General features: G+C 42.3%; 8 protein-coding genes and 1 pseudogene across 10 annotated transcripts in view; 5 read left to right on the top strand and 4 right to left on the bottom strand.

Annotated features, from left to right (window-relative positions):
- The window catches only part of LOC145401804 (alanine aminotransferase 2), a 23,522-nt gene extending 8,186 nt beyond the window's left edge, over positions 1–15,336 (top strand). Inside the window, exons 3-12 of the mRNA XM_080273986.1 lie at positions 8,120–8,359; positions 9,307–9,420; positions 10,251–10,380; positions 10,845–10,924; positions 11,323–11,443; positions 12,144–12,265; positions 12,781–12,966; positions 13,705–13,853; positions 14,204–14,300; positions 14,551–15,336. Coding sequence (XP_080130112.1) covers positions 8,120–8,359; positions 9,307–9,420; positions 10,251–10,380; positions 10,845–10,924; positions 11,323–11,443; positions 12,144–12,265; positions 12,781–12,966; positions 13,705–13,853; positions 14,204–14,294 — 1,233 coding nt within the window. The 3' untranslated portion in view covers positions 14,295–14,300; positions 14,551–15,336. The remainder of the gene's footprint in view (positions 1–8,119; positions 8,360–9,306; positions 9,421–10,250; positions 10,381–10,844; positions 10,925–11,322; positions 11,444–12,143; positions 12,266–12,780; positions 12,967–13,704; positions 13,854–14,203; positions 14,301–14,550) is intronic.
- A 20,927-nt stretch (positions 15,337–36,263) lies between these two features.
- Marf (Mitochondrial assembly regulatory factor) lies at positions 36,264–49,401 on the bottom strand. Its single transcript, XM_080273927.1, has 15 exons — positions 49,167–49,401; positions 48,905–49,014; positions 48,225–48,335; positions 47,280–47,579; positions 46,960–47,067; positions 43,205–43,225; positions 41,710–41,863; positions 41,085–41,223; positions 40,616–40,793; positions 39,829–40,036; positions 39,534–39,655; positions 39,199–39,300; positions 38,327–38,479; positions 37,649–37,845; positions 36,264–37,020 (listed from the first exon to the last, which is right to left on the bottom strand). The coding sequence occupies exons 1-15, from the start codon at positions 49,399–49,401 to the stop codon at positions 36,813–36,815; spliced, it is 2,346 nt and encodes a 781-aa protein (XP_080130053.1). The 3' UTR covers positions 36,264–36,812.
- A 5,902-nt stretch (positions 49,402–55,303) lies between these two features.
- LOC145401745 (centromere protein S-like) lies at positions 55,304–60,973 on the top strand. The gene is made up of 5 exons (XM_080273926.1): positions 55,304–55,339; positions 56,093–56,250; positions 58,101–58,167; positions 59,665–59,800; positions 60,930–60,973. Exons 1-5 carry the CDS (start codon positions 55,304–55,306, stop codon positions 60,971–60,973), a joined length of 441 nt encoding a protein of 146 aa, XP_080130052.1.
- On the top strand, positions 55,667–55,784 carry LOC145401820 (5S ribosomal RNA; annotated as a pseudogene).
- Positions 60,974–64,594: 3,621 nt separating the features above from the next.
- On the bottom strand, positions 64,595–70,673 carry LOC145401803 (uncharacterized). The gene is made up of 4 exons (XM_080273985.1): positions 69,851–70,673; positions 69,297–69,488; positions 68,888–69,003; positions 64,595–64,812 (listed from the first exon to the last, which is right to left on the bottom strand). The coding sequence occupies exons 1-4, from the start codon at positions 70,664–70,666 to the stop codon at positions 64,665–64,667; spliced, it is 1,272 nt and encodes a 423-aa protein (XP_080130111.1). The 5' UTR covers positions 70,667–70,673; the 3' UTR covers positions 64,595–64,664.
- Positions 70,674–79,254: 8,581 nt separating this feature from the next.
- Positions 79,255–103,576, top strand: LOC145401619 (pre-mRNA-processing factor 39-like). The gene is made up of 14 exons (XM_080273813.1): positions 79,255–79,302; positions 80,620–80,913; positions 81,436–81,681; positions 82,533–82,658; positions 86,574–86,722; positions 87,243–87,368; positions 87,747–87,921; positions 93,562–93,831; positions 97,569–97,701; positions 98,333–98,550; positions 100,068–100,127; positions 100,803–100,987; positions 101,465–101,611; positions 102,355–103,576. The coding sequence occupies exons 2-14, from the start codon at positions 80,635–80,637 to the stop codon at positions 102,659–102,661; spliced, it is 2,421 nt and encodes an 806-aa protein (XP_080129939.1). The 5' UTR covers positions 79,255–79,302; positions 80,620–80,634; the 3' UTR covers positions 102,662–103,576.
- Positions 103,577–109,705: 6,129 nt separating this feature from the next.
- Positions 109,706–123,943, bottom strand: LOC145401802 (uncharacterized). 3 transcript variants are annotated; one of them, XM_080273982.1, is made up of 6 exons: positions 123,881–123,943; positions 122,933–123,057; positions 112,259–112,415; positions 111,292–111,905; positions 110,761–110,876; positions 109,706–110,059 (listed from the first exon to the last, which is right to left on the bottom strand). In XM_080273982.1, exons 2-6 carry the CDS (start codon positions 123,010–123,012, stop codon positions 109,848–109,850), a joined length of 1,179 nt encoding a protein of 392 aa, XP_080130108.1. In that variant the 5' UTR covers positions 123,013–123,057; positions 123,881–123,943; the 3' UTR covers positions 109,706–109,847. The 3 variants fall into 3 exon arrangements, with proteins under 3 accessions (XP_080130108.1, XP_080130110.1, XP_080130107.1); XM_080273984.1 differs by having other exon boundaries at positions 123,847–123,906; XM_080273981.1 differs by lacking the exons at positions 122,933–123,057; positions 123,881–123,943 and adding an exon at positions 114,846–115,575.
- LOC145401582 (uncharacterized) lies at positions 116,981–121,033 on the bottom strand. The gene is made up of 5 exons (XM_080273776.1): positions 120,202–121,033; positions 119,806–120,117; positions 119,331–119,706; positions 118,993–119,052; positions 116,981–117,083 (listed from the first exon to the last, which is right to left on the bottom strand). Exons 1-5 carry the CDS (start codon positions 121,031–121,033, stop codon positions 116,981–116,983), a joined length of 1,683 nt encoding a protein of 560 aa, XP_080129902.1.
- An 890-nt stretch (positions 123,944–124,833) lies between the features above and the next one.
- On the top strand, positions 124,834–139,324 carry LOC145401744 (RUN domain-containing protein 1-like). Its single transcript, XM_080273925.1, has 14 exons — positions 124,834–124,839; positions 127,936–129,190; positions 130,201–130,348; positions 130,620–130,772; positions 131,762–131,909; positions 132,283–132,377; positions 134,671–134,761; positions 135,314–135,489; positions 136,234–136,367; positions 136,826–137,033; positions 137,485–137,649; positions 138,035–138,180; positions 138,523–138,617; positions 139,169–139,324. Exons 2-14 carry the CDS (start codon positions 127,938–127,940, stop codon positions 139,273–139,275), a joined length of 2,919 nt encoding a protein of 972 aa, XP_080130051.1. The 5' UTR covers positions 124,834–124,839; positions 127,936–127,937; the 3' UTR covers positions 139,276–139,324.
- Positions 139,325–144,179: the final 4,855 nt, after the last annotated feature.

Here is a 144,179-nt window from a genome sequence, read left to right as displayed (position 1 = left end):
TCTCGCCTACCTACCTCCTCTCCCTTTCTCTCTAAGTCATCTCTCCTTGTCATCTTTCTCCTTTCTGTCTGTTTCTCTCTTCCTCCCCTCTCCTTCTCTCCTCCCTTCATATTTCCTTTCCTCCATCTCTTTCTCTGTCATTCTCTCATCCCTTTCCACCCACTCCATGCCTATCCCCCCCCTCCCCTCCTGCCTTGCTCACCTCATTCCTTGTCAGCTGATCTGTCACGTATGTAGAGGCACGTGGTGTGCTGATCACGTGCACACATATATACATACATAATCCTTCACACCTACATACCGTACTTATCGATCCCTCCCTACCAGTACACACATAGGCTACATATCCATCCATCCATACTGTTACATACATACCAATCCATCCCTCCATTGATCCATCCCTCCCTACCGGTACATACATAAGCTATATACTGTGTACCTTATCATGACAGCAGGTCAACTTACCATGCCTCTCCACAAACTTAGGTTTCATATTGTGTAACATCAGTGTCATTTGTAATAACACTACTGAGGGGGGAAGAGGGAGGGGGAGGCCGAGGATGAGATGGAGGGATGGGGTGGAGAGGTATATGAGAGAGGGGGGCGTGAGTTGGGAGCAGGGCAGTGAAATGGCGGGGGACAGGGCGACTTGGAGGCGATTTGCTTGTGGCCACCCCAAACGGGATTGAGGCGTCTGGCAATAGATAGATAGATGACTACTGATGGATAACACTGATATACCATATATATGTTCAGCACATAAGCCACTATTCGCTGCTTACTATAAATATTACATGCCTACATACATTACCTTTTAACGTACATAATTTACATACATACAGCTTCCTGGCTTACAAAAGCTCACCTACCACACACATACACAAGTTATATATGTACACAACTGCTGTCCCGGATGTTATACAAGTGTACAGCTTCCGCTCACACCTGCATACCTTCCAAGTTCATGTGTACACGTACACAGGGTTCCATGTCTTCACATACATACATGCATACATACATATATACCTGCATAAACTTTTGGCATCATATACTTACACAATCTCACGTTTTCGTACCCTGTGCACATGAGCTTACGTACATGTATACACATAATTTACTGGTGCTGTGTGTAGCCAATACGTACACCGGCTTCCATAGACCATTACATACATAAGTACACTTTTCCTTAGGCCTACAAATACGTACATGTACGTGATCATGAACAGTTCCTCGCCAAGTCACGTGCCGCTAAATATAAGTGACCATCAGAAATAGCTCACTTCCTTGCCTTAACCCTTACATAGTTTCTCTCTGTCTGTCTGTCTGTCTGTCTCTCTCTCTCTCTCTCTCTCTCTCTCTCTCTCTCTCTCTCTCTCTCTCATGTATAAATTAGTTTGGTTAACCACACTTCGTATATAAAGCATTTAATGCAGGGGGTAAATGGACGTCCTGTAGGCTACTATTTTCCCCGTTCCAACAAACTGTGCTACTGATCTTAGACATTTGGGACCTTCTTAAAGATTCTGGAGCCGAGGTTTTTAAGAGAGAGAGAGAGAGATACCTGATATACTACTTCCACTCGAACCTGGCCCAAAGTTGCCATCTTGTAGTGTTCTTTTTCATCCAAAATTGAACATTCTGAAATCGATAACACACAAGGGACACGCACACGAACTTATGGCGTGAGTGCAATTCCCGGAAAGGTTCGATCATGCATTATTCACGGTGAAGGAATTTGTAACGTGCAAGAACCGTGAAGGACAGGTTTAATTATTCACTATAGCTGTTTGTATGATGTAGCTGTGGCCTTGGTATTGAGGTGCATGTTACACACACACACACACACACACACACACACACACACACACACACACACACACACAGGACAAGAACAGGTTTAATTACTCACTAGAGCTGTTTGTATGATGTAGGTGTGGATTTGGTATTGAGGAGCATGTTATTACACACACACACACACACACACACACACACACACACACACACACACACACACACACACACACACACAGGACAAACAGGACAAGAACAGGTTTAATTATTCACTAGAGCTGTTTGTATGATGTAGGTGTGGATTTGGTATTGAGGAGCATGTTATTACACACACACACGCGCGCGCACACACACACACACACACACACACACACACACACACACACACACACACACACACACACACACACACACACACAGTACGATAGATAGGCAAATAGATGAACACAGACTGCACGTGTGTAATTTGTAAGTATAACCATGTCTCATTTTAATACCTCGTATGGGACCAGCTAAAAATAATACTAAATAGATATATACATAGATGAGATACGAAGCACGTTCTAGGGGTGAAGTAAGTCGCCCCTAAAGGATAACTGTGGTAGTGTATGAGTTAAATTTGACCACCAAAACCATTGTATAAGAGGTGAGTCCCCCTCCCCTCCCCCGTAGAGCAACTGGGTGATGACAGAGAGAGAGGGGGAGCGAGGGGGGAGTGGATAAAAGTGCCACAGCCCCTGTAATGCCTTACTTATGTTATCCAGTCAGTAACCTTTGTGTCGTGGATGTGGAAATAGTTAGTTAGTGTGTGTGTGTGTGTGTGTGTGTGGAGCGGGGTTGTGTGTAGGGATGGCATGTGTATGTATATGTGCTTGAGTTTGAAGTTGGTTGCTATGTGCGTTTAGGGATGGATTATATGTGCGTTTTTAGAAGTCGGGTCCTGTGTGTGTTTTTAGAAGTGTGTTGCTATGTGTATGTATGTGTGTGTGTTGCTCCATGACTAAATGGGTTGCCGTGTGTGTGTGTGTGTGTGTGTGTGGAGGAATGTGTGCGTTGAGGGATGAAGTTTGTGTGTGTGGGGGAGGAGGTCGCTAGGTGTGTGTGTGTGTGTGTGTGTGTGTGTGTGTGTGTGTGTGTGTAAAAGTATTAGGTATACGTACATCTGTGAATCTTTAATGTAGGCATGTTCGCGTATGATTTTACTTTGTGTACGTATGTGTGTATGAGTCACTTAATTGGTATGTGTGCACTGATACCTGGGTATGTCAGTGTATTGGTGTGTGCACTTATAGGTCTAGGTGAGTGGTGTATGCAGCAGTGATTGTGTACGTGTTTGCGTTTTTGTGTATGGTTGACTACTTATGTGTATCGATGCGCGTGTATGTATGTGGACGTGTGTGTGTAGGTTGATGTGGATGTATGTATGTATCGTGTATGTGTAGGCCATCTCGTTTTTGTAAGGTATGAACGTTCAGACGTACATTAGCATGCAAGTATACTGTATGTGCGTTTGTGTGTGTGTGTGTGTGTGTGTGTGTGTGTGTGTGTGTCAGTCTGTCTGTCTAGAGCGTGTGTGACTAAGGAACAGGATGTGAGAGAGAGAGAGAGATAATGATAGGGAGGGCGCGACTGATGGAATGGTGGTGGGATAGGATGTAGTCGCTTGTGAAGGGAGCTGGCTTTTTTCTCTCACACTGGGTATTCTCTCTCTCTCTCTCTCTCTCTCTCTCTCTCTCTCTCTCTCTCTCTCTCTCTCTCTCTATGTGTACTGTGTTGCCATGCGTACACTCAAGGTCACACGTGGGTTGGTGTGTGTGTGTGTGTGTGTGTGTGTGTGTGTGTGTGTGTGTGTGTGTGTGTGTGGAAATGGGATGAGATATTTTATTTTCTGTTGTATAGAGAGAGAGAAACTGGATATGAGCAGATAGAGAGGGGGGAAAGGGAGCAATATGTACTGATATACAGCGGGCCTGCATGAGAGAGAGAGAGAGAGAGACAGACAGACAGACAGACAGACAGAGAATAATGTAAAGCTATCGACGGAATTCCTGTCACAAGAATTCCAGCCAAGAGGACAACTTCACCCTTTTACGGCGTCTGTTTCTTCACTCTCTCTCTCTCTCTCTCTCTCTCTCTCTCTCTCTCTCTCTCTCAATCTATCAGAATGCTTGTTTGTAATTCTGTCATAAGACGATTATGTGTGTGTGTGTGTCAAAAATAATCATTAAATGTAAGCATGAATAGAGCCAAATGTGTGACTATTGTTAACAGATCAGTGGTGGTGCAAAAGTATGGAATATTATGGCATACAGAGAGAGAATATGGATACAAGCAGTACTGTATTTACGTAGATAGATAGATAAGACTGCATATAACTTTTGTACATACGCTGCCAAAAGTAGGTAGGTAGGTAGATAACTTACTAGGTAGGTAGGTAGGTAGATAACTTACTAGGTAGGTAGGTAGGTAGCCTAGATAGGAATTCAGGTTATGTAGTGGCAGGTAACCAACACGAGCACACACACACACACACACACACACACACACACACACACACACAGAGTCCAGGTAGATATCTGCGGTTAACATGTCCAAATGATTCGTGTGTGTGTGTGTGTGTGTGTGTGTGTGTGTGTGTGTGTGTGTGTGTGTGTGTGTGTATGTACATTCTTTCCTCTTGATGTACTGTAGACATGTTAGTCTGTCAATGATATTGAGTTATGTACGGGTATGTATTGATCTATGTGCGTATCGTGTGTGTGTGTGTGTATGGTTTGCAGTATGTATACATTATTGTTTAGCTGTGTCTGATTAGTGAATGTCTCTCTCTCTCTCTCTCTCTCTCTCTCTCTCTCTCTCCCTCTCCCTCCGCTTCTCCAGTTTCACCCACTTAATTTTTCTTCATTGCCTGACAGCTAAAGGTGAGAGAGAGAAAGAGTTCCGCTGATGTCGGAAATGTCAGATAGAAATAATTCATACATTGACCACTGCATTCTCTCTCTCTCTCTCTCTCTCTCTCCTGACACACATGCATACGTACATGCCATACATACATACATTTGCATATCTTTTTCATCCCTATCATTTCATCTTTAATTTCCTGTATTGCCCCCCCCCTCTCTCTCTCTCTCTCTCTCTCTCCCTCTCCCTCTCCCAGTTGCGTTTTTCAATCTATATATTTTTATACTTTATAAGCAGCCATGCATCAAGAATAAAGGCAGCAGAAATTCACCTCCGAAACACACACACACACACACACACACACACACACAAATCCTGGCGGCACCCCCATGACTCCATGAGTATTATAGTCGAAGTATGACAGGTAGAGAAAAATCGATTCACACACACACACACACACACACACACACACACACACACACACACACACACACACACACACACACACACACACAAATCCTGGCAGCGTCCCTGCTTCAGTACCAAAATCGAAGTGTCCCATAGAGCGGTAAAGGAGGCCGTCGATTCCTTGTGTGTGACACCAACGCACCTTTAGGAAGTTTGTGGCGGGAGGAACAATATTGACCTCTTTTCCCGCGCAAAAGCCACCAGCCAATCAGAGGCCGCCTTACAGTACTCGCCTGGCCCTGTCTGTCCAATCACAGGTCGTGTTATATTAGCCTTAGGGAAGCCAGCCAATCAGAAGGTGTCTCACGGTACACACCCCTTAATCGACCAATCAGGGGTCTTCCTACCTTTCTCATCCACTGAGGTAGTCTTCTGAGGCAGTGAGAAAACGACTCTATTGACGAGTCTGTAATAGCTTCAAGATATAAATAATAGGCCTTTGCAGAATCTAGAGATAAATAGCTTAAAAGATGATGTTTAGGCAGAATATGCGGAATATTCATTGGCCCCAGGAAAGCAGTCGCCCAGGTGTCTCACGATATTCGCCCTTAAATTGACCAATCAGGCGTCTTGCTGTCCCAAACACACAAAGATGCCTCTGCCACGTCTTCTGAGAGAGAGAGAGAGAGAGACTTCCGCCAACGCTAAGAAAATATGGTATCTTGGTGCCGATAACCATTTTTTTTAATGTACAGACAGGTAGACAGACGCGGGCGATTACATAAACCTTCGTCCTGCTTTGTAGGCGGAGGTAAAATTGGTCATTCGGTGATGAAAGGATGAAAGTAACACACACACACACACACACACACACACACACACACACACACACACGAGACGTCCCCGGAATAAGGAGATATATACTGATTGGCTGATATTGTCTTGGGCCCACACACACACTGATTGCCAACTCGCTTTCTGATTGCCTTGTGAGAGATGCCTTCCCAATGACGGGCTGTAATGGGCTGGTGGGTGTTCATCATCACCATCATCATCATCACCATCATCATCATCATCATTATCATCATCATCGCCTCGACACAGCAATCCGACCCGTGCCTGGCGCCCCCCTGAGGGTCTAACTGCAACACGACTCCTAATAGGGCGATTTTAAGGGCGTGCACAGTTTGATGACCTGCTGTGTGTGTGTGTGTGTGTGTGTGTGTGTGTGTGTGTGTGTGTGCAGAGAACGATATTAGCCAATCAGTTCGCGTCTTGTACTTAACACCATATCTCTCATACCTGTAATCAGTACCAATTATATCATTATCCTTCATTGAGTAAAGAAAAACCACATTATTGACTAAGTTCTCGTGTTTTTACCATTTATCATTTTTTTCTATCTGTTTGTTGCCAGACGCCTTAACCCTGTAAGAGGTGGCTACAAACAGATCGCCTCCATGTCGCCCTGTCTCCTGCCATTTCGCTGCCCTTCCCCCAGCTTACACCCCTCTCTCTCATACTTCTACTCCATCCTTCCATCTCGTCTTTGGCTCCTCTCCACCTCACTCACGTACACTCCTAGTTAGTCTCTCACTCCATTCTCCCCACATGGCCAAACCACCTCAATGTATTTCAGTGTGTGTTTGCCATGTATCATTATTTCCAAAGCTATTGAGTTTATATGTTATCCTTGCCTGATGTTAATATTAGATAAATTTATTTGTGAGACTAACTACGAGTGTATATGAGTGAGGTGGAGGGGGTGAGGGAGGGGGAGGCAGAGGATGAGATGAAGGGATGGAATGTAGTGGTATATATACCGTATGGGAAAGGGAGGGAAGGTTGGTAGATTGATAAATAGATGTAAACCAAATTATTGATCATACAGTACTAAATATGTGGTCTGTTTGAAACATATGCTTTAACCTAAAGTTAATGCCGGTTTAGTAATTGTACCTCATTAGGCTTTTGAAAATATGTATATAAACCAAAATAGCAATATAATAATGGAAATAAACAGTAGATTTATTCGAAAGAGTAGCTTTAAACCGCGTCGTCATGGCAACAATGACGTCAGAGATAAGCAGGGCTCTCATTGGCTAGCGGGCGGCCACACCTCCAGCTCTGGGCCAATCAGAGAGCTTGAGGAATTTTCGTTGCGTAAAAGGCGATGAATGGGGTTTGTGTGTGGTGGGAGTGAGATTTGTTAATGGAGAGAGAGAGAATCACAAAGGAAAGCTAAATCTCTCTCTCTCTCTCTCTCTCTCTCTCTCTCTCTCTCTCTCTCTCTCTCTCTCAGGGCGTGGGAGTGAATGCATGCTAACTTGTAATGACTGTGTGTGTGTGTGTGTGTGTGTGTGTGTGTGTGTGAGAGAGAGAGAGAGAGACTAGGGATAGTATAGCTCCCCCCCCCTCTCTCTCTCAGGGCGTGGGAGTGAATGCCTGCGGACTTGTAATGACTGTGTATGTGTGTGTGTGTGTAAGAGAGAGAGAGTTCCCCCCTCCCTCTCTCTCTCTCTCTGGCCACCTGCCAGTATATCTATCCATTCACCTGTCTATCTACTTAAGGTAAATTGAACACAATGGGTGAGAGAAAGAAGACATTTTCCATCCTTAGGTTTAACTTTCCTGACCCGAGAGAGTTAGGGGGGGTTACTGTTGCGTATCTTCGATCTGTCTGAGTGAGCAAACCTGTCAACCACAGGTAAGCCCCTGCTTCTGTGGGCTGTTGTGCAGGTACAGTACCGGTACAGTATACGTCACACAGGGGTCCAGTGGCCCCTTGTAGTAGCCGGTGCTTTACCAGGTTGGGACCAGTCTTTCCTCAGGGTGAGGTGGAAGGGAGTGTGGGACAGTTTGGCTCGTGGGTGTACTGCCGCAGCTGCTCAGTTACATCCAGGGTGTACTGTACTATACCATCATGTACAGGGTCCTTGCTAATGCCAGACAGACTTAAAGATTATGATTGCTTTACCCTTTGACTAGTACACTTGCAGGTTTTCCATTTTCCCATCAGGTTGTGTCTATATGCCTAATGCCGTCACTGCTAGACGATCCCAGCATTCCTGATGATGCCAAGCAGCGGGCACGGGAGGTGCTGGCAGGGTGTAAGGGTGGCTCCATCGGCTCATACTCTGACTCCGCCGGCATTGAGGCCATCCGACGACACGTGGCACAGTACATTGAGAGGAGAGATGGGTTCCCCTCATCCTGGGAGAATATTGTGCTATGTGCTGGGGCTTCAGAGGGGATCAGAGTAAGTGTACAGGACTTGGAAGTGTTTAAGATGAGTTTGGATGCTTTGGAAGGAGTTAGAATGTGCTTAGGTGCTTCAGATTGGATTAGAACAACCTTAGGTGGGGATTGAATATGTTAGAGTACCGGTACGTCAGAGATGATTCCACTCATCCTGGGAGAATAAAGTGCTGTTTACTCGGGCTTCATTGGGGATTAGTCTAAGTTTATAAGAATGTTTATTAGAATTAGTAATTGTTTGGGTGAAAATGAATGCTGTGGGAGTGATTAGAATAAGTTTGGTTGCTTGAATGTAATTATGATAATCTTAGATGGAGTTAAAGTGAATTAGGGAACTTCAGAAGTGATAAGGTGCTTGGGAAGACACTAGGGAATGTTTAAGATGTCTTTGTAGTGGTTAGGGAGATACAAGTGCTGTCTTGTGAGCTGCTTTTATTGAATCAAAGAACTACATGCAGCTCAAGCTTGAGCCGGGCCTCCCCTGCTGTAGACTGTTGTTCTTGCACCTTAGCCTGGTCCAGATTGCCATCCTTTTTCAGCTGATTTCACATTGCTTAGTGTCAGAAAAAGACAGTGGGATGGCGCTGTCTTTCCATAGCATTATCAATACTGTATAAATAGCATTATATTCAAGTGTTAATCTGGTATAACTTAATGTTCAAGATGGAGAGATCACACATAGAGACCAGGTGAAAGTGATAAGAATAGAACCAAAATCCTTTCACCTTAAAACTTGGCTCAGATTTTGGTGCCTTTACAGGATATTTCACATAGCTCAGTGGCAGAAAATGAGCTCTACAGCTCTACATCCTTTTCATACCACTTCTTTGTGACTAGCACCATATTCGAATGTTAATTTCTTGTTCCAGGTCAATATTGAAGATGGGGAAATTGCAGTTTTAGGCCGAATCAAAGTGAAGAGTATAACTGTCATTATGAATGTTGCAGGGTATGATGAAGATGATGATCAAACATGACAACAGCATCAAGCCTGGTGTGATGATTCCCATACCACAATATCCTCTGTATTCTGCCACCATCGCTGAGTTTGACCTACACCAGGTACAGTAAGGCATAATGTGTTCTATTTATTATTATCTTTATCATCACATAGAACCAGGATTCTGGGGGCTTGAATGGTGAGTGAATGGAAGTGTGGTCCATTGTATTGGGCAAACGTGGGCTGTCTGGACATGCTACTCCTCACACTGCCCTGAGTTGGGTAAGGAGGCCTGAATGATGGTGATGATTATTATTACTAGGCTATTACTATTATTATTATCATCATTATTGCTTTGTTAGCAGTTTGGTTCAAAGTCATGGAATATATAACGGAAAACATTCCATATTGTGCCCTGAATCCCTTGAGCCTGGGTGATGACATTTTCAGTTAGTCTTGCTGTTGCCTGAAGTTTTTATTCAGCTTCAGGAAGGTGTCTTGTATTCATGTGGTTTCTTAAGGGCACATCTAGTACCTCCAGTTCCAACCACCTCCAGTTCAGATGTTAAATCCTGAGTTGAATAAAATCATCAAGAGATGGCAGGAATGAAATGAAAGACCCTCCCAGCCTCAGTGGCTTGTTGCTTAATTCTGGTTTGTGTGGCCATGCATACCCATTGACAACAGGGAAGCAGCTGCCACTGTGGGGCCATCCTGCAAGTACAGTACAATAAATACACTGTATAGGGACCAGATTCCCCTATGAAGTCAGCAGCACCTCACCAGGGCTGGACCAGGGTCCTTCCCACAGTGAGGTGCAGGGAAATAGGGGGAGATTTGGCTCCCAGGTTGACACCACAGTTGTTCCACTCAGGATGCATAGCGTCACCACATGTAGGCTTCCCTGCAGCACTGCTCAGGGGATCAACAACTTGATTGTCTTTGTTTTCAGATTGGGTACTATCTCAACGAGTCCACCAACTGGGGTCTGGACATGGCCGAGCTGGAACGAGCTTATAATGAGGCCAAGGCTGTGTGTAATCCCAAGGCTCTGGTGGTAATTAACCCCGGCAACCCCACTGGTATGGGTTTTAGTCACTGGTATTATCATCATCATCATCATCATCATTGTGTTGTTCATCTTCATTATCATTCTTTTCCAGTATTGTCACTCACCATCACCTTTGTTATCATATACATTTTCTTTATTGTCCCTCTGTTCCCCTCGTCATCTTCATCATCATCATCATCATCATCAGTCTTCATCATCATGGCCATAATCATTTCACAGTTGTTTAAGGCCAGTTTTATCTACTTAGGGGAAACCCGTAAGATTTGAAAGGGCCAATTAAAAGACTAATGGTTCCTCAGACCAACTGTAGACAACTATGTATGTTTTTGTGAGTGATTTTTTCCTTTCAGAACTATATATATATATATAAATGCATGTTTTATTATTATTATTATTATTATTATTTTTTTTTTTTTACTTCCTCAGACCCTAGAGAACTGTATATGTTTTTATGAGTTTTGTTTCTGCTTTCAGGTAATGTTTTGCCTCGTGAAAACATTGAATCCGTCATCAAGTTTGCACACGAGAGAAACCTGTTCTTGTTTGCTGATGAGGTGAGCACTGTGAATATTGATGCCTGTATATGCTCATCTATCTATCTATCTATCTATCTGTAGTACAGCGCCCTAATCTTGCAAATGGTGGCCGCAGACAAAACGCCTCCAAGTTGCTGTGTCACCCACCATTTGACTGCCTTCCTCCCAACTCACTCCCCCTAAGGAAGAGCTGTTACAAAGGCCCATATTCTCAGGTCGAGGAAGCTCCCTAACACCATTTCTTAAGCAGTTTGTTTTTTTTATTACACTTTCATGTATTCTGTGTTACATAAATCCTTCCAGTATCACCATACCTTGCATATTAGTGTACAAATTGATGTGAAGCAGCCATATCCCTCTCTAGTAGCAGTGAAAGGATTAACCCAGGTCATCAGTGTTTGTCTTTCCACCCACAGGTCTATCAAGACAACGTGTATGCTGAAGGTTGTAAATTCCACTCGTTCAAGAAGGTGACCAGTGAAATGGGACCTCCATACAGCGAGATGGAGTTGGCTTCGTTTATGTCCTGTTCTAAGGGTAAATGTTGGTGTGCGACAGAGAGAAGGGTTGGTAGTGTAGAGAAGGAGAACTAGCATTCTAGAGAAGGAGAACTAGCATTCTATGGGAGGAAAATTAGCATTGTACAGGAGGAAAGTTGGCACCGTTCCAGTATGTGGGATAGAAAAAGAAAAATTTAATGCTCTCCTACATGTACCAGTTTCATTCACTCTTGGTATCATTCACTCTTGGTAACTTGGGCATTGCGTAGTTGACAGATCCACCATCCACTCTTTTGATGCAATGCTGGCTGTAAGTCATGAAGAAGGGGGACTACACCAAAGGACAAGACAAATGGTGTTGTATACTCCAGGAAACCTTAGGTGGTAACCTTGTTGTCACCTAATGAATGCTTGGTAGTGTAGTGGGTGAAGGTGCTGGATATAGCCCACAGAGTCTTACTGAATGCTGCATGATGCGTCGCACCACAGGGCCATCAATGCTGGATTGTACATCATCTAGGAGGTATATGTTCTTGTTCTGTGGGGTTAGAATAGAATTAGATTTAGAGCCAGGGAAAGAGAGATTCTTTTAAAATGCAGACCAATTATTATCTTTGCCTCGTCTCCACACTAGCAATGGGACAACACAGGATTAGATGATGGATGCATGAACTGATCTCCCTTTTAAAACCACATTTGTTCTTTATTCATTATTAAATTGTCTTCTTTTCCTTCAGGCTACATGGGTGAGTGTGGTCTAAGAGGAGGGTATGCCGAGATTGTCAACTTGGATCCACGAGTAAAGGCCATGTACCTCAAGAGTATCTCTGCCAAGCTGTGTCCAACCACACTGGGACAGGTATGTGTGTGAGTGCATAGGGCCAGTTTAGGTGATGTGATGATAAATTCCTGATAATTGGCAAAGGACGTATCTGTTTTTACTACTGGTATTGTAATTTTAGTAATGGTACAGTATTAGTTTTATTGGCCACTTGGAAAACTGATGCGTGAGGTTAAAGTATAGAGTCTTCCCCAGCCCATTCTGTTATCCATACATCAAATTGAGAATGATTCAGCACATAGAAATTTAAACCCTGTTGACCAGGGTTGCTTGTGTAATTCTTTACTCTTGAGTGCAGCCCTCCATGCATTGTGGTCTTTCCTCTTTCCCCCCTCCCCTCCCTTCCCCCTCCCTCTCACTCGGCAGACAGTGGTAGAGTGTGTAGTCAACCCACCACAAGCGAGAGAATCCTCTTCTGTTTTTCCTCATCTCTTTTCTGTTTCTCTCCTTCCTCTCTTTTTGCTGCCATTTTCTTCTGTTCCTCTTCCACTGATGGGAATGTAGTTTGTAAATCCAGATCTCTCTTTTAACAGGCAGTAATGGAGTGTGTCGTCAACCCCCCACAAGAGGGAGAACCATCATACGAACAATTTCAGGCAGAGAAGAAAGCAGTGTTAGATTCACTAGCAGGGCGGGCCAAGATGGTGGTAGAGACATTCAACTCGGTGCCTGGGATGTCATGCAATATTGTACAGGGAGCCATGTATGCCTTCCCTCAGGTGGGTAGAGTCATTTTATTACCTCGGTTAATGAAATTGGAAGGAAGTTATGTATTCATCTGTGTCTGTTTGTCTTAGTGTAAAAAATATCTGAGAAAGCTGTTATCCAATTTCAGTGAAATGTGGTGGATAGGTTGGCAGTTGGTCAAGGACGAGTTGGTTATAGTTTTAGGTGGATCTGGCTCAGGATGCAGGAACACAGTAAATAATACATTTTATTGCTGCCAGCAGAGCGCTTTAACCCCAGAAGGGATAACCACAATCTGATCACCTCTTTCACCCTGTCCACCATCAGGCTGCCATGTCTCCAGCTCACACCCCTCTCATATACCTCTTCGTTCCATCCCTCCATGTCGTCCTTGATCTGCTCTTTCCACCTAACCCCCACCACCACACTCATATCATAGTCAGTATAACTTCATGAAATATGCCTGGCCACCCTAATTCCCAAAAAATAAATTGCAAACCCACATAAATAGTTTTCCTCGGGACACCCCATACTTAGGCTTGGTACTACTGTGATGTTCTTGATGACCAAATTGTACCGTACACACATCCTGTCCTGAAGTTTAGGATCCTTCCAAATACTAGAATTAAGAACTGCTATTGAGCTTGTAGATAATTTAAAATTCTGTGAAATGAGGGTGGTTTTGTATGAATTGATCTATTTTTATTTAACCTATGACTATATCTGTTCATTATCCACATTTACCCTTATCCAGCCATTGTTTTGTCCAGATCAAGCTACCTGAGAAAGCCATAGAAGCAGCAAAGGCAGCGGGACAGGCCCCAGACGTGTACTATGCCTTCCAGCTGCTTGAGAACACCGGCATCTGTATTGTGCCTGGCACTGGCTTTGGTCAGTGCCCTGGTACTTATCACTTCAGGTAGGTACAAGGGTGATGAAGTCATGAGCTGCATAAGTTGAGCATAACAATGCCATCAGTAGGAGCCTCATTAAACTGAGGGGGAGAGGGTGGATCTAGAGGTAACAAGAATGTACATAGAAGAAAAGTTTAGATTAAGTTAGTAGTAGATGGCTGAGATACAGTATAAAGTTTTCTAAGAACAGTGGTGATAGAGAGGGACACCTTCATGTGATGGCATGGAGAGAAAGTGGAGTTAAGGAGATGGTGATAAAAGTAACACTGAATAAGCTTGTTATTCAATCCCATGTAAGATGACACAATTACCAGTACATTGTTCATTCTGCAGTTTTTTTTTTTTTTTTTCCCAGAACAACCATCCTACCTCAGCCTGCCCTGCTCAAGACAATGTTGGAGAAGTTCCGAGAATTCCACACCAAATTTGTTGAGCGGTACCAGTGAGCTAAGGTAAGGGCGACGTGGACCTTACCATTCTGTTGTACGTTGTTTGTCACTTATTTTTTCTGGCTCTCTCGACCCTTTTTTCGCCTTATCCAAGGGTCAGAAAAGAGGTATGGGTGATGAGGATGATGACAGTGACGATGACGATAATTGCATAATTGTGCAGTATGTGTATACCTTCCACATGGTACAGAAATTAGGGATGGAATCAGTTCAAGTTATTTCAAACCATCTAATTATACTTTTTCATTCACAGATGCTGATAAAAATTGAAAGATGGTTACAAGAAGTTTTCAGGAAATATACAAATTAACTACTAAAAAAAAGTAATAAAAGGTGTGAAATTGCTTAGTGTTAGTATGAAACAATTGAGTTGAAAAGTTTTATGGTGGATATATGCTTGAAAATTGATTGACGAGGTTTGAAGTAATTTAACGCAAGAAAATCATGAGCAGATGTGTATGAAGTGACTTGGTTTGTATTATGACGTGGTTAAACTTCCAATATTAATGTTTATACAAGAATATCATGTTTAAAAAGGTTACTTAAGTGTTTAAATAAGATAATAGTTTGGAAATTTACCAAGTGATTTTAATGCAAGAAAAAAAAAAGTGAAGTTAATTGATTTTGTTATTAGAAGAAAGTGAAAGAGATGGTTTTTAATGGAGAAAAAATGAATGGCAGAGTGTTTGATGTTTTTAATGAAGAAATTGAGTTTGATAAGAAACTTGGTGATATTGTTTTAAAAATTTTGAGTTAAAGTGTTTAGTGTTTTAATGAAGAATTTGAGTTTGAAATGAAACTTAGTGATATTATTCCAATATTTTTGAACCAAGGCATTGCATAGTATCATCATTCAAGAAAGTCCATTGAAAACTAAAAATTAAACAAAGTTGGTAATGAGTAAAATTGAATTTATGAAAGTAACTTGTTTGTCATTAAGTAGAAACATATCAGTTATGCTCAAGGACATAGTGTTTTGAAAGAGAGTAAGTGAGTGGAGAAAATTGCTTAGTATTTTAAAGCGTAGTTTGAAATGTTATTCGTAGTACAGGAGACTATGTTATGAAAAATGATATTGTTAAATGGTTTGATTATAAAAAAATACGTTTTAGATGTTTAAATGATACTTTTTGAAGAATTGTTTATTTTTATAGTAAATGATTTACAAGGATTTAGTGGCATAACAAACTGGAACATTAAAAAGGAATGAGAAATGTGAGTTGTAAAGAAAAAAGAAGCTGGATTAATGCACAGTACAAGGAATAATTAATAAATAAATAAAAAGAGGAATACAGGAGTTCAAACCACAGGAATATTACAAGAGGAGTACAAAGGCAATAGACTTTAGTAGCACCACAAAATTTAAACATTGAAAAGGAAAGAAATATAATGTTAAAAAACAAAAATAAAAGCTGCATTCAATTACCGTACAAGAAAAAAGGAATACTGGAGTTCAAACCACAGGAGGAATACAAGAGGAGTACAAAGGGAAGTACAATGTGAATAGACAATAATGGATGAGATATTAAAAGATGTATTACTCACCAGAGGAGGGGGAGAAGAAGAGAGAGAAAAAAGAAAGGGGAAGATATTAAGAGAGAATAGAAAATAGAGAAAGATGAGCAAAGACAGGGAGAGAAAGGAGAGGGAAAGATAAAGGGAGAGGGAGAGAGAGATGAAGAGAAGGAGAGAGAGGAGTCAAGAGAGGAAGAGAAAGAAGCAAAGGAGAGGGAGAGAATGTGAAGATGAAAGACAAATATAATAACAAGAAAATAGCAAGAAAAGAAATATGGAAAGAACAAAATTGCACTGGGAATAAGACAAAGCGCAACGTTGGGTTTGGTTAGTACTTGGATGGGTGACCGCCTGGGAACACCAGATGCTGTTGGCATAACGTTCTCCCTACGTGTCAAGTGGGGTTGGTGGAGGATTAGTGCCCCTCCCTGTAAAACAATTAACTCTAAGCCCTTGGTCACTCCGTTTGGGATACATGGCGTCTGGCAATGAATGAATGAAAAAAAAAATTCACAAAAAAGAAAAGGGGAAACGTGACACAAAGAAGAAGAAAGACACACATAAAAAAACGTAGAGGGAAAATATAGAGGGTAAAAACATGAGTGAAAAATGAGGACACACTTAAGAAAGAATTAAGGAAATGGTAAATATGTGCAATAGATGGAGGAAAGATGGCAGTGAAGGGCATAATAAGGAGGAAATAAAATAAGTTAGTCAAAGAAAAATGTTAAGTATGGATGCATAAATGAATAAGGAAGATAATATTAAGAGGAGAGAAAGAATGGATGCATAAATGAATAAGAAAGAGGAGATTAAGAGGAAAAAAAAGAATGGATGCATGAATGAATGAGGAAATTAAAAGGAAAAAAGAGGGAAGAAGAGATAAGGAGGAAAAAAAGAGGAGATAAAGAGGGAAGAAAGAAGAGATAAGGAGGGAAAAAAGAGGAAAGAGGGAAGAAGAGATAAGGAGGAAAAAAAGAGGAGATAGAGGGAAGAAAGAAGAGATAAGGAGGAAAAAGAGAGGAGATAAAGAGGGAAGAAAGAAGAGATAAGGAGGAAAAAGAGAGGAGATAAAGAGGGAAGAAAGAAGAGATAAGGAGGAAAAAAAGAGGAGATAAAGAGGGAAGAAAGAAGAGATAAGGAGGAAAAAGAGAGGAGATAAAGAGGGAAGAAAGAAGAGATAAGGAGGAAAAAAAGAGGAGATAAAGAGCGAAGAAAGAAGAGATAAGGAGGGAAAAAAGAGGAGAGAAAGGAGAGGAGATAAAGAGGAGATAGAGAAGAAAGAAAGGAGATAGGAAAAGAAAGAGCATTTAAAGAGGGGAAAAAAATCAAAGAACCAAGTGACTAATTTTGAAACAAAGATATGTCCCAAAAAAAAATTTAAATGTACCAGTATAAAGAAATAAGTACAAGAAATAACACAGAATTTGAAAAAGAACCCCCCCCCCATACAAAAAAAAATCCTGCACGAATTAGGTCTAAAAAGTGAGGGGGGAAAAGTACCAGGTCTAAGAAAAGTTAGAAACGAAAATGCGATTAATAATAATATATAATACTGTGTTTAGAAAGCTGTGATGAAGATGACAGCGATAAAAATGGTATATACCAGTAAGTGAGAGAGAGAGAGAGAGAATCGAGAATATACCAGGTTAAAAAGAAATGTTAAAAAAAAAAAAATGACATGAAATTAAGCATAAATGAGAACAAACAAGGATGTATGAGAATTATGAATGAAATAATGAGGTTAAAATATGGAAGAATATGGATAATGATAATTGTGGTAGAGATAACATGTGGCAGAAGAATGAATACCGGTACAAAGATAAAATATATAGACAGGAAATAAGAACGAAATGAAAAATCAGATGAGAATATATGAAAATGTGAAATATGAAGAATTGATAATATATATGAATTAGAAGAGATGAGAATAAATAAGGGAGTTTAGAAGAAGGGACAGGTATAATATACGAGAATAAACATTTCAGAAATGATACAAAGATGTGGAATACAAGATGGAAATAAAGAATGAAAAGGTAAAGTAAGAAAATACAAGATTGTCAGAAATAAGATGAGAGTTAATGTTGGAAAAAAAATAAGATGAGAGTTAATGTTGGAAATAAAAATAAGATGAGAGTTAATGTTGGAAATAAAAATAAGATGAGAGTTAATGTTGGAAATAAAAATAAGATGAGAGTTAATGTTGGAAATAAAAATAAGATGAGAGTTAATGTTGGAAATGAGAATAAGATGCAAATTAATGTTGGAAATAAGAATAAGATGCAAATTAATGTTGGAAATTTGAATAAGATGCAAATTAATGCAGGAAATGAGAATAAGATGAGAATTAATGTTAGAAGTAAGAATAAGATGAGAATGAGTGTCAGACAAAAGAGCTGAAATAAGAATTTATGTTGGAAATAAGAATAAGATGAGAATTAATGACAAATTTTGAATAAGATGAGAATTAATATCGGAAATAAGAATAAAAAAAGATTGAAAAAGTGCAATAATAAATGAAGAGGGAAACTGGAAGGTCATACAGTAATCCTTTAATATCTCTGCATCTGGCTGGGTTAGTGTTGAGGGGAGATATGGAAGGTTTTGGGCCAGAGATGCTGAGCTATCAAGGTTTTGCTGTATGTCAGGGAAGAAAACAGAGAGAGAGAAAGAACCTTTAAAATATGAGAGAGAAGGCTCCCTGACAGCAAAGGAGAGGATGACATGAAGGTGATTTGTTTGTGGCCACCACCTCTGAGATTAAAGGCATCTGGCTATATACAGAGATAGAAAAAAAGAAAGAAAGAAGGAATGGGCAAAAAATGAAGCAATAGAGAGCTAGAAACTTAAAACTAAAAAAAAATGAGAAGGAAACGTAAAAGAAATGTAAGCAATAGAAAAATAGAAGTGAGAAAAATAACTCAGCCAAAAAGAAAAATGACTGGGAAAGTAGAATAGTAAAAAAGGAAGATAAAGAAAAAAGAACAGTTTGAAGTACCTGTAATACCAAGTCAAAAATACTTGATGGAACTGTCTAGAAAAAAATATATATATAAAGAATTTCAGTAATAACATTTGCTTTGGTTGAAGAAAAGCAAAAATGCATAAAGTAAAATGACAAATGCAGGAAAAAATAAACGAGCAAAGAGCATAAGCATGGAAGTAACTTTATAAAACTGCAAGGGAAAAAACAGGAAGAAAAAGTCAGTAGACTACCGTATACAGCACAGAAATATATAACTATTGTGAAAAAAGCCAAGGAAGTAACTCAGAAACATGCAGGAAGGAGACATAACAATTCTTCTTCTTGGAACCAGAAAAAATAAAATAATACTGAAAACAGCAAGGAAAAATACAAATACCTGCAGGAAGAAGACGCAAAAACGTTCCGTCTATGAAGGCCCTCCAACCAAATTCTCTTGGTCTTCCCGAGAACAGCTCAGTCCTTCCGGGTCCCCAAATTTCAATCTCTGTCGTCTTTTGGTGCGTGCAGAGGACTGTGATGGGCAGCGGAGGAGATTGAACATAGCAACAGCAACACCTGGAATCCATGTGACGTCATGCTTTATTCATTCTTGCCACTACTGAGCTATTATGTTCAGTGCTGGAAAGACCTCATTTACTGAGTTGTTTTGTGGGCAGCAGAGATGAATGAACAGAAGGGTGTTGACTCCTTCAATCTGGGTGATGCCATTCTTAGTTCATTCTTTCCACTATACTACCGTAGAGATTTTATTCAACGTAGGAAATGCCTCTCGTTCTGAAGGAGTTTATTGAAGGCTACAGTTAACCCTTCCAGTTGGAAGCGACTGTCCAAAGCTGAATAAAACTGTCAGGAAATGGCAAGAGTAAACTAAAAGACATCCCAGTCTTCATCTATCTATCTATCTATTTATATACCTAGGCTGCTTCCCCCAAGGAAAGGGAGATAGGAAATCATGAAAACTGCAATAGGATGGTTGTCCCATATTCAGCTGTTGTAGAGGATATTCCAGCTTTCGTCTGGGGATATTACTACACTGTGAGAGTTAAACAAGACTATAAAGAAGTTGAAAGTAAGGGGAAGATTTGGTAAGGCAGGAGTTGTGAGGAGATAGTAATTGTTGTGGTTTTGAGAATATATATTGGTACAGTGGGGAATGTGAGGTGAAAATATGGCAATAAATATGTACCAGTAATTGGAAGACTGTGTGTGTGGATGAAAGTGTTATTAATATTGGTAATTCAGTTGTGATATGAGCACTTTTTCACATCAGTTTTACTTACAGTATATTCAGCCTTTCCGTATCAGACAGTGGGTAATAGAACTGAATAGACAGCGAGCATGAATTGATGTAAAATTAGTGATGCATTTCATTTAAAAAATCTTGGCCAAATAATGTGTAGCTATTTCCATATTTGATAAATGAATATTAGATTTACAAAATGGAAATTGATGTTGGAAATGTAGATGGCAGTAGTTACTTTGTGAAACGATTTTACAAATGCAATTCTGTAATTGAGACAGTGGAGGAGTTGATAAGAAACAGCAAATAGAGTGACATATGCAAGTGCTTTTCAGAATACTCGAACTCAAAATAGGCGTAGGTTTTACTGCGCTGCTAGAGATGATACACAAGGAAGCTGTAATTATTCAACACACTTTGGCACAAGAAAATGAAGTAGTCACAGTGAGAGCAGCAGCATGAGGTCACAGCAGGTGCACAGAATGACCCCCACCCCACTCACCTGCACCCCCACACCATGTCTTCCACCGTTTGTGTTTATTTCAGAGGTAAACACGAGTCTCAACACTTCTGTATAACATGTAGATTTTACTTTACTATTGTATTAATTGTTGTTTTAAACCTGAGGTCTTTCAGTGACGGCAAGGCAGGTTTGAACCCTTGATAAATGAGACAGAGATGTAACCAGTCTCCATAATATTGTACAGTGCAGTCAGTAGTGAAACAGTGAAACCAAATTGCTTTTATACCCATACTCTGAGCTGCATTAGTGTCTATCTCTGTTACTTAACACTGTTCTGTGAGGGGATGGCTTCAACAAAAGAACATCCAGCCACATCCCTTCCAACTTGATAAATTTCTCCACATCCAGCTCCTTAATCTCTTTTCCAGCTCTTCAGTGTCTCGTCTAATTCAGTAATTTCTCTTCTAACTAATTTCTCTTTTAATTCAGTCATTTGTCTTCTAACAGTAATTTCTCTTCCAACTCTGTAACTTCTCATCAGACTCAGTAATTTCCCTTCTTACAACACATTGACTTCAGAAAGGCTTTAGCAGCTTAGAGTCAGTCTTTCTCTGATTGATCCCAGGTTTGAAAATTAGTTATTTCCAACATTTAGACGTATTGTATGATTCGTCAGTAAGTTTGCAGTTTGTCCTCATATTTCTGACTTGTCACCTGTGTTTGAGGGAAGAATAGGTAGTTAAAACAGGTATGTAAATATGCATTCAGTTTCATATTTAGACATTGTAGTTTGGTATTGTTTGATGCTGTGTAGCTTCTTTATCTCTCTCTCAAGTTTGTTTAGTCTGTTAACTTTGCATACACTGTTACTGTACCATTGTATTATTATTTAGCAGAAGTTTCCACTGTGCTGTAGTGTTTCAAGTTGCTCGTACCAACAGTTATAAGGTACTGTATTAATATTGCCCAAAAAACTTGACTCTTGCATCTTAAAATTTCCCACATTATTTTGCACACACTCACAGACACCACTCACTGGGGGTCAGAATGGTGAGGACTTCATATTGGTGTGATAAAATAATTTCAAAACTATTTTTTATTTGTAAGTGTTCAGTTTATTTAACATCATTTTCAAGTCAAGGGACATGCGTTTATCAGATATAGGCATTCATCAGTCTTTGCTCGCTTATAATAAATAGGGTTTGTACAGGCAACCAAAAAAGTATGGCACACTGGAGATTGATGGGTGTGAACATGAGTGAGTTTTGCAGATGCACATGACTGCTAACACATTGCCTCAAAATATATACCACCCAATATATGACAGTTTGTGGAATTTTGAGTTCCAGTATTACCAAGGACAATATATGCATTTATAATTACATGGTACCCCACATATATACCACAATGCATGGGCCATGTGTCCGAATGATATGTGTGGTAAGATGGCTGATACTTATTTGGTTGACAGTGCAGGCAAATTGTTTTTCTGAGACAAGTAAAGCACAGGCAAGATCCATTTTTAAGAAAAATAGCTAAAGTTTTGCGGTTGCTTCTGGCTGATGTTTGAGAGGTGGTATAAGTGTGTTTGAGAGGTGATACAAGCATGTAATACATTGACTTTGCAGCCCAATAATGAACTAAAAAGAAGGCTTGCAGCTAAAAAAGAAGCTACTTGATAAGGGATGTAAGTTCTCGTGAAGCTCTGTAATAATGAAATGTTGGGCGGGAGAGAGAGACAGGTTAGAGCTTGAATTCTTTAAGCGTTAACTTGTGTGTCTATCCCACCCAACATTTCCACTTGTCGTAATGAATCATCTACTGGAGTAATAATGAATTTGCACCTTAATAAAGCTCCAAGTCAAAACCCAGGCTGAAAAAGTCAAATTGGAAAAATAAAGATGTCTGTCAGGTGAAACTAGAAAATTATTTTAAAAGGTTGATAACTAGACTTAGTATTTAGTGTGTAAGACATAGACCTGCAATATATGAATAATATTAGAAGGGAATATATTTGTATTGATCACATATTATTTGAAGAAAGAACCTGAGGATAATTTAAACAGTGAGAAAAAGTGGAATGATTATAAAGAGTTTAAAGTGGATTTGACAAGCAATGTATGAAGTAGAGAGGAGTATAAATTGATCACATTTTGCGTGTCACGGCCATATTTCAATACTTCACTCAGCAGCGGTTTACATTTAAGGCATTTCCCCACACCTGTTAACGTGAGCACAAATTCCCACCACCACCACCACCCAGCTGAACCACTGTCTTAGGGTGTCTGGCATAGCACTTAAGATTTTGGTGCAGCACAGGTCAGTTGTTCCTTTACTTTGTCTTAAGTATGTTAAAATGAAAGGAGATTTTGGTGCATTTAACAGTACAGGTGTGTCCTGTTATACGAGCATCTGCTGTACCAGAAACAGATGATACGAGCATGGGCAGTTGAGACCCAGATTCAGTGATGCCAGCAGAGTCAGTTGCCCTAACCCTGTTATGTACTCTGTTATTTGAGCTTTACGATTCTTTTTCTTTATCCAATATACAAGCATCAGACTCCTCAAATTCAAGGCAGTCATAATTTTGCATACAAATTGTGGGAGTGGTCCTGTTCCCACTGGTAAAAAACCAATTATAGTGAGGAAATGTGGTAGCGTAAGGGGTCAAGTCACCGCCACTGCACCAATCACTTCCAACTCCTCAACAGCCACAGAAACAAAGTGCTCTTATTGGTACACACAAACACTGAGAGATGACCATGTTGTGGGTATGACCAAAGGTGCTCTGAGTCAAAGCCGACCATGTCAGCACTCGTGTTCCTGAGTTTGGTTGTGTAAAGCAACGACAACTGCCACTGATGACTTAATATTTGATAGCAGGTTAACCCTGAAGCTTTGAGTGCAGTCAGGTTGGTGTATTTTTCCCTCCAAGGATGGGATACGAAACATTTACTCCCACCTGGACATTTTTAATTTATTTTTTTATTGCTCATCTTTTGTTCAAAGTTTCACAGTGAAGAAAATGGCTATTTAGAAAACTATGATGTCCAGTATGAATTTCAGTCTTTCCTCTTCTGTAAGCGGGAAAGAAATGTGAAATTTCCGTCTTTCCTCTTCAGTAGGCAGGGAAGAAGTGTGCGCTTGCCTGCTTCATATTAGTATGGTGATGAATACAAGACAGTAACTTCAGATGTACTGTATTACAGGACAAGTAAGTGTGTGCTGCCTCAAGAGTAGTGAGAGCAGACCTGGGTAGCTGGGGGGAGAGGGGGACAGATGTAAGGTTGTGATGAGATTTTTGTGAGACGACATAAGTCAGTTGTACTCAAAGTTTAAGGGTTAATTAGCTGTAGAAAATGGTACGTACTTTATTTAGGCCTTATTTAGACTTCTCTGGTTGAACTGTATTTGCTCTTGTACATTGAGTATATTATGTAGCATAGATTTACCATCATTATTTCCAGGAAGCAGTTTGGCTGTATTATCTTGGGGGTTACGAGGCTTTGTAGCACGTCTTCCACATCGCTGTATTATGATGTATGGCGTGTGAATGTCCTTCCTGTATTTGTATTGGCAAGGAGTATGTTCCTAGTAAAAAGTAAAGTGCCAGAGAACATAAAAAGGAAAGGTGGGGGTAGATCCTGTGCATTTCTGGCCTTTGGTTCCTTGTTCTTTTCATTAAAATTTTAAAAGACATACCTTCCTTGCTTAGCTCAATAATTTGGGCCTTAGAACCTGTGGCAGGTTAGTCAGTCAAAATGGGATACAGGGCCACTGCATCACCCACGTTACCATAGTAAATAATACAGAAATTACTAAGGAAGATGTGCTAGCAAATCTCGTCAGCTCAAGTGAGTGTAGCCAGTACTGTAGTGTAGTACAGTATTGTAGCCGTATCAAGATGTAAGGCAGTTGTGGAATCAGTACCGTTCCAGCCTTGGTTCCAGTATGTCAGAATGGTTAGCTGAACCATTGTTATGCTAGTGTACTATATTGTAAATAGTCTGTGTTGTGATCCTATGTTTCATTGTCACTTGTGTATCTTTGTTTCACCTAATTTGGCAGATGGTCTCAGATTGGCAGGAAAATAGGTAATGCTGGTGAAGATACAGAGTGATTTTTAAGTCAGGTTAGGGGATATAACACCACACTTAATTCATTGTTAGCTTCCTTATATATTCTCGTCTCAGTTGCATTCGTATTGTGAGAATCCGATCATGAAGAATTTAATGGAAACTAGATCTAGCCCTTCTCATACCTAAGCTGAAGAAAAGTATCTGGGGTTAGCAGGCATTGAAAATAGCATCAGTACATGTAGGAGTTGAGCTTTCAGTAACTTCAGTACTCAGTCAGTCCAATTTGTAACTTTGGTGTGATGGCAATTGGCTGTGATGGATTAGGGTACAGTATTGTAAAATATAAAGAACACACTGAGGTGGTTTGGCCATGTGGAGAGGATGGAGGGTCAAAGACTGACGAAGAGAGTGTATGTGAGTGAGGTGGAGGGGGAAAGAGGGAGGGGGAGGCCGAGGATGAGATGGAGAGATGGGGTGGAGAGGTATATGAGAGAGGGGGGGGTGAGTTGGGAGCAGGGGAGTGAAATGGCGGGGGACAGGGCGACTTGGAGGCGATTTGTTTGTGGCCACCCCAAACGGGATTGAGGCGTCTGGCAATAGATAGATAGATAGAATTTTGGATCCACAATTGGCTGTGCTGGATTAGTGTGTTGTCAAATATAAAGAACTTCAGGTTCACACAAGGATAAACAAGTAAGTGTTATGGCAAAAGAAACTGAATTTATTATAGAATCATGAGAGGGGTGTGTGAATTGGAGGGAGAGCTGCTTGGAGGCAGTTTGTTTGTGAGACGAGCTAGGAGAATGTACGTGAGTGAGGTGGAGAAGGGGAGACTGAGGGTGAGATGGAGGGATAGAGTGTAGAGGTATGTGAGACAGGAGGTGTAAGCTGGGGGGAGGGCGGTGAAATGGCAGGTTACAGGGGGACATGGAGGTGATTTGTTTGTGGATGAGATAATGGCATCTGGCTATAGATAGGTAGATAGATAGAATATGCCTACGTAACCTGACTTGAAACTCACCCTGTTGATTCCTGCGCATCTCTCTGATAACACTGGCTTCCAAAATGGTGTCCTTAACCCATGGAATCTATATATATAATGTTTTCGTATCAACCTTAGAGCTGTGATATATTGTTGTACACACATTGTCACCGCCTGCAAATTAAAATGCATATCAAACTATCATGTCTCAGTGTCTTTACCCTTACAGTCATCTTTGGTTAGTAAGGGTTAGTGATTAGGGTGTGGATCATTTTCACCCCATTTTTTTCATGCTGTCTGGACCCTACCTCACCCTAATCCTTAAGTGGGAAAAGAGGTTAGGATGATGATAGTGATGATGACTATAATATTGCTTTTACCATTTTATTCTTAAGTTGAATGATAAGAATTATAGTAGTGATGGCACAGTCTTGGACAAAATTTTGCCTGCTATTCCATGTCTGCTGTTTGTCACTTTCCTCTGTTGACAAATATTCCTAAACAGAGAGAGGTGTGGTGTATTTCTCTGCCAATATCTGAAATATTATCAGGCTGAGAGAGGCTTGATATATTTCTCTGGCCAAAGATGATTCTCTTTTATATGGTGTGTAGTGTGTCTGTGAATGTGAGGCATGGGGGGACTAGATTTACGACTGAAGAGTTGAGAGGAAGGTTGGGACTGGAGTGCATTGCTGCTGTAGATTGAGGTGGTTTGGGCATGTGAAGAGGATGGAGGATGTCAGCTAGGTGCGGAAAGTGGGAGTTGTAAATGTCGGAGGTAGGGTTGCAAGAGGCAGACTGAAAAAGACACGGTACAAGGTCATAGCGTGACCTCAGGGGTAAGGTACTGAATAGGGAGGGTAAGCATGTTGGAGCCTTTATAAATGATATGATATGAATGATGTGTCAGGGAGGAAAGTGACGGACGTCCCAAGTATGAAGTAGATATGGTGTAATAGTAGGCTAACATTTAACCAACTGTGCAGTAGTGGGAGGTGGTGGCCAAGTGGTTAGAGCAGTGGACTGAGGGCTGTATTTTAAGTGGCCTTGGATACTACAAACACCTTTCTCTTGCTGGGTTAGTCTGCACATAACACCTCATTATCTTTTTGTATGTTAGTGATGCAGAGTACAATGATATTAGTGATATACGGTAAAGTACAAGAGAATGTGATGTTACATGTAATAATGAAATAGTAAGAGGTGGTCCAAAGCCGGCTGTGAGACCTAAACTACTGTACCACCTTGAATCTCATTAACCCTGGCCTGTTTCTTGTCAGGTAAGGAGGCTTCCTGGCACTTCTTTCATTGCAATTTATTTTCCAAACTACCCATTAACATCCCCTCTTTTGCTTCTTATATCTTTTTAATGGTGACTAAATTGCACCAACAACCAAGAATATAGTGGCAGAGCAGAAACGGAAATAAACCATTAAGGGAGAGGTGTTAGTAAGCTTCCTGACCACACCATAATACCGCCCTCTGTGTTCACTGCTCTTTGACTGACAATATTAAAACTCCCGTTGATAATCCAGTGCAAAATGTAATATTCCTAGGACATTATTACCACAGATGGTGAGTATTTGTGTCTGCATGGTGAGGTTTGAGGGCTGTTTGCAACCAGCCCTATGTTGGTGTACGATATGTGGACTGCAAGATGTCGAGAAGAGGGCCACGCACAAGGTGAGTTGCATACTGTATACTCGTATTAATATTTGATGCCTGATTTTAGGGACTTGATTAGTGTGTGAATGAGTGTGTGGCATGTTTATTTAGGCAGACTTTTGTTAGTTTCCCTGCAAGACTTCAGGAATAGGCAATGTACAAGGTGAGTTATATACTGTATATTAATTTAGAATCCTGATTCAGGAGACTTGAATGGTGAGTGTGTGGCCCATTTAATTAGGCAGATGTGGTAGTTTTGTGCATTTTTTTTTTTTTTCCCTTGCTCATTGGACCCTACCCGACTCCATCTTACCAGGGAGAAGAGGTTGAGGTAATGATGGTAGGTTTCTGGGTCTTGATACTGTGTTTGGTGGATTACGTTGTCAGATCCATATACCCCAGTTGAAGTGTTGGCAATTTTTTAGTCTTGATTTATGGCAGACAGTTGTCAGGCCCATATCACCCTGATGCGTAGGAGCCTGATGTGCTTAATTTAGTACATTTAATAGATGATGAGTAACTACCATTTACCCTGTGAAGTACTGCCATGAGAGGGAACTGTGGTTACCTGGGAAGTACTACCATGAGAGGGAACTGTGGTTACCTGGGAAGTACTACCATGAGAGGGAAGGGTGGTTACCTGGGAAGTACTACTATGAGAGGGAACTGTGGTTACCTGGGAAGTACTACCATACGAGGGAACTGTGGTTGCAAGCAGTAATTACACACACAGCCATCACCATTAGGCAGGAAACATTTAGTCATGTGCAGATAGTTGCTCTCTCTCTCTCTCTCTCAGTAGCTGTACATAGAGTCAAAAGCCCAAGGTTACACTCACATCTTTACAAATCTTATTCCACAAGTACCTTTTGTCCCCAACAATTTCCAGCAGCTGTTGGGGCATAATTCCCTGGTTTTGGCTTCTGATTTAGCTCCCAGTCCTTAGAAAACACCAGCTGTCTTGGCCAACCTCTGTATAGGAATTCTTTACAAGGAAACATGGCATCATTTTTATATCAGTATGAGAAGGAGCATTGTGGTGTGGATGTGATGGAAGTGTTAGGAGAACTAACACACTGAGGTAGTTTGGCCATGCAGAGAGGATAGAGATTGACATTAACTGGGAGTGTACGTGAGTGAGGTGGAGGGGGGGAAGAGGGAGGATGAGACCGTGATTGAGAAAAGAGGGATGGAGTAGAGACGTATATGAAGGAGAATGTGTAAGTTGGGGGGAGGGCAGTGAAATGGCAGGAGACAGGGTGACATGGAGGCAATTTGTTTGTGGTCACCCCTTGCAGGATTAAAGCGTCTGGCAATAGACAGACGGATATGAAGGTAGATGACCATTCCATACCCCTTGGTGGCATTATGTGGTAAGGATCATATCTCTTGGGAATTAACACAAAATTCTTGGATGCCAACTTTTTATTTTGTCTACACCAACGATTTTACAGTATATACAAAACGTGCCACTGTACAACTCACACACACACACACACACACACTGGAAAGATATCGTATTCAGTACACGGAAAAGGTATTTCTAAATGCTCATTAAATTTGCATCGGGAAAACTTACAATATTTACAAATCAACCAAGACCCAGCGTGCTGGGTAAGGAAACTCCCTAACACCTCTTCCTTAATGGTTTATCTCTGCTCGTGGCACGTTAATCTTGTGTTATTTGTACAGGGTGTCATGAGATTTATTATTAACTACATGTGGTTATTCTAAAGCTATTGTATTGCTCATCATATCATTTATAAAGGCTCCAACATGGTTGTATGTGTTGGCCTTGGTCTTCTAATGGCAGCTTTCCACACTGCTTGATCTCTGGCAGCCTCTCTATTCAGTACCTTATCCTTCAGGCTAGTAGAATAAAAAATAAATGCTTTAATAATAGATCCAATTATCAACCACTACAGAGTTCAGTTACTGGTAATCTTTTGAGTAAAATATACACATTGTCATCCAGAACTTCATCAGTAATTGTGTAACACTGTACTGGCTGTTAATTAAACCTATATTTATCTCTCTATAGCCAGATGCCTTAATCCCGTAAGGTGTGGCCTCAAACAGGTCTCCCACGTCACCCTGTCCCTTGCCATTTCATTGCCCTTACCCCAACTTACACCCCTCCCCCCTCTCTTATATACCTCTCTACTCTGTTCCTCCATTGGAGGCAGGGTGGCTCAGTGGTAGAGCATTGTACTCAGGACCGGGAGGTCATGGGTTCGAGCCATGAGCGGTAGCTGCCATGCCAGGAGGGGTAGCGCCCTCCTGTCACCTAGCAGGGTTATATGATCTACTAAGGTCTAGCTCAGGGGAACATTTCCCCTTCCATCCCTCCATCTCATCTCTGATCTCCCTCTCTCTCTCTCCCCCCCCCCTCTGTCTCACTCACTCCTAGTTAGTCTCTCATCTATGCTGATGTAACATATGTACTTTTAACTCCCCTAGAACAGAAGAGCATCCAAAGGTTTCTCACAAATTCTGCCAGATACCCTGTACAACCAACATCATTAAAAATCTACAAATAACATACGAGGGAATAAAAAAGTGTAATAAGTGGAATAAACTGTTAAGGAAGAGGTGTTGGTGGGCCTTCTGAATTTACAAGAAGCCCAACCATATATTTCCCAGCCATTGACAATATACAGAGCAGGAACCAATGTCCGATACACAACATAAATTTGTAAATTCCTCATACAATCTCACCCAGTGTCATGTTTCTTATATTACAACCTACATCAGCATCACCCTCCCACTATGTTAACTTTTTCACTTTAATTCTGGATGTCACCAGATTGTTTCATTCAGCTGCCCTCTTGTGTTAACCATCCGACCCAGTATTGTCCTACCCTTGGGTTTCTTCTTCTTTGTATAAGAGAGAGAGAGAGAGAGAACGAGCATCCCATAAGGGGGAAAATACTTGGGTGGGTTCAACACAGGATAACCTTTTCCCTCCTTTGCTGTGAAGTCTGCACTGAGCTGAATAAAATAATCTGGTGGCAACAAACAAAATGTAGAATTATCCTACTGACAGGGTTAACTTGGTGATACAGCTGTCCCATTATGAAAATTAATGCACTACCTGGTTACTCTTGTGGCAGTAGCAAAGGACTGTACTGCATCTATTCACTGTATCTGTTCTGCTTGCCTTAGCAGGTCACAAGGTCTCAAAATCAAAATTAATCCATTCTTTAAAAAAAAAAAAAGTGTCACTCCCATACTGCCCCCTCTCTCTGTCTGTAGCCGATGCCTTAATCCCGTAAGGGGTGCCTACATTCAAATTACCTCCTTTTCGTCCTGACCTGTCATTTTGCTGCCCTCCCCCCAGCTTACATCCTCCCTCTCTCATATACCTCTCTACTCCTGGTTTATCTGTGCCACCACATGAAGGTGCTTTCCTCCAGCACCAGGCATGTCTCACTGAGGCTTGCCAATATACTATAAAGAGTTTAAGTTACTGTATGCACTAAAGTTCCCTCACTTAAGCACCATACACTGAGGCTGATGTACAGTACTGTGACTAGACCATTCAATGCTGAGCTGCCACAGGGTAAATACCACGACACACACGTTGCATTATTTGCCCACAACCGATGAACAAAGTTAAGCAAGTCAGTCCCATACTGTACACATATTGCCCCTTGTGGCTCCAGGAGGGCCAGGAGTCTTACCTAGTAAACCCAGACCATTTTGAGTCACCCTGTATGCAGCTGTGGGAGGAACTGCAGATTTTTACAGCTTAAATGAGGAGTGAATGAATGTCTATCTATCTATCTATTGCCAGACGCCTCAATCCCGTTTGGGGTGGCCACAAACAAATCGCCTCCAAGTCGCCCTGTCCCCCGCCATTTCACTGAATGAATGTCTGGTTAATTTAATGGAATTAATTTGATCCTGAGTAGAGTTCATCTGTATAGGTAGCCTTAAAAATGACTCGTTTGTGGTCAGATTCATTGGCCACATGCTTGATATCTTCTGCTTTGTATTTTTTTTTTTTCTTTAATTGATCCTGCTCATCCTGTGTAATATACTGGCAGTTTAAGCTTCCTTGTGATATCTTTTAAGTACTGTACTGTGTTTTACAACCTAAGACAGGTAACTGATGTGGAAATGATGTTAAACTCCTCCTTCCAAATGCCTGCAACTGATATAATAGTGTCTAATTAGATTATTTTGGTGCTGGGGACAGATGCTTTCCCAAAGTAGCATCGATACACAGTAATCAGACGGCTCCACTGCTGGGTGACACAAATACCCCAATACCCCCTCCCTATCCCCCAAAAGGTGGATGGTGGACTGTATGGGAAATCCTACTTTAGGCTGAAGTCCACGGGTTCACATCCAGATCAACAACATGAGATATTTACACCACTGCCAGATCAGTTGCCCTGTATGTGCAATTTTTTTTGGATCAGATGAGATAACTGTAATATGGATTTGGGTTAGGATGACATAATGAGACTAATTATCCATTCTGAGGTAAAATTATATTGCACAGGATACAACAAAATTATGATCACTGGCATACCCTAGCTTCCCATCGCATATTGAACACATACTTTTAACTGGGCATCATTTATATCATTTACACTCAGAGTTGAATGCACTTCACATGACCCAAGAAATATTGTCTATCCAACTTTGGGCCAAGCTGGTGTAAAAAGTTTCGTTATTTTTACCTCGCCCGGATGGAGTCTGACGAGGTGCTGTTTTTGGTTGAGTTTGCTTGTTTGTCTGTTAGCAACATTACGGAAAAACGGCTGAATGAAATTGCATGAAACTTTCAGGATATGTGGGCACTGGTCCCCAAAGAAAGTGATTAAATTTGGAGGTAATCAAGTGACCTTGAAAGGTCAAAATCAAGGTCATGGATTTTCAGTGGGCTATAACTTAAAAAAAAAAAAAAAATTACTATTATGAACATTCAGAAACTTGTAATATGGACTTTCATTTGGCACCAAGACCTTTGACCCTGAATGACCATGAAAGGTCAGACTCAAGGTCACGGATATTCAGGGGGCTACAACTTGAAACTGGTTGAAGATAGAGAGATACTTTATTTACTGTTATCAGCATATAGGAAATCCCATATTGGTTTTTAATTGGTATCTTGACCTTTGACTGTAAGCGACCCCAAAAGGTCAAACTCAGGGTCCCAGATATTCAGGAGGCTATAACTCAAAACTCATTGAGGATAGAGATATTTACTATTACCAAGATATAAGAACCCTCGTATGGGCTTGCATTTGGCAGCATGACCTTTGAGTGACACTGAAAGGTCAAACGCAAGATCGTGGATATTATGAGGGCGTAACTTAAAAACATTTGCGTCATTACCATAGATTTTAATTGTGTACTGACACTAAATGGCAGAAAAACAAGTCAGTATTTAACAGCAATATAATAACTGCTGTCGGACGAGGTTTGTTGTGCCTGGCATCACTTGTTATTTTATGGTTTTAATTTTGCTGAAGGTTTAAGCCCAGTATTTCTCTGGTCGGTTGTACTTATTCAGCAACAAGTAATTAAAAAACAAAGTGCCGTCTCCCAATGATTTTATCTCGGCCTAGGAGAGCATTGTATATGTGAAGGGGTTCACTGTTCATTTATAAAGGTTCCAAAATACTTACATGTCTTGGCCCTGGTCACTTAATAGTGGCTGTCCATGCTGATCAGTCTCTTGCAGCCTCTCTGTTCAGTCTCTTCCCTAAGGTCAGACTCTATGACCTCATCCCAGGTCTTTTTTTCAGTCTGCCTCTTGCAACTCTGCCCTCAGCGTTCACACCTCTTCTCCTCCACACCCAGTTGTCGTCTTCCATCTTCTCCAAATACCCAGGCCACTACAGTCGACCCCTTCACATCACAACACTAACACATTCATGTCCCATCCTTCCTCTCCACTCTACCTTCTACATTCACAGCTCTCACCCTCCACACCTAGCTATCATCCTCCATTCTCTCCACTTGCTCAAACCACCACAGTCGACCCCTTCACATCACAACACTAACACATTCAAGTCCCATCCTTCCTCTCAATTCATCTGAAACTGAAGGCCACGTCTTACCCTCCAGTCTCTCCACAGTTACACGATTTTGTTTAACAGTGACAAAAACGATAAATAAACATGAGAAACAGACTGCTCATTGTCTCCCCCCCCCCCACCTCCTTTTTTCGCTAGAGCTTTGACCTTTTCACCCAAAATATATATATATATATATATATATATATATATATATATATATATATATATATATATATATATATATATATATATTTTTTAATGATCCTCAGTTATTATTAAAAATTTAGTGCAAGTCTACCCAATGGTTTTTCCATAATGTTGCGTACAGACTGTCAGTCAAACACACCTATGTAGAGGAAGTGGTGAAGACAATGTATTGAGAGAGAGAGAGAGAGAGAGAGAGAGGGGGAATCATACAATGCAGTCGCTTAACAACTGGCTTAACTTAACAACAGTAATATCTCAATTACCAGTAACTTCGTACAGTATTAACATAAGCATAAATAAATAGCCAAGGCATTATGCACACTAATGTGAGTTTGTCTGTGTTAACTCTCACTGCTAAGAATCCCACTATATTGCATCTGTTCTTGGAAAGGTTCATAACCCCTTTTCAGCTTAGGTGACAGCAATATAGTCAGACTGGAGGGTTAATTTGACCAGGCCCCTTTGTACCCTAACTTCTGTCTGTCTGTCTATAGCCAGATGCCTTAATCCCATAAGGGGTGGCCACAAATAAATCATCTTCGTGTCGCCCTGCCCCTGCCATTCTGCTGCTCTCTCCCCCAACATACACCCCCCTCTCTCATACACTTCTCTATTCCATCCCATCATCTCTATACATGTCCTTTTGTAGCTTATGTAGATCAACAGCAAAACAAGCCAATATTATGGCTCTGAATTCTTTCCAGTGTGCTTCATCATGACTAGCATCATTTTATTCTGTTCATCTATTTTCATAGCCCGGCAAACAAGATGAGGGGATGGCAATTTTGGGCCAAGTTATAGTAAAAAAGAATAGATTTGCAGTCAAAGGTCCATATTCTCATCAGTTAAGGAAGCTCCCTAAACATCGCTTCCTAAGATATTTATTTTGCATATTACACCTTGCTGTTCATTCTATGTTTATATATAAATAATTCAAATATCACAATATTCTGTATATATAATGTGTAAAATTACATTACCTAGTTGTATCCACCAATAAATCACTAAGGAAGATGTGCTAGGGAGCCATCTTAACCAGTGAGAATGCAGGCCAGAGTTAACACAAATTCCACCCCACTGGTCCAAACTTGACATAATTCACTAGCATTGCCTATGAAGCATTTACAGGATCAGTTTTAAAGGCATAATTAACAAACTTTATACATATTGTATATGTCTTCTTGGAGCTCTAAACATTAACAAACGCATCCTTCCATAAAACTTAACCTACTACTAACACATCCCTTGAGTTAATAATATGAAGGTTTATAGTAACAGTAATTATTGGTTCAGTACAGGACACCCTCAAATCCGACACACGTGGGTCCAAAGGCATTATGGAAACTGTAACATTTTGAAAAGTAGGATCATAATGGTGCTTATGAGAAAATCAAGTAAAAAAACAGCCTACAGTATTCATTCATCATCAAATTCTGTGTTGCCCCATGAGGCACATAGGAGTGAGGTAAGGATGAATAAATCCATAGAAGTACTGTACCTTGTATGAGCTCTATATCCTCTGCTCTTATACTTGTCCACAAATAAAGTCTGTCTTCAAATATGCATTGATTGTGTGGACAGACAATACAAACACTCCTGATTTATTTCTATCATTTATAAAGGCTCCAACATGCTTGCATGCGTCGGCCATGCTCACCTGATGGCAACTCTTCACACTGCTTAGTCTCTGTTAGCCTCCCTACTCAGGTCCTTATCCTTGAGGTCACACTCTATGACCCCATCCCAGGTCTTTTTTGGACTGCATCTCGCACCCCTACCCTCAATGTTCACACTTCTTACTTCCCACACCCAGTCATCATCCTCCATCCAGTTGCATGAAAAAATATTGAAACTGGAGGTGTCTGGAATCAGATGCTCGGATTTAGGAGGCTGTCCTGTACCACCAAATTTATTCACATGAAATTTGGAGAACGTGATGTGTTGATTTTGCAGCTTGTCAGATGAAGCTGGTAATTCTGAGGGCTTGAATGATGAGTGTATGGAAGTGTGACGTATTTCAGTGGCCACATTGTTGTTACAGTTCTTTTGCCTTAACTTGGCCCAGATTTTCTAACTTTTGCAGATTATTTCACAAAGCTCATTGGTAGAGAGAAACAATATTGTACATTCTTTTCATGGCACTTCTTTATGAACACCAACATATTCTAGAGTTGACATCTTGTTTCAACTCAGCATTCATGTTGCAGGGATGGTAAGGTCTAGTCAGAGTAAATGGAGTATAGTACCCCTGCTTCTGTATCCGAGGTGAATGCATGGAACACTGAAGCACTTTTCTCAACAAGATACCCTACCAATGGCCCTTCTTCTTTTTTATCTGATTTGTATTTTTAGACAATTGTATTCATCCTTGGAGATTTTCTTTACCCAAAGGAGTCTGAAATATCCATATTTAATCCTTCCACTACAAGAAATCCTTCTAAAGTTGAATAAAGCTGATTAGTTGGGGAAAAAAAAGCTGAACACCCAACGTCATGTGATAATATTTACTGTGGTCTGCTACACAGCCAAGATTAAAGTTGATTTATTTTCACCTGACGAAAATCCCTAACTCCTTTGATTTCCACTGATGGCCAGGTGTCAATTTCACTACTAGGGTAATCACAGAAAACTCATTCCTACTTTATGTCTATGGCTAACTGAATTTCACAGACCTATGACATGGTATTCAAGTTGTTAGAATATCCCAGTTCCATCAGATGAAAACAAACTGAATAATCTTTGTAGCATACAGCCCATACTTTTTACCAGAAAATGAGAACACACGTGTGAGACGTACTGCAGTAGCCTACCTGATAGTACCAGCTGGTGACTGGGTTATGATGATGACGATGAATCTGATATAGACACAAGTTTTGAACGTTTGATTCAGAGATACTGGTAATGTATCGGTTAAACTACAAGCATTACAAAGCAGTCAGCATCAATATTTGGGTAGTTAATAATTGCATTATTATGTCTGCCAACTTAATGAAGGTAACAGAGGTCCCCAATGTGTGAGTCGTTTGTGAGTCCCATGACGTGAGTACAGCATGTCTGTCTTCCCCCCCCCACCCCACTGCTGAATGCATAATACCTCACACCTGACAGCTACCATCCTCAGCCAGTGATGTGATGGCAGCCACAGTAAAATACCTGAGTGGGTACAGGCTTGCTACTCACTCAAGACACCATTACTCCACTGATGACGTGTGTGACAGTGATCAGTCATGCTTACTTTATGGTTACCACTCCCATCAAGTGATTAAGTTATAGGTACTGGTCCTGTACATACATGGCTTACCAAACACTTGCCAATGGTTAGTGAAGTACATGGTTGTGTTGCTCAGTCATGGTCCTGTGCGAGGTATGTCTGGTGGAAGGTGGTCAGTTCTGATGCCAGGTAGTGTGCCTTGTTACGCAGCTTCTTGGCCCCGGCTCCCACGTCCTCCAGCTGCTGCACTTCTCGCTCCAGACTCCTCACATCCCGCTGCATCTCACTCGTGCTCTCGTCAACCAGACGACACAAACGTGCAAAGGTGCCACTCAACTCCCTGCAAGTTAACAGGCAAACTGATTGGCCTGTTTTTTATCCACTGGGAAAGAAAAAATGATGGAGCTAAAACACCTTGGCTGCCACAGTGTGTATAAGTCACAGGAGACAGACCTTTGTTGTGGCACCATGTAACATACTGCAGTTTTTCACCATCCTCTCTCCTATTCCTGGGCTGAGCCACTAACCACTATTTATGGGGATAATTCCTGCCATGTGCTTAGTGTTGCTGCCTATGAAGTTGCTGGCTTGATAGTGCCACGTTACTAAGGTGTCCAGTGGCACTGCACCTGGGAGAGTTAGGAAATAACTCACCACAGGTTCAAAGGCATAAGTTATGGAGATGTGCCTCATAGCACCTCACAGCATATGCCCCCACAACTGCCTCACAGATCTGAACCATCATGAATCTGGCACAGGCGTCCCTAACCAAGTTCTTTACCACTAGACCACCACAGGTCTTAAAAAGATACAACAAATAACAGAAATATCAGAACTGGAAGAGGAGCTGGTGATGAAGGGGTGGTAAGCCTTGATAATTAGGTACAATAAATGAAGGTGTGAGGCAGTGATGTACCAGCACAGAAGCAAGTTTAGGAACCAAGGAGGAATCACCAACAAACACTCACTGTTGGACCTGATGAGAACAATTATGTGAAGTAAGGTCAACAATGAGCCGCAGCTTGCGTGTGGCGTGGTCGACATACTGCTTCTTAAACACCCTCTCACGCGCTTTGTTGGTCCACGTCAACCGCTCGTACGCATACAGACAGCCGTACACGCCGCCCGTCAGAGCAATCAGCCGCCATCCCACCGTCTTGAACATCTGTGATAGGAGCAAGTTGATTTTTAGGAGAGGAAACTGGGCTTACACAGTCCTCAGTACAGGCAAAGGCATCTTTCATAAGTTGATTAGACATCTGAAATTAGCCACAACCAAGTACTGTAACATGTCCTCAGTGCAAGGAGGTTAATGAGGTGAAATGAGTAGGCCTATTATATTTTTTTATCAACCTGAACTGACATCCCACCCCAATATGCCTGCCCAGTCAAAGTAAACTTTGCTGTACACAGTTCTACTATACAGTACAGTACTGTATTTATGACCAACTGTGTGAACTTGAAGGACTGCAGACTGAAACTCTCCTTACCCTGCAGTCCACCATGCTCCTTTTAGGGTACAGGAAGGAAGCTCAAATGTTTGTATAACTGGACATCAAAGCTGCCTGGTTATACTGGTACCACCATGTGAAGGCATCCTTCTGCAGCACCAACTTAATCATAGCAAGCCAAGCCTGGGTACTCACCAATCCAAGAGCCAGTGCCAGTCCCATGGTTCCCTGTGACCCTATACTCGCCACGGCAAACCTACTGATGATGGACCAGTCGTCCTGCGCCACACCAAACTGTGGTGGCTCGTTGCTGGGTGTCAGAGGCGTCAATGGCACACTGCGTGGGATCTGTGGCACAACACATGCAAGTTATTAGTTTTGAAGTTTTTTGTTGCAACATTTCAGAGGTACCTTGAGGTGGTTTGACACTGTGGGGAGAAAGGAAAATAGGAGTTTGACTGGGAGACTGAATATGAAGCATCTGCAGAACTGGGTTGTTGCTATGGTTTTGTTTGCGTGGAAAAAGACACCTTATATCAAAACTTATTATCATCATCATCTAATCCAGTGCTGTCCCATGAGGAGTGTAGGAGCCCGGGGCTAGGCAAGTTGGTCTTGACATTTAAGATGAGAGTGACCAGCCTCACTCATCCCTGAGTGGCATTACGTGAGCTATAAACCCCAACCACCCCTTGGATATAAGCCTACACAGGCTCAATCCAATTGGTGTGCTTTAATTACTCACTAAACCACCAGGCGCCACAAGCTGGTTATATGGTTACCACACGGCCAGCATAGTAATAGTAAATGGTTTCCTGATGTACAGGAAACCATTTGACCTGCCACACTCACATCATCCATATGCTTAGGGTAGGTGATGCAACTGATACCGCCTGATGATTACATTAAGCACAGTGACAAGTGAGATACTAGCTATAAAAGCTGAGTCAGCAGTGTAGAGGGTTGTATCACCATCATCATCACTGTCATCCTCGTTGCCATCATCATCATCATCCCAATTTCTTTTCCCACCTACAATGGGGTGAGGTAGAGTTAAAAACACTCACATTATCCTTGTGTCTGGAGTTTGTGATGCGGCTGCTGGCTTTGCCCAACAAACGCTGTACCAACGACACCAAACCCAGCGAGAAACGGAACTCAATGTCCTCCTGTAACAAAAATACCACCACCATCATCATCATCATCATCATCATCATCCTGCCTCTCTTTCCCACTTGCAGGCTTGGTGAGGTAGTGTACATAAAACCAGAAAATGAAAAGAATATACTGTTTCTATCTACCTGCTTATCTCTATGTCTGACAGTCTACTTATGTGTCTACATGTCTATTTATTTCTCTGTCTGTTTGCCTCTCTCTATCTACTTATCTCTCTCTCTCTCACCTGGAAGTCAGCACAGAGGTTTTCACAGTTGAGTCTATACAAAATCTCAAAAGGCTCTCTCCTTGGCAGCATTGTGGCCGCCAGCTCACGTTTCTCGTTACCCAGAAGCGCAAGCATACGATCTGTTGGGAAGAAGTGAGAAAAGGTGTTGGGGTATATCCAGTACATGGGAAATCATCATCATCATCATTATCAACTTTTCCTGCTCCTCCTCCTCCTTATCATCATCATCCTAATCCAGTTTCCAGTCTAACATCTTCATTACTCAGTATAGTGTACAGTAGTACCAACTCACTGGTCATATCAGCCTGACTGCTCTCGACATTAAGCGCAAGAGCCGAGGATAGTCGTGCACGTAAGTTGGACCCCAGACCTGCCTCCACGTGGCCATGCAGGGTGCGTTTATAAACATTCAGCACCAACGGGTCAGGATGAAAGGGCTCGGAAAACTCATCCACCAGAACGGACAGTCGACGGATTTCCTCGTTCAGTGCATTGGATACCTGAGGATGGTGAAGGAAATTATTGTTGTTATTGCTGCTGCTTTTGCTGCCTCAGGCTCTCACTAATATACTTCATTCTTTTCTTCCACACCACAAACAATTGGCCTCTACCAACATTAAGCTATCTTTTTATAGCCAGACGCCTTAATCCTGTGAAGGGTGGCCACAAACACATTGCCTTCATGTTGCCCTGTCGCTTGTCATTTCAGTGCCCTCCCCCCCAACTTACACCCTCCTCTCTCATATAACTCTCCACTCCATCTCTCCATCAGTCTCCCCCTACTTGGTAAAAATAGTTCTCATGCCATTCCACACCACCCTCCTTCACACACTCTTCCACCTATATTCGTAACACTGACCCTCCTCTCGACGTCCTCTGCACCACAACAAATCTTCTCCTTTATCTGTGAGCTGGGGTCGTGTAGTTCCTGTTTAGTGTCAGCCTGATTGGTATATGACCCCTGTACACTAACTGCATCAATCTACCCTTCCTCCAACTCACAGCACCTTCAGCACCAACTGTTTGAATATCTCCCTCAATCTGCCCTCCCTCCAACACACGCCACCTTGAGTACTAACCCTTCTTTCGACATCCTCCACAATGGAACAAATCTTGTCCTTCATCTGTGAAGTTAGGTCATGTAATTCCTGTTCGGTGTGGTCCAGTCGAGCCCACAGCTGTTCCCGTGCCACCACCCTCTCCTCCCGCGCCTCTCCGGCACGTTCCATTATACTGCCAACCATCTGACCTATTTCACTGTGGGTAGGAAGCATTAGGCAACTTTCATGTCTCCGTATTGTTTATAATTGTTTCGTTTATAAAGGTTCCAACATGCATGCATCGGCCTTGGTGTCGTTCCTATGCACATGTACTTTCATGATCAAGGTTCTGCATACATCTCTGTATATACTGTATATATATATATATAAAATGTATTTATGTATGTTGTATGTATGTATGTATGGAATTTTCTCTCTAGATGCACTTCGTATTACCCATTACACAGGGTATCCACTATACGAGAACTAAAACTCAAGTGTCACTCACGCAACAATGGTGTTACCACGTTGGGTGTGTTGCTGGAACTTGGTCACCACGGCTGTCTTGGAGATGCATTCCTCAAACCTTCGCTCAAACTCCTCAAACTCCAGATACCGGCTGCCAAACCCTTCTGGATATCCCGAAGCTGAGATGGGTGGATTACAGGCATGAGGTTACTGGTGATGGCAATACTAATAGTCACTGTTGTCATCATCATCAATTATCATCGCCACTGCCATCATCATCACCATCATATCTTTTTTTCCACCCTGAGATAGTAAGGAAAACCAAACGACTGGGGAACTAATCAACAGCATACGCAGTGATATGTGGCACATGCCCATCCACTCACTATACAAGCCTCTGGATTCCCACCTCCAACTCATATGCACACCAATCACAACAGCATCATAATTACCAATCACACAGAGTTAATCTACTGACTCAAGCCATTAAAAACCACTTACTAGTATTCATTCATTCATTCACCATCTAATCTAGTGTTGTCCCATAATGACCGTAGGAGATCACTATCATTAATCTCTCTCGCTTTCTCTCCCTCACTCTTTGCTTATCTATCCTAGTTATGTACCTGTCCCTGTATGCAGATATATCAGCCCTACTCACTTACTGTTATTAGGTGTTCCCTTTGCCTCACTCAGCCTCTGTTGCAACACCTCCTTGGCTGACAAAAAGAACACTCTCTGCTCAGCCTGGGGTCCCTGCACCACCTTCAACTCCTCGGCCAGGAACGCCACCATACGCTCCATGTGCTGCTTGCGAACCTGACACAACAAGAGTAAACTGTAAGTCTTGGTACTGTACTCTGTTGTGGTTAATTATTTTTAACTGTGGTGGTGTACGTTTATGGTGTATTTTCCTTTGCCTCCCCCCTCCCATTTCCCTCCCTTCTCTCTCCCTATCCTCCTCCTCTCCCACCCCAAGTTTAAGATCTGAGTGAGGGATGAAATACTGGAATGTTGGATGAAAAATTACAGAACCTATAAATGATAAGAACCTGACACTACTCACACTGAAGGTGGTTAGAAACACTAAGCCCGGCAATACAGTCATGCTGTTATTTTCTGTCTGCCTAACCATGTACAGCCAGACCCCTTAATCCCAAATAGGGTGGCCACAAACAAATTGTTCCTGTCACTCTCTGTCATCCACCATCTGACTTCCATCCCTCTATTTCAAGCTCCCCTCTCTCATGTACCTCTCCACCCCATCCCTCCATCTCATCCTCAGTCTCCCCCTCCTCATCTGCCCCTCCACCTAATGCACACACCTATTATAGTGTGTTGTTGGTCAGTGTTACACTGTCTGCAAAATATGATCTAAGCTTGGAAAGTATTATTATCATCAACCTAACTCATTTTCTAATTAATAAATAGGGTGTGAAGGGAAACAGTAACAAATATTTGGTGAGCTATATTGCTAGGAAAAAATTATTCAGTTTTCCCATTAATATAGAGCACATTGTTCTTGAGGCCCCGTCTCATCTGAATGTGTACCCAGTGGATTGCAGGCTGAGGCTGCCCTTCTCCTGCAGTTTACATCCTCCTTCTGGGTGGCAGGGAAGGAACTGAGGGACATTTATGAATGGGGCAGTGGAGCTGCCCAGTTATATCGGTACCACCACGTGAAGGTACCTCTTCCCTGCACCAGTATGGGGCATAATCAGAGCATACAGTCAGTGTGCACTGAACATCAAAGGTGTGTGCAGCAGGCAAAATGCTGGTGACTAAAGCTATTTAAAAAATGAAGTACAGTGAACATAATCTTCAGAAGCAATACAGTACTAGTAGTTCTGTATAGGCAAAGAATAGATAAAAAATGATGACTAACAGCTACCATCATTGTCACCACCATCACCACCATCATCCTAGCTCAATTTTCCAGAGCTGCAAGGTTTTACGATACAGGGTATGGCTGTCTGATCTCAGGATGTATATGAACAGAGGGAGAAACAAAAATTACTATCAATACTACAGACATAATACCAAAAGTGCAATAGCAGAAGATTGAGATAACAAAACAAAACACAAGCAAACGTAACCAGCTGGAAGGCCCGTAAACAAAGAAAAACATAACTGAAGAATATACAAACACACTTGGCTTACCTCACTTTGTTCTGTGTGTGGCTACAAGTGTGGTTAAATAATGGAGTTAGTTGCTGCTTCTCATCATCATCATCATCCCTATTCTCCTTTATGGTTATCATAACTATCCCTAAACCACCACTGTCAGCAGGACCCTCATTACAATCATTATAATAAGCATCATCATAACCAAAACACACTGTATTGGAATTAGTGGGTATGGATATCCAGTGGTTTGGTCTGTAATCTTGTGGGCATAAAGAAGGAAACCTCATGTACAATCTGTGACACAGAAGGTACACAAGTGCTTGGGGGTAGAGTCACCACATACCTCCAGCATTATCATCTCACCACATACCTACAGAATTATTATCCCCATCAACCGAACCCTAATTCCAACAAACACTACAATGTAAGGGCAACAAGGCTAGAGAGTAAGTATGTAACATAATATACACAAATAACAGACACTTCCAGCATGTACCATTAATATAAGCCATATTCTGGTGCAGCTTGTACACACCTAACCACCTCTTCCTCTGTGACTCATCATATTACACATAGATACTGACACAGTGGTGGTGACTGACCTACACACCACCCAGCACTGTTGTTGTTGCCACCAAAACATGAAAATGGCTTACACATGGATTCACAGCCAACGCGTTCACAAATGGAAAGATAAACAAATATTTTAAAATCACCTCCATCTAGATCTCTTTTTCCATCTAAGACAGTATTTACTTCAGTATCTTTTTGACATGGGCATAGTTTTCTTAGACACCTGACAGTCTGTTGGTAAAGCACCTGGTTAGGAAACTTGGCTTTGCACCCAACAGTTCATGAGATAACTGGGGATTTCTCTACTGTATAAAATGCTGCCCAGACAAGTCACTCTTGTATGGTATCGGTTATAAAGGCTCCAACATGCTTGCATGCACTGGCCTTGGTCACCTAATGGTGGCTCTCCACACTGCTCGAAATCTGGCAGCCTCCCTAATCGGTCCATTATTCCTGCAGTCACACTCTATGATTTCATCCCAAGTCTTTTTCAGTCTGCCTCTCTATGAATTAAATTTTGTGGCCTTTAGAAGCTTAGCTTGTACCCCTTAGGTTCTGAAGTGGGTATTATTGCTTTTAACACATTTGTATCAGTAGCAGAAAAAAAATATGAACCTGGCACACGTAGTTATTACAGCAAAAACTGGTATGGAAGAGGTGCTAAGGAGCCAGAATACCACTGCCTCCAATGACACTGTAGTCATTGAAGCCACTCTTGTTAAACCTCATTCCTATGCTAATGCACTGGGGACACAGGTACAAGGACTGCAATGACAATATTACTAAATATATTTCTTTCTATGGAAGGGACTACCTACTTTAGACTAATTAATTTCTGACAATTACCTATTATAATTAATGGAATGGTTGATGATCGTGTGCAAGTTACATAAATAAAATGGTCACTCGTAATCATTGGAATATCATTATTTTTGCTCTGATTTAGTATTTGTGAAAAAAATAGCTAATCAAAGTTGGGGATTATCGTACCGCGTGAAACTAATGCATCCTTGCTGTGACGTCACATCCATACCAGGGCCACAGCTGACCGCCACTCACAACAACGTCTGGGAATCATACTTCAGTGAAGGTAAGATTTCTGTGATACTCAGCTGTTATTATCATGCTAGGTATGTAAGACAGTGTAACAATTCTCTTAAAAGATGAAGTATGCAATGTTTGTGCTTTAGTGAAGAGTTTTGTTGGTTTTAGAGAGACTAGTATTGACAGTGAACCTTGCGACAACCAGGTACCTGTAGGACAACTCGGTAGCACAAGGATTAGATTAAATAAAGTGATAATGAAGTGATTTATGAACCGAATCAGTATAAGTATTGCTAGGTCCTAACTCCAGGGGCATATAGCCCTGAAAATGGGCAGTAACGCAGGAGGAGGATGTCACACAGGCCAAAATATATCAACGATTTTTCTTCCTACATAGGCCAGACTGTGGACAGCTAGACCTCTGTGGAGTATCTGGTGTTCTGTAAACCTGGTCTCATGTACTGGTGATGCTTGAAAATCTTTTTGGTAACAACCACACTGATCTGGAGAATAAGATTTTCACATCCCTACCAATGGCTTATGCCAAAGTTAGGGTTGGTTTTGCTTGACAGGTGACTGTTAAGTTAGGTTAAGCTGTACATGTTAAGCTGTTATAATGTTAATCACCATACAGGTTCATACACACCTAATTATCTGAAATCCGGTCAAAAATTTGTGTTTCATTTGACCATTAATAAACATTCAGGGTTCAGGGCAAAAATTTGTTAAAGTTAGCAGAAGTGTTTCACCTCTGGCTTGACAACCTGCCTTGCCAGACTTCTGTTTTGTGTAAATATTGATTTGTGGTGTATGTGCATTTATTTGAGCTTTAAATAAATATTTATGCAAAATGGAAGTCTGACAATGCGTGTTGAAGATCTGAAGGGTAAATAGCTGCTAACTTTGGCATGTTTTAGCTCTGAAACCTGATTTTTTTTATTAACAGTCGTATTAAGCACAAATTTTTGACCGAATCTGAGATAATTAGGTGTTCATGAACCTATATGGTGATATAAATTATCTTTTCCACCTAAGAGTGCAGATTTGGGAAATGACCGCTGATTCCGTATTTCCTCACACTGCTTCACAACAGCAGGAGTTGCCCGATGTCCTGAGGTACTCCCGACACACTGCTCGCCATCATAGCTTCCTGGTTTTCATGTCTCTTGGAACGGTGATGAATCTTTTTTCTGGTGTGTGATTCTACTAGTGTTCTTGGACACTGGAACAAAACACCAGTGGTGGTTATTTGCCGACTTGGTTGTGATGAAGGAAAGTTTGGCTAATCAGCAAAATCACAATCACACAACTTAGCTGGGGATCACAGTATTTTGTCTCCATGCTTGGCAGTTTATGGTGTTGCAGCCACTCGAGGCTCGAGCTACCATCAGCCTCTTTTTGTGCAACTCAGAAGGTGTATATCTCCAAATTTTTACTTTGGTTGGTCAAATTGTCTATATCATACGATAATTCAGCTTATCTATCACCCTAATAAACTGTTTATTTAAAAAAAGAAAATCAACCATCAACCAGTCCATTATCAGTGCTGTAATGACTACTTACCTATTTACCTATTGTTAAATACAACTGTGCAGAAACAGATAAAGTACATTCATTATCACCATTATCCAGACAATGTTTTCCCATCCAAGGATGGGTTAGGCAGGTCCAGAGACAGCAAGAACTACCTGTTAAAGAAAAAGCTATACCAAACCCAGCGTATGCTCTTTCGCCAATACTTGTCCCATCCATTTCAATTACTTATCACCTACTCAGCTTCCAAACCTTGCCTTACTACATACACCTAACAAATCACCAATCCCAACATCCCACCACACTAACTCAGTGTCCAGATGCTCACCTTTTGCAGACACTCATTCACTCAGTCCCCAGAATTCTGACTCTCTTCACTAGCTTAACCCTCTGCATATATTATGGTCTTCATTCTTTTCCCCAGATAATCCACTGACTACAAGGATAAAATGGGATGCCAAACCCTTGTCATATGCTTCTCCTTACACAATTCATCCAACCACCTCAATTCCCTGTCTTTTCACATACAACTAAGGATTCATTAACTGCCAATTATCAGTCCCCTCATACTCCCCTACTTCACCAGTCTCCCACACTCCACTAGTCCCCCCACACTCCCCCTCTTCACCAATACTGACCTCATTCAGAAACTCTGGCTCAGCTGCAGCCATGTCCCAGCGGTTCTGTAGTATGAAGATGTTTGGCTTGGACAGCCTTGAAGACACTTTGTGGAAGAAGTTCTTTTCCTGTGTGGCAGAGTAGTAGTAGTAGTAACAGTACGGTAATAGCCTAAGGTATAATGACAATGGTACTGGAATATCAAATCACATCCCATGTTTCAGAGAATTCTATTGCTGAGATTGCCCACTGTACAAATATTTTTTTCCGTAGATCGATGCTTAATCAACTTCCTCCCACATTAGTCTACAACTAGACAGACAATCACTCAGAATCTCACAGTATTCATAAGCGTTGACTCTGAATTTGCCACCAGGACAAACACATCAGCGTCAAGACAGTGTTTATCGATCCAGTCATCCAAGCACTCCGATACGTCGATTCCCGGAGAGTCGACCAAAACAACATCGTCGCGGAGCAGCGGGCAACGTGTCTTGGGCCAGTGGATGCGGACCAGGGTGGAGTCTCCCAGGCGATTGTTGCAGAGTGCATGTGCAAGCTGACCGATGCCTCGAATGTTTTGCTTCTCTGTTGAACCTTCTGTCGTCAGGTAAGGCTCATTGCCGTCTGTCCCCTCCACCTGAAACATTGAAAGAAACGTGTGAAAATTGAGAATACCAAAGAAATGTGGAAAGGGGGAAGGGAAAGGAGGGAGAATGAGTGAGGAAAAAGGCAAATGAGGGAGAGAGAGAAAGAAAGAGAGGAAAGGATGGAGGGAAACACAGAGGGAGATAAATGGAGGGAAGTTTGTGTAAGAATGAATGAAGAAAAGAGAGAAAGGGAAAGAATGTAGTTTATACGGCTTGTGATTAACATAGCCTGTGGAAGAGAGCAAGACACTGTGAAGGCTTCAGTGCTGAGTGAATGCCTGTACACTCAATACCAAGTGAAATATGTGTTGGTGTGTGTACCCTGACCAAAGCCTTGAATATTCTGTTTTTTGTTATGACTTCTGTTGTCAGGTTGGGCTCATTGTTATCTGTTTTTTCAACCTGTAATACTGACAGAGATGTGTGTGACAATGGAGGAAAGAATTATTACAAAGTGGGTGTGCACGTTAACCAATGTCTCAGATGCTTAGCTTCGGTTAAGCCTTCTGTAGTTTGCTTTGTTCCTTCACCCTGTAATACGATGAGAAATACTGCATGAAGAAGAATACAAAGAGACTGAGCACCAGGCATAGAAAATGAGTCTGGGGGAACAGTACGAAAAGAGGCAGACTCACCTGGAGGAAGCAGTTAGTGGTGTGTCCAATGCCTGAGGGAAGGATCTTGTCCCCCATCATTGCATTAATTACTGTACTCTTGCCATTTGATGTCCGACCAAAGAATGCAACCTGAAATAAATTACCTGTTATAATTAAAAATTTGTCTAGTTTGTCTAGGGGTTATTACTAGAGGGTTGGCACAGAGCAGAGCATGGAGCAGAAGTGCTACAACGTGATCCTGTCTAACCCACGCTGCATGTAACTCGTATCATTTGCATCATTTAAAAAAGGCTCCAACATGCTTGCATGTGTTGCCCTTGGCTACCTAATGGCTGCTCTCAATGCCGCTCGATTGCTGGCAGCCTCCCTATTCAGTTCCTTATTCGTGAGCCCACACTGTATGACCTCGTCCCTGGTCTTTTTTCAGTCTTCCTCTCACAAACCTAGCCCCGACATTCACACTTCTCACTTTCCATGGCCAGCTGTCATCCTTCATCCTCTCCACATGCCCAAACCATCTCAGGCTACCTCTCATCACAACACCAATACACTCCAATCTCATTCTTCCCCTCAATTCTTCAGTTGTATACCTAGCCCCCTCCCCCAGGCCATGCATTCAAGGATTAACTACACATCCAGCTAATCACTGCCATTTATGTACAGTACGTCAGATAATAACTGAGTATGGTGTCACATACCTTCATGTGGTCTCGTGCCAGCACTTCTTTGATGCCGGCAACCTTGGTGCTGTAAGCTGTAAACTCTTCCACCTGCTTCTCCCCCACCAGACGCTGGTCTCCACGTAGACCTGTGCCCACGTGTACACAGGCATTAGAATACATAGTTCATCTATGCAACAGAGCTACTGATTTACATATATGCCACAAAATTGTTCATGTACAACCACTTTATTAATGACTACTACCATACTACTGCTGCTACTACTACTCCATCACCAACCTTGCAAAAACAGTGCTGTCTCTGCCACATACTCCTCAATCTCCTGGTAGACATCATTAATCTTCTTCTTTGCTCTCACAAATATCTGTAGGGGTGAAGATGTTTGGATGTCCCGGAGGTGCCTGGCCCCCATGACCCCCGCCCCGTGTAGCCCCAGCGCCACCCCCTGCCCCGCCCCAGCCAACCCCCCGCCGCCGTTCATGGTTGAGACGGAACGGTTAAGGGCGCTTGACATGGTCGTCCCCGGCCCTCAACTGAAACAAAGCAAAGCAAAGGTAAAGAAATAAGAATGGGTGAGGTGCTTGTGTGTGTTGGTGTGCATTAGTGAGTGTACACACATTTAGGTGTGTGTGTGTGCACATTATGTGCACAGAAAAAGTGAAGGCCTATCAACAGTTGTCCCATACAAAACATTTCAGATCTGATAATTTCCAGATGCTTGGACAGGTGTACTTAAAGACTGGAGGTCATGGGCAGGGGGAAAGACAGACTGTGGAAGACAGTACCATAAGGATGATGTACTTACTTTGGGGAGGAACTTTGAGTAACTCTTGAAGGGACACCTCTTGCTGACTTTCAGCTCTTGGTTCCATTTTTAAATTTTATTTATTATAATACACTACTAGCAAAAAAATGAGCATGGAAAGAGCAGTACCAAGAAACACTACACTGTAAAGCACTGCATTCCTTCCGATATGCAAGTCACAAAAGTAAACAGAACTCACTTGGAGAGACACTGATGCACAAGTAAGGGAGTGGGATGGGCAACTCTTAACTGAGGCATTGTAAACACAAGACTGTGCATTTCTGACATGGTCTTTTACTGCTTTCTTGCCATCACTGGACAGTATCATTCAGCAAAGGGAATGCATTTCATTGTGAATGAGTTAATAACGGTACAACACTGACCCCTTCAGTCTGGGGACATCCTTATAAAATTAAATACTGGTATTGCCAGCCAGTGTTAGATGCTGTGGGACTGATGGGGCCACAGGAAAAGTATTTGTTGCTGAGCCAGTTCTGAAAACTGTCCTATTACGGAATGACATGAAGTGTACCAAAACACTGTTAACCCACTGGGTGGGTTTGGGAGAAGGAGTGCCAGGGATGATGGTAGATGAATGACAGGAAATGTACAGACTGTATAAGTAACGGACTAATTCTGAGAGATGGTTGGGATTTACTGTTGATGTAATGCCACTGAGGGACAGAGCAGCTGGTCAGTTGCCTCACGTGTCTGGACTGAATGGCCTGGATCTGGGCCCTACACTCCTGGTGGGACAGTACAGTACTGGGATGGATGATGGATGAATCGGGGGATGGATGGATGGGAATTTCAGGAAGTTGTTAGTTTTAGTACATACAACTGAATTTCCTTTTGACAGCAAAGAATGCCCCCCAGACAAAATAGACCCAGTTATGATCTGTAACTTGAGTCATTGTTGCCAGTGTTGTAGCCCCAGACTCATGTGAAATGGGAACCCAGTGGACACCAGGCTGAAGTTGCCATTCCATTGTAATCCATCATCGTTCATTTGGAGGATAGGGAGGGAGCTGAGGGATGATTGTACAGTATAACCAGGTAGTGTAACTGTCTGGTCATGCTGGTGCCACCACATGAAGGCATTTCCTCTCCAGCATCACTTTCAGATGCTTAATAAAAAGTCAGCAAGGTAGAAGAGTTACAGAGGGTATGAGTAGTGTGTAAAGACTGAGTCAAATAAGTCAAACAATATTTATTGTTGAAAAAAATGTGTATGTGACAGTATTAATAATCTGTAAGTTCCATGTCAGAATTAAACGAATAATGAAAACTGACGGCATGCAAAAAACAAAAATACAGTACAGTACTTACAAAAAACATTAAATAATAAATAATAATTAATGGAAATTATAAGTAAAAGCCAATCATTCATAAATTAATGAAATCAAAACATGAAAGAGGGAGTGACGGCCATGTCCAAAAGCGCAAGTTTTTTCTTTGCCTAGTCATATACAGTAATTGATATCTGACGCCACTTAAATCACAGTACAGGTATTTACAACTGTCATTTCATTAACAGAGACAGTCTTCAGTAATTCAGTTGTGGGAATTTTATCATCTTGAGGAAACCTTCTGGTGTTATGTTGAGGCCCCACGTTTATTAAATGTGAACCCAGTGGACTGCAGGTTGAAGATGCCTTTCTGCAGTCTACCATCCCCCATTTGGGTGACAAGAAGGTAGCTGAGGGATGTTTGCATAACAAGGCAGCTCTGGTGCCCAGTTATATTGGTGCCACTACCGGGGGCCGTCTCTTTTCAACATCTGCCAGTGTACAGTAGTAGAAACTGGCTACACAAATGATGACAAATTCCTTTCTTGTAACTGCCACATAATGAGTGTGTTTTGTTTAGATGAGCCATTTACTCAAGAAGGACTTGATATAGACCATATCTAACCCATCCAGTTCAAAATTCTTGTAAGGTGAGCTGGGTTACCTGAAGGCAGCAAGAATAAATAAAAAAAAAGATAGTGTTAAGGTGATTACTGGTGTGGTGCAACTTAAGGCTACCTGGTTACTGTACAGACACAGGTACTGGAGGTGGAGGCCCTCCTGTGGTGGCACTGATATAACCAGGGATCTTACCTGCCTAGTGGTACAAATGTCTCTCAACAACCTTTGCATCCCATAGCTACAAAGAGGATGGTGGAGTGAAGGGGAAGGCCTGCAGCCACTGGGTTCATGTTTTTAAAGCATAGGGAAAGAAAAAGTACAGATATGAAGACTGCCTGTCAAAAAATTTCCTACAGCAATGTATAGTAATTTTTGACGGTGTACAAGTGTAGCAAGTAGGATTTGTATCACATAATCTGGCTACATATGTTACTGTTGAGTACATTTTAACAAATCTGTACATCTTAGTATGTGTAATTATATCAAGGTTATAATACTCAAGCTTTGTAGCATGACAGAGAGAGAGACAGAGAGAAAGAGAATATGACAAATACCAACTCAGTCATCTGAACATAAACAGACTCACAGCTACTGTACAAGGATTGGGGGAGGGGGAGGATACAATGGTGTTTTGTTGTGGCCTCAGACTCATCTGAATATGAACCAGTGGACTGCAGGCTGATGTTAACTTTCTCCTGCAGTCCACCATCTTCCTGTTGGGGGATGGGGGGGAGTTGTATAAAGTGCCTGGATAGACTTGTGGCATTTCAGGAAGGAGAGGAGAGGAGTGGGGAGGGGAGAGTAGGAATGAAAAGAAGAGGAGAGGAAATGAAACAAAAGAATAGGGGAGGAAAGGAAGAGAAAAGGGGAGGGAAGGAATGGAGTGGAAATGAAATGAAAGGATAGGAAAGGAGAGGAAAGGAAGAGAAAAGGGGAGGGAAGGAATGGAGTGGAAATGAAATGAAAGGATAGGAAAGGAGAGGAAAGGAAGAGAAAAGGGGAGGGAAGGAATGGAGTGGAAATGAAATGAAAGGATAGGAAAGGAGAGGAAAGGAAGAGAAAAGGGGAGGGAAGGAATGGAGTGGAAATGAAATGAAAGGATAGGAAAGGAGAGGAAAGGAAGAGAAAAGGGGAGGGAAGGAATGGAGTGGAAATGAAATGAAAGGATAGGTTAGGAATGAGAGAACAAGCACATCCTAAGAATCATAATTCATTGCTAGAAACACACCATTAAAAAAAAAAAAAGGTCCTGAACGACTCACTGCCTACCTGATGGTTTTTGTGCATTCTCTCCAGGTAAGCACTGCAAGCAAAGGCAAGTGTTAGTAACTACTGGGTATGCAAGCTGATTGAGGTTAAGCTTAAGCATTGCACTATATTAAGGTCAATGAGGTGTTATATAATGAGACATTGATCAGGCCCAGGATACTCCACCATCACTGTGCAAGAAGAATTATATATACAGTTTGTTCTATTTCTTTATTATTCTTTCTCACTCTCACCGGTTAATCCCTTCAGCAGCAGTTGGTGTTCAATGTACACAATACAGGTTAACTTGTGTCAAAATATCAGTCAGATCCTGCATCTGTGTTGATATATTGATAGAGCTGTGTGGTATCTTATCAGGTACTCAGGGTTTGCAGATGATGGCGTGTATGTGTGTCAAAGGTCTTGAGATATGCTACACTTTCTATACCTTTTCTACTCCATCTTGATATCATATCATTTACGAAGCCCCAGCATGCTTGTATACATTGGCCTTGGTTCCCTAGTGGTGGCTGTCCATGCTGCTCAATCTCTGGCAGCCTCCCTATTTGATTCCTTATCCCTCATCCCAGGTCTTTTTCAGTCAGAGTACCATAGATTTTCCTGTGGACTGCCCTAGACATGTCTGAATTGCTGTTGCTGTTGATTATTCCTGGTCCATCTGGTTGGGCAGACCTGCTGTCAGCCTATTACAGCTGCCCAAAGAGGCTGTCCCACTGGCTCCCTCCACCACTGACGTTACATCTGCATCTTAGTGTGGCAGGTGCTGTGTCATTCTTCATTATGTATTGTGGGCCTGTTCTGCAGTGTGGGCAGGTGTTAGCTGTGATTCCACCCAACCCATACCTAGGATGGTAGTTTGGACGGCTGTGTGATGTCCTGACATAACTCTACTTAGATGAACTCTGTCATCTCTCTTTAAGGACACATCCACTGGGTGGACATGAGGGGAGACTTGTAGTATGGTGTTATGACTGAGATGAATGTGGGGGGTGAGGGGGAGGCTTGTAGTATGATTGAGATGAACATTGGGGTGGGTGGGGAAGGCTTGTAATATGGTGTTATGATTAAGATGGACATGGGAGGGGGGGGGAAGGCTTGTAATATGGTTTGATTGAGATGGACATGGGGGTGGGTGGAGGCTTGTAGCATGGTGTTATGATCTAGAGGTTATACAGTATTGCCCTACAGGTGCAGTGTGTGTGGTAGGTGTCTGTTCATTGCCATCGGAAGTGGTCAAATCTCAGGGTTTGGGATATTAAGGGTACATCTCTGAATGACACAAGGTTTCAAGGCAGACAGAGGACAAGTAATACCTATAAGGCACAAATGGCCTTTTTCTTTTTTTCTTTTTTGACATACTAAGCCCTGCTGTTCTCAACAAATAACTAACATGATTACTGCACACTGCTGCCGACATTCAGCTTCCCCATCTAAAGTACTTCCCCCCAAACCGTGGTCAGTTATGGTAAATGTGGAAGCAGGCCTGAATATGGGCCTTGGCCAATTATGGCGAAAAATAACCCTAAGCGTTATTACCCAGGACTTTATGTGGCAAATAAACTCCCTTTACAACATTATACCCTAACTTAGCCTCCCAGGCACATTAGATCCTCAGTAACACAGCAGCCTGCCTACCCTCACGTAGCAATATATAAAATATATGGGTAAATAAAAGTACGCTTATTGGGATTATTTGATACAGCGATAATAAACATTTCTTTCACCCTTTAAACCTTCCCGAACTTTCCTGAAGACACTAAAGTTTCGCTAGAGGATAATTAAAGTTAATGAGTGATGAAGTGTATCGATATATGGCAAAATACACACCGTGATTCACCGAAGAAGCAGTCGGTCAGAGGAACATATGATCATGACGGCGCGTCAGGGCAAAACTCTTACAGTATTATTGAGGAAAAAAAAATCGTTTAATAGTACGGTTATACCGTATACCGTATATTATAGAGGGCCAACTAATTTACAGCAAAATATTAAGATGATGCATCAGGTGAAAACAAAGAACACAAAACTAGGGATTGATTATTGAACTGTTTAGTGTTAGTAACTTGAAATCACTTGAAATACTTTTTGTAGCATGAAAGGCATTAAGGGAGATCTGAAATGTTTCGTGTTAGTAAATGTTGAAATAACGAAGTACTTTGTGTAGCAAGAAAGGCATTCACGGAGTTTCGACAGTGCCACAGTGGTCAGTGCCACCTCCTGCAGGACTGCGGCGTAGATGAATGAGATACCTAACTTTAGCCCTTGATTGCAATGGATTCTCTTACGTATTTTATTCAGACATACCAAAAAATTTGTTAACCTGAGTCAAGCAACAACTTTTGCATTAGTGGGTTAGGGTAGGTTATGGATAGTACGCTGTCGTCTGCGATTGAGTGGTTTGCCTTTGAATGTTTGCATACCAGCTGAGGATCATGGAGGCGGACGAAGAAGAGGTTGAACGAACCGTGGTAATGGTTTTCTTTATGTTTTGGTGTATTTAGACAACGTCATGGCATAGCTTGCTATGATTTAGGATTGCCTTATTATCTGGACTCTTCATTATTAGAAATTCAGCATGTTAAGTGAATATTTCTTACATTTTGACAATTAGTTAAAACGTGGCAAGCAGGTAATGTTTTGTTATTATTTTGGTGTATTTAGCCAACGCCATTATGTATCTGGCTATGTTGTTAGTAAGAACATGTAAATATAAGGACAGAAGCTATGAGGTGCTTAGCCTAGGTGTTCATCACTGCATCTCAGACACTTGAGTCTGTGGCGGATTTTATGACCCAGTATTCTGGATGGCCACGTTGAGTACACCGCTTCCCTCCGATCAGCGAAGTTAAGCAACGTTGGGTCTGGTTAGTACTTGGATGGGTGACCGCCTGGGAACACCAGATGCTGTTGGCATCCCTACGTGTCAAGTGGGGTTGGTGGAGGATTAGTGCCCCTCCCTATAGAACAATTACTCTAAGCCCTTGACCTCCCCGTTTGGGATACATGGCGTCTGGCAATGAATGAATGATGAATTCTGGGATAGAAGGCCATTGCGTCATCCAGGTAATGATGCCTGATGCCATGTCACTTAAAAGGTAACCAGACATGAATTGGTTTCGTCGTCATGTCTTCCATCTTCACACTATAACTTCATCTTTAGAATGTTAAAAACAAGCCTGGTGAGCCTCCATAGCATCTAAAGTAAGCCTAACATCCCACAGACACTGAAGGCAGCCATCCACTTCACTGTGGGCCGGATGTGTGAGGAGATCGGTACAGAACGAGACGTTACCTTCTCCCGCCATTTCATATCAGCGCTGGCAGAGTTAACGTCCAGGCAGCTGCAGACGTACTCACAGGACCTGGAGGCATTTGCTAAGTAGGTTGAATTTTTGTATACAGCACTTGTGTATGTATCGGTATATACTGTACCATTTATCTGCATGTATTATGTATGTGTGTTTGTCATTGTTACATGTATATACTGTACCATTTATCTGCATTTATTATGTATGTGTGTGTGGAGTGACATGGAGGAACAGGTTGATGAATGAAGAAGTGAAGGAACGTTGTGGGGTAGATGTGGATGTGGTTCAGAAGATTAGGAGAAATACACTGAGGTGGTTTGGACATGTGGAGAGAATGGAGAATGAAAGACTGACTAAGAGGGTGTATGTAGGTGAGGTGGAGGGAGGGAGAGGGAGGGGTAGACCGAGGATGAGGTGGAGGGATGGAGTTGAGAGGTATATGAGGGAGGGGGGGGCGAGTTGGGGGGAGGGTAGTCAAATGGTGGGTGACAGAGTGACTTGGAGGCGTTTTGTCTGCGGCCACCCTTTGCGGGATTAGGGCGTCGGGCTATAGATAGATAGATAGATAGTGTTTATCTTTCCTATGTATCTGTTTGGTGCTGGAGGGGGTCGCCTTGTAAAAGTGGCACCAATATTACTGGGCAGTGGAGCTGCCTGGTTATCCAAACATCCCTTAATCCCCTCCCTGTCCCCAACAAGAAGGTGAAGGACTGCAGAATTAGGGCAGTTTTGGCCTGCAGTTCACTGGGTTTACATTAAGATGAACCTGAGGCCACTACAACATGTAACTACAGTGGGCTCACACAGTGCACAAGTGGATGGGTGGTCCATAACCTCACGCACTGTGATTTCATGTACTGTGAATACATAATCATATGGGAAAAATAACATGGGCAATACCCCTCAAACCTTGATATTTTTATAACCTTAGGGATACAGTATATTAAAGGGAAAATTTTTAAGACATATACTACAGATACAACTAAAATAACAAAAATATGGTCAGTCATCTTAAAAGCAGCAGACGACAGACTTGATGGACTTAAATAGCGGGGGTTTCAAGGCGCGGCAATACACTTAGAGTGTCCCCGCCACACCACCCACCGCTCCACGCGTATTTAACGGTCGTCAGTATTGTATAATTCCAGGCTTTGACGAAGAAATTTACAGCCTGTCAAATGTTATCTGGATTTCATCCAGAATGCAGCAACAGTCATTATGGCTGGGGTTGCAGGTATGCCAGGTGAAGCAGGTGGGGCTGTGGAAGTGGCTGGTGAGTAAGGTGGAGCCATGGTGGTGAAAGGGACGGCGGTGGGCAAGTCAGGGGAGGTGGTGAGGGGAGGATCCTCCGTCTCCTCCTCGTTACTGCTCGCATTTTCATCAATTTCCATCATCTCTTCTTGTTTGTCTGTTTCATTCCTCATCTTGTTAAGGACGTATTTGCAGTATAACAACTTGGCACTTGTGAAATAACCATTATTCAAGTGAATCAAAACGTTATTATAGAAACTGAGTGTCAATTCTAACTTAACGTTATTGCTGAAAATGTAATTCTCTAAGTCATTATTGACAAAATGTTGCTGTAGATTCCTCTTGAGCACCTTCCTCACGAGCCTGTAAGCCACAATGGACCATGCGGGGGGGGGGGGGGTCACGTCGTCTGGGAAAACAGCAGTTGTGGGCCATTCCTTGCCTCTGCCTCGCGTATTGTGGGCTAAACTCACGCATTCAGAGTTTTATGGTTATGATTTTTGGTCACTCATGTACTATGCGGTTCGCGTACTGTGCTAGCCCACTGTAGTCATACTAATAATTCATGGGTTATGGTGATGATGATGTTGAGTATTTTGTATAAGTCACTGTTAGCAGGTCGTCATGGTCAACAACAAACAAGGTTTTTATTTGGATGTGTTCCTTTCAGCCATGCTCGCCGCACCACCGTAAACAAAGAAGACGTCAAGCTGCTGGTTCGCCGCAACACACAGATGGTGAGGCCTGTTGTCTTGGTGCTGTAGTGTGCTTAGTCTGAGACTGATTCCTGCCTCAGGCCCATTGAATGTCATGCAGCCATAACTGTTTTTAGCCTGTGTCACTTCAGCTTGTAGGTGAGCATTGGTGGTGGGGTGATGATGATGATGATGATGTGGATGACGATGATGATAAGGCGATGATTATGTTAGTTATCATAATATCATACTTTTTCCTCCTTTGTTTCTGGATTCTCCTTCATGCTTTAATGTGTACATTAGGGTTAGGATGATGATGACAGTGATGCTCATGATGATGATGATAACAATGACATTTGTATGATGAATGCAATTCTTGGATGGTTTTACCACTTTAAATCATGGGCTAACCTCCATAACATGAAGGTAAGCAGTGAGGTAGTCAGTCCTTTTCCTCTGGATATTTCTTCTTTAGGTCCTGGAACAGCTTAGTGGCCTTCTCCTGTATCAGCCCTGTGTTGATAGGGACGCTCCGGTGAATCCGTTAGTCTATCCACACATCCAGAAGTTTCTCCATCTCTCTCATAATAAGCCCATGTTTCTTGGCAATGATGGTGGACTTCATGAACATATCACCTTCACATGCTTAAGAATACACTCCTTATCCTTAACAATTGTCCCCACAGTTGATCTGTTCATTCCAATTGATTCTGCCACTGCACTAATTCTTTCACCTCGTTCAACACGCTTTATTATTTTGAGTTTTTGTTCCATAGAGATGGCACATCACTTCCTAGATGAGCCAGAAGCACCACTATCAGCACGCTCACATTAATCAGTCATGTTAAATGGAGTGGAAATACTAAAAGCACAGTGAGATGTGGTTGAAAAGATTAGGAGAAATACACTGAGGTGGTTTGGACATGTGGAGAGAATGGAGAATGAAAGACTGACTAAAAGGGTGTATGTAGGTGAGGTGGAGGGAGGGAGAGGGAGGGGTAGACCGAGGATGAGGTGGAGGGATGGAGTTGAGAGGTATATGAGGGAGGGGGGGTGAGTTGGGGGGAGGGTAGTCGAATGGTGGGTGACAGAGTGACTTGGAGGCGTTTTGTCTGCGGCCACCCTTTGCGGGATTAGGGCGTCGGGCTATAGATAGATAGATAGATAGACAGTGAGCAGCGATCCTCTCTCCTCAAGGCGAACAAAACAAAAACAAAATGGTAGGTTAGCCCCCTAGTACCCTCACTGCCGCCTAGCAACCCACCTCGCAACTGCTGTCACCCGCCACATTGAAAAGCGGTTGCAATGGGCCGCTACAAGCTAAATTAGTTTTTCGTGTTTACGTTCGTGCCTGTGAAATGCTTGTTATATTTTCTGTGTTCGCATCTTTAAAATGATCACATCTTGAATGATCGTAAGTAGAGGTATAAAAATGATCACATCTTGAATGATCGTAAGTAGAGGTATAAAAATGATCACATCTTGAATGATCGTAAGTAGAGGTATGCCTGTATTAATATCCCTAATATTTCCCCCCAGGCTGAACATATCAAAGCCATGATTGAAAGTGGAGAGGAGGAAAAGAAGGGGAAAGGAGACGAAGAGAAGAAAAAGAAACGAGGGAAACCAAAGAAGAATGACAAGAACAAGAGTTTTGAGGACCAGGCATCCGAGAGTAAGAGTTCCAAACCTGCTGTTGAGATTATTGATTGATCAAGGGTTCTGAGGGATGCCTCCATGTGGTGGCACCGATAGTGCTTATGTGGACAGCTTCCCTGTGCATTGAAGCTGGTATCCCTCGGTTCCCTCTCTGTTCCCCAAAAGGAGGACGGTGGGCTGCTAAAGAATGGTTGTGTTCAGCCAGCAGTCCACAGGGTTCATATCCAGAGGAGATTGAGGCCTTAACAACATAACCATCAGCCAAAGACCAAATAAGCAAATCTGTTATGGTATTTTTGTGTAATAAGCAAATTTCTAATTAATGTGTAATAAGCAAATCTCTGATTTTTTTGGCTGCCTTCTGGTGTTACTGGATTGAAGTAATAATGGCTGGCTACCATTGAACCAGGGAGGCATTGCCATAAGAGTGAAGTGCAATTGCAAGCTTGGTAATGAGCCACACTTTATCTTAACAGATTCCATCTGCAATTATTGTAGGCTACAGTAGTTAGTTGTAGCACTTGGTTTCCTTTCCAGTCCATAGAAGACATCAGCTGTATTGTGGCCAGCCTCAATTTGAGGCTTCCCTGAGGGGAAGTTTTGCATTATTTAATTTTATTTGATATGATTTCCCTGCCCTAGGGTGGGGAAGGAGGTCCAGATGGTAATGATGATGATGATTTGTAAATTTAGGCATTGGTTTGAGTGTATTAAAAGAATGCACACGGATACGATGCCAAAAGTCCCTGAAACTGAAATAGAGAGTAATGTTAGGCAGAGCATATATTATTCACAATACCTGTATTTCATTCTCGTGGAACATATGAGCTAACAGCAACAAAAACAAAAGTTTACCTGCTACTAGTATTGAAGCTCTTCTGCTTGATAATTTTATCTTCAGATGATGATTATGATGATGATGATGATGGTGTTATTGGTGGCAATGGTGATGCTGATTATGAAGGACGTGGTGGTGGTGGTGGTTATGGCAGTAGTAGTGATGATGGCAAATTTAGATGAATGTAATGATGGTAGCGGTGGTTGCAATTGTGATTATGATGATATATGAATGGATATGTAGCCATTTCATAGTTCTCTCAATTGATAGTTCTCTGAACCTTTGTTCCATATATTGGCACCTTCAGCCAGCAGTCCACCCGGGTCACAGCCAGACAACCTTCAGGCCTAAACACCCACAAAACAACAGTGACAGGACTGAGTTTAGGTCAGTGATTTTCGGAATATAGTGTAGTGTATTTCAGTTTTTTGCTGCTGCCAGAGAGCAGTATTCATTTTGAAGACTGTTTATTTTAGTGTAGGTAGTTGGATAAGTTGGTAGTTAGAAAAAATTACCAGTATTTTTTCAGTGTTTCCCCTTCTTGTTCTTATCAGCACTTGTAGTCATGGCTTTATGACAGGTCTTGGCGGATTGACCTTATAAATGCCTTGCCTGTTCCTGGGCTTGACATCACAACTTGTTTCTCAGATTTTCAATTTAAGCTTTTAAAATGATCTTATAACCCAATAGTGGAAGGAAAAAAGAGAGTTATAGAAATGCCTGAACCAAAACAACCATCGCAATAAAAGCATGTCTTGTGTTGAGCTTCAGACGTTATTACAGTATGAGGTGAGTTGGATTTGAGTGTAGCCTGCTCTTCTGTGGGTTTTTCATACGAGTTACAATAAACACAGGTACACTATTTGTTGTTGCTTAAGCCTGGGCTCTTTAGCTGAGTAGGTTTGTTGACGGAGCCAGACTCAAGACCCATTCATTTGGAGATGTCTGGACACACTTTATTTAAAAGACTGGAGGTCATAGGCAGTAGGAAATATTTCACTGGGGCTCTCCTATAGGAACAGTACAGCACATACGTTGTGTAGGGATCCGGCCCATCCTCGTAGCAGACGACGCCTCAGTAGGGTCGGATCAGGGTCCTTCCCGTGCAGGGAAATGTGAGGAGGGTTGTTGTTGAGTGGTTGCTGCTCCACACCGAGTGCACAATGCCACCACATGTAGGTGCCTTGTCAGTGCCAGGAATGTATTTACATAAAGGGAGAAGAATTTTGCATGTCACACTTTCACTCACAAGTATTGCCCCTTTAGTTTATTGCAGGGTTGTGACCTTTTAGAATGTGATGAGTGTGGGATCAATGTGAGGAATATTGCCATCATCATAATCATCATCATTATTTTCATCATAATTATCATGGGTATTGTCATTATCATCATCACTTATCATCATCATTATTATCATCACTTGTCATTGTTGTTGTCATCATCATCATCACCACATAAGGAAAGTATCAAGAGACGATAATACAGTACCAAGATTTATTTAAACAGTACAAAAAAGTGGCCAGGACCAGCCCAACCTCTTAATTAGCAACAAAACCTTATAAAGCCAACAACAGCACTCGTCACATTCACTCAACACTTTAAATAGACTTTGCAATGCATCACAACAAGTAAACATACAGAGAGTCCCCATGAGATTTTGTAGCAACTTAAGAAACTTATTCAAGGGACACTGTTTTTGCCAATAAGGTCATGAGTAACTTTTTAGTGCGAGATTCAAGATCTGTTTATTTCCAGATGCCTTGACATAATGTGTTTAAAAGACTGGGGATTATAGGCAGTGGGAAATACACAGAGGACGACGGTTCCAGGGGTGGTTTTGTTGCATTTGTGAAGGACTGAGAGTAATGGTTAACTCTTGCATTAGTGTGTAACGTCAGAGAATCAAACCCGTGTTGACATATTCTCAGTCATAATTACCTCCCTGAATAATCCGAAGTTTATAAAAAATCTTGTGTGGCACCCTGGATATTCCTCACTTAAAAAATTGTGTTGTTTAGTTGCCCTTAAGTTAACCTAAGTGTTGGCCAGTAATGTTTATACTGTACTGAAGTTGCTAAGAAGAGTAGTGACAGATTTAGATAAGAGGATATTTGTAACAAGAGTACAGGTTGAATTTGAAAATGTTTAATAAATATATAGAGACTTAGAGCTATATATTTTGGACTAATAAATAAACCTGTACGAATAAGAATAACAAAATAAACGTGTACCAATGAGTAACTAAATAAACATATCAGTAAGAGAAACAGGTTTGTAAAATGTTTAGTAAAGATACAGAGTTTTGGTTATTAAACATGTCTCAGTAAGAAAAACAGGTCTTTATAGTGTAATAAAGTTTTACATTTCTTAAACTTGAAGAATATATGACTACGATTTTGTCACTGCTTTTCACATTCGGTCTCTTAACTGTCATTGTATAGGATAGACTCAGTTGTATATCATAGACTTAATGCACAGTATAGCCTGATCGGTCTGGTTGAGCAGACCCATCAACCACAAATAAACAACTATTGTGGAACCATTGTAAAGGTGCATTGCAGTACATACACTGTGTAGGGGTCCAGCACTCCCTTGTGGTAGACAACTCTTCACCAGGGCTGGACCAGAGTTGTGCCCAAGGTGAGCCACAGGGAAATATGAGGTGGTTTGGTTCACAGGTGGATGCTGTAGTTGCCCCACCCAGGGTGCACAGCAGCACATGTAGGCTCTTTGTCAGTGCCTTAGCTGATGAGTAAAAGCAGTTAGTGCAGTTCATCTGATGAATAAAACTGAGCCCCATAAGAAGCTTTTCCGACGCCAACCTCTCCTCTGACTAGAAACCACAGAAACACACTTCCCAGTTTACAAGTGTAATAATGTTTATCTGACCACTATGGAATTAGACGTATGATGAGAGATATTTCATAGGCAAACTGTTCTTTTCTGAGGTGCATGGCTATGGTGTTAGTTTATAGGTGGGTTAATTTGTGTGTAAAACAGTTATCATCATCCCAACCCAAATTCCTGCCGAAAAGATGGGGTGAGGTAGAATTCGCAAATAGAGAAGGAGAAGGCACAAAACCAGACTGACAAGTGCAGTTAAAGCCAAAATGAACTTGAGCTGGCCAAGTTTTTCATAGAGCAAGTAAAGGATAATAGAACTTTGTCACAGTTTTCAGTTCATTGCATAAACTAGTACGTAACTATAGAAAGTGATACACATTTTCCATGTTTATAAATTAAATGTATATTTCATTTTCTCTGTGAATTTTGTATGAGTTTGTATCTTAAAAATTATTACATTTTCTAGCATCACTTATGTACCAATTTATATCTTCTTGTCGATCCTTAATATTTTGCGATACACTTTAAAAAGATATACAGTATTTGCACCTCATCCTCATTGCCTCCCTCCCTTCAACTCACACACCACCACCACCATTTATAAACCTTTCCACTGCATCCTTCCACCCCACCCTCATTCTCCACTTCCCACTCTCCCCCAGCATTCACAGTATAAATTAAACTGATGCACATTGCTTTACAATCTTGGCTTTGTGCGGTGCATCTGCAGAGAGGTCATTCTCAGGATGTGCTGAGCAATTAACCACCTAAGTGTAAATTCCTTGTTGTATAAACCATGCTAACTGTGGAGCTGACTTTAATAATTCTACTTCTTTCTACTCTCTCTACTTTTACTTTTTTCTTTTCTTTTCTTGTACAAATTGCCTCTCGTTCACCACTCAGTGAGGTATGTCTGCTGAGAAGCCATAATCAAGATATGCAAAATAGTTACTCTGCTGAAATGTGCCATCCATTTCTTCAGCTTTTTTTGGCTCTAGGAATTCTTCATTTCCAGTATGCATGGAGTAAATAATGAATCACGTAGGGATGGGGTGATACTTTTCATGGCATTTTTAGCGACACCCACCTTAACACAGCTAACTTGCTTTCTTCATTCATGGTGTCCTAATCATTCTTGCATAATATGGGTAATACACTTTTCCTCTACCCCATGTATGCATTCTTTGACATACCGTGCTCAGTGAGGTACATCCGCTGAGAAGCCATATTCAGGATGGGCTGAGTAGTTAACCACCTGAAGTTTACCATCCTTGTCGTAAAAGCCGTAGCGACCGTGTACCTGACCATTGGCGTCACGCTCTTCATAACGGAACTGTCGGTTGTACCTGCGGGGGAGGAATACGGTACATTAATTCCTTACTTAACGCTGTAGATGCGTTACCATCAACTGCTGTGTTGATTGAAAATTGTGTCAAAAGGATTACGAATGAGTTGAGGAAGCTGGGATTTGAGTGTATTAGTTCTGTGATGAGAAGTGGTAGATTGAGATTGTTTGGGCATGGAAAGGATGGAAGATGACAGCTGGGTGCGTAGGGTGAGATGTGTGAACGATGGGGTGGAGTTGCGACAGGTAGACCAATAGAACGAGGTCATAAAGTGTGACATGAGGGTTAAGGGACTGAGTAGAGGCTGCTAGAAATTGAACAGTATGGAGAGATGCCATTAGGTAACTGAGGCTGGTGCTTGCAAGTATGTTGGAACCTTTGTAAACAAATGAATGGAAAAATAACGAGCATTTCATCAAGTGTATCCCAGTAAATCCAAAATCAAAGTTATAAACGTCTGGGCTAGTAACCACAACATGCCTTCTCTGAATAAGTGTTAGGAGGTACAAAAAATTGCCAGAAACTATAGCTTGAGGGGGAGAAGGGTGGGGATACAGCGTTCCCTCCATAATTGTACTCCAGGATAGCTGATTTATGCCCTAACAAAATAACACTGGAATAAATACTGAATGTACTTTACAGAAGTGTGCCCGGGTAACCACAATGTGCTTTACCAGACTTACTTTGAATAGAAAGTTTTTTATGAAGAGAGGGGGTGATGCCATATGTTTGCCATCCAGGAGATCTGATGCTTGTCATAATAAAACACCAGTTTACTGGCTTCTACTGGATTTAGTGTCTGAAACTGTTGATGGAGAAGACAGTGGTCACAGAGATCATAAATTTGAAGTTTTAGCAGAATTTATCGCTTGTACATTGTTCCCTTCTGCTATTAGGCAAATTGGGCTCATAGAGAACTTGACCCTGTTTCTCCAACTACACAACCTTCTGAGAGTTTTCCCTCATCTTGTAAAGAGGTCGCCTGAGAAATGCCCAAAAGATGGTGCTAGTGTAACACCCAGAGGGTTATTGTATGTGAGGCTTGAGTGAGTATGTGCCTTCAAAACTGATTTTTATTTTATGAACACTGAAGCTTTGCAAAAGCAACAGCATTTGGGTGTACTGAATCAACATCACTTTCGTGGATTATCTCTGTATCAAAGAAAGATCACCCAAACCTGCCGTATGTGCAGCTTCTGCCACCCGGGCATAACCAAGTTGCCACAAATGGGGGAACCAAGATGGGGCCAACCCCTATTCTAGGATGCCCACTCCCACACTATGCACACATTGAACAATTCGAAATTTCAAATGGGGGCAAGGGTTTGTCAGGGCAGACCTGGGTCCTCCCGGCTCCCCTCCTCCATGGCCACATTACAGCACGTGCCACTTGCGTATTGCCAAACTTGGATACCAAGTGCAGTAATCCTAATATCCCAGAGCTTTTACTTAAAGTAGGTTGATGACCAGTCTGCTGCCTAAAGATTTTCCAATGTGGGAGCGTCTCTTGGAGCGGGCATGTGCATCAGACACATGCAAAATATTATTGATAATTAGGTGCTTCAGTCTCATTGGTTTTTCAAAGCCCTTTATTGGAACCTTGTGCAATCTTTCAAGTAGTTTTCCCTCAGAATTCCGAGTAGACCAACACTGATCTCCCTCCCAGCATCCCAATGCCAGACGATTTATTCATCTTGAGAAAGGCCTCTCCTCCAAGGGGATAAACAAGGCTAAACCTAACCCTTCGATTTCGAAAAGTCCTAAACTGAATGGGGTTGTCGCGAGCGTGTAAGATTTAAAACAGACAGCCGAGTTCATGGGGTTATAAAAAGATTAACTTGGCATAATGTAACCTGTATGTTGTTCGCAGAGTGGGAAACTTGAAAATTACACAGTTAGAAAGTGGGCAGTTAATACGAGGGTCTCGCGGTGGCGGCAGATGACCACCATATTGGACGATGTGAAAGTTTTACGGCCAGATTTAACATAAGAGATATTTGGTTAATAGTGATGTACAGACCAAACAGATAATACTTTAACTAGATCATGTAGGGGGTAGGTTTGTGGTGAAGGCAGGAGACCGCCGGGGTGAAAGCTATGGTCAGATTTAACATTACACCTCATTTGTACTGATCTGACGATGCTCCCCCCCCCTCTCCTTCAGTCTAGTTGATGGCCAAGCGTAGTCAGAGTGGAGGGGTGATTTGACTAGTAACCAAGGAAATGCATTACTTAATTTCTGGCAACTACGACTTATTAAAGATTCGGGAGTGGGCCAGTTCCGTTAGATGAAAACACTCCTACCATAACATTGCTAATGATAAAGTCAGGATGCAGACAGTAAGGTAATACTTTCCCATGCTCATACGTAACTAAAGAGCCAACACTGACCATCGCTCAGACTTTCCCGTCAAAACCGCGAGACGCCAGATGGTCAGAGGGAAAGTTTAAAGCGAGAATTAAAGACGGAATTAGAGAAAGTAAGAGAGGCAGAGGTGGTTCACGCAATGAATATTGGGAATGTTGTGATGATTGTGATGCTGGAAGGCATCTCGAAATGGTTGGGTTATGTGGTGAGAATACAGTGAGAGATTGACGAGGAGAGTATAATGTGAGTGAGACTGAGTCAGGAGTAATTTACCTTTCTTTCCGTTTTTTCTTATGTCTCGTAATAATTGTGTTCACGGAATGGGTTTAAGAGCAGATGGAGGAGTTGGTGTGCTGGTAACTCTCTCTCTCTCTCTCTCTCTCTCTCTCTCTCTCTCTTTCTAATGTCAGACTCCTTGATCCCCTAATGGGTGGCCATAAGCAAATCGCCTTCATGTCGCCCTGTCCTCTGCCATTTGGCTGCCTTTCCTCCAGCTTACACTCCCCTCTCATGTACCTCTCTAGTCTGTACCCCATCCCCCCATCTCATTCTCGGTCTCCCTCTCCCGCTTCACCTCACGCACACTCTTCTAGTCAGTTTCCATTCTCCACGTGGCCAAAGCTCCCCCTCCCTCCAACTCACACGCCTCTCATATACTTCACTCCATCCCTCCATCACATCCTTGGTCTCCCTTCCCCCCTCTCCCCATCCACATCACTCACATACACTCTTCCAGTTAGTCTCTCATTCTCCATGTTCTCTACGTGGCCAAAGCTTTCCTCCCTCAAATCACCCCCTCCTCTCTCATGTAGCCTACCTCTGCACTCCATCCCATTCTGCCTTCCACTCCCCCTCCACCTCACATCCACATCTGGTCAGTCTTATTCTCCATGCTTTCCACATGGCCATAACATACCTAACGTACCACAGAATAGTAATCTTTTAAGAAGACTTTCCTATTGGCGAGTATGAAATAGAATTTAGCCTGAAGTACTGTCGGGAAAATACCCCTGAGCCCAGTGGATATAAGGCTGAGGTTGCCCTTCCTGTACAGTCCCCCCTCCGTTGATAGGGGGATGGGAGGAAGCTAAGGGATGTTAGGATAACCGCGGTAGCTCCCTGGCCTGGTCCTATCAGTGCCACCGCGTGAGGGCGATCCTCTGCAGCGCCTCCTGCAGGTGTAAGGCAGTGAAAGTAACCCTGGTGGTGAAACTAAGCCACTCCGTCAACAGGTTCCCGCCACACCACGCGTCCCGGCCGCTTTCAACTCCACAGTTACGGCGCGTTGACCACACTACATGTTTAGCGTAGTTGTGATGATAGGTTTATAGACAGACGCCTTAATCTAGTAAGGGGTGGCCACAAACAAATCGCCGCCATGGCGCCCTAACCCTTGCCATTTCGTTGCCCTCCACCCAACTTACATCCATCTCATATACGAGTACCTCTACTCCATCCCTTCATTTCGTCCTCGGCCTCCCCCTTCACCTCACTCACACACTCCTAGTTAGTCTCTCACTGTCCATTCACTCCACATGGCCGAATCACCTCAGTTTCTCCTAACTTTGTCACATCTACATCCACACTACAACGCTCCTTTACTTCCTCGTTGTGGTGTGGATGTGGTACACACACACACACACACACACACACACACACACACACACACACACACACACACACACACACACACACACACCTACTCACCCCTTGCCCGTGTCGTATCCAAATCGGTAGGAGTGCGGTCCCTGCTGGCCGTGGATCTGGAAGGCCAAGCGACCATCTGTTTTGCCGTGTTCAACAGCCGCTGCGTCCACCACGAACTGTACCGAGAAAAGGCCTTGATTTACATTGGTTAGTGCTGTAGACGCGCCTTCTCTCTCTCTCTCTCTCTCTCTCTCTCTCTCTCTCTCTCTCTCTCACACACACACACACACACACACACACACACGACATTCAGAAGCCCAATATCTTAGTCTGACACTAAGTTTAAGGATTAAGAAGTCGAGAGGATATTCATGGCAGAAATCTTGACTCACTGGCCTTCTTCATCTGTCTTTCCCTCTCAGCCTTTAATCTTGCCTCGTCCTCACCTTTAATCATCGCTCGTCCTCACCTCTTTCCCTGCAGCATCGAAGTGTGCGTCGTGTCCGCCGTGCAGTGCTTGCCGCTTTTCCTTTATGCCGCCATCTTGCTGCTCCTCGCTAACCAACGCCTTGGCACTCTCCTTCTTGGCCGCATCTTGGTCGTAAGTTGGTCGCTTCTTGGTCGCCGGACGGTCCTGATATTGCGGTCGTTTTGGCGGCTCCTGGGAAGAAATATAAAGGATCTGAATCCATTTAGCGAGAGACGACTCTGCTGGGGAAGTGTTTTAGCAAGAGATTAACTCTAGAATGTGTTGTTAATCAGGAAGTGATACGGAAAAGATGGCGAGGTGTAGTATTGCCTTCGTCTGCCACCGAACTACAAGGAATAAGCAGCAAAAAGACGAGAATCTCTTCCTAGTCAAAGAAAATAAACTGTACTTTGGTTATGAATGGTTTGGACTCCGTACGAGTGAAGGCAGAACTATAAACAAGGGATTTTATGCATAATATCAGCTCAGTATGGTCGTGTGTAATATGGTACCTGGTGTTGTGGTATGGTTGTGTGTATGGATGCGTATGGTACCTGGATTTGTGGTCGCTTGGGGGTTTCCTCGTATTTGGGTCGAACTGGGGCTTCTTCATAAACCGGGTGGATTGGGGGATTGTTGTACTGGAGCTGTTCATTGTACGCTTCTGTGTCGTCGTAGGCCAGTTGCTCTTCGTACTGGGGTGATTCCTGGAAATGGGGGTACTCTTCATACTGGGGACTGTCCTCATAATGCAAGCCTTCTTGGTACTGGGGATCCTCTTCGTACTGGGGGCCATCCCGGTAGAAGGCATCATCCTGGTACTGTGCATCATCGTATTGGACTGGTAGCTGACGAACCTCTTCGTCATATACAATCAGATCATCATATTCTGGCCTGCCTTGGAACTGGGGGCGTGGCTGGTACCTGGGCCTTTCCTCATAAGCTGGGTATTCGTCAGGATAGGGGGCCCTGGGGCGAGATGGCACTCTGCTTTGTTTAGGATACTGAGGCCGATCTTTAGACAGTGGTGGTCGCTCCTCCTGGCTGGGTTGTCTGTACCCTGGCCTGCCCCTGTACGCTGCCAAGCCAGGTCTGTAAGCCAGCGGCTCTGGCTTATGTATGGACTTAAGTTGTTGCCGATATTGTGGTCTGATTTGCTGAAGAGGGCGATAATGACGGCTTTGAATTGCTGCTGCACTGGTCATCTCGTAATCTGATGATCTGACAGCCCTTGGTGACTGTTTGGCGGATGCAAAGAAGCCGGGACCATCCGAACGGTCTGTGGCAGGTGTCTGTGTGCGTGGGATGTCAACAAAATCATAATAATCGTAGACCGAGGGTGAGAATGGTGTCACACAGCCCACCAACATGGCTGCCGTAACCTGGAGAGAGAGAGTGCCAGGTTTAAGGATATTGAAGAAGACGGTGATTTTTTTTTTTTTTTTTTTAAGTATCTTTTTGCCTTCTTCAGTAATTATGTTTTGATAATATATAGAACACACACACACACACACACACACACACACACACACACACACACACACACACACACTGCCAGGAAAGTACTTTTTTGGAAACCCTGCCAGCATGACTCCCCTTTTAATGTAGGCACGCAACACCCACCTGGCAGTAAACTTTGAGGTATACAGCCAGTCAGCTCGTAGTACAAGCATACTTAGTCTTGCTGCCAGCCCACGACCTTCAGTATGTACAATGCAATGACGTCCAGACATCTCGAAGCAAAGGGGTCTTGATTTTGGCTTGTTTGACCTTACTTGAGACGTTTTTGAGGGGACTTAGGCCTGTGATCGCACCGTATGACCTTGTGAGGTATTGCAAGTCACCTCCATCACATACCTTTTTATCATAACCCTGCAATATCACCCTCCACTATATATTCATCCATTTATCCTGGTTTAACTATAATTCTGAGTGCTTCCATGCCGCCCTCCTGTTCATACTCCTCATCATACTATGGGTCATCTATCATTTACTGGTCTAGTGGGTTAATATGCAGTATAGGTTCTAATCCTTCCGAGGGTAGGGCTTCCCTCACCACAATAAAGCGGTATAGCCGGAGTAATATAACAGACCCTGCCTTGTAAATAGCCAAAGGTCCTCTTGGAGTCCTTCATTGCACGCCAGGATGCTGGAGAGGGACATCTTCAATGGTGACAGCGATATTATAGGGCGGCTGCACGTCCGTTACTTATGTTCCTGTCTCCTGAAAGGAGGATGGTAGACTGCAGGAGAAGGGCTTCTTCAGCCTGCAGTCGACTGGGCTCACAGTTCAGATAATCTTGGGACCACAACAACAAACACACCTCCATGGCAAACCACACTCCATTATTCTTGTGGTATTTTTTACATAATTTACAGTCGAAATCACTCCAGCACCTGCAAGATAATTCCTTCCACCAACCAACGCTGTCCACACAAACACAAGTCACATACCAGTATAAGGAGCGCCATGGTAACGCCTCCGTGGTTGCCGTGTTAATGAGCTTCACCAACACCCGCGCCCCTTATATAAGTTCTGGTGCACCTGCCTCTACCACTCACGGGGCGCGGAGGGAGGTGTCACAGGCCTTCGAGAAATTGATTTATTTTCGATTTCTTCAAGGCGTTGCGCTGATCGCAGCTCAAAAGCCCATTATCTTTACCCAGTTTCTATTTTTTCGCACCTGTGTCGTGGCCATTAACGTCGGTCCTGTTTGTGCAAGGTGCTTATCATGTACGGTGGTTCGCAGTTGAAGGATTATTAGTGTTATGTTTGTTAATGCTTTCGTTTATGTCTTTATCCCTGGACCCTTAAGTTATTCTATCTATCTGTAGTCAGTCGCCTTAATCCCGTAAGGGGTGGCCGCAAATAAATCGTCTCCATGTTGCCCTGTCCCCTGCCATTTAGCTGCCCCCCCCCCAACTCACATTCCCTTCTCTCATGTACCTCTCCACTCCATCCCACCATCTCGTCAGAAAAGACCATAAACAAGGTATATTGGGTTTGTTTTTACCCGTGATCCCTAATCCCTTTCAGAATTTCATGCATATATGACTTAGTATTTAACTTGTGAGAGTAGGAGTAGCCCAGTCCCCTCAGATGAAAACAAGACAAAGATGGATGGATAGAAAGTTACTGGGTTTTAACTGGAACTTGATCCAACGACGTCTTAAGCCTTGATGACGAAGGTGAAGGCAGTTTACCCCACCGATGTTGATGGGGATTTGTGACACCTGAGACTAGAGCATTATTATTATTATTATTATTATTATTGTAGTAGTAGCAGTATTTTTTTTTCTGGCTTGTCCTTCTCGCCGCTGCATCGTGGCTCACGACTTCCCTTTCCAGGGTTAAAAGATTTTAGTTTCATCCTGTTGCAGAAGCCGCCTTGTATCGTGCCAACAGAAATTACACACACACACACACACACACACACACACACACACACACACACACACACATACACACACACGCACACACACACAGGTACATGGGCACCGTGATACCTCTTCCTTAGTGATTTGTTTTCCGTTGGTCGTGTTTGCCCCCTTACAATGTATTTACACAAAATACGTCAGCATTAAAGCCATATAAACAACATAGAGGACAATATAGCAGTAGCATACGCTGTCATGGCCAATACGACCCTTAGTGACATAAAGTAGGCGGTTTAGCTGTAATATAAACCCCTTCCCTTTCATACTGGCGTTTTATTTGTTTTCTTTTTTAATGCAAAGAAGAAGGAACCAAAGGCCAGGAACCCGCACGGCTGTTCCCTCCATTTATGTCAGATTTTCAGTTAATAGGAAGTGATTGTCATTGAACGCTTTGTGGCTGTTTAGTATGTATGGATTTATTTCCCTTACAAATGTGATGAAATGGCGGGGGACAGGGTGACATGGAGGCGATTTATTTGTGGCCACCCCTTACGGGATTAAGGCGTCTGGCAATAGATAGACAGACAAATGTGACGAGTAGACGCGTGCACAGTTTCAGCACCAGGTCGTGAGTGCCTGAATCTAATGTACTCTATGAGGCAGGAATGAGTCTCCTTGGTTACTAGTCAAATCAGCCTTCCAATCTCACTACATTGACCTTCATCTGAGGGAAAGGGGTGAGGGATTTTTGTAGGGGTAGAGTAAATGCACTTTGTCGCTAGGGAGAGAGAGAGAGAGAGAGAGAGAGCATCCTATGAGTGTAGCAGATAAAGAAAGGAGAGAGTAGTGAAAACTGAGATAACTCATTGGATGCTGTATAGGCCAACACTGTCTCACTTTCACTCACCTGATTAGAGAGAGAGAGAGGAAAGAGAGATGTCCAAGAAGTTCATTTTTCATAAGCAAGAGAAGAATTAGAGATTGACTAAAAGAGTGACATTAGTGAGGTTCAGGGAGAGGTGAGGAGACCAAGGATGGAGAGAAGTATGAGAGAAGGCGGTGTGCACTGGAGGGAGGGTAGGCAAATGGCAGGGGACGGGGCGACATGGAGGCGAGTTGTTTGTGGCCGCCCCTTACGGGATTAAGGCGTCCGACAATAGACAGATAAATAGATAGATAGAAGATTCCAGCCGTCTAGGGTATGATATGTACTGTTTCTTCTGCCAGTGGAAAACACGTCACTTGGGACCAGACTCAAACCTGGAATTTTTTGGACACTGGCTCCTCTCTCTCTCTCTCTCAGCATCGGCGGTAGCGTTTATAAAAATGGCTGGGTTTAGAAATTTGTGCGCCACTGGTCTTCTCGGCAACATCTGGCGGGAAATTAATGGCTCACTTCGGTGATTAGTTTGTGCTCGGCCACTATGGACTTGTTTTTACTTTCTACTAATTGTTTGTGGAGTTTTTCTTGGTAATTTATATCTATTTGTCTATCTGTATATCTATCTATCCATCTATCTGTTTTGTGTCAGCATATTTATTGTATTTATTCATTTATTGTGGGAAAATACTTGCTTACTTCGACCTTGTTTCTTTCGTAGGGCCATTCATTATCTTTTTATGATATTCTGTCATGGATGAGGCGTTGGGATTGTTGTGCCTACATTTCTAGTTATAGGTATTTATTTAGTTATATATTTATCAATTTATTTGCTCTATTTATTGTGGAAAACATTGCTCATGGGAGTTTGCTGTTTCCCCAATAATTTCCACTTGCCTTTTTATCGTTTATTAAGGGAGTTTTGGTGGTTGTGATGGCGTATTTATTCTGTTGATTTATTTATTTATTTATTTATCTTGACTTGAGGCTGTTGGCTTGTCTCTTGCTACTGATATTGTTTTGTTTTGCAGGATGTGTGAGTGTGGGTGTGGGTGGGGGGTGGGTGGATGGGTGTGTGGGTGTAAGAGAGAGAGAACTAGCTCACTGGATGCTGTAGGGTCCAACACTCTCTCACTTTCACCCACACATACACACCTGCCCCACACACCTGACTCTCTCTCTCTCTCTCTCACACACACACACACACACACACACACACACACACACACACACACACACACACACACACACACACACACACACACACACACACACACACACACACACACACACACACACACACACACACACACACACACACACACGTTACAAACACCACCACTTCATGCACCCTATTCACCTCACCGGGTTGTTAGTTTTCGATACAAGCCCAGGCTCAGACGTGAACCCAGTGCACCGAAACTGGTCTCTTCAACTGGTCGCTCCCGGAGATCTTTTGTTGAGCCTATGTTGAAGGGATTAACGATTGTGCTAGCCTCCTTACCTGCCTATAGTGTGTTTACTGTGACCTGGCAACGATCCCTGGCCTCCTACTGCTTCGTTGATGGCAGGTGTAGTGGTATCGCAGAGGTGACTTGGTTAGGTGACATCCATCCCCTGCCATTCCGCTGCCCTCACTCCAACTCACACCCCCTCCTTCATGTATCACCACCATATCCCTCCACTCATCCTCGGTCTCCTCCTCCCCTACTCCACCTCACTCATATACACTCTCCTAGTCAGTCCCTCATTCTCCAAATAGTCAGCCATCTCATCCTCGGTCCCCCCCTCCCCCACACGCCTCACTCAAGTCCCTCATTCTCCAAACAGCCAACCATCTCATCCCTCTATCCCATACCCGGTCTCCCTCTCCCCCACCCCACCTTAGTATATATACACTTCTAGTTAGTCTCTAATTCTCCATTATTATATACCCGCCAGACAGCCAAACATACTCCAACACTACCGTCTGTTCGTGATATAATCGAATCCCTCACATTTTATTCTCCTAGTCAGTCTCTCATTCATCTCCATCTGAGGAGCCGAGTAGTGTAATGGCGAGTGTGCGTCACCAGTGTAAACAAACTTCACTTTCGGCCTAAGCAAACACCGCATCTGAAGTGTGTGTGTGTGTGTGTGTGTGTGTGTGTGTGTGTGTGTGTGTACCCGGGTGACCACAGGCGGAGAGAGTTACAGGATTCTCTCTCTCTCTCTCTCTCTCTCTCCTACCTTATAATGCTCTGAAAATTGTGACAGCATGTAGGCTTTGTCGTTCAGGTTCCAAGCAATAATGAAGAGGGAGAGAGAGAGAGAGAGAGAGAGAGAGAGAGAGAGAGAGAGAGAGAGAGAGAGAGAGAGAGAGAGAGAGATTCCTGGATAAGGGAATAGACAAATCCGGCTGTTATCATTACAATCAAAAAGCATAAGTGGATGTGGAGATGTGACGTCCTTGGTAGAACAGATAGCAAATGGGCAACCAGGGTAACTGAGTGGCAGCCTAGAGTTGGAGTGAGAGGAAGAGGCAGATAGAAGAGAAGAGGGGAAAAGACAGGCATATGATGGGAAGACGAGATTCGAAGATTTGCCGGGAGTGGATGGAATAGACAGCCAATAGATCAGAGTAGAGAAAGATAGGAGAAGTTACTGACAGCCATAATGACGTTCTCGAGGGGAAGGGGTTAACGCATACCTTCTTTCGTAACAATTTCTTCCGTAAAACAAAAGACTGTGGATTTTCCCAAGAGAAAGCCCATTTGTTTACATGTGACGTCACAACCGGGTCAGCCAATCACGCTCGTCCTTTCAATTTCGAGCCAAAATCGATTTCAGAGTCACGTTCACCCTAGCAATGGTGTTTCAGGATTTCGTAAGCGTTAAGTGCTGCTGGAATAGTGGAGAGAGAGAGAGAGAGAGAATGAAGAAAGTTGGTTTAAGAAAGCAAAAGAAAGTATAAAGAATGGCTTTTTCCTCTTCTTATTCCTCTTCTCTGTTCCTCCTCCTCCTCCCAGTCATTATCAACAACAATAACATCATCATCGTCATCTTTGACATCATCATCATCATCATCATCATCATCATCATCATCATGCCTCCTTATCTCGTCATTCTCTCTTTTTCTTTTCTCACCTCCTCCTCCTCCTCCTCCTCCTCTGCGCTCACACCTTCATAACTTTCTCCAGTGTTGAGTCAGTACCTCACCCACACCCTCTCAGCCCCACACCCACCCACCCAGTGGCCTGAGATATCCTATACCGCATTAGTGTCCAAGTAGTGGCATGCGAGGGTATATAGGGTGAATAGGACAGCCTTAGTGCCAAAAGATATGTAATATCTTAATATCCAAGTGGTGACATATAAAGGTATCTGGTGAAAGTGGGTAATTTTATTATTAAGCAGTATGTGTTAACATTAATTGGAGATGTTTGTCCACAGTACCACGTCAGTCTGTCTCTGTCTCTGTCCGTCTTCCTGTCTGTCTGTCAGTTATTACATGTATGTGTTAGTTTACGTTGGACCTGTTGGAGTGGAAGCAGGTTAGTTCATCAGGGAAAATCAAAACAGGTCGCTTATCCCCCAGTACCAGGGAGACGACTGGCCTGGAGGCGTGTTTGGTTCGGGATGCAGCGAGGAGAAAGTGTTGCCCTTGGTCTTTCGAAAGTCGCCCTGGCTTCACTGGCGGCGAAAAAACTTAACATTTAGAAATTAACTTATCCTTAAGGGTGTGGGCGTGGAGGGGGTCTAGGTGTGGATGTGGAAGGGGTGATGGTGTGGGTGTGGAGAGTGTAGATGTGTGGGTGTGGAGGGGGTGATGGTGTGGGTGTGGAGAGTGTAGATGTGTGGGTGTGGAGGGGGTGATGGTGTGGGTGTGGAGAGTGTAGATGTGTGGGTGTGGAGGGGGTGATGGTGTGGGTGTGGAGGGGTGTAGGTGTGCGTGTGGAGAGAGTGTAGATGTGTGGGTGTGGAGGGGGTGATGGCGTGTGTATGGGTAAGGGTGTGGATGTGGGGGGTGAGGGTGTGGGTGCACCTGTATATCTGTAGCTGTACTCTTGTCTGTCTTTCTGTCTCAATCTATCTATGTCTGTCTGTCTGTCTATATATCTGTCCATCTATCTAAGTCCAAGCACTCCTTCAGAATCTTTTTTTCCACAATATCCCTTACCCTATCTGCCTGTCTCTGTCTCTGATTTGTCTACCAGCCTTCCTTTCTGTCACGTATAATGAATGTATAAGTAAGTATCTGGGTTGTAGGTGGTGGCGACCATCATCCACTCACTTGATGTAGTGCTGCCTACATCTTCCTTCACATTTATCGTTCCTTTTCTGTCTGGCCTCCTCTCTTCCTACTTCTTCCATTTTTCCTGTCACGTTTTGTTACTCTTCTTTCCTTTTCAGATGGCTTTACATTTAGTGACAAGCCTAATGGTTTCCTGTAAGCCAGGAAACCATGTACAGTGCTGGGTGGTAACCATATAACCAACTCGTATGTTCCCTACACGTCAGTAAGTGGGTTTGTGGAGGGTTAGTGCCCCTTCCCGTAAAACAACTAACTCAAAGTTAAACGAGCACCCTTTACAGATTATGGCGTCTGGCTAAAGATAAAAGTATCTGTCTCTGTCAGTATCCATCTGTGTTTGGATGAACTGTCAATTTATCCATCTCACAACCCTCAAATCGGTCAAGAACCCACGAGGGGCCATGGCTCCAAAGTTACCTATACGCGTACTCCATCGGAGCTTGAAGTCCGACGAAGATTTTTCAGTATGAGATGTGTAAATTTGTGGATTATTTTGCTTGGTGAAGTTGTTTCTTGTATTAATATCGGTGTACTTAAACGTGCACTAGAAATTCATCTTGGTGATACACAAATTCAAAATTGCTGCTCATTATGATGCACTATCCAGCCATTTCTGTTCTGTTTAATTTTTTATGTATATTTGTTTATTGGCTTGCGCATCAGCAGAGTGTGGCATCCCGCGACCCTCTGCTTGTCTGGTGTGTGGGAGTGGGAAGCCCACCAGGTAAGAATACCAGCATGTAAGAAAACAATACAGCTTGCTTAATCATTCGAAGGACCGCTCGCTGTACACCTCCTAACCGATTTATTCTGTACATGACCAGGAGTCTCCCTGAACACCTCCTTCTTACTGATTTATTCTGCATAGGCCATGTTGAGATTCGTAGGAGTCTTCCTTAACACCTCCATACCGATTTATTCTGCATATCACACAGGAGGCCCCGTAACACCCCATCCTTACCGATTTATTTAACATTTTTACTGTATTTTCCTCGGTTCCTTAGATTCATGTATTCATTTCATTTCGATGTTTTCTCTTCCATATAGGCATTTATTTATAGTTGGGTTTATTCCTTCATTTGAGTTCATTTGAGTATTTATTTGGGTTCATTTTGGATGTAATCATCTTCATTTGAGTTTATTTGGGTAGTTATGTAGGGTCATTAGGTGTTTCCTGTTCGGTATATATGGATTGGTTTGGGTAAGTAAGAGGACCCTCTGTGTGTGCCCAATCAAAAAAAATATATATAATATAGATATTGTATATATAACAAAACTATACAGTTGAAATAAAAAAAAATAATATAGCGTAATAACAGAAACTATATCAAATATTTCCTAATAATAATAAAGGAAAATATTCCCGTAACAAATACATTAGGACGCCATTTTGGAAGACGCTCATTTATTCCTGACTGGAGGTGCAGGAGGGTGGCCATTTATCACATTATTAGGTAAGTTTGAAGTCTGTGGTTAATTGATTGTGCCTTTATGACTTTGGACTATAGTGTGGTGAGGTATAGTGGGTATATGGGGCGCAGAAAGGGAGATATAGCCAAAGGTATGTGGAGGTCCCGGGTGGTTGGAGGGAAGATTCTGTTCCTCCAGCTTTTTTTATGAAGTGCTTCGGCCACTGGGTCTTTGGGTGTTGATTTGGTAAACTTGCAATTTAGAAGGGCAAAGTTATTCATTTTATTCAGCCAAACCTAACGTAAGTAACCTATTAGACTAACGAATCAAGCCAAACTAGACGTTAATGAACCTACCGTTGCTTGCTGTACCGAGGGGCGTGACTGTACCAACTGCTGTAATACCTTGTTTGCCCATGCTGTCTTGTAGTTTATATAAAAATAGATTATAGGGTTTTGTGTAAACTAATGTAGCCCTTGTTCCAAAGGCCACCATTTTCCCATGACCCTCGTAGACAGAATATAGGGCTGTTGTGGTTAGGTTTGGAGGCAGTCCCTAAGGAGATAATTTTAGGACCACCATATTTTGCAGTTCCTCTCTCTCTCTCTCTCTCTCTCTCTCTCTCTCTCATACACACACACGCAAAGCATTATGAGTTGCTTATAATTCCCAACTAGTCATTGTGTTTATCATTTTCTCGTTTTCACCATTAGCACAGAACTAGCATAGAAGTTTGGGTATAACTTTAGAAGTAACCAACGTTACCGATTTTCATTATATAACGTCCCTAAACTATTCTAACCAAGACTTACCTTTTACGGCAAGTTTGAGTTGGGGCAGCAAATTTTGTAGGGGTCGTCATGTAGTGGCTTAGGTTAGGCTATCGCTCAGTAGCGGATGAATGTCACGCCATATTGGCTGGTGCAGGCGTGTGCTCTTGATCTATGTCAGGCTCTAGGTTAGGTTAGGTTAGGTTAGTTTAATGCAGAAGAGTGTGGTTTTAATTAATTTTGATCTTGATTTGGGGGGATAAACCCACTTTTGGAAATCTTACTCAGAATTACAAAAGGGGGATTTTCCCCCCAAAATGAAGGTCAAAACCATAAAAATAATAATAAAAGAAAACGTTGGTTACTTCTAAAAGTTTACCGAAGTTTATTCATGGTGTGGGAGTGACTGAGTTTTGTCGGGTGAAAACAGACTGCATATAACTTTTTCCTGTTTTCTCTGCACCGAAGAATCAGTGTGGAAGTTGACAGCATCACAACCTCAACTTCCTGTAGTAGTCAGGTTGTAGAAGTGTCCCAGTTCCTTCAGGTGAAAGCAGACAGGGTCAGTATAACTATTTCCTATTTTTTCAGTATAGAAGAATCAATATGGAAGTGGACGGTGCCAGTTCCCTCGACCTGCTGATGTCAGGATCACCCCCGCTGGCCGAGATGACCCCTAATGATGGGATGGTTGACGGTGTGGCTGAGGACTGCCCCGACCCCACTCCAGCACCCGCCCCGGCCCTCCCCACCCCTGTCCCCGCCCCAGTACCTGCCCCCACACCCGTTCCAACACCCGTGCCAGTCCCTGCACCGGATGTCCAGATGACCCCCACCGGACCCGTACAGGAACCAGAGAACTTGCCGGTCATGGATGTGCCTCAGGTGAGGGGGACGGATATGGATGTGATTAGAGACAGAGGACAGGTGATTGTTGGGAGAGACAGGAAAAGGTTGTATCTCAAGTGTTTGTGATCCATACCAAGGAGATAATCTGTATTTCCTTGGGAACGAATACCTCTGCTCACTCATGTTAATGTGTGTAAGATCCTATCAAGGTTTCTTATTAACTTCTCTGCAATAGTGCTCTTAACATCATCATCATCAATATCATCCGGACCTCCTTTCCCACCCAAGGGCAGGGTGTGGAGTTAACAACATCCATGGGGAATATGTTGCAGGTGGAGCAGGTCTTGTATGTGAAAAGTATTTGCTGGTGTTAAGGCTTTTCATTTCCACTGTCCAGTTCACACACACAGCTCTAGCACAGATGGTAAAGATGTTTTGGAGGTGAGGGGGTGGGAGGGAGGTTTGTAGTGATGAAAACAGATTTTAGGAGGTATAGCTTTGCTTTGTTTTGCACTTGCAAAGGCCATCAGAAATGTAAATGTAAATATATCTCTGCAGGTGAAGGAGGAAGAGTCAAGTGGTGAAGGAGTAAGTGAGGGCGGAGGTGATGAAGGTAATAACGTTGTTGGTGTTGGTGGTCGGGGCGTGAAGCGCGAGGGCAGCAGTGACCCCGACGACACCGTCACACAGCCGCCGCCCACAAAGAAGCGCTCGGATGAAGTGGAGAAACTGTGGCGCAATGTTCACCTCAACCCCAATGACTTTCAGGCTTGGACGTTGTTGCTGCAGCATATTGACCAAGTGGTAAGGCTCACTCCTTGTTGTATCTGTCTATCTGTTTGTATTTAATGTCCTTTGTGTCCCCAGTGGCATTGTGGCAATGTAATTATGTTGATGACAGCAAAGAAAATAATGCTACAGAGAAACTCAGCCTCTAGTATGGCTGTGTATTATTTCCAGCCACTGCCAGACTGATTCTGCCGGATACATTTGCGTGAAGCTACAGGATGTGAAAGTTTTTGGTGTATCACATAGTGCTAGGATTCCAGGGGCTTGAATGATGAGTGAATGGAAGCGTGGCCTATTGGATTGGGCAAACCTAGGCTGTCTGGACGTTGCTGCTCCTCACCCCGCCCTTGCGTGGGAAACGAGGTCCGGATGATGGATGTGATGCTGATATTGCAGATGATTTTTATTGTTGTTGTGACCCAAATCCCTTTGTGAACATCAACACCGTGGTCTGCAGGCTTAAGTTGCTCTTTTCCTGCAATCCACTGCAGTGCTGTATCTTCATTTGGGGGATAGGGAGTTGAGGGGCATTGGAGCCGCCTGGTTATGATGATGTCACCACTTGAGAGCATCCCTCTCCAGCACCTTTTTTTAATGAAGCTCATAATTAGAGAACTGTGTCAGAATGACCCTTGTGGCTACTCTCATATGATGTTTATTCGGCCTAAAGACAGCTTAAGAAATCAGATAAGGTAAATGCATTTTTCACTGGCCGCTTATAATAGCCCAGAAAATTCCATGGATGCATTTCACACTGGCTACAAAAACAGGTTAAGAAATCAGGTGGATGCATTCCTGGGCTGCAGAAAACAGCTGAAGAAATCAGATAGATAGGTGCATTTCTGACTGTCTGCCACCATGCACAGAGTGACCTTGTATCCGGGCGTGAGGCGTACGACGGGTTCTTTGACCGTTACCCGTACTGCTATGGGTACTGGAAGAAATACGCCGACCTGGAGCGCCGTAAGGGCACCCGTGATACCACCCTCAAGGTTGGTGATGGCTGGTTGTGGTGACTCCATATCTGATGCACAGTGCTCTTTTGGTTTATTAAATACTTTACTGTAGCCACACCAACACATGCCTTACCTTCTATCCTTCATATCCATCCCCTTTTTCATCATTTGTGTCATGTTCTTCAGCTGTCTGTTTTGAGACAACCTAATCCTCTTCCTCCCTGCCCCACCCCACCCCCTATGCTATTGTTATACTGTATTCTTTCCTACTGTACTATTTTCTACTATCTTCATTCATCGTTTTCATCTTTCATCCTTTTATTCTTTAACTCACCACTCCACCTTTCTTCATTTTCTCTCTCTCTCTCTCTCTTTTTCTTTTTCCTCCTTTTAATTTCCCAGTCACATTCCTTTATCCTCTCTGCTCTTTTCCTCTGTAGTATTCACTTACACTTCATTCCTTCTTCTTTCTTCACATTCTCTTCTCTTTCCGTCTCTCCTCTTTTTCCTCCCATCTCTCTGTCTCCCCCTCATTGTCTCCCATCCCTCCCACCCCACCCCACCTCTCTCTCACTTTTCCTATCTCATTTGCTCACCACTCATTATCTCTCTCATCTCTTTCAGTGACCAACGCAGGTAGGTATGGTGGTAATGTTGTAGGGATCACCTGTAAAGCCTTGTGAATGATGGAAAACACACACACAAAAAAAAGTTTAATGGAAGAAAAAAATCTCTTGCTGCTTGCATGCATGGGCTGATATGGGATATATTATGAAAGTTTTTGTAGTGTTTTATATCCACCCAGTTTTAACCGCAAACATGTTTTTTTCAGAGGGGAAGTGTATATGTAGGAAAAAAGGTACCTGGTTTGTGTTTATGGCTGTATTTGGCTATATTATATCATATTTATATATATATATGGCTTATGATGTATTACATAGTCTATAAGGCGCCTGCACATATGCAAAAAATTATATATGGTATGTTATAAAATGATATATGTCTTGGGAATATATGTAAAATTGGACATACAATCCGCTATCGAACAGCAAGTGAAAAATGACAAAACATGTGCTCTCTGTCACCAGGTATGTTGTTATTGAGGCTTTGGTTTTTTTATTGCTATTGTTGGGTGAGCAGTTGGGGACGAGTCGGCCTAATATTTCACACGCTGTATTACCCATTTAAAATTATTGCTCGCTCTTCTAAATCACATCAAGTGACACCACAATTTCTTTGTTTCACCTCTTGTATTGCCCGCTTTTAAAATCAAACTGAAGGAAATGATGCCATGCTTCCTCCATTTCACCTGTTGTTGTTCAGTTTCAGTAGTAAATCAGATCAGATGATGCCATGCTTCTCTTAAGGAAACAAATCTGTATATTGTGGTTGGCCATATAATATCTGTCCTTTTCTATGGACTAGAAGCTAAACCAATTGCCTAACCAACTGATTTAACAATAGTTGCTGGAAACTGTTGGGAAAAAAAAAAATCAAAGATTTGTAACAATATGAGAGTCACAGCTTAGTCTTTGACTCTTATTTACTTGTGGCTGAGTTTCCTTCCTAAGAACGGTGATTGTGTGGTTAGTTTCCAAGCTTGTTGCCACACTTTGCTTTTATGGTAGTACCTCCAGGGTCAGTGGTAGCCATCCATCTGCTGCCTGTGCTGGCTAATATTCCTAAGGTTAGTGAGGCTTATGCTTCTCAGTCCATGGATGAAAATTCTTAAGCCAAGAGAGGCTTTGTGTGTATTTATGCCCATAGATGAAAATACCTAAACTGAGAAAGGCTTGGTATGTTTCTCTGCCCCCTAACCTGAGAGAGGCTTGGTGTGTTTCTCAGCCTGTAAATGAATCTTTTAAATTTCTCAGCCAACAGATGGTAGTTACTAGCCAAGTGAGAGTATGTTTCTCTTCCCCACAAATTCTCTTATGCAGTGCAATATGGTGGAAAGTAACTTGTATACCTCAAGTATACAGTCAGTGCATTGGAATATTAGGCCTGCTTTGTGCCCTGACTGTACAGTAAATAATGTTGTTGATGATGTTGGGCGCACATGTTCTTAATTTGACCTCCGGCCTCGGCATGGCGTAAGCTGCAGGTGTGAGGCGTCAGACCCAAGAGTCGGCGTGGAGAATACACCCGCGGCCTAACACAGTAGGTAATCCCCGCCTCCCCCACGCACCAAATACACACAAACACACACACACACACACACACATACATGCACACGCACACACTATATATACATGTATATACTGTTTATATATACTGTATATATATATATATATATATATATATATATATATATATACACCTGTATATATATATACACACACACACACACACACACACACACACACACACACACACACACACACACACACACACACACCCCTGCCCTCACCCTCTGATTACCCTGCCTTTACCCTTGGCCTAACCCAATTCTGCTCACTTACAACCCTTCCTCATTCTAATACTGTCTCTTTAAACCATTCTTCCTTCATTAACTAACAACTCCCTTATAGCCATCCATCTGTTCCCAGATTTTCTCCTTTCCATTGCTTTCCCTCACTCCCCTGTATTACCCTACCCATGCCTTACCAAACCCTCTCCCTCCTTCCACCCTCACATACACTGAGGGCACCCCACCCACCACAACCTCCCCAACCCCACCCCACCCCACCTCACTCTCACACCGTGACTTGCACACACAAACCCTGTATTAAGCCCTGTGTAGAGGATTTTATTACACAGAGTTCCAGTACTATTTCCTGGAAGTGTGTGCAATTGCTTGAGTCAAAGATGTTTTGTCCTAAGCTAACTATAACGCCAGGAGTCATATGTTTTAAGATTGTCTTGCACAGATGTTGATAAATGGTTCTCTTACTGAGTTAAGGGAGATAAACTTTTACAATAAACCATTTGGAGTAGCCTAACTAAAACATAACATCCCATTGTTCCATGTATATATGAAACTCACTGAGATAATAATCCATTACAAATTTCTTTCTTTTGGAGAGCCCCCCCAAATCCAGTAATTTTGAGTTTCCCATTTGACAGCTAAATTTTATAATGTAAACTACAGGGTTGGTATGTAAGTGTGGGTCAGGGGTAGGGGCTGGGGGTGTGTGGCTTGGTGCCCTTTACCAATAAAATCGCGTGGGGACAGATGATGATGATGATGATGAACATATGCCTACAAGTTTGTTGAATTGATAATACAGTTTGCCTGGCTGTCTGGTGGTTGTGCACTCAGTTAAAGGGTTCTGTCTTCTGGATGTCAAAAGAAATGAATAAGAAAAAAAAATCTGGTGTATTTAAGTTTTTTCCATTCCTAAAATTGTTGTGTAGTTTTGTCCTAAAGTTTCATTTATAATTGTCGGTTTGTTTCGTCCATAAGTTTCATCTGCCAAAATTCATATCTTGGTGGGGGAGGGAATGTCAGTGTGACTGGCTATATTTTGTTATTGTTGGTTTTATTGTGATTCAGTTGATGAAATTACCAGTCATGTTTAGATCTACATTAGATGTGTTAAATGTTTGACATCCATAAATAATGTATTGGCTTTATTCTTGGCTGGAAAAAAAAATTGTTGAGATGATGTGATAATGTTTGGAATTTGAGTGTTTCCTTTGATTTCTGGATCCTCCCCACCCCATCCGTAGGTCAAGAAAAGGTCAGATTGGTGATGGCGATGTTTACCTAACAGAATGACAGGATCCTTAGTTGAGGCATCTGAAGGTACCACACCAGAGTCAGGCATGTAGTTAGATATAAATTATCTCGCTTTCTCTCTCGCTCACTCTCTCTCTGTCCTTCTAACAATGCGAAATAAATAAAAAATGCCATGTAATATGCCACTTTCTCTCTGCATGCTTCTAATCTTAGGCCTTTTTCTTTCTCTCTGTCTCTCCCCCCAAACCCTCATGTGCTGGTGGGAGCAGGTGTTTGAGCGAGGTCTGGAGGCCATAAGCCTGAGTGTGGACCTCTGGCTTCACTACCTTGAGTACATCACAGCACAGTTCCCTGACAGTGAGGCATTCGTGAGGCAGGAGTACGAACGTGCCGTTGAAACCTGTGGACTTGAATTCAAGTGAGTTGATGGGTTAACTTGGCCCAAATATCAGTTTACACTTTGCAGGTTGGGTGGAATCTCATATGACACATGCCCCACTTGTAGGATAGTCCCATACAACGTAACACACACACTGGAACACTGCACAGGACATGCCCTGTCAAGACAAACACATTACCAGTATAGGGAACCTATGGGACACCCTCACAGGGGCAGTTGTTTACCTGTGGTCAAGTGGTCTGCTTATCCAGGCAGACTGGGTTAAGCAATAACAATAAACTATCAGTGGCAGGTGCTAAAGAGAGTCCAGTGTCCAGATTACTAACATGCCTCAACTCTCTCCATTTTCATTGTGGGTTTTCTGATTTATATCAGTAGTGTTATTAGTGTGACTTACTGTAGTGATGATGATGATTAGTTTGTCCAAGAAAAGTTAGTTTTGTAACCCATCTGTGGTGGCTGAATTAGTACCAAAGGCAGTTGTAGGTCTATATAGCCTTTTCTAAGATCTTTGGTGACTGATGGTAAGCCTGCACAGGTCAGACAAGCTGTGGGAGGCGTACCTGGGTTGGGAGAGCGCCGGGAAGCGGTGGAAGAATGTGACACACCTGTATGAGCGTCTGCTGGCAACACCCACCAGCAAATATCTCACACACTGGCAAAAGTGAGTACACCTTGTGAACACATAATGAGCTATAAAGACTGCTGACCATTTGACTTTAAGTAGGTGCTGGAAATGGATAGCCTTATGTGGCACTGAACCCCTGAAAGGATGATGGTGGATTGCAGAAGGACAGTAACTTCAGCCTGCAGTCCACCAAGTTCATGGCCAGATGAGCCTGAGGTTGCAACTGCCATTACAGCTACTAAGATTTTGTTGCTGGAAAAGTGTTAACCCACGTTTCATTGCACCATAGAGCTTAGATAATGCTGAATGGATGTTAATAACATTCACGAGGGTGTCCAAGGGCACTGATGACGTAAATTTTTAACTTTTCTTCGACGATGTTGATGACTAAGTAAACCCGTGTTCTTAATTCAGGTTCCAGGAGCATGTACGTCGCCACCTGCCCAGCGAGGTAGTCGGTGTTGACGAGTTCCTGTCCCTGCGTCGTGAGGTGCTGGCCAGTCTGTCCCGCTCTGATGCCGACGCCCCAGATGAGGCCCCACCAGGCGTGGAGGCCGCCCCGGGGGATGAGCAAGTTGGCACAAATGTGGTGAGTAACTGGGTGGGGCAGGGCATTGTAAGGTGGACTGGGGTAAGGTGGTTTGTGATGTGTGGATGAAGCAGTTGAAGTTCTTGGAGTGAATGCAGCTTGAAGGAAGGTGGATTGGGATAAGGTGGTTCAGAAATTGTGGACCTGAAAGGGCCAATAAGAATAGAAGGAAGGTTAAGGTGGGTGAGCAATTGTGAAGTGGACTAGGGTAATCAGTCAGTCAGTCAAGAAGGGGCAAATGCCACAGAGCACATAGCCTCACTCACCCTATGACTCCACCCATGCAGGTCCATTTGTACAATCCTCCAGACAGCGACTGGGGTAAGCTGGTTTGTAACGTGGATAAGGAGGATGGATTGTAAAGGGATGAATGAAGGTTGAAGGGTGGATCGGGGTCAAGAGGTTTGTAATGTGTAGACCAGGAGGGGTAGAATGAGATGTGAAGGAATGTTGGGCTGGATGGGGAATTGCGAGGTGGATTGGGGTAAGGTGTTTAGTGACAGTGTGTGTACTGGGGGTCAGATCATTTCCCTGTTTTCACTCAGATACTGATTTGCAGGAAGAACAAAGAGTTATGGGATTATTCCTACTCCCCACTCCTTATCCTGGGGAAAACACTTTAATGATTGCATTGTCCGGGTGGACGATGGGGTGTTCAGCTAGAGGGGGTTTACTTAAGGTTCCTGTGCTTTGGCAGAAGGAGTGGATGTGAAGGAATGGACCCCGAGGCAGGTCTGTTTGGATGGGAAGGGTATAGTAGAGGTGTTTTGGCAGAAGGAGTGTGCATGAAGGTTGACTTGTTGAGATGGTGGAGTAGGAGAATTTGGATGTGATGGGGAAGGAAGTGGACAGTGGGACAGCTGTGACTCTGACCCCATCACTGTCACCCTCCATGTGAAATCTTGTGCACCCCATGCAGAATGCCATGAATCATTCAGTCTTTCAAAAATAATTGTGGGTATTCATACTTGCTAAAACATTCAGACTAGTATAGGGAATAAAAACATGTATTGAATGTATTTTGGCTCATTTCCCAGGGATTCTTCATGAAGATTAGTTTGTAGTAATGCCATATCAATTGATGCCAGTGGGAATCAGCCTGTTGTAGCAGGCAGGGGGTTATAGGTTTAGTTGTGGGGAAGCAGGGTAATAAATGGGTTACATGGACATGCAAAAAAGTATATGATGAAGTGGTGTAGTTTTGACTCGACCAGTTACTTCATGTTATTTTGGCCAACTGGCTCCTTGTAGGTTAATACAGTATGTTCTCTTTATACCAAATATACTGCCAGGTATCCAGAATTATCGTCAGCTTAATAAGGCAATGGTATGCTCGCAGGAATAAAATACATAGGTTCCTTTAGTAGTCAGATAGTTAATAAAGAGAGGTGGACACACAAAGGAAGGTAAACCTAGGCAGGGAGCTAGGGAAAGTCTGAAAGTGAAGTTAAGGGCGATGTTGGAAGAGGGAAGCTTTATGTGGTATAGAAGAAGAGTATAAAAGAACACTGGTGAGGGAGGGAAGAGTAAGAAGCATGACTGAGGGAGTGAGAGGTACAGTATGTGAAGAAGAAGAAAAAAGTAGCCTGGAGGGACTTTTGTCGTGACAAGGCAGCATTTTGGACATTATTGAAAACCCAGGTGCTGAAGACTTGGTGATGAATGAATGATTGATATCCAGTTCACTAGTTTACTGTTTATTGATTGTACAGAATCAGGTGTTGAAGGGGAAAGCCTTCATGTGGTGACATTGATATGACTGGGCAGCTCGACTGCTTAGTTATACAAGTGTCCCTCAACTACTTCCCAATCTCCCAAATGGAGAATGATGTACTGCAGAAGGGTAACTTAAGCCTGCAGTCCACTGGATTTGTGTTTCAGATGAGCTTTGAGTAATAACAAGTGAAACCATAACATACATAATTGTATGTGGTATACCACTGAAGTATGTGAGGTAATTAGTGGAGTATTTGGCATTACACTTGTGGTAAAATCGTAATATTTTGTATTAAATCATGTGTTCCAGCACATGCCAAGTTCCCACCAGTGCTACCATTAAGTGGCTCTTTCAGTATGAGGACATACTGGGTTAGCTCTTCCTAATTTCAGAGGATTTTATTGTGCTTAGGAAAGACCTGGTGTACTGAAGCAGTTATTACCTGTCCCTGCCCTGGAGGGGCTTGGGGGATGGGAATTATTTTTACACGGTTTGTCTGTTTGTTTGTAACAGCTTAATGCAAAAACTACCAGTGTAATTTTGACTGAAATTACAAGGATGACGGCCTATAACTTTCTGATCACCTGATTAAATTTTGGACCAAATTGGGTCAAGGCCTAGGCTGTAGGGAAAAAAATGTGGGGGGGGGGGACAGGTATATATATATATATATATATATATATATACAGTATATTTGTTATAACTTCTTTCAAATTCGTCATATTGACATGAAACCAAATCCTAATGGTGCATCTTTCAAATCTGGATCCTATAACATGCCTCTTTACGTCAGGGGGATCACCCCCAGTTTGTGGTAGGTGGGTCGGACCTAAAATTTCACCCACTAGATATCCTGGTGTGTTTATATGTCAGCACTAAAATGACTGCCGGGGATGGGTTTGCTGTGCCTTGACACCGCTTCTTGTTGGAGGCTACTTTGGTCTCCACATCACTGTGGGTATTGGTGAGGGATGCCTTCATGCAGTGGTACCAATATTGCCCAGTTATACAAATGTCCCTCGTCCCCCTCCTTCCCTGTCCCTCAAAAGGAGGATGGTGGACTGCTGGAAAACGAGATCTTTAGTCTGCAGTACACTGAATATCCACTTACTCGATGTAGTGCTCTCGGGGACTGCCCTTTCTTCCTTCCATCTTTCTTTCCTTCCTCTTCTGTCTTTCTTTCCTCTTCCTTCTGTCTACGGGTGACTCTACTGTACACTGAGTGACAAGCCAAATGGTTTTGTGTACATCAGGAAACCATTTACTACACTGGGTGATAATCATATAACCTAATTATGGCGCCTAGTGGTCTAGTGGGTAATGAAGGTGCTCCAATTGGATTGAGCCTTTGTAGGTTTATATCCAAGGGGTGGTTGGGGTTTATCGCTCATGTAATACCATCTAGGGATGATTGAGGTTGGTCAGTCTCATCTTAAATGTCAGGACCAACTTGCCTAGCCTCGGGCTGCTATGCCTCTCATGGGGTAACACAGGATTAAGTGATGATGAGCCTGAAGCTACTACTGCTACATCTGCCGGTACCGCTCGTACATGGTGTTTTCTGAAACAGAATAAAATTATCTGATGGTAGCAAGACTGATGTACAAAGATGTCATTGTACTGAAAGAGTTAGCCACTTCATACTGAATTTAACTGCTGGTTATACTGCTTGCTCAGGAAGTATTTAGTTAACATTGAGGTTGATTAGCCAAAGTCCACCTGTCATGTACACTTCACAGGAAGTTGCCCACACAGACAAGTAACTTCTGTTTCTGTATCAATGCACTTCTCACCAAACTGTTGCAATTTGCATCATTGCAGTGGCACTTTAACACTTGGGCCTCTGTCAGGCCAGCAAGGCGGTGTTCTTGTGCATACAACATGTAATGAGCTTCAAGCATTATTTTTGTGCTACATGTCGTTTTTAAATTGACATGCTTCATATTCACCAGTTACTTAACTTTGGCACTTTGCCTTGTTAAGATTGCAAAAGAATAAAGTTCCAGAAAGTAATATTACAGATTTGGTTTTCACTTATTTCATATCAGTTTACTGGACTACTCAATCTTTCACAAGTAAGCTACATTTTCCTCCTATCTGCATTATTGTCTTATATAAATAGTCTTGAAGTTCAGTACAAGGATTGTGTTTTTAAATTTTAAAAATTCACTGATCGTTGCCCAACACTTCAATGGCAGTACCCATGGGAGAGTAATTCTACACAACAGGTTAAACATCACAAACTGTAACATCCAGCCCCAAACATTGCCAGAATTCCAGTTAAATTTGAGATCAGTGAAAAGTACTTGGGTGTATCATGGAATTGAGGAGGATGAGGATGTGTGCTTGGTACATCTTTATATCAGCCTACTGATTTTATTTTACTGTAGTATTAATGTCTGTATTTTAGGTGGCGTAGGACTCTGTAATCCCTTTTCCTTAGTTATTTTACCTATTATACCTTAACATTCTCTTGTATGGCACTTCTGTAATGTGAATGATAATGTAGTTTGTATCAGTAACATACAAGAGGATTTTGAAGTGAAATATGCAGAATACAGTGCTTAGGAAAAGGTGTTGACTCATCTCCAAAGCCTTCAAGGTTCATGTTCTTGTCGGTGAAGGAATCTCAACACCTTCTCCTTAGCGATTTTAGATGTGGCTGGTTAATTTTTTGTACGTCATTTATGCAGAGTTTGGTGGTATTGGAAGGATTTATGTAACACAGAAGAGGACTGTAAGGTAATAAAGAAAATAAATCACTTAGGAAATAGTTAGGTGTAATAAAGAAACACCTAGGAGGAGGTGTTAGCAAGCTTCCTAACCACACCAGAATACTGCTCCGAGAATACAGTGTTAAATGCGGTGGTGTAGATGGTGTTTATGGTGCCTTGGTCTTGGAGATGACGCCTATATTTTTAAAGGCTTGGATGACTGAATGTGTGGCTGTTTTCATTGGGCACTCTGTTGATAGTTTGTCTGTTTTAGTATTTTCCTTTTGCGTCAATGTTATAACCATCCCATCAACACCAGTGGTGGGAAGTTGGGTGAGGGTGGTAGTGAATGCTGATAGTGGTGATGAACATTGAGTAGTGATGATGAATATTGTACTTTTATAATAAATGTCATGATGAATGTTGATAGTGATGATGAATATAGAGTTGTTAAATGCAGTGTGTAATGATATTGTGTTATAATGCACTAATATAATCTTTCGTTTTTATCATTTTTTTCGTCATAGGAACAGTAAGTCCTCGGTATAAGTTTTATGTACTGTATATATACAATTTTTGATCATAACTTCATGCTGAGATACAGAAGAATGGTCCAAAATGATTTTTTAATTTTTTATATCAATGACTTACATTTTATTATTATTACTATTATTATTATTATTATTATTACTGGTATTATTATTATTATTATTTGGTATTATTATCAATATTGAATCATCCCTGACTTTGAAAAAATAATGGGATGTGCTTGTAACTTGTAAGATTTAGAAAAACAGATCTATGGCTTACATCGGGGACTGTCTGTCTGGTTGATAATGATGATGATGATGATGATTGTGATTTAAAGTTGAGATATATGTGTGTCGTGTTCCCAGCGACACCTTTTGTTATGATGATTTCCTATATTGCAGGTATAGTGACCTTAACAGAACCACACACAGCCTTGACGTTGCTTCGTTCGAGCCCGGTAACGCACCTCACAAAGACGCAACCAAAGTCTCGGTCTATCTCCAACACTCCGTTTTTTGACTTAAGAGCCCTTCTGAATATTTTTTGTCCTGTATATTATCTCAACAACAACCCTTTGATGCACTGATCCATTGTGGAAACTTTTTGAACAGCATACCGGATGAAAGAGTGTCCGCAGGATGTCCTTTCTCACTCCCGGGCCTTGTCTGTACCCCACAGGATGAGGAAACAAAAGCACTGCAGAAGAGTATCATCGCGGCCAGGCAGAAGATCCACGACGCAAATGTGGCGGCAGTTAAGGCCCTCTGGAACTACGAAGACGCCATCAAACGACCCTATTTCCACGTGAAGCCCCTTGAGAAGAGTCAGCTACAGGCTTGGAGGAACTACCTTGACTTTGAGATCAAGCAAGGGGATGCGGCCAGGATCAGGGTCCTGTTTGAGCGTTGTCTCATTGCCTGTGCCTTCTATGAGGAGTTCTGGATGAGAGTGAGTGTCAAGGCCATTACTTGTGTTACATATTTGTCTTGCAGAGGTGATAGGGATACAATGCATCCTTTGGTTCTGGTGTGTACATTTAAGTTTACATTTAGAGATGCTGGTGGGGATGCTTTCATGCTTTGGGTACAACATAATGGAGTGACTTTGCTGTGCAGGTATGCACATGTCTCTAGGTTCCCTTCCCATCCTCAAAAGAGAGGATTGTGAGATGCAAGAGTTCCCCAGCTCCTTTCCTATCCCCTGCAGTGAGGATGGTGAGATTCAGGAGGGCAGCTTCAGCCTGCCATCAACCAAGCTCATGTTCTAATGAGCCCAGGGTTGCAATTAATATTACTACAGTAATCCCGCATTTTTTGCGGATTTTTTGTCTACGGTTTTGCCCTCTCGCGGATTTTCTTAGCATTAATAAGTTCAACAAAAATATCCTTGAATATACATAAAAAAAAAAAAAAATTGAAATTCCCGCAGCTTCCAATTGTAGCGCGGTAAACTCACGCCACCCTCTGTCCCTTTCCCGCGGCCCCTCTGCCACTGTTACCATATCTAGCATAATTTTATTCTTTTAGCATAATTTTGATCAAATTTTCGAGTCTGGAATATTTTTTAGCATATTAGAAGTTTTAGAATCATTCTAGCATAATTTAGAATGGAATGGAATATTTTTAGAATAATTTTATAAAAGCTACAAATCAGAGAGAGAGAGAGAGAGACGAATAAGGTAAGATGTTTGAATAGTTGGTTACTTTCAGTTTGGGCTTGGTTGGGTTGGATTAGGTTAGGTTAGGTTGGATTAGGTTAGGTTAGGTTCGGTTTGGTTCGGTTAGGTTAGGATAAGTTTGAGCTTTGTACTTTACCCATGAAACCTAGGTTTTTCCGATGGGTTTTGGTATGATTCATTCGATTTTCAGCTTCATTTCAGTCGGAAATGACCATTTTCTGTGTTTCCCCCCCTCCCTATAACCCCCGATTCCCCAAAGATCCCTCATTATTTCAAGGGGATGGGGGGGGGTCATATCTCAAAATCTGGTTATTTCCGACGGAAATGATGCTCAAAATCGAACGAATCACATCAAAATCCATCAGAAAAACGTAAGTTTCGTGGGAAAAAGCAGTATGGGTAGATACCGATATTTATCCTCTTACTGTATGTAGGTTCATTTTAATATTTTCATAGTAAACAATACATAATTAATATGTTGCACGAATATGTATAGAATTTTATCATTTAGCTTCAAGTTAGCATAATTCATTTTTTACTTGGAACAAATATGCTCAATCTAGCATAATTTTTTCATTGCCCTAGCATAATTTCGTTGTTTGGATATGGCAACACTGCTCTCTGCCCCGCAGTCCTCAGTCCACGCCTGACTGCCTTAAGTGGCTGTTGTGGTTGTAACCACACTATGATATGAGCCTCTTGCCTCCCACTTGCTTTCCACATGGCCCCAGGACGTAAGCCAGCCTCACCAAAGGCTAATAATACAATTAGTAAGAACTCCAAAGTGACAAAACGATCAAGTTATGACCTTAGCAGAGAAAATTGTGTTACTGGACAAGCTAAGAAACGACCGTGGGAGTGTTTGCTATCACCAGTTAATGCATCTTTTTATTTTGTACTGTTTTGTTAATAAATGTGTAGATAATTGTGTATTACAGTACGGTGTTTACGTTTTTCCTTCATAATGGAGTATGTGCTTTCAATCTTGTAAGAAGGTATTTCGGGATGAGTATGGGTTTCGGGACAATTCGCAGTCACAAGAAACACAAAACAATTCGCCTTCATTAATGAAGATAGCTATGGGTGACGCTAGAATATAATTCAAAGGCGACTACAGCGAGGAAGAAACAAGTTAATTATTGACTAAAGGTGCAACTAATAAATAATATCCAGAACCTACGCTACTGAACATAGACTTTGCTGGCTCCCCCTGAAATATAGTTATTAAAGTATTGATTAATTAATAATAAGTATATTGATAAAAGTATTGATTAGTATATTTATAGAATGGCGGGGAGTCGTCCAGGGTGCGAATTGTTCTGAAGGGGAATCGTCCATGTTTTGACGGGGAATTGTCTGACGGCGAATTGTCTCGCAATCAGTATGGACATGGACTGTGTGATGGGCAGCATGGTGGACATAAGTGCAAGTTTTCAATTGTTAATAGAGTATTCGCGGAATTGAATTTTCGCGGGGGTTACAAGAACGTAACTACCGCGAAATATGCGGGATTACTGTACTTAATTTGGAGACTGTTGACCATGCTAGCAGAGTAGGCTTTTCCATGTTTCAATAAATTTCAACATTTCTTATGTTGATTGAAGATAAGGAAAAGCACAACTTCATGTAAAGGTTATTTATTAAAAAATTAGGCAAGCAAAGAAAAACAAACCTTTGACTGGCAGCTTTGACACTGCTTCATGAGTGAGCACTTCTGACTTGATTTTTTGCTGATAAATGTAGTAAACAAAAATTGTGGTTACCATGATGATGCTTTTGTATGAGCACACAAATACAGGAATTTAATCATTTCTTTCTTCAAATGGACTTCATTGCAGAATTCGAAAATGAAGAAAACATTTAGTGACTACTGTGATGTTCCTTCACTTTATGGGCGAGTACGTCCATATTCTGCTTATGTTGATAGATAGAGCACAGCGCAAATCATGCTGGGGATCCAGACGGTTCCTTGCTTTAGTCCTGATCGTCACAAGAGCTGAAAAGCTTTCCTCACAGAGGTATATGGTTGGATATAGAAGAACCCTTTCAGCCTCACGGGTCACATTAGGTTATCCTGGAGTTTATTCCAGAATTCAGAGTATGAGAGACCTTAAAAACATTGCTTCTGCACTGGATTTGCCTGGAGATGTGCTGTATAAGTTCTTTTTTAAAACCAGGGATATCTTGTCCACTGTCACTGACATTCACACCAAACACAATCCTGACCCAGCTATGTTGACATAGGCTTCATTTTCTGGCAAATATCTGTCCATTTCCTCCTGAAGCTTCTTCAAATGGTCTTGAAATGCCACTTCAGCGTCAGTATGGACTGTTTCTGATGAATCTTCCAGCACTGCATTCAGTTCCGGAAAAGCAGCTGTTTTTCCCCTGGCTAATCTCTCTCTCAAAAGTGCAAGTTTTGTCTTGAATGAGGCAATTTTTTCATAATGTCAACCATAGTTTGATTTTGGCCTTGCATGTCTGAGTTCTATTCTATTCATTTGTCCCCCCCTCCCCCCCCAACCAACTTGTGACAATGAGGAGCATCCTTGCGACCCCTGTCTGGGTCGCAACCGTGGGTTTGGGAACCACTGCGCTACATAAACATCTATGGCCTTCCTTAGCCAGTCTAACTTGTCCCTTCTCTCAGCATATCCTGCTGTTGTAACTGAGGGACACTTACTCTAGTTTCTCAGTGGGAAGTAAATAAATCCTTCCGGAGAAAGAGATTGTTCATTGGGTATTTTATTTTCAGTTCTCTCTAATGTTGAGGAGATTACTGTATGAGAAATCCTAGAAATGCAAAAGGATTTTTTCATTTTTTTCTTTTTTCAGTATGTTTGTCTTCTTAATGAGAGTATAAGAAATATCTGCCTTTGAAAGGGATTGGTTCAGTGAGCATTTTATTTTTGGTTCATCCACAACATTAAGGAGAGCACCGTACAGTATAAGAAATTGTTGCCGTGAAAAAGGATAGTTTCAATGGTTATTTAATTCTATGTTGCAGTACATCCGTTACCTCGAGGAGAGTAATGCAGAGGAGGAGGCAATCCGAGGCGTGTACCTGCGTGCTTGTCTTATACACCTGCGTGACAAGCATCGGCCACACCTCACGTGGGCTGCATTTGAGGAGGAGAAGGGTAAGGTCTCCAGTAATGAGCTTATTGGAAAAACATGAGACAGTGCAGTGTTTATAGCTGTTCCTTATGTAACTTAAATGGTAATTGGTAACTGAAAAGGGCAGAAGTAGGGACCTGGACCCTTCACCTTTTTATATTGACTGGTTTTTAGAGATCTTAGTCAGATTATATTTTAGGACATGTGTTGTCATTATTTGTCTTTATTTCTGTGCATTATCCTGTCCAGAGAGAAAAGTGCACCTGGGGTAAATACAGTGTTACCGCCTTACCTTGCTTCATTACCAGCACAAATAACTCACTGTGCTCATACTCACCTCATGCTCCTCACTGTCATAACACATCTGCACATCACAAGCACAACACACACACTCCTTCATTTCAAGCCTTAGCAAAAGATCTCTGTGAGTGTCAGTGGAAGTGGTTGGTTGCTTGTGGTCCACTGGGTTCATATCCTGCTGAGCCTTGGATTGAAGCTATTAATATTTATTTCTCCATGCACAGGCAAGTGTCAAAGCACTTGAGATCATGAAGGGTACTGTATTTTCTCCTTTTTGCTTTCTGGACCCTACTTCATCCTCTGCTAAGGAGATTGGGATGATGGTGATGACTGTGATGACTTTTCCCCATGCAGGCAACAGTGACAAAGCCTTAGAGATCTTGAAGGGTGTGCAAGAGCGAGTGGCTGGTGGTCTGGAGGCGTGGGTTCAGGCAGCGGGTGTGGAGCGGCGGCGGAGCAGGCTGGAGGAGGCTGCCAACATATTTGCCAAGTGTATAGAGGTTTGTCGTAACAGACATGACAAACCCGCACACTCACACATCTCAATGAAGTATGCAAGGTTTCTCTCAATGGTGAGCATCTTTTTTTGTTGTAATGTTTTCATTATAACTTGGCCTAAGTTTGATCTTTTTTTACATGAAGTACAGTATATTAAGGTTTTTCTCAGTGGCGAGTAGCTCTGTAATATAGTACATGTTTTACTTTAACTTGGCCAAAACTTGACACTTACCTGTCTTCATATGAAGTATGCTGGGTTTTTGTCTGATAATCACTTTAATTCTCGTCACTTTAGTTTCTTCGCGTCAGCAGGTGGGTTGGCGGAGGGTTAGTGCCCTTCCCCGTAAAAAGCTAACTCAGAGACAAACAGCCACCTCATAAGGGATCATGTCATTTGGCAATAGATAGAAAGATAGACTTTAGCTTGGCCTAGAATTGCAAGTTTATTCTATTTGTATGAAGCATTTGAAGTCTCTCTCCTTGCAGGGTATGTCTACTTACTACTGTATGTACACCAAGCCCTCGTTATTCAACAGTTTGTTGTTTCGACGTATATAAATCTATACCCGTTGTTGTTGTTCGTGGTTATCCCCGCTATTTCGACAGTTCAAACTGCGCACCGCCAGGCAGACTGGCTGAGCTGCCCAGCCTCCTGCGCTCTGCCCCACTGATCGGTTGCCTCTTCATTCGTATGCATTTCTTTTTGGCCTCGTGGAATATTACAGCACCACCATGGCTCCACCCAAGACCCCTACTATTACCCCTGTCAAGCACAGTCATGAGCTCACCAACCTGAGTGAGTGTTTTGCCATCGCATGGTCGGATGACAATTGCGCCAGTGATTAACGAACACTCATAACGGACGATGCTGTTTTGGTGCCAGTTTTCTGTAATGCATGTCGTATCCCTGTTAGGTTTCAGCGATTCCAATTAGGCTTCCACTGCTATTTATGGTTTTAAATTGAATACATTTGAGTTTGGTATGGTGACGTCATGTCCAGTTGGCGGGATCGGCAATAAACACACTATAGAAGGCGTTCAGACGGCTTTCTGTAATATCGTTAAGTAGGTATATTTCATTTGTTCTCCAATATTTTTTTGATAGAAAATCAAATGTGAATCATCCAAAATGTATGTTCTCCGAAAATAATTTTCCATGAGAACATAGGTCTATGAAAACAGCTCAGATCCCTGTGTCACTGTCGTTCATATTTACCGGTATTTTTTCCATCTTTATTGAATATTTTTTGAATGACGAAAGTGGTCAGGAACCTAACCCCCCAATTTCCTAACAATCTTATGGGAAAAATCGGTTTGTTTTTCAACCAGTTTTTATGGAATGCATCCCTGTCGAATAGTAGGGGAGAGGTGTATTTGGCAATGATTTTTACTGTAGTAATCCCACCAACTAAGTAAGCCATCAGGTTTTATACAACCATGACAATATTAAAGTTGTTGGAGTGGCCCAGTTGTGTCAGATGGAAACAGACCAGGTATAGTTAGGATGATGATGATGACGACGACGATGACAAGGATAATGATGGCGGCGGCGGCTTATCTGTCTGTACTAATCAAGTCGTTTGTGTTACAGTTCTGTGATGCCACTGAGGAAGGTCTGGAGATCCTGAAAGATGCACATGAGTTTGATAAGGTGAGTCCTATGGCTCTTATGGTCCAGTCTTGTAGCCTGTGTGCCATATCAGTGGTGTTTCAAACTATTGCAGTTTTTCCCATGCAGCTGATACTGTGAATTTTGGGTAAATTTTGAGAAACTGGCAGAAACTTTATAGGTAACAGTGGAACTTGAATAGGCAGTCCGTCTATGATTGATATGAACTGAAAAGCAAAAAATGATGGAGAGTAAATGTAAAAATGCAAGTCAGAGCTTTGTCTTGAAATATCACTACCGTTACATCCAGTTGGTACCGGTTCTTGAAGGAAGGTGGCTGATCAGCTGTGTAGCAAGCAAACAAAGCCTCAATAAGTTTTTTTTTTTTCTCCATAGTTTGAGAGAGGGCATCAGAATGGGCAACTGAAAATGAGAGATGTGCTGTAACTTTGTGCTTTTAGTGTGGAGTAGATCTTGGTGAGGAAGGAGAGGGTGTATATAGGAAGCTGGCACGGAACTGAGCAAGCAGGGTGGAATATTGCTATCAGGTAAACTTGTCAAACCCACTAGCTGCGTAGAGCCAAAAATGCTGGTGATGCAAAAATATTTTCATAATATTTGTTTTAAACTGGGCAGCAAAGTCAGCTTCAGCACCATATTAGATGCACCTTAAAGTGTCTTGGTGCACTTTCAAACACCATTACTTGCCACCACCAGGAGAACAGCACTGTGGTATTGGCGCTGGTGGACCAGGCGTTGTCTTGCCGGCCACCACGTGTGAAGGACGCAGCGGACACACTCAAAGCTGCCGTGGAGGATGCTTCTCACCAGCCTGGCACCAGGCTGGTCTTTGCTCACAGGCTTTTCCACTTCTTGTCAGAGTGTGGATATGAACGAAACAGGTTGGTTGTTAGCTAAGGATTTGACACATTACAGTAGTCTCCCCATCTTCTGCCAATCTGTCCATATCCAGCTGCCTTAACCTCAGAAGGGTGGCCACAAACATATCACCAACATATCACCCTGTACCCCACCATCAGCTTGCCCTCCCAAAGACACATTAACATACCTTCATTCACATACTTCATCTTCAGTCTCCCCCTCCTCCCTCACCCTTCACCTTACTCACATACTCTTTTCAAGTAAGTCTATCATTCTCTGTGTTCTCAACATGGGCAAACCAGGCACCAGGCTTGTGTTTGCCAACTCCTGTTCCACTTCCAGTCAGGGACCTGCCCACAAATGATTGATGGTGTTTGGCTGCATGAGTGAGGCTTCATGCAGTTTTTTGTTGTATCAGATGAAGGTGCGATAGATAGACATCTAGATGTAGATAGATGATAGATTATATAAATAGATACTGATAATATATTTAACAGTATGAGCGATGGTTTGCGTATCCTGCGTCGCATACAAATGGAGGTGCGACAAATGGACTCGGGTGTGTCCAGCGGTGAGACAGACGTCAACGCAACCAGCACAGGGGTTGGCAAACAGGGAGAGGCTGTAGCAGGAGGCATAGCAGTGTGAGTATTACATAACCTTTATCCTTTATTGTGATTACATATTTCTTCAGTGACTCCTCCCAGCATCTAACAGCACTACACAAAATGCCTCAGTAACACCCCTCCTCCTCAGCCCAGCACTACACAGAATGCATCAGTAAGATGATGTATGTATGTATGTAACATCCTCTTCCTCCATGCAACACTACACAAAATGCCTCAGTAACACCCTCCTCCTCCACCCAGTGCTACACAATGCCGCAATAACATCACTCCTCCTCTGCCCAACACTACTCATCAGAAAGACACAGAACCATTGAAAACCTTCTGCCAGATTGCATTTGTTGAGTACCACAAACAGACGTCCACCCTTCAGAAACCACCTGAAGACATAAGCAGTCTGAGTTGGACTATAATGTGGAATAAAGGGTAGCTACATTATTTACTAGTTGTATATTTTGTAATGGTTCATCTGATTTCTGTAAATCATGAAACCATTAAGTTTGTTGGGTGGTAGCTATATAAGCAAATGTTGCTTGGTGGTTTAGTGGGTTAAGGCATTCAAAGTGGACTGGGCTTGTTGGGGTTTTTATTGTAGGGGTGTTTAGAGTTGATTGTTGGCATAATGTTATTCAAGGGTGGGTGAACCTTACCCTAAATGTCAGGACAGTAGATAGCCCTGGGCTCCAGTGCTCCTGTTGAGGCATTACAGGCGTGGATGAGGAATGAAGACCTGTAATATATTTTGATGTGGATATTTACAGGATAGAATCGCGTCGAGACAAACGCAGTCAGGAAAAAGGCAGCCCCAGTCCAGTCAACGGCAGTGCTCCCATAAACCCATCAGGCAATCCCCCCTCCTCCACACCTCCGACGTCAGCCCCTCCAGGCCAGTCCATGGTTCCAGGCTACCAGGGCTACCAGCAGTCAGGCTACGGCAGCTATAACCAAGGCTATCCTCAGTACGGAGCCTCACACTATCAGGGCTGGGGCTACCCGACACAGCAGGCTGGCTACGGATATGGGCAGCAAGGATGGGGAACGTACGGGAATTATTACGGCCAGAGATAAGCTCACTCATACTTGTTTTAGGGATAGTTAAGGGTGACAAATTCAGATACTGTAGTTAAAATCAGAGAGAATATTATGGTTACAGGTGGCAGTTTTTGTGAGGATGGGACACACAGCTCTTGTATCTGTGAGGATGGGACACCCAGCAGTTGTGCGTGTGAGGATGGTATAGACAGGAATTGTGTTTGTAATCATGGGATACAGACAGCAGTTGTGTTTGTGAGCATGGGATACATACGGCAATTGTGTCCTTGAAGACAGAACACCTACACATACGACATTCATTTTTGTGAGGATGGGACACATGAGACAATTACTATGGTTGCAGGTTCAAATGTTGGTGAGAGGTACTCAAGAAAACACAGTTGACCATCCAGAATACACACTACTGTATGGCGCCTTAGACGGCTGGTGCTGGGACTACCCAATGCAGCAGGCAGGCCACAAATATGGTCAGCAGGGGTGGGGCACATGTGGAAGTTACTTCAGTCAGAGATAAGCTCAGTTGTCTGTCGTTTGTAATGTGGTAGTACAGTAATTACTTTAGGGAGAAAATTTGAGGTATTTGTCATAGGGAGAGAGAGTTTATGATCGTAGATACTAATGCTGGTAAAAATGAGCAAGTCATCGTGGTAGAAAATACGATTGTGTGGATGGGACACATACTGTACAGAATCTGTTAGCATGGCAGGTTTAAACATTGGTGAGAAATAGCCAACAAGAATGACCGTATTTGCTATTACATTTACAATCACACAACTCAGGAAACAGGTTATTAAAAATATAGCCAGCAGGAATGAGGATCATATGGAAAGTACTACTATCAGAGTTAAGCTCAGTAGTTTGTTGTTTGAAGCAGGTATAGGAAGAGAGGGTTAATGGTTGCCAATCATCGGAGAGACAACAGTTTGCAAGGATGGGACATGTACGGCAGGTAGAGTAATTCAGACAGAGGTGGAACTTACAGAATTACTACGGCAAGATATAATAGTAGTTTGTTGTTTGGAGTGGGTACAGGGAGAGAGAATACCCTGTACTGGCTATACAGCAGATGGTGAAAACAAGAGGCAGTCTGTATTATTGCAGATCCAGTTATGTACAAGGGAAGGACATTTGGCAAGTATAATACTCTGGACAGAGATAAGCTTGCTAGACTTGTATGAAGTATTGTAGAGATATAAAGTTAAAGTTACAGTCACCGATGCAAATGGTGTAAACAAGAGACAGTAAAGATGCAAATACAGTTGTTTGTGAGGAGGGACACATACCAGTACCCTAGTCCGTTGGTGAGAGTTTCCTGATGAGTTTGTGATCCCAGACATTGTTGAAATATAACCTCCTAGTCCAGATTCAAATGTTACTACCATTTGAGAAAGCTGTACAAGTGCTGAAACAAAAATAACGAGAAAAAACAGTTGGACTGTCTGCACCACATGTTGGCTGGTGAGGGCATATATAGGTGGGAGTTTGCGTCACTGTAAACCAAACGAGTGTGGTCCTGCTGGACGTGGGGGACTGCAGGCGGGAACTTCTGTGGGATACAGTGATGCAGAGTTACTGCCTGTGCCAGCTAGTATTGTGTGTGGATGCAGCTTTAGGATTAAGCAATATTGAAGTTATGAAAATGATGATGAAGTTGTGATAGTTCTTGAGCCAGTAAAACTCGCTCCATGATTTTTTAATTTACAGTGTTTATTTTTCCCCCCTGACCCTGTGGCTGGTGTACAAAAAATAGTTCAAAATTTCATAATCAGTTAAATTTACTGACACTGTAACTTTGAAAATGTGATGTTTTTAATTCTGCATTTAAATTATTTCAGTAAGCTTAGTGGAGGCATTTTAGACTGGAGTGATTAGATGTACCTTTGTTAACCCTTTCATTGTGAGAAGTGTCTCCTGAGCTGATTAACTTGTCTAAGATAAAAGGAATAAGGCACGAAGTCTACCGTAGTGAAGAGTTCAAGAGTACAGACATGCCATAAGCATTAACACAACATGCGGATGAGACAACATCTGTATCTTTTTCATCATTGTGTATGCATTTCATGGTAATGAACCCCACACACACACACATGCACACACACACAAAAAAAAAAATAAATAAATAAATAAAACAAAGTAGGCAAATTTTAGTGCAATAAAGGCAGATTTTTTCCTGCATCATCTATAGACTTTCACCATTATCAGTTTTGCCAGGCTGATTTTGAGATGGGCCACAGTAACAGTAACACTGGATGATATGAATCTTGAGATGTGCACAGAGTGTAAGCCAAGAAAGTGTATATAGGACTGTGTCTGCCTAGATGTGTGTGTGTATTGGACAGTGTATGCATATATGAAGTACCCATAGGGGATGTGTGTATGTCTAGAAAATGTGTACAGGATTTTGTACACTTAGATCTCTCATCTTAAATGTCAGGACCAACTTGCCTAGCCCTGGGCTCCCACACTCTTCATGGGACAACACAGGATTAGGTGATGATGATATGTGCACGTTGGACAGTGTATGATGTGCACAGGGGTTGATGTACACCTAGAGAATGTCTGATGTGTGCGTAGGACAGTATGTGTCCAGAAAATGTGCACAGGACTGTGTGTACTTAATATATGTACATGGTGTTTGAATAGAATCATGTATGCATAGAAGTGAAGCACATACATATTGGACAGTGTATGCCCAAAATATATGTATAAGTTTGTGTGGACCTACAAGATATATACATGATGTGTGAATAGAAGCATTTACAGTAATCTAAAATACACGTACACACACGTGTGCACACACACACACACACACAGTTGTAATGACTGGAGAGAGGTATGAAATGACCAGACATCATTGCTTTCTTCATTGTTAACCATCGGATGTCAGGAGACTTCCCAGCAGTGATTGAAATTGTGTGGGGTTAGCCAGAGTAAAACTAAAGTCATTCCCCAGTGTGTAAGGTAAGAGGAACCTAGTGTGATACAGCCCCCACACCACAACTCACTTTTGTATATCCCGACAGCTCCACTGTCTGGGTATGTTGGTGCCATTACATGAAGGCACTCCTTTCTAGTCCCCCACACCACAGCACACTTCTGTATATCCAGATCCAGACAGCTTCATCGTCTGGGGCTGTTGGTGCCACTACATGAAGGCACTCCTCTCTAGTCCCTCACACTACAGCACCTCACTAGCACAGCATAGACAGTCCGTTAACATTGCAGATTTCTGGGAGTGCCCAGTTGAAGTGACTGGTTTCCTATAGGTCAGTGGGTTGAATCAAGAAGAGCTTGGGGCCACAACAAAAAGAACAAGAACAATGTTATTACACTGAAGGCCTACCAGATTAATGACATCATTGCTTTCACCATTCGTTAAGAGAACCACTTAGGATGAGAATCGTGCATTGTAATCATCCTGTAGTTTGGTTACCTTTCACACTGTAAGGTAGAAACTGTTATTTTTATATTTATTTTTTCATACTCTGCCCTTTTTCCATGTATCTTGTAGGTAAATAGAAGTATAGTAGTTTGTGTATGTACAGCATAGTGTCCTTTGACTTATCTCTATACAGGCAGTCTCATTGTAAGTCAGGGGTGTATGCTTATATATCACAGCCTTGTCCATACAAAAGGTAAAGGTGGGCACATGCCATGAGGTGCTTAGTCATAACTTAGGCCTTTGATCCTGTGGGAGGTTATTCACTCACTGTCCTGGAATACAAAGCCACTGCATCATCCATATTATTAATGTTATTTTCCCTAGGTCTTATCCTAGGTACTCATTTCACCAACCTACCAACCCACAAAGCATGGATGGACACCTAAGTTGCCTGCACTGATGTCTGCAGGTTTATAGCACCAGTTTGTGTGGAAAATAAGCAGTGATACAGTATGTTGGTACAAATCACTGACTTAAGTGATGACTGTCTTTATAACTTTGACTAGTTAGGCAGTTTCCCTGTTGTTTGGCAGACTTGGGGTTGAAATGTGGGTGGCTTTTCAGATTTTGTAGCAACTCTTTCTTGGCAATTTATTTTGTGCATTACACCCCAGTATCTTTTGTACATTATTGGGACAAGGTCGTACAGGGTGACCTCAGGGATAAGAGACTGAAAAGGAAGGCTGCCAGAAATCGAGCAGTGAGGAGAGGTGCATGCAAGCACGTTGGCGCCTTGATAAATGATATTATACGATACAACTAATGCAACCTGTGTTAATGTTAGAGGGATATAAGTAACATGTAAGAGAATGTAAGGGTATAATTATGCAGTATGAATTGCCAAGAAAGAGGCGCTATGAAACCTACACCACCTCAAATTCGACGCTCATTAAGTACGAATGCTTGTTCGTAAAGTTCTCTGTAAATGTATTTTTATATGTACAGATGTTCCTTGTTTAAAGTTGGTTTACCAAAAGACTGTTTCATTTTTAAACCTGTGATGGATGGGATTGTTTTTCAGCACGGTGATAGGAGATACCTTTGTGTGGTGGCATAATGACCAGGTGGCTCAGTTGCCTGGTTATAGAAATGTTCATTGGCTACTTCCCTATTGCCTGCAGGGAGGGTGGTGGAGTGCAACAAGCCTGCCTAGCATCAAAACAACAGCTTTCAACCAGTGAAAAATTGGTGATAACCTAAATAATGGCTTGTTGAGGAATGTGTATGGAGTGCAGAATATGGATAGGATAACGACTGATTAAATTCATGAACAATGCAGAGTGAAAAAGTCTGGACACAAGAGTTGAAGAGTGTGTGCTTGGATGGTATGGGCATGTGGAGAGAATGGGTGTAAACAGAGTGATGAAAAGATTATTTTGGAGTGCATCTGAGGTGAAAGGGGACATGGTAGGCCTAGAATCCCATACTCTAGTTTAGGTGTAGAAACCTCAGGCCAGGCTAGTGTAGAAGTGTAACATAACAATGTAAAAATTGTATTTATTGTATGGATAACATTAGAAACGTAGATTACCACTGAATATTGTGATCTACTGTTAAGCGTAATATATAACACATGACACTGATATTATGTCAGATTCGTACTACACGTTGTCTACTTTAGCTAGGCTTCATCTTGAGTGCAGAGCTGTAACAAGAGATTAAGACAAGAACATAGTCATGATGAAGTGCAGAGCCACAGGAAACAGGCAGCAAATGGACAAAAATCTCCGGTATAAGACTGATGAACAATAACATTTGTCTACAACTCTTAAGAATTTACCACAGTAGTGGAGAGGTAAGTACTGATACATTATTAACAAAATCCTTTATGTTTTATTAATGGCAACACCAGACAGGTTTAGTCAGCTTAGGAGTGAATTTATGTTTTCCCTTAACAAAATCCATCAGCTGGTTTTGCACTTGAAGGAAATAACCAGCAGTTTTGCACTTGGTCTAGCTCCCAGTCCAGTCAGCCTCAGTAAGGGGGATTTCATAGCAGCAAGCCTGGCATCATTTTTATGTATACTGTATATGCCTAGTTGTTGCATACAGGAATTAAGTTTGTATTTTCCCGTCTGTGTATGTATGTGTGCATAATATGTAATGTTTGTATGTATGTATCCAGCAGCTGTTGGAAGGCTATTAGCTGGTTTAGGCAGTTAGTTCAGCTTCCAGTCCATAGAAAACTGCTGTACCACTGCCAACCTAAATGTGGGAATTCTGTAAAACATTACATTATTGTTATTTGTGTATGTTAAGGATGAGCCCTTATGGTGGATGAGTTAACTGAATTGTAAATCTTATGGTAATGTCTGTTAGGATCTGAACCAGATAGTGGGATAATCATCTGGCACTAAGAATAAAAATATACATCATTGTAGTGGAGAAGAATACTTTTTTCTCTGTTACATCCAGACAACTGTATTCAATTTAGGACAAATGCATTGCATTGTAGGCAGTATAATTTTAATCTGGCACCAGCAAAAATACAATTACAGAACAAATTTGTCACCAGAGTGCATACATTAATGAATAACAGCAAGGGGTCCCCCTGCATCTGTTTCCTCTAGTATTTCAGTGGTACACTACAGTTTTTCCATAATTTGCAGTACAGTACCAGGATTCCAGGAGCTTGGGTGCTGAGTGAATGGGAGGGTGGCCCATTCAACTGGGCACTCTTTGGTGAGTATCATTCTGTAAATTTTTTTTTGGCTCTGGTTTCTACCTCTTGCCATCTTGAGATGGGGAAGGCAATCCGGATGATGATGATGGTGACCAGTTGTGTGAAAAAGGATGTTATATGGGGGTACAGCCCTGCCTTACAATAACAAATGCCTGTGTTAATGAAAGTTTGAATCTTCAGTGGCAATGAGTTAGCATTTCCTCCCCTGTTAGTACATCAATAATTGCAACAATGACCACAATGCAGTGTTGGAGGTTAGGTATAGTGTGAATTAAACTGATAGCAGCAAAAATAAATCTAAGTCAGATGCCACTATAGTTGTTGTTGTTGCTTAACCCTGGATTGTCTGGCCAAGCAAACCCATTGACCACAGGTAAGCAACTGTTTCCGCAGGGCTATCCTACGGGTACACTACAGTATATAAATTGGACGGATATCTGATGTCCCCTTGTGGTAAACAGCACCTCATCAGGGTTGGACATGGGACCTTCCTATGGTAAGGTGGAGGGAAATATGAGGAATATTGGCTCTTGAATGAACACCACAGCTCCTTTACCTAGGGTGTGCAGTGCCATCACAGGTAGGCTCCCCCTCAGCTCAAGAAAATAAATGAAACACAGCAAGATAGCCAGTAAACATTTCTTCCCCCTTGAGTATGTCAGTAGCTGGAAGTAGCATGAATAAAATGAAGGGAAGTAATGGTCGTCAAGCTGTCAGTGAATGATCATCAAATACTGTAATCACCCACTAGTTCATTCCCTGATGTTGCTATATCAGTGGTAGGTGGGATTAAGGCACCCAGCTTTACATATCTAGATAGATAGATAGATAGGTGGGCTGTTAAATAGATAAACTTGTGGATGGACAGGTAGATAAATAAATGACACTGGACTGAAGGAGTTAATCACAGTAAAAGTAGCCAACAATTCTTCCCCTGCATTTATATTTGAGGTTGCAACAATGTGCAGAGGGAGGTGAGATATAGGTGCCTATCTGTAGATAGACAGACGGGTAGAATGATACATAGATAGGTAGACAGACATAGACGATAAGTAGATGCCACTGGACTGAAGGAGTCAATGAATGACAGTAAAGTAATCAGCCAGCAGTTCCTCGCCAGCAGTTATGTCAGTGGTTGCAACGATGGCTACAATACGCAGAGGCAGGCGCAGTGTTGGTGTGTGTGGTGGGGGGGAGTACCACAGGTTGGGTAGTAGCCACCTCTCCTCCACACTTACTTCGTCTGGCTGTAACGTCACTTCTTGGTACGCAACATTGCTACGCCGACCTGTGCACCGTATATAATACAGTATTGAGTATTTATTAATGATATTAATACAGGAAGAGTTTGTATTCACAATACTAGTATTATAACTTCTTGTTACAAATGCTACAGGAAGGTCTTGTTATATGCAATCTTTTGAAATTATATTTTTGTTACTAAGTGGTACCTGTGCTGACCATGTATTCACAGTATTGTTACACTTAACTTATCATTATTAGGACCATCCACCCACTCAATGTGCTGCTCTTAAGTGGCTGCCCTTTCCTCTCTTCCATCTTTCTTTCCTTCCTTCTTCTTCTGTCTTTCTTTCCTTCATTCTTTCCTATTCTTTCTGTCTACAGGTGACTCTACACTGAGTGACAAGCCAAATGGTTTCCTGTACACCTGGAAACCATTTACTACACTGGGTGGTAAACATATAACCTGACCAAATTATGGTGCCTGGTGGCTTCGTGGGTAATTAAGGTGCTCCAATTGGATTGAGCCTTGGCAGGTTTATATCTAAGGGGTGGTTGGGGTTTATTGCTCATGTAATGCCACTCAAGGATGAGTGAGGCTGGTCAGTCTCATCTTAAATGTCAGGACCAACTTGCATAGTCCCGGGCTCCTATACTCCTCATGGGGCAACACAGGACTGGATGATGAATGAAAAAAACTGAATGAAATTACAGTATCATTATTATGGACCATGAATAGCTGCCCACCTGAAGACTGGTTGTTAATGTACTGTCCAATGTTGAGAGGGTTGACTGGCAGTGGTGTTAGCCAGGAGGTGTCGGCAGTGGCCAGGGGTCCAACACGATCACGACCACAGCATGACCTGATACAAATGCAGCCTCATTACTTACTCTTTACTCTCACTCACAACATGACCTGACAAAAACAACCTCACTCACTCACTACTTGACTTTTTTCTGTGCCATGTGAATAACAGTATTAACTTAACCATCATTATTACAGTAGCCTGTTTCACTGGGGACACAGGTCACTAAAGAAACAAGACATATTATCACCCTCTCCTTCATACGTCACAGGAGGTACAAAATTGTCTGCAACACTGCTGCTAGGCAGTGAGACTGCTACATCAACAAAGATATTAAACATTGTGGCCTCCCACCAAGAAGTTACCTATGATATTAAAACTACTGTACAAGGTTTTTATTTAAAAGCATTAGGTAGCTGCAATATTTTGCCAGCCTGCAATCCAGTGTGAGTGAGAGACTGTAGAAACTCACTTGTACAAGAACTTGGACAGCCTCTTGTCATTTCCATCAATCAGTATTCCATCAGCGCAGCGGAAGATGAATGGGTTGGCAATGCTCTGGAAGAAGATGGGTTGATGTGGGAGATACAGGGTGCCAGGGTACAGAGCCACTAGCTGTCCCCGCCTCACCACCACAGCACCGCCATCACACTCAGATAGCACTGAGTCACTACTTGCAGGTGCATTAGTTTTGTCTTTGCTGCTCATGTCTCTCATCAATCTGCCACTTGCACATAATCCTGAATCACCATTCACACCTGCTGTTGCATTGCCATCACTCACACCTGTCACTGTTTTTCCTTCACAGCTTGTACTCATTTCTGCCATTAAACAGCCACTCAAACCTCCATCACTCCTAGATACCTTCAAATTGCCACTTGCTGACCACAGTGATTTTTGTCTGCCACTTAAACCTGCCACTGAATCATCACTCAGTCCTGCCACTGCACTGCCATTACTCCCAGACGCCATCACGCTGCCACACACTCCCACCATTGATCTGCCATCAGTATCCGCCACCACACCCAGACCTCCAAGCCGGCTGGGGGCTCTGTAGACTCGAAAACCTTGCACCTTCTCCATCACCTGTCATAGACAAGGTAAGTTATTACTTCTGCCGTCAAACTTGAAAATTATGTATTCACCTGTGCTTATTGTTTGTTTGTGCAGAAGATATTTCACAAACTGTTTAAAGGATTTCAATGAATCTGTTGGACAGGTGGGCAGTGGATCAGGGAAAAGTTGGTTAGATATTGACATGGCTGTAGATCTGGATGCAGGAATAATTGTCATTAATACTGTCAGCGTCAGTGCATTATTTCCAATCTTCTTCGAGGAAAGGAAAAACACTACCCAGGTGTTCTCTGCATGTGGTTTATTGTTACAACTCAACTCAACCCCTCCCCCTCCCCCCCCACACACACACCCTCATCCCTCACCTCCAAGGCCTTGTGGTGGTAGTGTGGGTTGTGGTGTTGGTGGTGTGGTGGGGATACATGTACCAGTGCTGCTGTGAGTGTTGTCAGCTGGGCCACAATGTCTTCTCGCGACACGACCTCATCACCACCAACTCCCTCACCAACACGACGGACAGTTCTGTAGGTAAGTCAATGGGAAATTCATGATACAGTAGTAGTAGTAGTAGTGGTAATAGTGTGATTTGTCGATTTGGTCACTACGATACTTGTATTTGGTATAGTACTTATACTGTACGAGGCACAAATGGCGAAACAGAAGACAGTGGTAGCAGACAGTGGTATGGTGGAAGAGGGTAGGACAGACACAAGACACAGACAGTGATATGATGAAGGTTTGGTCAGTCACATTCATATTAAGAGACCACTGAGTATGGTAGTATGTGTAGGTCTTTTCACATGATGGCAGTTGTGTGTTGTGGTCTTGAGCCACTTCCCTACTCAATCCCTTATCCCTGAGGTCTTCATCTAGAACCCTAGTCCATGTCTTCCTCAGTTCTGCCCCTGGACACTCTTCCCTCCACATTCATACTTTTAGACCCTCTCTCTCCTTTCAACATGTCCAAATCATTTCAGTCCATCAGTTTTCATCACACTTCTATTATATCTTAGGCTATATCTCTCAACTGGAATACAATCATCTCAGTTTTGTTTTCAGTTATATTGGTCACCACATTTAAAGTTTCAATGCGTTAGTGCTCTCTGTTTTGAGTCTACCAGGTAATACATCTTGAGTAGACTAGTGCTTCTGCTAACCCCTGCCATACTGATTCTCTGTAAGGAAGTTTGCCTTGCCCTAGTCATTGTCTCATAACTGGTGGAAATTGTATTTCATGTGAGGCTTGCAACATGGCACACGCCGACCTTTATTGTGCCTCATACGAGGTCTGCAGCTTGGCAAGGTAATCCCATAAATACAGTGATAATGATGATGATCTTTATTTTCGTTGTCGTCACCGTCTAGGGGTGAGGTAGGGTCCAGAGACATCCAGCTGAACTAGGTTTGTGATGTATAACTGTTCATCTCTGTTATTTGTGATACTATACTTCCATGTGTATTTCATGAACTGGTTACACTCCATAGCTGCTGTGCCTGTATTAAATCCTTTATAGTTTGTTATTCAGTTAGTCATTTATAAAGTTTTACATGTAATGGAGTATGTAAAATATGGGAGGATATCATCATCATCATGATTTTTTATTTATTTATTTATTTTTGCCATTTAAATCTGTGATGAGGACAAAATGAGAATCAGAAATTCAAACCATTCTTCTTTAAATACAAAAGGTGACAAACAGTCCAGTAAAAAATACATCAATAAATAACTAGTACATAAACTCTGCTGTACAGTATAATGTAAAGCTGCTTTATGTAAGGTTCACTTGTACATATTACACTGGAGTATTGCTGTACATATAAAACTCTTTTCTGACTTTACCAGAGGGCATTTAGTACAGCCTGCATCTCATTTAACCATTACAAATGTAGTCTACATATTAAGTAAAGTCTGCACCTCACTGGTTATAACTATTAACAAAGTACAGGACGTGTATTAGAATATTCATATTGTATCATTTATTAAGGCTCCAACCTCCTTCTGCTCAATCTCTGGCAGCCTCCCTATTCAGTCCCTTATCCCTTAGGTCACACTCAGTTACCTTGTGCCAGTAATAAAACCACAATACACTTACAACAAATTAAATACCAGAACAAAAGCACTGAAAAAAACACACACTCAAACATCACAAATGGTTTTTCATAAATTAAATAAGTTGCTGTCTTGAACCAAATTCAGAACATGTCACAAAAAACAACTTTATTCTTAAAAAAATAAATGTCTTCTGAAACCAAATTGCACAATGAAACAATGGTAAATTAAAAATACTTTCCCTCCCTCTCTCTCTCTCTCTGCATTATCTATATGTACCTTCTTTACTTCCGATTTTATATATTTTTCTTTTCACTTTCCCTTTGAAGCAAAATCTGCACTTACACACCCACACCAAAAAAATAAATAAATACTCAGTGTCTCTCATAAATAACGCCATGACCTCCCACCATCAGATGTGTGTGACTGTTCCCGTGCAGACAGGAAGGCTGGGATACAATTAGTGTTGGCTCACTGACCACATGCCAATAGTAGTAGTGTTTGGTGGTATTAGAAGGCTCCCTCTCCCCTCCTCCTTTGTGACTGAGATTGATTATTACTATCACAAGTATAATGTAATCTCTCACATCCCGTCCCTCTTCATTATTTCTCTAAAGGCATTAAGGTTGGTAAGTTCTAAAGTAAAGAAAACACACACACACACACACATGACCCACCCAGTATGAGAAATGTGTGCATGTTCACAGGTATACAGGAAGGTGGTGATATAATTAATGTTGTCACCCAGTTGGCAAGACAGCGTGCTAAGACTGACAGCAAGCTGGCAGTAGAAACTCTCCATCTTCTTTTGGCTTCCCTTTTATTCAGCCACTTTCTTATGTACCCCTTTATCTACCTGTTGGTCTCATATCAGTATAAATATAACCCTTCTCTCACACTACCTTCTCTTCATGTCTTCTCCTTCCCTTCTTTTCCTTTCCTCTCTTCTATCCTTCTTCTCTTCTTTTCCTTTCCTCTTCCCCAGGTATACAGGAAGGTGGTGATATAGTCTGTTGTCACCAAGTTGGCAGTATCCCATGCCAGGCGCCAAGCTTGACCACATGCCAATACCATTAGTTATGTTTAGCCCTGTGTTCTTGTGCCATCAGAAGAACATTGACAACTCTATCCATCTTTTCTTCCCTTCTTTGTCTTCCTTTCCTGTCTGTCTTCCCATTTTAACATCTTTCTTTTGTCCCTTAGTCTCTCATCATATAATTATGTATATAAAACTAACCTTACTCTTTTCCTTCCCTTCATCCCTGTACTTCCCTTCTTTCTTTTTGTTCTTCCTTCCTTTCCTCTCTGTCATCCTTCCTTCTTCCCTTCTGCTCTTTCTGTCTGCCTTATCTTCCCTTTGCTTCCTTCATTCCCTTCTCTCTTCTTCAGTCTCTTTTTTTCCCTTCCTCTTCCCCAGGTATAAAAGGTCATGATATAATTAGTGTTGTCACAGTTGTCACTTGACTGGCATGGGACCATGCTGGGAGTAATGTTTAGCTAGGTTCATTTGGGTTTAGGAGCCTCCACGGTAACCCCTCTGAAAGAAAGACTGTAGTAGAAGGATATCTTAAGCCTGCAGTCCACTGGGTTCACATTTCATATAAGCCATAGACACAACAGCAGCAGCACTGTAAAATGCCCACGGTCAACAGTAGTCCACCACACACAATGTCTGCCAAGGAATTAAAGTTCCTCAATTGTACAAGAAGCAGACAAAGGTAGAGCCAAGAATTTCAAGGTGGCCCAATTCACTTGAAGAAATTTTGTTGTTAGTTATACTTCTGTGTTTTGACTTTTTGTATTGATAATTGAATTCTGTTGCTGAAAATGAGAACAGGTTTAGGTGATGATGATGATGATGATGGTAGAGCTAACCTCGCATATCTATAAATTTTCTCATACCATGTAAGAAAAAAAGAAGTGCATTTTAAAAGTACACTAGGAATTATTTTTCTCGTATCATGAAGGGTAACCAGTGTAAAAATAAAATATTGTAACTATAAAAGAGAAACACCGACACATCCATCACCAGTACAAACACTCTTCCCTTCACTCTGCTGCACACACATCACAGTTGCTGCCTCAGAACACGGCCTCATATTACATGTATATATAGTCTGGCATCTGATTCCACCCACAAAGTTAATGATTCACGTCACCATCACAGGTCATGCGGTACAAATATCTTGGCACATGGCCTCATCATTTGGGAGACTCTCCATCACCACTGATCTTGAATGTGGTGCACTGTATTATTATTATTATTTATTATTATTTTTTTTTTTAAGGAAGTCTTGCAGGCTTCTGGCCTTTGGTTCCTTCTTCTGTGCATAAAAAAAAATACATGTTCCCTCAAAGAAAAAATAAACAAGAGAGAGTCAAATTTAAGACACCAGCACACACTGCATTTTAAAAAGTGAAAGTTGTAGGCAGAAGGAAAAACAGACTGAGGAAGACATTGAGTCCTTTTGTACCTGTGCCGCATAATTCACTAATATTCGCTTTTGTGTTGTTTTTACGGTGAGTGTTGCTACAAAAAAGACTAAGGTAAACAGCACAGTATAGTGTAGTTTCAAGTATGACTCACAAAGGAAGAAGGACTAGCAAGGCTTCTAATTGACCAGAATATAACACAGTGGCTCTCACAGTCCACACACATATTCATCACTTACTTTGACTCAGGCCAATATCTCTCTAAATGTAAATGCTATATAACAGAACAGCACATTAAAATTCTAAATAACAGGCAGCAGTCACTGTAAGCATGGAAACACCTTATCTGTCTTGCATCACCATCATTTTTGTCGTCATTGTCTTACTTCCTCCTCAGAACCCCCACCCCCCAGCATCTCTCTCTCTCTCTCTCTCTCTCTTGCACACACACACACACACACACACACACACACACACACACATTCCTGTTCCTTCTCTCACCAATCTTCAAAGGCACATATGTACACACCCCTCAACATCTCAACCTTTTCACTACAATGGCAGCTGTTTGTATTTGTGTTCTCTGCAGGCAGTGTTATTCATCTTAAGAGCAATTTCCCAGCTGAGTGCATGATCGGCCAGTGTCCAAAAATGCTAGTTCTGACTTTGACCCCTGGAACACCATCTCAACTGATATACAGTTTTCACTGGTAAGAGCAATTTACTGTTGTCAGTGGGGAGGCTTTTAGCTATATTCTTGTGATAAGCATGCTGTGAAAACCAAAATTTATAAGGATGTATATCATATTTATTTGAATTTACTTATTTTTTATGGTTGCTTTGCTTGAAAAGTGAGATGGACACTGGCCCTCCCTTCTCACACCTGGCTGGAGAATTGTAACATAAGCCTTGCAACAGGTGTAGTCTTGGCTCCTCCACTTCATGTTCTGCATTTTTATTTTATTCCTGCTGCTGCCACAAGATTATGTTTAGCATAGGGAAGGTCACATGTATTAAAGGGGTCAATTACAGCTATATCTAATCTCTCTTGCTTGAAAAATCTGCCCTAGGCTTAATAAAACTGTTGGGAAACAGCAAGAATAAAATCAATTGATGTCACCTACATGCAAGAAGTTAGTATGGTGGCAGCTGCAGCGGAGTAAGTTGTTTGGTAATTTCAGTTTGTCTTGTAGCAATTAGTGTTCCAGTCTGGAGGAATTAGTGTTAAACTGCAGCAACTGTAGTGTTAAGTCTTGCAGCATTCATCTTGCATCAATCAGTGACAGCGTCACTTCAGTTCCAGCAGTGATAGTGTATGGCCTTCATTTCACAGCAACTGCAACTTGACTCTTGTGTTCTGCAGCAGTTGTAGCATAAGTCTTACACTAAACAAAGCATTAGTCTTGCATCAATGGTAGTGCAGATTTTGTGGTTATTGTAAGGTAAGTATTGCATCACCCATAACTGTGATGGTGAAAGTTTTGCATTAATGGTAGCGCTGGAAGTGTAAGTTGCATCAGTAGCTGCAGTAACAACATGTCTTGCATCAGTCATAGCATAATTAAGTCCTGCATCAGTTCCAGTAGTGGCAATAAAGTCTCACATCAAAATGCAATAGCAGCATAAGTCTGGCATGAGTACACATAAGTCTTCAGGCAGTAGTATTAATTCTCATATAAAACTTGGAGTGTATCTTGCAGCAGTTACAGCATGACTTGTGGTACCGTAGTTGTAGCATTAATTCTATGGCAGTGGTAGCATAAGTCTGACACGAATCACAGCGTAAGTCTTCAGTCATTAGTATTGGCCTGGTCTTTCATCAAATGCTGCATTAATTCTGCATTACTCATAAACGTGAATCTGTGGCCGTGGTAGCATAAGTCCTCAGTCAAATTTGGTGTTAACTTTGCAGCAATGATGGTGAAAATTTTCATGCATTAAACTTGCTGTAATCATAACAATAATTCTGTGGCAGTGGTAGCATTAATTTTACATGACTCACGGTATTTTGCATCAAACTTGGCATCAATCTTGCAGCAGTTGTTTAAAAAATCTTGTGTTAAGCTTGTCAGTGTAGCAGCAAACTTAGTGTTAATCTTGCAGTAAATATAATGTTTATTCTGTGGCAGTGGCAGCATAAGTTTTGCATGAATCACGGCCTAAGTCTTGCATCAAATTCAGTGCTGATCTTCTGGCAGTGATGTATTATTTCTCAACACCAAGTCTACAGACCAGAGGTTGCCCTGCGTGTGTGACCCAGGGCTGACAGAGTAGCAGGGCAAGGCAGGGCACAGTGGGTCAGGGCAGGGTAACGTGGGATGGGCTGGAGCACCCACCACTGAATGCCAGAGATCCCCAGTTTACAGTCTTTTATCCTGAGGTTTTATGTGTTCTGCAGTGCCTACATAGCTGTGATTTGGAATATGGTGCTGTTGTAGTGTGGCCCATGTGGCAGCACACTTGTCTTGTGATGCATGTGTCCAGAGTCCAGATATTAAAATGGATGCTGATAGTATATCTCGTCATATGTCTCCATATAATTACACCCTCTTGGTTCTACCACAGCCATATGCACTTGACACAGATAAACATAGCTATAACAGCATTTCAACTTACTTCAGATTATCACTGCCCCTTTGAAGATAAGGTCCGGTCTTGCAGTGGATCTGATAGGGACTGAGACACATACAAGTGTCAAAGCATTTACCTTGTGGCAATCATAGCCCCTTTGAATCCAGTGTCATATTTTTAAAGGTAGTGTTGCTTCCACCACACAATTTTTACTCCAACTTAGGAAGGATCTCTTGTGCTGTATAGATTAATTAAGGCTAGATCTCACCCCTCCAATTCTACGTTCCTCTAAAGTCAAATAAAAATGATCAAATTTCTCAAGTTTAAGATGAGAACTGTCACTGGGGTGAAGGGGCTAATTTTGTGGCAGTGGAGTATCATACCTTAACAACAACTCAAGGATCCAGTTGTTTTCCTGGATTTTGCTCTGCAGTTGCCCCAGGTCATCTTGTGTCACCAGGGGCCAGTAAAGAAGTGGAGCAAGACAGGTCAAGTTGGGGCAGGACTCAATCAGGGTGTGGATGCCAGAGATCGTTCCCCCGCATTCCGCAATAACAAGAGTTTCAATCTTCCGCAATCCCCCCAGTGCTGTGACTTGGGATATGGTGGAGTCATTGATGTGTTGCCAGGTGTCAGAATATGGCGCCGGGTTTAGGGAGAGGGAGAGGCGGGTGAGGACGGGGGTGTGGGTGAGTAGGGTGACCATGGCTTTAACACTGGTCACACTAATGTCTGCCCATACTAGATTTTCCCACACTTCTTCATACTTGTTTGTCCCGCCATCTTGGAATTGTTCGTCCTCCCCTTCCCGGTCATCCTCCCTTTCTTCCTCCCCCACTGAGCTGTCCCAACCACTACCCCATGCAGGCTCAAGGGTAAGGGCTGCCTGTAGGTGTGTCAGATGTGGTGCAGCATTAACAAGTGTGGGGATGTGGATGGGACAGTTGATGGCATGTGTGAGGCTTAGGTGGGTGAGGCTGGCCCCACGTTCCATGAGATAATCCAGCATCCCTGCTCCAGCCCAGTACTGCAGGTCAACTGTGAGGGACGTCAGGGATGGCAGCAGAGACAGGGTAGGGATGGAACAGTCCTCTGTGGTGAAGGTGGTCAGCGCTGGACATGTCTGACACAACATGGCTGCCTGGCTGGCTGACACGCGCGACTGCCAGACTGCCGTCACCCCACACTGCCACACACCACCACCACTGCAGGTACTACTACAACTACTACTGTTACTATTACTGCTACTACTACTATTACTACTACTGTTACTACTACCACCATGGTAGGGCTGCAGGGCAGCCAGCACTGCAGTGAAAGGGTATCCCTCCCCCAGGTAGCCCCCCAGGGATGAGAGGCGTGGCAAGCAACGCAGCAGCAGTACCCCTCCAGCCAGGCCCACCTCAGTGTCGGCCACACACACCCAGCCCAGCTTGGCACAGCACTGTGTTGGCGTTACATGCACTATGGCCACCTCCCGCACACTAAGCCCAGCCAGGGATTCATGGTTCTGGGCCAGCAGTGCGGCCACACCCTGGTCTGTGAGGCGCGGGGAGCCTGAAACATCCAAGTAGGCCAGGTGTGGACACTTGGCCCCCAGCGTGGCCATGATGGCAGTGTCGGCCACACCAGCCAGGGTGACCCAGGTGAGGTGGGTCATGCGTGCCAAGGTGCGGTAGAATGTAGGGTTGATCTCAGGAAGGTAGCGGCGGTCCCTGTGGCTCCGCATGTTGCAACACAACCCCAGCCGGGTCAGATTTATGGCCAGTGCAAGAGTCACACTGCGATACAGGTCCATCACCTCCTCCACAAAAATCTGTCCACCACCAGTCACATCAATTTCCTTGGTGGATCCGTCGCCCAACAAGTGGATCAACTGCCACTTAACATCCATGCTGGAGGGACCCGACAGGACCCGTCTGAGTACCTCCTGCCTGACTCCAGCACTCAGCCACCCCAACACCTCCCCTCGCTGCTTCGCCCTCGCCCCAGGCCCCGCCCCTCCCTGCACCAGCCCCACCAGCCACCTGGACACACGACACAGGCATACCTCACGCAGGGTGCCAATGCTATGGTGTGGTGGCATTGCTACATGTACACACAAAACCTCATTCACACATAACCATTTACATACACACACAATCTTTCACATACACACCCTCACCCACACCCACCCTCACTGAAACACAAACATCCACACCCTACTCCCATCTTGCAACACACTGGGATCATGTCCATACGAGCACAAAGGTAACAACATCAACATCACCATCATCATCTATCTGTGTTCTGGACTTTGGTCACCTAGCTTTATGCCCCTACTCTTTACGGGGTTTACTGATACCTGTATTCAGTTTCAATATATGGTAATTTTCTATTCTTATTTTTTGTAGACGGGATGTGGTTCAGCAGACCAGGGGAGCTGCCTGGAAGCAACAGGAAAGAGGAAGAAATATACAGTAAGTTCATAATATATGTTGCCTTTTGATACTGTACTGTTCCTTTATAGCAATGACAGTATTCTTTTTGAAGGTATTAATTTCATTCATTTTCCAGTTATTACATTCATTACTGAAATGACTATATCCTTTGTAAGCATAGACTACCCACCAGATTCAGAGGCTTAAAATATATGCAAGCAAAACAAAATTCAAACACAGAAGGCCCACAAAATACACAGTACATCCTCATTACATGTTGGTGATGTGTTCCAAAAGTACCACAACTTCTTCAATAGACCACAATTGTTAAAGTAAATCTGGGTTAACTGGCCAATCTACTTTACAGTACAGTCTGACTGGAACCATTTATGGCAATTTTTCCAGGGTTAATGTTGACTTAGCAAAAATACACAGGAACAGATATGAACATGATTGTGATACCATGCCTGCTCTTACAAAACCCACACACTGAGGCTGGTCATTGCATACCTGATATTTTCTATGGACTTGGGAAAACAGAAATCTAAGATATTAAATCTGTATCAGTCTGTCTTTAGTCAGGCACCTGAATCCTGTAAGGGATTTGTCACAAGGGCGTGGGAAGTAATTCCATCTTGTGCAGTGTCTGTAATAAGTGGGTGCATAAGATATGTAGTGGTATTAGAGGTAGACTGCAAGACAATGCTGATTTCATGTGTGCAGTGTGTCGGGGAGAGCATGTGGCTATTGCCAGGCGTGAAAGGACTGAACTTGCTGGTGAGTCTTGAGTGTCTGGAAGAGTTTTGTTATTTGGGAGACATGTTATGTGCTGGAGGTTAGGCAGGAGCAAGCTCTGTGGCTAAAGTGAGGAGTGGTTGGAGGAAGTTGAGGGAGCTGTTGCCTCTCCTGACACTGAGAGGGCTCTTCCTCCATGCTAAGGGATCTTTGTATGCAGCATGTGTTAGGAGTGTAATGCTGTATGATAGTGAGATGGGCAGTAAAGGAAGAGGATATTCACAAGCTCAAACATACAGGAATGGCAATGATTAGGTGGATGTGCAGTGCATCCTTGAATGCAAGGCCTAGGGGGGCTAGGTTTATAATGGAAGAGTTAAGAGGTAGGACGGGACTAGAGTGTATTGGTGTTGTGATGAGGAGAGGTAGATTGAGGTGGTTTGGGCATGTGGAGAGGATGGGGGATGATAATTGGGTGCAGAAAGTGAGAAGTGTTAATGCTGGGGGTAGGATAGCAAGAGGCAACCGAAAAAGACCTGGGATGAGGTCACTGAGTGTGACCTCAAAACTAAGGGGCTAAATAAGGAAGCTGCCAGAGATAGAGCAGCGTGGAGAGCCGCCATTAGGCAACCAAGGCCAACGCATGCAAGCATGTTGGAGCCTTCAAAAACAAAAACGAAAACGTGGCCACAAATGAACTGCCTCCATGCCACCTTGTCCCCTACCATCAGGCTGTCCCCCCTCCACCACAAAAAAGGCAACATATAATGAGGACTTACTTTTCAATTATAAACAAACACACACACACACACACACACACACACACACACCTGTTTTTGAAGTTCAGGGCAAGCCAGGGTACAAAGCGATATTTGTAGGATTTCCATGATGCTTTCACTCGATCCAACATCGGTCCCTTCCTTTGGTCTCTGATCCAGTCATGCCACTTTGGCCTCTGTGTGGTGGAGAGACAGGAAAGCATCATCATCACACTCAGTACACCAGCGTTTGGGATCCAGTCTGTTCAGGCTACATAGGGCCTGCTGAGTGAAGATACACATCAGCTTCATTACCTATCATCATTTTTAGTGATCATCATAAGCATCACTATTATCAGTAGCATCAACATAATCACCTGCCTCATAATCATCATGTCATCATCATCTTTCCAGCCATCAACACATCATCATCATCACTCCAGTCATGTACACTCATCACATTCACTCCAGTTGTCAACATTCATCATCATGGACTGGGAGGGTTGTGTAAGACTCCTTGATCTCAATACAGACATCAGAGGAAAGTGGCAGAACTATGTACAACCTGCCCCCATGTTCTGTATGAGCTGGGAGACTGTAACCCTAGAGCTGGATGGTTGGGACAGTGGATTCTCTCTCTCTCTCTTTCTCTCCATCACATCACATCACTTTCCATTAATAGCCAAGTAGCACTCGGCACTAACTTCAGCCTAACAAATTCTTCACAGTTTTTAATGTCGGAGAAGCATAGGTATTAACACTCAGGCTTTTTGCAATCTCCAGACAAATAATATAATCAGGCTTTATTTAGCACATAATGTCGAAGTTAATGTAGCCATGGGAGAGATAATATTGGAAGTACTGCTTTAGTGCTCATTCACTCAGCTGTTCATATAAAGGATCTGTATGTAATGGTTTGGATTTTTTTTTTTTTACATCACAAAGCCAAGCCTTCACCTATTCCATGATCACAGTATGAGTAGTACCCATGAATTAGGGTGGGAAAGAAGTCAGAGTTACTTGTAGCAGAAATAATAAAAGTTCACCCCCAACCCTCCGGCCGTTCTTGAGCTACTGAGGTGTGTGTGTGTGACTGTGCTGTCAAGGGGGGGGGGAATGTCTCTGTCGTCTGTTTGTTTGGGTTCTGTAGTTTCGGATTGTGGTGGATTTTTATACCTTACAGGAATGATGGTGTATTCCTTTTAAAAAAATTTAGGATAATATACAAAAATTACCTGCGTATTAATTGTAATAGGAATCATTGCTGGTTTTACGTAGTGTGGTTTGTGTTTTCTTTGTTACATAGAATCCAAATTATTCCTGCTGTTCATATACACAATTCTGGTAAGTTATATTGCCTCAGATATAATGTCAGTGTATGCTGTGCTACGAAGAGGAGGTTTAATAAGCACCAAATCATGAGGACGTGGGAGTATAGGAGTATTTGTGTCATGACGTCAACAGTGTCCGATCTCTTGCTTTGCATTAAATTTTTCTCATCATTTGTCACGCCGTCGTGATTTTCTCAGATCAAGGTCTAGAAAAAGGGACCTGATACAGATATGGTATATAGTATGCTGACTGAAGTGCACAAGACTTTATAGCTACCTACCCAACAATCAGTGTATAATATTCAGTATTTCAAGTCCCCACCTTGAGAGGGTTTGTGTTAGCAGTACAACCACACCCAGGCAGTTGTGTTTGCCTGTTACTCACTCTCGGCCAAGTAAAGATGGTTTATCGTGGAATATTAAGCTAAGACTAAAAATGGCTTACCTTAGAATATGATTAAGCCAAGTCGTGGGCCAACACATCAGGACGCTGGTGTTGCAGACGACGCCACCCGGGATTATCGATAACGTCTTGTGTGTGGGTGGGTGAGTCTGGACAGGCCCTCCACACCCCAGCACTACCTTCACATTATCCTCTAGTCAACTCGGGACTGTTCACAAACTATCCCAGACTATCATAATTTCTCGGTAAGTGAGAAATACGTGGACCAGAATGAATGTTTCATTGTTGACGTTTGCCATCAGCTGATTGCCTTGTTCTGTACTTTTTATCATGTTACTTGTCATATGGTAGCCAGTAAGGTGGTGGAGGCTACCGTATGTCCCTAGTCCTCAACACTCCTTCAGTATCCCCTTACTGTGCTCTAGCCAGCCGGGAACTATCTGCAACCTATCCCAGACAATTGATTCCCTGGTAAGTGAAATAATGTGGATCCAATTTTTATATATATACTGTATATATATATATATTTTATTTTATGTTTCATATCAGGTGATCGTTTTCTCCTCAGCAGTCAGTTTAGGAATATGGTAGCTGGTAAAGGGAAGGAGTTTGCTATTTGTTACTGGCCTTCTGCATCCCATCACTATGACGGTGTTGACGGTGTTTATGGAGGTATTGCCTTTGCAACGGCACCTCCTATTTACTCTTCCCGGGGATGCATTTCTTCTTCTTCATTTAGTTCTTTTTTCCTTTTATTCCACATCTGGTGCAGTATCTCCTTTTTTTCCTTCAGTCTTGTCTTTTCAAATAAAAAGCTCCCAATTATTTATAGGGACTGTCTGCTAAGTCCTAGACTGTCACAGTTCTGAGGTGTATATGCTTGAATATTTGATTTTTGCTTATATTTCTTATTTGATTGCTGTCTTGATTGTGTTCTTTTTAGATTTCATGATAGCCAGTAGGTTGCAGGAAGTTAATTTATTTGTTGTTAAGTGTGTACTGGCCCAGTCAAACCAGGGACCAACCACTGACTAGCCCAGACCATCATAGTGCCCAGGCAGGGTTGAAATATATGTGTCTGAGTACCGGTAGTCGGGTTTTCTTTACATTTCATCCCTTTCCTCCTCTTCATCCTCTTCCTCTTCATTTTTAACTCTTCCTTTCCGCCTCCTCATCTTCATCCACCACCACCACCACTGCCTCCTCCTTCACACAGGTGTACAGGTCTGTGTGTTAAGGCAACAGGTGTCTTCCTTGCCTATTTATGATCATTACAAGTTTGAGTACAGGGTAATATATTCTTTTTAAGGTGTATTTACTGAATTTTGAAATGTAGACTGAACAATATCATCATTGTCGTTGTCATTGTCATTATAATCAGTCCTCATATTTTACGAGAGGGAATGAATCATTTTAAAAATATCCCATCCCATCCTCATGTATGCTGTAGATAAGTGTGCTGTTTGTATCATTTGTCTGTATGTATTATCATTGTCTATCTATCAATCTGTCTGTCTGCCTATCTATGACCCCAACCTGCCTACTACAATCCCTGTGTGAACCAGCTAGACGACAGATATCCATCTTGAGGGGAGAGGCTGCTGTGTAAAAGTAAACCAGACATAATACATTGAAATTGAAGAAGTCTAAATGAATTAAAATGTTGACACTCATCATGATAGACCCCAACTAAAAACCCTTAGTGACTCCAACTAAAATGCAAATGTTTGAAGGAATAAAAAATAAGGAAACCCTCAGGGACCCCTTGTCAAGCACCACTCCACAGTCAGCATGCATTTTCTGTGCATATAATTGCTACCCCCTTTTTTCAACTGCACACTGGCACTCTGTGCAGTTTACTGTAAGATGAGTGATGAGATGCTTGGCCCTGAGCAGCATTATATAAATGGTAAATTCTAACCATCTTTATTAGGCAAACTTTTTTCATCATGTAGGCCTCTTCCATTCCAAAATGCATGTCTCGTATGGTATTGGCATTATCAAATAATTAAATAAATTTGAATATCAACAACGTTGCTTAACTGTTGGGTCTGGTTAGTACTTGGATGGGTGACCGCCTGGGAACACCAGATGCTGTTGGCATCCCTACGTGTCAAGTGGGGTTGGTGGAGGATTAGTGCCCCTCCCTGTAAAACAATTAACTCTAAGCCCTTGGCCACCCCGTCTGGGATACATGGCGTCTGGCAATGAATGAATGAAATGAATATCAACAACATTTAGTGAAAATTGTGAATAAGTGTGTATGGATATTATTTAACTAGAACTTTATGTAAACTCTGAGATGTATATACAGTGATTTGGTAACCCATGTCATCCCACCCTTCCCCGCCAATGATGGATGTGAGGTGTGCCAGGATGAGAGAGAGAAAGAAAGAGAACCACACCTTTAGTGACAGGTGTGCTGCATGTAAGGACAGGTGTGTATATACAGTACAGGTGCTGCTGTGGCTGATGGTCTAGCACAGGTGGATGTGGCTGTCCTGAGTGAGAGAGAGAGAGAGTGAGTGAGTGTGTTTGCCTTTAAATGTATGTTTGCATGTTTTGATGATGAATTTTATAGGTACTGAATTCTGAATTATTGTCTGTGCTGAGAGAGAAAAAGAAAGAGAGAGAGAGAGAGAACGGGAAGTAATCGTAATATTTGCCCTTACTATGAAATGATGTCAGCTGGGTCTTCCTCGCCCAGTGACCTTGTAACAGCTCAGTCTCTCCACCATCACTGCTCGGTTCTGTATTCCCCTCACTCACTACATCACCTCTCCATAGTGTTTAGTATGTGTGTGTGTGTGTGTGTGTGTGTGTGTGTGTGTGTGTGTTTAAATCTTATGTTTTTGTTGAAGACTGTGTGGCTTGCCTTTACAGCAGCCTGTATAAATTTGGGGTCATAGCAGCAACCTAGTCTACAGTAATCTATCCTAACAACACAACACGACACTACACTACACGGCACAACACTGCATTACACTACACTACACGGCACAGCACTACACTACACTACACCACACAGCACAGCACAGCACTACATTACACAGCACTACACTACATTACACTACACTACACTGCATTACACTACACTACACTACACTACATGGCACAGCATTACACTACACTACACTACACTACGCTACGCTATGCTACGCTATGCTATGCTGCTCTACACTACACTACACTACACTACACTATGTAACTCTGTGCCACACTACACTACATTACACTACACCACATGGCACAGCACTACACTACACTACACTACACAGCCTAATAAATCTTCACCAGAGTGATTCATATTATGTATTTGTATTTATTTTCCTCTGTTTCAGAAATGGCAGCAGACAGCGAGGCACTGGATGCCCTGAAACTGACAGATAAAGTGACAAGCGAAACAGTTGAGGAGAGTGTGTTTGAACTCAAAAGGACAGACTCTCTAAGCTTTGCTGATTTTAGTCAGATGGAGAAAGAGTATGCATTTCACCAGGAAGCCAGAGACCAAGGTGGAAGTGGTCTGTGTGATGTGCATATTGGTAGAAAGGAATCCTGTGTACAGTTACATGATGAGATGGTGCACTGTGGTAAAAAAGAGTCGTGTTCGGAATCACGTGAGGAAACGTCCGAGTCGAGTTTTATGGAGAGGGCGAATGAGTTGCGAAGGTTGTCAGAGGAGAGGAATGAGAAGGAAAATTTGATTCTTAAGAGCATTCTGAGTGAGAGTCTCAGGCGTGGCGAACTTCCGGCGCAGAGAAAAAGCCTCGATGGTGTTCAGGATCAAACAAGAGACTGTGTTGAATTTGGAGAGGAGATTTCTGAAGGCTGTACAGGTAGTGACTCAGATAAGACACAGTTCCAAAAATGTGGAGAGTTTGGAGACAATGTTGTGAAAGACAGTGGTGATAATTGCAGGAGTAAAAACAGTAAACATGAAGAAAAGGAAAGGCTATTTGGAAAAGAAATAATTGGTGATAATGAAGTATTTCAAGAGAGTAAGACTGTAGAAGATAATAATGCTATGTGTAAGAATGAATATAATAAGCTTGGAGAAAAAGACAGAGATTTTGGTGATGAGGTGATTGAAGATACAACAAATTTTGGAGATAATAGAATGTGGGATAAATTTGGCAATAAAGCTATAGAGGACGGCATTGATCTGTGTAAAAATAAGTATAACAAATATGAGGAAAAAGATGGACAGTTTGGAGAGAAGGTGATTGGGGAATTTGAACAATTTAGAGAGGGTAAAGTCATGGATGCATATGAGAAAGATGACCTGCCGTATGATGGAAAACCTAGGGAAAAATACAGCCTCAGGGACTACGATGGTTTCCACGGTGATACAGATTTCCCCGACACTCATGGAAATTTCCCCAACACCCACACAAAGTTACCCAACATGCAGGCAGCCCCCGATTTCCCCGATGCTGATTCCGGTAAGGGATGGGGGGGCTGCATGGGGGAGGATGGGCCTGATTCGGACTGGGACTGGGAGAGAGGGAGGCCTGCAGGGGAGAGATGGCCCCCTCTCGGAGCACCCAATGATGACGAAGACAATCTGTCTCTCTGCTCATACTCAGAATTAAGCTGGTAAGTCTGAGAATGTGTTGATTTAATTTGTTTCTGTTTGGTACAGTAGTGTTTGTTTAGATTTTGTCTTTTTTTCTTTAACTCTCTGCCTGTAGGGCAAGAGCCTGGTGGACGGCAGGCTGAAGTTTCATTTTTTCTACAATCTACCATGCTCCTTTTGAGGGAGAGGGAGGGAGATGAGTGATGTTTGTATAGTTGAACTGTGGAGCCGCCAAGTTTTTGCAAATTGGTGCAACAGCGTAAAGACATCCCTCTCCAGAACCATTCATTATTTATTGTTAAACCCTTCACTCTTATGACTAAATACTGGTTCCATTTACAGTACTGTATATTTAATATATCAGCAAATGTACCTTAACCAGAATTTGATAAAAGACGTAATTTGATCCAAGGAAAGAGGTTACCCCATTCATCCTGGGAACAGATCTACATACAGTACGTATATTTTCTCTGTGTTATTATGGTAAGTTTCAGATGATACATTTGGCATTGAAAAGACATCATAGATCTCTAGGCATAAAGTTCATGTACTGGTAGACCATGTTCAATTTAGCTTGGCATAAAACCACCAATTTTTGTCATAAATTCTGAGTTATAGCAAGAGATTGACACTAGAATATGATGCTAGTCATGGGGAAGTGCTGTGTAAAGAATGCAGGGCCGTACAGGTAGTATTGTCTTATTCTGTCACTGAGTTGTGGGAAATTAGCCATAGAGTGGCAACAATCTCTGCCCAGTTAAAATGAATGAGCTTTATTTTTGTGGTGGTTTGTCCATTGTTTATCACATGCCACTCCATGCCTCACTCCATCTTATACTCCCAGGCAGCATAGCCAGTATCGGCAGGGCTGAGTGGTGTATTGGGGCAGTGGGGGGACAGGCGTGGAGGAGGAGGGATTACAACAAGAACTATAAGCCAAGTTAAAGTGAAAAGAGTAAAGTTTTTACTTAGGGATAATCACTGCATTACCCTGCACCAGTCCATGCCTTACTCCCTCATGCCCCCACAGGCAGCGTAGCCAGTATGGGCGGGACAGTGTGGGGTACCGGGGCAGTGGTGGGACAGGTGGGGGAGAGGAAGAGAGACTGCAGCAGCTGGAGGAAGAGCAGGAGCAGCTAAATAACTCACTTATGGCCCTGACATCACATTTTGCACAGGTAAGGGATAGATAGATAGATAGATAGATACACTGCATACATACCTAACATACTGTATACCAGTATACATTCTGGCTGGTATACAGTTTATTGTGAGGGAGAGAGAGGGAGGTTGATACACACAGAGACAGATTGCTAGAAAAATAGGTAGATAACTGGATGGATGAATGAATTGAGGTATATAGATCAATAGATACCAGTATATGTATGAATGTACAGACAGATGGCTGTACCAACCAACACCTGTCCCGTTCCCTAATTTCATGCACAGGTACAGTTCCGGCTGAAGCAGATAGTTGATGCCGGCCCCAGTGAAAAAGAAGAACTCTTACGACAACTTGAGGAATTTGCCAACAGGGGCATACCAGACCTGCGAGAAGTGACGGCCAGTAGGAGTAGCAGCAGACCTAATGATTCAGAGCAGGTCAGTACGTTAGATTATTTATTTATTTATTTGTTTTTATTATTATCTTGATGTTGAAAATTTTGTGGTAAATTTGGGCATTTGTCAACCACTCACTCACTATAGTGTTGTTTCCAGGTAACTCTACACTGAGTGACAAGGTAAATGGGTGTCTGTACCCTAGGAAGTCATAAAGACTGTTGCAGAGTTGACCAGTTTGAAGGACCAAGAATACTGGTTAACCTTTGCATTAAAGTTGGACAGAAGAGGGTGTTAGTGTGTTGGTTGATGGAGGGAATGGTGTGGGATTTTTTGTAGCTGTTGTGGCCCTGGGCTCATGACGAACTTGGTGGACTGCAAGCCAAAGATACATCTCTGTAATCTGCCATCCTCCTTTTGGGGGACAGGGATGGTTTTGAGGGAAATTTTCATAACAAGGTAGCCCCATGTTGAATGAGTGGATGATGCACACCCCACCTACCATACATCATGTCACATCCTAAGCTGGTGCTGGAGGGAGATGTCTTCATGTGGTGGCACAGAAATGACCAGGCAGCTCAACTGCCAGGAAATACAAATGTCCCTCACTGACTTCCCTGTTCACTGAAAGGAAGATTGTGGACAGTAGGAGAAGGCCAACTCCAGTCTGCAATCCACTGGGTTCATGTTTCAGATGAACCTGGAGTCACAACTGCAACAATGTCCAAAGCTGACCTAACCTAATCAAACCAAGCCAGCCAGATTTAGCGTAGACATTCCTAACATAGCTTATCTGAAATCCTTCTTAATTTAACCATTGTAACTAAGCTATGCGGGACAGTGATGGTGGTGGTGGCTGAGGTTATCATGTTGGTAGAAAAACAGAATGGTTGTCCCTGAAACTGATCTAACCCAGATCTGTTGTAGCCTAACTTAATCTACTCTGACCCATACAGGATGGCTGGGGTGGTGGTGTGGGTAGGCAAAAGGAACTCATTGCAGCCTAACTCAATCTACTCTGACCCATACAGGATGGCTGGGGTGGTGGTGTGGGTAGGCAAAAGGAACTCATTGCACAACTGAAACAACAGCTTGAGGACCTTGAGGATTATGTGTATAAGAGTGGGCAGGGCGGACCACCACAGTCCAGCGTCATGGAGAAACAGAGGGTTATTATTGGTGAGTGTATCACTGTTTGGGATATGTATACATAACTCTATGCATACATACTTACACATAGACATGTACACAAAACATACAGAGTCAGTTCACATACACACACTGATATGCCACTGTGCATGAATGCACACACCTGCATAATTATATAGCAGACATGCAACCCACATTTGCCTGAATATCACTTTCTCACACACACAGGTAGATAGATAGATAGGTAGGTTGGTGGTAGGTGGATAGATAGATAGATAGATAGATAATCCTTGATAATAATGATAATGATAATTGTTGATGACAGTGACAATAATAATATCAGTAATAATGATTGTAAGTTTATCTGATACTGTACCAAACCTTCATTCCTTGTGCCCCACAGAGCAGCTGAAGGGCAAACTAAACTTAAATGTTGACGAGTTTGATAAACTGACTGTTGATGACCTCAGAGTACAGGTTGACCACGCCATCAGAGAGGTAAGATGTGCCAACAACACAACGTACACTCCTTGAGAGCTCTGTGGGAAAGCCAGGTCTCAACCATGGCCTTCCTTAGAGACTCAGGGCTGTTTGGCCAGACTGCCTAGGGAACAGCAAGTACCTGTTTGATTGATCTATGTAGCTGAGATGTATGGGGTGGGTAGGGTGTGTTTGAATTGCCGCTGCTGATTGACCGCCGATGATATAAATCTATACCTCTTCTTATTTTAACACATATATATTTATATTTTTAAACTGCCTTCAGTACAAGTATATAGCCAGATTAAATATAGAATAATTTCTTAAGCTAAAGAGGTCTTTAAAAGTTTACTGTTCTCAAAGAAAAGTAAACTTTATTATAAAGTTTTATAAAACGATGAGTGATGTTTGAACCAAATTATCCACCCACGGTGTACACCCACATCTGCATGTGGCACTGCATCCACCCTTGGTGTACACTTATGTCTGCATGCTGCACTAATATCCACCCACAGTGTACATCTGTGTCCTCATGTTGCACTACAATACATGAATGCATTTACGTCAGTGACATCATCGGCGGCCAATCAGCAGCCTTGAAACAAACACACCCTACTTGCCCCATACATCTCAGGTGCACAGGTCCATCAAATAGACTATACTGCTTGTACTTTTGATCCTTCATGGGCTCATGTTGTAGCTACTATTGTGGTCTCCAAATGATTTTATTCAGCCTGGGAGGGACTTTTCAACTGGACAACAGTTAATCCATATTCTTACCCTTAACCACTTCCATTCGCCATTGGAGATGTAATGGTCATTCTCTTGCTGTTTGCTACTTTCACATTTACTCTTCATTAGAAAGATACTGCACTGTAGCTTAATGACAGTTGCTAAGCAGTAACAACAGTACATTAATGCATAGTTTCGATGGAGGGTATCGTGAAGTAGTTGGGATTAGTGCACCTCATGGCATGTCTTTTGATACTAACATGGTTTACTGACCTCTGAAGGTAAAGCAGTAAAGCCTTACTTCAGCAGACCTGTTGAGGAAAGACCCACCCTGATGGCAGCAGATGCTGTATGTATATATATATATATATATATATATATATATATATATATATATACAGTCAGTCCTCCCCTAATGTGGGTATTTGCATCCGCACCGACATCGTGTTAGACAAATATTGCGTTACAGGGACTCTTGAAAACCCCTATTTCCTTCTGCACCCCTGCCCAACCTCCACTTTTTTCCCTCCCTTGTGGTGCATTTATTTTGGTACTCCCCGATTTAAACTCCCTAAAAGCATTAATATGGTTATAAAAAATACATTAGGTCAATAGGACTTTTTTATTTATTGTACCTTATGTGAGGAGAAGAGCAGACACGTTGCCGGAGATATTCAGTATATGCACACAGTAATCCCTCGACTATCAGACAGTAGAGCCAAAGGCACGTCTGCATAGTGGATCCGTCTGGATAATGGACGTCTCTCGTGGCTCCCCTTTGTACATACCCAAACTTTGATAGCCATTGTGAAAGGTCACTGCTGTACATCGTACAACACTGCTTCCTGGTGTTTTACACTACTCTGTCTGGTCAAGCAGACCCATAAACCACAGCCAAGCAGTTACCATGGTCAAGCAGACCCATCAACCACAGACAAGCAATCACCACTGCAAGGCCATACCCTGCGGTGACATAAAAAAAAAACATGAGAAAACAGCCCTGCTTGGCAAAAATGTTTGTGTGGCCATAATTTCTACCTGGACGCAAGCATTTTCTCCAGATAACGTGGAAAAATGTTTGAATATTGGTTTCGAACTGTCAGATCACAGCATCTGGGTAATGGATTGTTCAGAAAATGGATGTCCAGATAATCGAAGGATTACTGTATATACAGTACAGGATATATATATATTATAACTTTTAGCTGTTTCATGGCTAGCTCTATTTTGAGAATGCAATAAACTTAAGGTATAAATACAGTAGTACTCTTGAGCAATGGCTGTTTAGGTATCGATAAAATACACTTCTGTATACTGAATTGGAAATTGAAAGTGTCTGTTAGAGTGAGAGTTTACAAAACATTATTCTTTTAACATGTACTGTATTGGAATCAAATGGTCTTTTTATTCCTACTACTATGTGCATGCTTCCTGGGAATTAACATCATCGTGGGTTGTGCTGTACTATCCATCCATCCATCCACATGGGGAACTAACATCTTGGACTTGTTTGCAACGACACCCACTCTTCCACCTGTCCACATATCCACCCATTGCACTGTTAACTTGGGTGCAACAGCTGATCAACCCACTCAAGATGAAGGAGCAGCTGGTTGCACAATTGCAGACACAGATCACTGACTTAGAGAGGTTTATTGACTTTCTTCAAGGTGGGTATTACCGTATACTCTTTTTATTTTAATGAACTAAAATTGCCATCTCTCCATTTTGAATACTAAGTTGTGACAGTATATTAACTCTAAAATATGATGCTAGTCATGAAGTAGAGTTCACTTTAGAGTAAAAACTGTGCAAGGTTCTCCCGTTGCAGTGAAGTCTGGATTCTGAGAACTTCTTTCATTCTCCCTCTTTGATGTTGTTCCCTTTTCTTGCTTTTTGGACTCTACCTGGTCCCTGTCTGTGGGTAAGAAAGGAGATTAGGCTTATGGTGATGATGATGATATTGATAGAAAGAGTAGGTACCACCATCACAGTACCAATGATCTCTACACACCACACCACACCAACCACCACACAAAAGAACCATCACACCACACCACAGCTGCCACCACAACCACTTCCACCTCATCATACCCTGCTGATACTACTGTACCCTACCCTGCCCTACCATGCTATACCATACCACACCACACCACACCACACCACACCACACCACACCACACCACAGAGTCTCACATATTCCCCCTTAAACTCTCTTTCAGGTGAAGGTCCGAAACTTGGACGGAACAACAAAGGTGTGAAGGGTGAGGGATGCCAGTGTGAGAGTCCTGCAGGGCGACACCCGGGTGATGGCAAGGCAGGGCGGGGTGGGGCGGGAAAGGACAAACATGGGCCCAGGAGTATACGCAAAGACAAGACTGCCAGTGAAAAGGAACAGGTAAGAGAGAGAGAAGGGAAGAAAGGGAAAGGACTTAGTGAAGGAAAGGAAAGGAGGGGAAGGGATGGGAAGGAACACAGAAAAGGATGGGAAGAAAAGCATAGAGTAGGGAAGGATAGTCAGTGGTCCAGGAATATACTGCACACAAGGACAGAACTTCCGGTGATTGGTAAAGGAAAGCGAAGGGAAGGAAAGAGAAAGGGGAGGGGAGAAAAAGAAAGGAAAGGGAAAGGGAAGGGAAGGGAAGTGCAGTGAAGGCTTGGGAAGGGAAGGGTAGGGTAGGCAAGGACAAACATAGGTGATTAGGTGTGGGCGAATACATAAGGACAAGACTGCCAGTGATTTGGGAAAAGTGCATCTTAGTTAGTGATGCTCTGTGTGGCTTAGTGAAAAGTTAGTAAGCATTGATTGCTGGATTGTTTTTAATTTTGACTTTAACTGATGGTAAGATTAAGCACATGTATCAGCTATAGTCATGTTGTTTTAATCTGGCAAATATGCTTAACCTCTTTTCAGCCCAATAGATGGCCAAGTGTAGTAAGATTGGAGGGTTGATTTAACAGGTTAGCTAAGGAGACTTATTCCTACCTCTTATATACTGCTTATCCAGTTACTTGTAACAACAGCTTAGTATTAAGGTTGTGAGTAGCCTAGATCCATCAGATGAAAGCAGACCAATTATAATAATATTAACTATTGTACTGAGTGTTAATTACTCCCCTTCCCTTCCTTGTCCCCCACCAGCTGCGACAAGAGACAGAAAACCTAGTGCAGAGAGCCACAACCCTCATGAAAATGTTGTCGTTTGGATGTGGTGCCGGACAGCCCAGGTTCAGAAGCAACACACTGAAGAAGACTCCACGCGGCAACCATTATGGGTACCTACGAGAGAAAGAGAGAGTGTTAGTGTGCTGATGTGTGCATTTGTGCTGACTGTATGTTCATGTGCACATGGAAGAATGTGCACATGTCTGCACAAGTAAGCATGTGAACAGGGCAGTTAGTTAGCTAATGTTTCTGCCTTAGTTTTTTGTGCCAGTCACCTTCATTCCAGACTAGAGGTTGGCATCACCAGTGCAGTAGAGATGCTTGAGTCCCTGCCGTGTGAGGATGGATGAGGCCAGCAGTGACAGTTTCAGTAACAGTGATATATATAGAGAGAGACAGACACACAGACAGATGGGTATACAGATAGACAAAGGAGGAGGAAGGAGAGACAGGCACACAGACAGACAGAGATAGACTGAGAGCCAGGTGGTAGTAGTAGTATTGAGTTGCAGCTTTTTTGTTTTACTCCATTTATTTACTTCTTTATTATCAACTTTGTTTTCTACAGTGACCTTCGTGCAAGGTTGGAGGTTGGCATCAACAGTGTAATAGAAGTGATGGAGTCACTGCCATCAGAGGACACAGATGAGACCAGCAGTGATGACCCCAGCAGCAGCAGTGACTCACAGGTGCACCACCACCCACACCTCACTGCTGCTGTCAGGAAGGCATTAGCACCACCACTGAGGGACCTCATACAGCACGGACTGATGCCGGTGAGTAGGGTTGTAGGGCGATTTGTAAGGTTTATGTTGGTTAGTGTCAGCTCTTGCTTCTTAGCTTGGCTTTGGCAAGGTAAGGTTTCTTGGATTTAAGTAGAATTTCTTGGATTAGGTTAGATTAGGAGAGATGCATATTTATGCTGATGCCACCATGTTAGCATCCATCTCCAACAGAGAGAGAGAGAGAGAGTCAATAATAATAATAATATTAATGGTCAGTAATGATGTGTCAATAATAATAATTATGATAATGATAATAATGCCACTCAGGGATGAGTGAGATTGGTCATTCTCATCATAAGTATCAAGACCATCTTGCCTAGCCCCAGGCACCTACCCTCCTCGTAGGGCAACATAGGATTGGATGATGGATGGATAATAATAATATTAAAAATAATAATAATAATAATAATAATGATAATAATCAATGTGTTTGTTTATACAGGTAGGGCAGAGTCAATCCCTGGTTCCCTTTCTGTCGTGCTTCCCGCATCGTGAGAGTGAAGGCGTCAGTACACAGTTGCTACACGCATGGGACCTAATACTGCGCTACTACCACCTTCACCACGGACACCGATACAACCACACACCCGCCAGGAGCCTCAGTCAGGTGGGGAGTGTGCCTTTATTTTCATCTGATGGAACTGAGTCACAGCCACAACTTTAATGCTAAGTTTTTGTTGAAAGATGTTTGATCTTTGCATCATTTTGTATGATTTATAAAGGCTCTCCACACTGCTTAATCTCTGGCAGCCATCCTATTTGGTGCCTTGTCACTGAGGTCACACTCTCTTACCATGTTCCAGGTCTTTCAGTCTGCCCCTCGCAACCGTACTGCTGGTGTTCACACTTGTCACTTTGGAAATGCCTGTCTTCCTTTCCTTGTCCACCCTAATAGAAGTCTCCCATAAAGGGGTTTTCACTGTACTACCACCCTCTCAAAAGTATCGTTCACATTCCAACCTTAATTTTCCCTTATTTTTGTCCTGTTGCAGAGTTTCAACCTAGAAATAACAGGAGGTACAGCAGTAACCAACAAGCAGTCTCTTCTGGCAGCTGTGGGCGGCATCATATCCACACACACACCACTCAAGCGCTCGCATGATGCACACTTCAAGGCATTTGTCTCAGCAGCACTAAAGTGAGTTGGACAGTTGTTGTTATTGTGTTTGTTGTTGTTTCCTTAAGCTTATCTCTGTGTAAGACTGATGGACTGCTGGCTGGAGTTGCCCTTATGCAGTTTGCTATCATCTTTGAGGGCTGGAAAAAGAGTTGGGGGACATTTATAGTATAATTGGGGGATGGATTCAGTCATTTATATCACTGACATTACCATCAGTTTTACTTACTTTACAACACCAGTGGTTTGGAAAAAAGTTGTGATATTTTCTACCATATCCCTGATGTATGACAAGCACATACTGTACTCTCTAGATAAATATGTACTGTAGTAAGCCTATAATGTCATTGTTTGTCTTTATAGCCAGAAGAAGCTGATTACGTGGCTTCGGCTCATCTTCCGCACCCAGTCACTCACCGAGAACTACTATCAGTCATGGAGCTATGTTAGTCAGACAGGTAAGCCAGAGAGAGGGGAGGGGGATACAGTACTATAAAATACAGTTGATTGAATATGGTATTATAGTTGCAGTAGGTGTATATATGTAGGCATAGAAGGATGGATGGTAATGGGGGAGAGAGAGAGAGAGAGCAGGTGTCATTTCAGTACTGTACCTGTTTTGTTTTGTTTTCCTTGTAGAGCATATTGTAGTTTTGTAGTTGATACATGTACAGAATCTTAGTCATATCTTTATATAATTTAGTAATAAATTTAATAGTAGAGTAGTACTAGTATTTATGGTAAATAAAAGTGGTGTTCATGCAAATACAGTAGTACAAAATTGGTTTTAAATGATGATGATGATAAACAATAAATTGTAGTAAAGTAGTGAGCCACGTTACAGTCAGTATATTTAATTAGCCTACTAACAAAAATCATTTCTTGTTCTAACCAAACAATGCTAACTGAATTTAGGTCAGATATTACTAAAAATCGATCCAGTATGTTAGTTAGAATTTATTAGTGTGATTCCTGTACTAACCCATGCTGTGCCTGTGCTGCGCTGTAGGTTTTGAGGACGCTTTCCGCTCTCTGGACCGTCTCAATCATTACAACTTCAGCCTGCCCGTCGATCTGGCCATCCGTCCCTTCAACAACATCAAGGATGCATTTTAGACCCTGTACTGTGGCATACTGTATCACCATTTTCACCTGTACAGTCAGAAAAAAAAGTGTGGCACACCTGGGGTACAGTGGATGTGAAAATGAGTGAGTTTTGCAGATGCACATGAATCTGTTAACATGTTTCTTCAAAAAATATGCCTCCCAACACATGATGATTTATGTGATTTCAGGTCCTAATAATTACCAAGGACAATATTTAGACATAATCACAGGGTGCCCCATATACCACAATGCTTGGTCCATGTTTCAGAATGATATGTGCATTAAGATGGCCGATACTTTTTTGGTTGGCTGTACCCTGGGTTGCAACTGAGCCTGTAGTTGGTTTGTTTTCATCTGATGGTACTGGGATACTCATGGCTTGAATACTAAGTTGTGTTTGCCTGAAATTCAATGAGCCTTAGTTATGAGGTAGGAGAAAGTGTCTTCAGTTACTGTACTTCTTTTACTCTAACCTGGCCTGAAATTGCCGTCTATTTTTCCTGAATACCAAGTTATAAAAAGGGATTAACAGTACAGTATATTGCTATTATAAAGACTGAGTAAAAGGTGTAGAGCAACAGAATTGTGTATTTCTGGCACTGTGTGAAATAAGCTGCAGAAAGACCGAATTATGGACCAGGTTAAAGTAAAAGAACTATTGTAAAATCAGCCCTCCAGTCTGACTGCACTTAATCATCAGTTGAGCTGAAGGCAGTTAGGAATCTTTGTCAGCGTAAAACAAATTGACGCATATTTATTTTAATGTTATAAACTATTTATTTTTATGGAGCGGATCAGTGTCTTTGTCCCAAACTGTATGCCAAGGTGCTGGAGATGGATGCCTTCATGTGGTGGCACTGATATAACCATACAGCTCAACTGCCTGGTTTTACAAATGCCCCTCAGCTGCTTCCCTCTCCCTGAAAGGTGGATGGTGGTGTAGGAGGGCAACCAAGCAAAACATCCCTCTCCATCACCAGTTTACTCAGAAATGGGGAAGGTGAAGGGTGCAAGAAATTAGAGTAACAAAAGAGAGTGTTTAAATTGCACTCATGTGAAAATGCAAGGGCAGTGTGCAATACATGACAGTTGTATTAGGTAATGTTATACAGGATGTCCATAAATAACACTCTTCAGACACGCAGCTGGCCAGTTTCTTGTGTGTTATGGGGATGGCTTAGCATTATCACTCCCCACCCCGCATTATTTGTTCATTTTCTACTCCCACTACCACACCCTCTGCCCTGGATTATTTATTCATTTCATACTCCCACTGCCACACCCACACCAGCAGACTTAGCTATCCATGCTTGCCCCTAATTATTCCATTATAGTGAGGTTGTACTGAACCCTGAACTAAGTGTCTTAATGTGGAGCAGATGATGAGAGGTTGTACTGTGGTCTGTCAGTGAGTAGAAGTACCCGTAATCAACTTTACCTAACTGACCCCCTCAGTACTGTGACATTATTTTATTCTTTATTTGCATGATATTGAAATACTTAGCAGTAACTAGACAGTTTTACCTAACATTACATTCCAGTGTCTGGTGATACATGTTTAGTGGTAGGGGGGACGCCCACCATCCACTCACTCGTTGTAGTGCTGCTCTCTGGTGGCTGCTCTTTCTTCTCTTCCTTCCTTCTTTCCATTCTTCATTCTTTCCTCATCCTTCTGTCTACAGGTGACCCTACATTGAGTGACAAGTAAAATGGTTTCCTGTACTCCAGGAAACCATTTTCTAATGCTAGGTGGTTACTATCTCTCTATCTATCTATTGCCAGATGCCTTAATCCCATAAGGGTTGGCCACAAACAAACTGCCTTCATGTCACCCTGTCCTCTGCCATTTTATTGCCCTGCTCCCAGCTTGCATCCCCCTCTCTCATATACCCCTCCATTCCATATTGCCATGTGACCAAACTATGGCACCTGGTGGTTTAGTGGGTAATTATGACGCTCCAGCCGAGTTGAGCCTGTGCAGGTTTATATCCAAGGGGTGGTTGGGGTTTATTGCTCATGTAATGCCACTCAGGGATGAGTGAGGCTGGTCACACTCATCTTAAATGTCAGAACCAACTTGCCTAGCCCCGGGCTTCTACGCTTCTCATGGAGCAACACAGTATTAGATGATGTAAGTATGTTTATTTATTATTATTCTTTTTTAATCAGTTAATCATACAGCTCACATTTAATTGGGCAGTCTTTTCTTAGTTCTTCTGTCATTTACCTTTCCTGTTTTTGTATCCCACCACCTTGTTGAACTAATGGGAAATTGGGTTAGGTTGGTGATGATGATGACGACAGTGATGACAATAATGACAGTGACAGAAATGATGATGATGATGTTTTGAAATCCACTGCTACCCATTTTATGTATAGGTTGCCTCATCACTGTATTATATATACAGTACTGTAGTGCCATAAGCTGTAGACTAAGGTGCGCCATATCATAACAAAAATATCATGTAGTTTGTAAGTACGCCCACACGTCAAACTTAAGAATACATAGGTGGAATGACATGAGGTATTTATGGGGAGACTTTCCTTCGGTATCAGTTTGTCTTCATCTGATGGAACTGGACCACTTTTACAACTTGATTACCAGTAAGTTGTGGTTGTATGATTTTCAGTGAGACTAAGTTATGAGGTAGGAATGAGTCTTCTTGGTTACTAGTCACATCAGCCCTCCAGTCTCACTGCACTTGGCCATCAGCTTTGCTGAAAGTGGTTACAGGTCTTTCCCAGATGATAACATACTGCCTTTATTATTATTATTATTATTATTAATAGAGGTGGAGAAGAGTGCAATATTTAGTGTTCATATGAGGGTTATGGAGAGAGTAATATTATTATTTGTTTACATGAAAGTTGTAGAAAATTGAAATGCTATTTATTCTGAAACAGTGATTGTGATAAGAATGTTTTTAAATGTTTTCAAATGGCAGTAGAGAGCGTAGGGATATTACTGTCTGTGGTCAGTAGGTAGTTATAAAGTTTGTATTCATATTTAAGTAGCAGTTGTGCAGAGATGTGGCTTATGGTTTTTTAGTTAACAGTTGTGGAGAGGTGGAAAGTTCATTAGACTGTTTAATATTAGAATAACACAGTAGTTGGTTTATTATTTGTACTGATGATACTTAAGGGAAGAGTTGTTTATTTTATACTCATGACAGTTGTGGAGAGTTAACTTTTAAAGTTGTGTATTAAAATGATGGTTTGTGGTGGATGGGGCACTCACCATCCACTCACTCACTGTAGTGCTGCTCTCGGGTGCCTGCCCTTTCCTCATTACTTCTTTCCTTCCATCCTCATCTGTCTTTTTTTTCCTTCATTCTTTCATCATCCTTCTGTCTGCAGGTGACTCTACACTGAGTGACAAGCCAGATGGTTTCGTGTACACCAGGAAACCATTTACAACATTGGGTGGTAACCAAACACCCAAATTATGGTGCCTGGTGGTTTAATGGGTAATTGAGGTGCTCCAATGGGGTGCTTTCAAAGCTAATATTCCGGTAGATGTCACCACCATTGGGACAAACACAGTCCCTGCGCTGTTTAAAAAACATATATTTCTTTGTTAAATATCTACACTGTTGTGTGAAACTGTGAATCATGGTAATGTCATATACCATAATATAAATAATACAAATAGAACACACATATATATAACATAGCGTGAATTGTTTATATTTATCATAAATGGAAATTAAAATATCATTGATGGAATATGATGGCAACTTGCCATTTCAGTGGTCCTATATTATTTAATTTCTGTTGCATTTAGTGCAAGTTAGGGCCTTAATACATAGTTTGTTCAGACTGTAAGTTACACCCAGTGGGTATCTTGACTCACTCAGTCTCTATGTGGGCAGAAATTTAATGTTGAGTAAATACTGGGACTCAGCATTTTGCTCACTCCCTTCACCCATGCACACCACAAGACTCATGTTGCCACGGTTTGAGAAGGCTGTGGTGGTGCCCCCAGATCCTCCAAATCCAAGCAATTACAGTACCTTACTTTATCTAACCTAACCAGACCACAAGTAGTCTAAATTGTATTATTTTAAGCATTAGTCCTCATGCGTTTGTTTTGAAAACAAATTTCTCGTGAAAAAACTTAAACACCGGATCACGCTACGTTGTATATGCATGTTCTGTTTGTATTATTTATATTATGGTATATGACATTACCATGATTCACAGTTTCACACAACAGTATAGCTATTTAACAAAGAAAAATATGCTTTTTAAACAGCGCAGGGACTGTGTTTGTCCCAATGGTGGTGACATCTATCGGAATACTAGGCTTTTCCGAAGCACCCCATTGCATTGAGTCAGTGCAGGTTTATATCCAAGGAATGGTTGAGGTTTATTGCTCACATAATGCCACTCAGGAATGAGTGAGGCTGGTCACTCTCATCTTAAATATCAGGACCAGCTTGCCTAGTCCTTGGCTCCTACACTTCTCGTGGAGCAACACTGGATTAGATGATGAATGAATGAATAAAAATCATGATTTCTTAATGGGAGATGGTGGTATGGAATTATCATTTTTCCAGGTGTGCACTAGTCATATTTGGTGTGGTTTCTTCCATTCTAATTTAGTTGTATTTGCCGTTGATAAGTGAGGGAGACCAATAACACAAAGGTGACAAGTCTCCCTTTCCTGAAGCCATATCCAGATTAAATAAATGTATCCATGACAGGATATTTAAGTGCTGACTGAACTTCATCAAATAAACCAGACCAAAGCAATCAAATCCTAACTCAAGCCAAACTGATATTATTACTTATCAGTTTACTGTGAAGGTCCGGAAGAAAGATGATGCTTGCCTTGTTATTTTTACTGCACTGCATGTGACAGCCACGGTGAGATCGAATTTTCCTCTTATCAGTAAATATAATTTTTCAGT

The sequence above is a fragment of the Coenobita brevimanus genome, chromosome 56, assembly GCF_032717465.1.
Source record: "Coenobita brevimanus isolate Jiangsu-jjx chromosome 56, ASM3271746v2, whole genome shotgun sequence".
Lineage (NCBI taxonomy): Eukaryota > Metazoa > Arthropoda > Malacostraca > Decapoda > Coenobitidae > Coenobita > Coenobita brevimanus.
The sequence above is the reverse complement of the archived record's forward strand: the minus strand, read 5'-3'. Positions and strand labels throughout refer to the sequence as shown.

Coding starts and splice junctions, on each gene's coding strand:
- Marf (XM_080273927.1), bottom strand. CDS start 49,401: ATGTCAAGCGCCCTTAACCGTTCCGTCTCAACCATGAACGGCGGCGGG. Junction 48,336..48,904: donor TGGCACGAGACCACATGAAG/GTATGTGACACC, acceptor AATTTATTTCAG/GTTGCATTCTTTGGTCGGAC. Junction 41,224..41,709: donor AAAGGGAACACCTAATAACA/GTAAGTGAGTAG, acceptor CACCCATCTCAG/CTTCGGGATATCCAGAAGGG.
- LOC145401745 (XM_080273926.1), top strand. CDS start 55,304: ATGGAGGCGGACGAAGAAGAGGTTGAACGAACCGTG. Junction 58,168..59,664: donor TTCGCCGCAACACACAGATG/GTGAGGCCTGTT, acceptor ATTTCCCCCCAG/GCTGAACATATCAAAGCCAT. Junction 59,801..60,929: donor TGAGGACCAGGCATCCGAGA/GTAAGAGTTCCA, acceptor TGGCACCTTCAG/CCAGCAGTCCACCCGGGTCA.
- LOC145401803 (XM_080273985.1), bottom strand. CDS start 70,666: ATGTTGGTGGGCTGTGTGACACCATTCTCACCCTCGGTCTACGATTAT. Junction 69,489..69,850: donor CCAAGCGACCACAAATCCAG/GTACCATACGCA, acceptor ATTTCTTCCCAG/GAGCCGCCAAAACGACCGCA. Junction 69,004..69,296: donor TCGATGCTGCAGGGAAAGAG/GTGAGGACGAGC, acceptor TTCTCGGTACAG/TTCGTGGTGGACGCAGCGGC.
- LOC145401619 (XM_080273813.1), top strand. CDS start 80,635: ATGGAAGTGGACGGTGCCAGTTCCCTCGACCTGCTGATGTCAGGATCA. Junction 93,832..97,568: donor ATGAGGAGTTCTGGATGAGA/GTGAGTGTCAAG, acceptor TCTATGTTGCAG/TACATCCGTTACCTCGAGGA. Junction 100,128..100,802: donor ATGCACATGAGTTTGATAAG/GTGAGTCCTATG, acceptor TGCCACCACCAG/GAGAACAGCACTGTGGTATT.
- LOC145401802 (XM_080273981.1), bottom strand. CDS start 115,006: ATGTGGTCAAGCTTGGCGCCTGGCATGGGATACTGCCAACTTGGTGAC. Junction 112,416..114,845: donor GGAGAAGACATGAAGAGAAG/GTAGTGTGAGAG, acceptor ACTTACCTACAG/AACTGTCCGTCGTGTTGGTG. Junction 111,906..112,258: donor ACCACCACAAGGCCTTGGAG/GTGAGGGATGAG, acceptor TGTCTATGACAG/GTGATGGAGAAGGTGCAAGG.
- LOC145401582 (XM_080273776.1), bottom strand. CDS start 121,033: ATGCCACCACACCATAGCATTGGCACCCTGCGTGAGGTATGCCTGTGT. Junction 120,118..120,201: donor TAGTAACAGTAGTAGTAATA/GTAGTAGTAGCA, acceptor GGGTGACGGCAG/TCTGGCAGTCGCGCGTGTCA. Junction 119,053..119,330: donor ATCCTTGAGTTGTTGTTAAG/GTATGATACTCC, acceptor TATGTGTCTCAG/TCCCTATCAGATCCACTGCA.
- LOC145401744 (XM_080273925.1), top strand. CDS start 127,938: ATGGCAGCAGACAGCGAGGCACTGGATGCCCTGAAACTGACAGATAAA. Junction 132,378..134,670: donor TTGACCACGCCATCAGAGAG/GTAAGATGTGCC, acceptor TGGGTGCAACAG/CTGATCAACCCACTCAAGAT. Junction 134,762..135,313: donor GTTTATTGACTTTCTTCAAG/GTGGGTATTACC, acceptor ACTCTCTTTCAG/GTGAAGGTCCGAAACTTGGA.